This window comes from Caretta caretta, chromosome 2 (genome assembly GCF_965140235.1).
Source record: "Caretta caretta isolate rCarCar2 chromosome 2, rCarCar1.hap1, whole genome shotgun sequence".
In the NCBI taxonomy this organism is placed as follows: Eukaryota; Metazoa; Chordata; order Testudines; family Cheloniidae; genus Caretta; species Caretta caretta.
The window spans coordinates 46,467,626-46,589,521 of record NC_134207.1 but is presented as its reverse complement, the minus strand read 5'-3'; the positions used below and the strand labels follow the sequence as shown (position 1 = coordinate 46,589,521).

Sequence of the window (121,896 nt, the reverse complement as noted above, 5' to 3'; positions counted from 1 at the left end):
CCAGCCCTTTGGTAGCTGTACCAACTGGATATTTGGTTCTGGATGCAGTTTAGGTGTTTTAGTGTATAAATCCCTATATGGCTTAGGCCCTAAGTATCTGAGAGACTGCCTCTCTTCCTACGATCTTCCCTACTCAGGGCTAGGGTTAAAGCTACTAACTAGCCCTTTATATTTTTAGAATTGTAGGATTGTGATCTACCTCATGTCTTTCTTTATATTTAGGGCTCATTGTACTACCACATTGTTTATCAGCGTCCAGCAAGGCATTCATAGCTTCGTTCTTCCAATATGGATTTGCAGTCAAAACAGAAATGCTGGCAACCTAGGAAAAGGAGGTAGGTGTTTGGTGAAGCAGTGTCAGTGATGCCCATCAGAACTTACCTTAGGACATGGGGGCACCTGACACTGCTGTGGCCATATGAGTATGGTTGGAAATAGCATCCTGTGACTTTTTCTGTTGTTGTTGTTGTTTTTAATAAACAATCATACCATTGCATGTCTCTATGTATGATGCCCAGGGCAGTGGCATGTGAATTTGTGGTCTTTGAATTACTTGCAGCTATAGTCTCTGCCTCTCAGCCTGAAAATGCTAACAACAATGTCAGAAAGCAAACTGGTTCTGATGACGGTGTTTATTTTGTTTATACAATGGATGAGTGTCTCTTTCTTATCCACTATCAACATTTAGGCCATGTCCATATGTTTATGTATTAGCCTATTTGTATCCTGTACATCTCCCCAACATCTTTTGCAAATTCCCATTCAGTGCAAGTATGTGCATTTATTTTGGGGACATAACAGGTTAATATATTCCTGGGCATGCTTTATTTTGTTCCTATTTAAAATTTAACGTTATCCTGTGGTGATAAGACTGTTATCAGATTTCTAGGCTTAATGAGCCAGAGAAACTAGAACACAACAAATTTTCTTCCACGGATTTAGAACAAAGTTGTAATTTTTTTAAAGAGACCACTTGCTGTTCCTTGGGTTTCAATTTTTTTTCTTCAATAAAAATGTGGATTATGTTGATTCCAAGAACTAAACATGGAATAATACATTTTAGGTGCATGTTAATTGATGCATTGGTTGCTGTGGTGAATATCTCTACTGGGTAAACAACACTGACACGTAAAGGCTGGCTTTGTGTCCTGGTGGCAGAATAATGCACCATCACCATATGGGGGTACAGTTTTGGGTCCCAAGCTCAGTTTTGCTGAGCTTGCATTGCTTTTGAATGACATAATCCCCTCCACCGGCTGATCGACAGAGCAACATCATTAGGCACCCAGGACCAGAGGGAGCATTGTACAGCTTTTCTTGGCTATTCCACAGAAAAGGTCATTGCTGTGCCTCTTAGACTGGGGGAATAAAGGAGGAAAACTTCTGTAAACATTGAAAAATGCTCACCAAAAATATCCAATGTGAAATACTTAGTTTATTTATTTATATGTTCACATTTTTAAAATAAATCTAGAGGCACCTATCCAGTAATAGCCAGACTTCAGGTAAGGAGGGCTGTAGGAAGCTATAGGAACTCTGCCCCTTTTCCTGTCTCTATTATTATAGTAACTGCTTACATTTTGTACCCTAACTATCTGAAGTTCTGTACAAACTTCTGGGAAGACACAGTCTCTGCCTTGAACTGAGGGTGAAATCCTCACTCTGTTGAAGTCAGTAGCAACCCTGCCCCACTCATTGACTTCTGCGTGGCCATCATTCCACCCTTACAGTCAGAAGAAAGCTAGGAGTGGAGAAGGAACAACATCAAAGCACTTTTCAAAAATCTATCATGTTGTGCCGGCCCTCAATTCTGCAAATATGCAAATGAGTTAGGCATGCAACTCAATGCAAAAATGGGATCGGTGTAAAGTTAAAAACACAAAATCAGAAATGTAGAGTATCAACAGCAATGTTATGTCAGCCCGGTGACACAGGTGTATTATTTTCTATTTTCTTGTAAAAGGTGCAGTATAATACAATATATTACTGTTTCCAAAGTAAAATGCATATAATGAAATGCTGATTTCTTCATTTTATTGTTGCATGACATTTTCTCATTTAACTGTGCAGCCTTACCATTTCATTCCCATTGTCTGTAGTTAATTTATGTATGTGATCAAGCAAATGATTGCTTTATTGCCAAAGGGTCCCTTAACTAATATTTACCTTTCTGCCACTCTTATTATTGATTTACTTAAGAAATACCTACAATGCTCTCTTTATTGTCTAGATTTACTTTTACTTCAAAACAACTCACTATTATAAATAGACAAGACGACAAGCAAACCCCTTTGAAACATGGGTACCTAAAAGATTTCCATTATTAAACAGATTCTGAAGAGAAGAGGTGCTAACAATGATTCAATGTAACTGTGTTCCACGGCTTTCAGAAAGTGAAATGAGACAATAGGAACTTAGTTGAGCAATGCAGTCAGCCATTGCTGCTAGGTTTGCTGACCTGAAATTATTCTGCTGATTTCTAGAAATAACAGTCATTTGCCTTGGCTCAGATTGTACTTATTTTCCTTATAAAAAAGGTTCCATTGCTCCCTATTCAGAAGGGAGTCTAAGTCCAGGGCCCCTAAGTAGGTGAAATGTACAACTTCTTCCGATACCCTCAATGACTGCTATCCCGCTTAGAGGTTCTATCTCACTCCCACACACATTAGAACATTACTGTAAGTGGCCCTACAATGCCTATTATTTGTTTACAGGATGCTTTCAATCATTTTTCTTCTTTTTATAAAGTGATTGTGGATATTTTCGAATGCAAACAGGAAATGAAAAACTGAAACAGTGTTTGCTTCTGAAAACATTTTTCAGGTAAAAATAAAGCGTGGTTTTCAAAAACCAAACCCTCACATTTTTTACCAAGAACCAAAAAAATGATATTTTTAATGAAAAAATGACAATGTTTATGATAAATTGTTACATTATGATTTCTGGTTGTCAACAGGCAAACCCGGAAAATTGTCACCAAAATGAAAATTGGCCATTACAATTTTAAAATTGTATTGAAAAATATGTTTTGACAAAAAATGTTGACCAGCTCAAGGAAGTAGATCTAGAGGAGTCTATGTTAATGTAAGGAGTCTGATTTAAACCACTTTGCACATCACCTCTGAATTGGAACTAACCTATGTGATTTTTCGTTCATTCCATGAAATAACTCCATGAAAAGAATGGAATTATACTGGTGGGAGAAGAATTAGGCACAATAGCTTCAGTGGATTACTCTTTTAAAAAAGGCAAGCAGAAATTGTCCCCTTTTTGAGACATCCGTACATCCTCATTTTGTTGAACAATAAATGGGAGGGTTTCCAAAAAGCCGGTTGCGTGTGGCTAGTGTGTGGCTTTAAAACCTTTCACTGGATTTTTCTTCAGCTCTCTGGAAAATGGTTTGCTCAACAGTTGTGATTAGTTTCTGTAAATGAATGAATTTTTAGTCATTGGAGTTCCATATTATTTATGTTTATGCAGACATAGGGTATTTATTAAAGCCTCTCTGTTCACAGTAAATTATAGGTGGCGGAAATATGATGCAATATGTGAAAATACAATTTAAACAAAGCTATTTTTACCCCTACTGGGTCTGATTTGCTTGAATTCACTATTAGATCAAATCATCACAAAACATAGGGATGTGCATTCTAGTTCACAGGAGCAACAGCATTCTGGTAAAGCTTGGTATTCATGTTTGCTTCTTACCAAGCATTTATAATGTCTTAGAAAGCCATTTATGAGTGCAAAATACACAGGAACTAGTGTCCTCATTGTATTTCCAATATATGTGCACTGAAATACCATGAGAAGATTAGATTCTATGTTGTTTTAGCCCACAAATTGGTTCCCTTGGGTGTTTAAAAAGCTTTTGGAAATATTTTAACACAAATACACATATTAGACCCCAATCAATTTGTCCTCTACAGACCAGAATAGAGGACTGTGCTTTGTATTCATTATTGATAAAAATAGAATTAGTTGCATTGGTGAAATATATACAGAAGTATTAGGTGCATGGTGTGCAACTGAGACATACAGAAGTTGAAACATCTGTTTCTCTTTGTAAAGAGAATATGAATAAGTCTGTAAAACGGTCATAGTGCTCAACTCATCCTTAATACTAACCAGAAAAGTGTCTTCTCCTGTTAACTAAATGGATAGCATTTCAATAATTAATGGCAACATAGCCCATTACAGGCATAACATACTGTTATGACAGTGACAGACAATCATTAAATCAAAGATAATTGATGGCTCTCAGATCTGCAAAAAAGATGTTTGAAACTAGTTGGACCATACCATTAAACCATGTGTGTGTGTGTTTGTGTGTCTGTGAATAAATTTCTCTAATTTCTAATAAATTGCACTAATTTCTTTATCATTGTCACATAATTCAAGGTCTGATGCTGCAAATCCTTACTTACATGAGAAGGTATTTTCTCACACAGGTAATCCCATTGGCTTCTCCTGGTGCACCTTGGGGCAAAGACATTGACCCAGATTCTAGAGTCCAGATGAGCAGTGTTTGGTGTAAGACTGGGGAGGCATGGACAAAGGTGGCTTTCACCTTTGCAGTCCCCCAATCCTCAACAGCCAGGCTGGTCTCCCTGTGAAAATTAAAGCCATATTAAAGCCAGCTAAACGAAGCCAACCGTCAACAGTCCCCAGGGGCTATTCGGCTGCTGGGGATCGTCAGAGGACAAGGACAACCTGGCTCGGCACCCTTTTTCTCAGGCATGCTTCTTACATGATGGTGGCGGGAGGGCAGGGCTCCTGAAAAGAAGATGGTGTCGGAGCAGTTGTAGCCACAGCTCTCCTACACCACTGGAGGATTCTTTCACCGGTGGGACACTGCCTGTCCTGATGCCAGGACCCCCGTGGCCATGGTTGCCCAGGTAGGACCAAAGCCAATGACCTAAGTTTCTTGGCAGGTCTGTAGATCAGAGAATCAGACCAGCAGGGTTAAGTAGCTGGCACAGCAATACAGCCAGAGCTGGTTAAATTACAGGGCCTAGTTGCCACTAAAAGGAAACAGGATGAATAAGAGTATGGCTGGTGGTGGTGGAAAACCCAAGGAGATAGTGGGTTGCGTTGCCTGTACCCTGGAAAAAGGAGAACTTTGATATGGACAAGATTAAACCCAGGAAAAGGAAGAATTCTGTGGTTTTTCCATTAGTTTGTGTGCTTTGGAATCACATTCCTTGCTGGGGTGGCAGAACACCAGCAGGTGACAGGTGATTTTACTGTGGGTGTGGATTGTGTGATCTTAATATGGCAGTTGTGATTAGCAGCCATTAGCATATTAATTGGTTACTTCAGCGAATACATGGCCACACTTGGGCCTGATTCATCACTTCTCTGCATAGCCATTTGCCCCTGTGCAAAGCGGGTATAAAATGTTACTGGATAAACAGAGTGGTATTCCTCACCCTTTTTGCAGTCATTTTGCATTGGTGTCAGAACAATGGTGACTTAGGCCCAGAGAGTTAAAGTCTCATCTTACGTTCATAACAGTCCTTGTTAATTTTCACTTGTGAAGGAAATGGATGAGACATAGTCTGACAACAGACCTCAGTTCCTATCCAAGAAATATGAAGGCTTTCTGAAGGAGAGAAATATTAAATACAGACATTCTTCCATTTATGATCCTCAGGCCACTGGGGAAATAAACCATTGTAATTGAGTTTGAAAGACAGTTTGCAAACTGCTGACCTAGAAGGAAATCATGTGTTATCAGGTTTCTTCAAGAACTACCAAGCAATCTGACATGCAACAGAATGGCTCACATATCTCCTGCTGCAGGGAGGAGGCTGCAGAACAAGTTACATACTGATATTCCCAGAAAACCTGATAAAAAGACACAGTGGACTAGAAATGACATAGTTTGTCAAAGGAGATTGAAGGAAACTGTTCACAGGTACCCATAATGAGCCAGATCCTGGCAGTTGGCCCATCAGTGCTCAGCACAGCTTGTGGTATGAAACCATTCTGCTGGCACTATACCACCCGGGGACTCTCCTTACATAAGGGAAATCCTCCAGAGGAGAATGCTTAAGCTACCTTGGCAGCTGCTCTGTACTGCTGGAATGGTGCAGCCTGGCCCTGTAATTCCAGGTATTCATAATTTCAGCATGACTCTTTTTCAAGGGTTTGTAAACCCAGAGTTTGTGTGTGCATATGTATCAAGTAATTACATTCTTCTGAATGTGGGATAGAATTTATTTCTGAATATGGTATTTTAGATGTGGACAATATGAAATACTCTATAGTATCAGTAAAAGCAGATCCTAGCCATTGGTTCCCTTGATGATCTGAAGTCGGATATTTTCTTACCTATTTTACAGCAACATGAAGTTGTGCCAGATTCCACAGAATACAGAAACACCCATATGGGTCTGAGGTTTTATTGTGACAAACATCTGTAAATGCACATGAACTCTCTGACTGCTGTATCTCAGAATGCATGTGAACGCTCTGACTTCTATATTTGGAATCAGCCAGAATTCCTCCTATGACTGCCTCGAGCGCACAGAGTGGTCGCTCTGCTGGCCTTGAAGGGGAAGTAGTATACTCTGCACTACAAGCACAGTCAACTTGGATGGTTAGTGTGAAAGGAATAGAGGCCATCACCCCTTCCTTCCCCACAACCTCTGAAACAACGGGTGTCTGTATGGGTGATAGGGGCTGCACTTCCCAGTGGGATTCTGGCTAGCCAGCCTGTGCAGGGCTGTCTGAAATAGTGGGGGAACTCCTTGTATCCCACCTCCCTACATATGCACTTCCAAGAAAGGCTGATCAGAGGCTGGCTGTATTTGAGTATGTTTGCATGATAATATACTACACCAAGTGAGCGCTAAGCTTTTGTGACTTACTGTTTTCTTGCCTTTAGGCATGGGAAAATGAGAGTCACACACTTAGATTTCTCTTTTCCTTTTATTGCAGATATGTGTCACCGTTTTCCTATGAGTAGTGCTCATTCTTACTATGCTTCTCCTGGCTGAAAGGTAAGACACTCTTCTCTGACCAAAATCACTAGAACGCCTCATAAGATTCCAGTTGAAATGGACGGGGTACCACTAGCTCACATTCCCCTGAGAGCTCAGTAGAGGCAGACAGCAAGGGCAATGGCAGTTCCACATAAAGTGCAGCTCCTATCATGGGATACACTGGTAAGTTTCATATTGATTTCAGTGAGAGTCACATATTCATATACCAAAGCAGAATTTGGCCGTAATAGTTTAGGGGGAGATTTTCAATGGCACAAAATGACAGTTAGGCTCCTAACTTCCACTGAAAGTCATTAGGAGTTGGGATCCGAACTGTCATTTGTGCCTTTGAAAATCTGTCCCTTAGCTGAGAAGTTTCAGGAACTTTGCAGCTACCTTACAAAAAGAATTTATAACTGCAGTTCTGAGGTTGCTGCAAAACCTTGGTAGTTTTCCTGACCTCGTACTATAAAAATGATGTGAACTCCAGAGCCTGCATGCAGTTGCCATTAATTTATCATTACGTCTGACACTGGCTCTCCCTAAAGTGGATGAATATTGAATTGGAAAAATCTGTCTGTTTGATATTTCAAATAATTGTTAATGGTCAACAGGCCTTGTTAAAAAAAATTCTTTACACTCAGCATTATTCCATAATCTGAAAGATTTGACATCAAATAGTATACTTGCCTTCCACAGCATTTGTTCTAGTCTCCAGAGTAAGATTAGAAATATTTATTTGATCATTTTGTTCTATATAAACAGATAACATTGTAATTCTGTCTTGGGTAAGGATACAGTTCCCTGGCTTCCAACTACATCAGATTGCATAATTACCCACAAACTACAGTATGCAGTGTGGTTGATTCCTAAACATGGCATGTGGATGGTACAGTTTTAGCTGAGATTAAAGTAAACCAGGTCATTTTATTTGATAATGTTGTTTCTTTGTAAGGTTATGGAATGTAACAGCGTGTCCTAATAAGAGCTGCTTCTACTGTACCAAGGGAAGGCTATTTTTAACAAACTCTTTAATTGCCTTGCTGTCGTTTTTTATACATTGCAGCAAATCTTGACTTGTCTCAAAACTTTTCATGGATTCCTTATTTCTCTCTCTCTCAAAAATCTCTACTCATTTTCTGTTAAAAAAAAATCTGTACACGCTATTCAATTATGTAGCTGATTACTTTATTTCTGAGATGAGCTTCAGCAACATTGTTGCAAAGTGAAAAACAAATAGATCTCTTTTCAGAGTAGCAGCCCTGTTAGTCTTATTCACATCCGATGAAGTGAGCTATAGCTCATGAAAGCTTATGCTCAAATAGAATGCATCCGATGAAGTGGGCTGTAGCTCACGAAAGCTTATGCTCAAATAAATTTGTTAGTCTCTAAGGTGCCACAAATAGATCTCTCTCTCTCTCTCTCTGTCCTTCTCCCTGGGCTTTGTTTGTCAGTTTGTTTAACTGGTGTGTATAGAGACATTGACTAAAACTTCTAACAGAATAGATGGAATGTGCCTGATTCACTCATTTCCATCTCCACTACTGTTTTGATTGTGTGGTCTCAGGGGCTGTCTGCTTTATTAACCCTTTTAAGATAGCTGCAAACAAACAAACATAAATAAGAAATGAATCTCTATGGTCCAGATTCTGCCTGCTTCTAGTGCAGGTGTGCAGTGGGGGAAGCTGCACCAGATAAGGAGCCTTCTTCCAGCTTTATGAGGCCCACATAAAGGCCAGGCAGAAATGGCACTCCCTGTGCTCAAAGGACCACTCCTCACCTTTTTCTAATCCCCCAGAAATGCATGGTCCCAAAGAGAAGTAGGCCTTCCCCTATAACCCCCTGCACTGGCCCTCAAAGGAGGCTGGCATGCAGTGAGGGGTGGGCTGCATCCTCTTTGCATGCTGGTGTAGTGGTGGGTATATTCTCCTGGCATGCTGGGGAGTTCTAGATGTTGAGATGATTCACAGAAGCAGAATGCCTGATGGTGCTCCCTCTGGAACAGTATAGTTCTCCACTGTCCCTTTCTCTGAGCTATGTCTAGCAGGTACAATCTAGCCCTGTGTGGCAGAGAGAGAGTTTTTCCCTGACTATATTTAATCTTGTGTGCATCTGATTTGAAGACGGTGAGAAATCTATTTTCTGTTCTATACACAGAGGATTTACCTTGCAACTTGCAACAGAGCAATTAATGTTATGAAGAGTTAGGTGCATAAATTCCATCCCCTAGGTGTCAAGAAGAGAATTAATCTCCTGATTCGGAATTAGGTACATTATATATATCTGATGTTCCCCAGGATAATTATCAAATGTAATTGTAGTTCTTTTTCCATGAAATAAGATTAAAAAAAATCAAAATGGGAGAGGGCAATTGATTGACATAGTCACAGGATCCCTTGCTTGTAATAAGCTGACCTAGGTTATTTTCAGATAAATTTTAATAATAAAAGTTGTCCACTTTTTTTGTCATTGCCCTATCATCGTACATTCTAGTCAGGTGAATGGACATCACAGAATTACACTTTATGAATACACTTTATTTTTCACTTACAATGTATTGTCTAGCCCTAAAATGGCTGCCTCAGGTTTTACAAGGCATATTTGCACTGGAGGTAGGGTTGGAGGCAAAGCAAGCCAGCTCCATTCCCCAAAGGCATATGGGTCAACATTTTCAAAAGCATCTAATGATGTAAGAGCCTGATCCATTGACTTTCAATGAGACTGAGGCTCGTAATCATTTATGCACTTTTGAAAATGTTACCCATAGCCTGTGGAATGACTTCAAGGGTGCTGGGAGAGAGCACGCTCAGAAGTAGTGTCTGCATTCATCTGAACTGCCCTCTGCCCCTTCACTTGCCATCTTTGCTCGTGAAGAGAAGGGGACAGAGACATATCTTTGCCCTGCACGCTTCCTGGCACTCCTTGAAATGTCTGGTGTTGTTGGTAACATTGACAGTCCCCTGGTCCTTGCACTCACAGGTTGGTATCTCCTCCAGCATGACATGAGTAACTTTTATTGACAGGGAAGAATTGGGCCCAGACTCATGGATTGAGATTGTGGCAGCCCTTTATGCATGTGTAGCATGGAAGGGAGCTTTGTGCACCCTCTCCCCACTTTGTGGACTTGCTCAGGCCAACCAAGGTCCAGCCCTAAAGTTGAATAAGGTGTACAGAGCTATTTTTCACACACAAATGAATGTCATTTTTCAGTTATGCTCAGCAGGCAACAGAAGTTCAAATCCTTAAACGCATGTATAGTCACTGCATTCTAGCAGAAGGATTCAACCTGCTTTTTGTCCAAACCATGCCCTAGTACTGTACTCAATTTTAGGAAACAAAAACCTCCCACTCTATCCTGGCAGCGGATGTCAGAGGGGCTAAAACTGTATTTCAGTTTCAGTCTTGTGACAGGAGGGGCCTCACTTTCCCAATACACACAGATATTCCCCAGGCCCTAGCAAAGGAAGCAGTTGGAACCCTTCAGTCACAAGCTGTGGAGGGGTAGCCATCCAGTGGACCTGAATGAGCAGGGGCTCCACATTTAGTATGGAGATGCTTGTAGCGACTCTACAGTTAAGGTTGCGTTCTAAATTGGGCTTAAAATGGGGCATACATTCCTGTTTTCTCTAAAAGTAGGTGGCCACTCAGTGTGAAATTTCACAAAGGGTTAGTTTTATGCCCTTCTAATTTTCTATGTATTTCTTGGTTGGTTTCTCTTACATTTTTAATTGGAAATTTGATTTTGGGTGTTTGCTAAAGTTTTTTCTTGGCAGTACTACTTTTCATTGTTGACAGATATCTCTTATCAGCATTATCTGCACCAAACTTGGCAGAGAGGTGGATCCTGATTAGATCAAGTGCAATATGTTTTTAAAAACCGTGTTGAATGTACATTATGTTTAGCCATTTTTCACATTATAGCTGAATGTTTTATGCCTAGTGAACAAAAACCGAATTAATGGGAGGTTTGCTGACTGTGGCTAGATGCACATGAGCCTGATTGGTTGATTGGGGCCAGGGGGACATAAAACCTTCTCTGTTAGAGCTATGCTTTCTGACAGATTTTATCCTGCAATAGAGAAGGGTTCATGTGCTACTCCTGGGGGAATTCTGCACCACTGCATGGGTGCAGAATTCGTGTCCCCCACAGATTTTATTGCTTCCCCATAGAAAAATGACTTTCTGATGGTGAAGCATAGGGAAGCTGCCAAAATGGTCACACACCCCTCCCCAGCAGATGATCTCCCATCACGGTGCAGCCAGTGGCCTGTGCTCCCCACTGCTATGCTGGAGCCTCCATATTTATTTACTGACAAATAAAATATACAGAATTTTAAAATATTGTGTGCATAATTTTTATTTTTTTTGGTGCAGAATTCCCTCAGGAGTAATGTGCAAATGCTGAAACATGAATGTTCATGCGTAACTGCACTTCTACCCGCTCGATGAGTCCATCCCCATCTGAACAACACCCCTCTCCAGTTAAGCCTTAAAACCACATAGGAGATAAATATACAGAAACTTTGCTGTGAAACGGTTAGGGGTGCTACAAGCATAATACACCTGATGCACACCCACAAAATCAAGGAAATGAAAAGTTAAGCCATCTAATGGTACATGTCTTCTCTTCATTCACCCACAAGGACACACCTTACTATCACCACAACAACCATACACCACACACCATAACCTTAATTCCATGCCCTAGAGATGCCAGCCGTCCATTACTCCTTTTAACTGCTCTTCTGCACACAACATTTCACCAGACTATTCTCTCTCAACATGAGCAAGTATCCTTAAAGAGACATAGTTCCTCGTCTTTGGGGAAAAAGTCTTTTAAAGGGGGGTTGCAGAAGGATGAAAGAGGAGCAGAGTAAAGGTGGTAGAGTTTGGTCTGTGGCACACAGTAGTTGTGGTAATAGTATGGTACGTACTTGTGGGTGGAGAAGTAGCAGGCATGCACTGTGAGATGGCTTAATTTTTCATCTCTTTGCTTTTGTACGTTTGTGTCAGGAATGTTGTGTGTAGCAACTCTACCTTCTTCACAACAACCTTTTTGTGTATTCATTTTATAAGGGATCTTGTGGAGCTTAACTGGGGTTATAGGAGGGATTAGTTCACCTTTTGGCTGCTTGGGCTCTGCATGCTATTATAAAAGCCTTGTTTTGGGAACTCAGGGAGAGGGAGAGCTAGGAGGGATATTGTCAAGAGAGGCATTTTCCACAGGAGCATTTTTCCTTGTTGGGATTTTATTTGGTGAGGCATAACCCAGAGCCTGTTTCCCTAGCAGAGGGACTTATTTATGATGTTATATACTTGGTGGGGTTTTAAGGTATATTTTATTTTTGTGTGATGTGTCAGACATTTTGTGCATGAAATAAACACTTCAGCAAAGAACTGTCATAACTCTAGGACTGTCTAATTTATCCCAGAATGCACAAACCCTTAGCTGTAGAGCTGGTCAGGAATTTCTTGATGATTTTTTTTTTTTTTGGTCAAAAATACCCATTTGTCAAAATCAAAATCTTTCATGGGAAAGAGTAGTTTTCAATAAATTTCTCAACTCAAAATATTTTTGAAAAAAAAGTTTTGAAATTGTCAAAATGTGCCATTTTGATATTTTCAAAATGAAAAATTCTGATTTTCCAGTTCAAAACTGCTTTTCGTTTTAAAACGGAAGCTAATTAGAGTAAAAAAAATTAAATGGTTGAAACTGAAATAAAACAACTTTCCAAATTATCTAAATTTTGATTGCCCCAAACCAATATTTTTGAGGAAGTAGGTGCTGCAAAATTTTTTGAGAGCCACTTTTTGTCTCAATTTGGACACGAATATTTTTTTTAATCTTGAAAACTTTTATGGGAGGGAGAACCATTTCCTGCCCAGCTCTATTTAGATGTTGAAATTTCAGGGTGGCTGAAATTTGGCTCTTTCTCATCGTCCTCAGTTCTCTATGGGTAACTGCCTTGGTTTACATTGCCATGGTTCTGGGTGAGCTGTGCCTTTGACTCCTCACTCAGTCTCTCTCTGGGCACCTTTCCAAGAGGCAGGCCCTGCGCTTTCACTTCTCTCAGGGTGGAATCCCACAAATCTTCCATCCACAGACTAGCTCCCCAGACTACAGCACTTCTATTTATAAACTGTTTCCTTAGCAGGTCCAACAGTATTTTCTCAGCAGATCCAACTGGGTTTGGCCCTCACTATAGTCTTCCTCCAGGAGCTGTGACCAGCAGATATGTGCAGTGACACAGAACTGTTTCTTCAAAACAAAGTATTATTTATTTATTCATAGGAACATAAAAGAGAGGAAAAAGTTAAAACAACAACTGCCTAAATGCATATTCTCTTACCTAAAACTTAGCTTTCCCCTCAAGAATTAGGTAGGCCTAGCTTATCCCAGGTATGAAAGCTTCTGAGAGTGGAAGGTCAGTGTATTCCCGGAAATCACTTGTTCCCTTCTGTTTCCCTCTCAGCTTCAGGGCTGAGACTTTAAACTCCCCCTCCAAATTCTTTGCTTTATTTTGCTCACTTGGATTAGCCTTGTCCCCACCCCTACCATCCCAGAGTATTCAGCCAATTTATTGATCAGACTGTGATGGGAATACCTTCAAAGGAATTGACACCTGTATAGTTTAAATATCAGTGATTAGGGGTGATCTAAAACTATTCTCTTCCTTCCTGCAGATGTATAAAACCAACCAGAACCGAGTTTACTCTTTGCACCCATGTAGCAGATGGCAAGGTAGTAATCAGATAGACAGAAATACTCCTCGTTTATATAAAAATAATACAGATACCACCATGTTTTTCACATACATCTGTAACTGCAACTGTTACAATTTTAGAGACTAACCAATTTATTTGAGCATGAGCTTTCGTGAGCTACAGCTCACTTCATCGGATGCATACCGTGGAAACTGCAGCAGACTTTATATACACACAGAGATCATGAAACAATACCTCCTCCCACCCCACTGTCCTGCTGGTAATAGCTTATCTAAAGTGATCATCAAGTTGGGCCATTTCCAGCACAAATCCAGGTTTTCTCACCCTCCACCCCCCACACACAAACTCACTCTCCTGCTGGTAATAGCCCATCCAATGCCCAACTTGATGATCACTTTAGATAAGCTATTACCAGCAGGACAGTGGGGTGGGAGGAGGTATTGTTTCATGATCTCTGTGTGTATATAAAGTCTGCTGCAGTTTCCACGGTATGCATTTGATGAAGTGAGCTGTAGCTCACGAAAGCTCATGCTCAAATAAATTGGTTAGTCTCTAAGGTGCCACAAGTACTCCTTTTCTTTTTGCGAATACAGACTAACACGGCTGTTACTCTGAAACCTGTTACAATTTTATGACCACCCAGCCATTCTTCCTGGATGGACTTGTAGTATTCAAAGGAAACTCTCATGCAAAGTTAGATCTGAGCAAAGCTTTTCTCAGTATCCCAAAGCATTTAGAATTAAAAGAAATATATCCATTTCCCATAGAGGGTAATAGTGATTGGCATTAGTTCCTAAGGTCCTTAGATGTGAAATCTTCATTGGCCTATACAGTGTTTTGAATGCAGAAAAACTCCCAAATCTGCTATCCTATTTAACACCTCATATTTCTGAAATTCCAGGTAAATACAAAATAATCCTTTTTAACCCAATTTCTCAGATTAGAATTCTTGGGATTCACAGCAGATGCCACATTCTTCTCTTTAAACATCTCTTTTTCTAAAAGGAAACCATAAAAAACTCCTCAATCTGAGGTATTTAGCAAAGACCACTGGGATCTCTGGTAGCTCTGCCCCATCTTGCTCCTGGTTGCCCTCTGCTATTTATTTATTCATAGGAACATAAAAGAGAGGAAAAAGTTAAAACAACAACTGCCTAAATGCATATTCTCTTACCTAAAACTTAGCTTTCCCCTCAAGAATTAGGTAGGCCTAGCTTATCCCAGGTATGAAAGCTTCTGAGAGTGGAAGGTCAGTGTATTCTATTCCTATGGAAGTGCTTGCTGGAGATATGGAAAAAAGTGGCCAATTGAGATAACAAGCATGAGCCTATCTCAGGTCACTTGGCTGATCCTACTGTAGAGGGAGAAATATCTTTGTCCCCTTCCTTCTCCACACTCTTTTCTAGATTTAACTGCTCCAGAAATTCTAGAGGCAACTGCATCAGTTAGGTTGAGGTGCCTCCTGTAGGCAACAGAGGTCAAACAGGCTGTGGGAAATATCGGAGGTTGTAATCAGTATAGACCATTCAGAGTTCCTTTCAGTCTGGAGAGCTTCCATGTTCCTAAGAATACCCGTATTTATATATTGACAGGCAAAGCACAAGGGTATCTTGTCTTACTCTGCAGGAGGGAAACCGATCAGAGAAGATGACTGACCTGGCCATAAAAACATGAAGACTGTGTCAGGGCAAAAAATTCAGCCCAGGGTATTCCAAGGGCAGGGACTGTGATAGCCAGGACTTTGCAGAGAGATGTGGATGGAAGCCTTCTTGCTCTCAGATGTATTACACCAGTTCCCTCAGCAGTGCAGATTTCCACAGCTGGCTCTATTTGCCAACTCTCCTGGCCACAAAACTGCAACGGAAGGCAATTTAGGAAATTGTTATATCACCTGACTTGTTCTTAGCCCAGCTGCCCCCTCAAGTGTTTTTTTGTTTTTGTTTTGTTTTTGGTTTTCATTTGTTTGTTTGTTTTTTTGCTACTGACACCCAGGGATTGTTAGCACATTAATTTACACAGCAGTTCAGTTCTGCTGCTGGGAAGGTGACCTTTCCATTCTTGCTGTGTGCTGTATAAATTATAAAATGACTTTCCTGGGCACTATTTAAGGCCTGCCTTTTTCATGCAAGGTGGATAAGAGTGTTCTAAAAGATAATAAAATAAAACCTTAGTGACAAAGACTCCTCTGCTTTAGATAACATTAATGGTGTGATCCTGAGAAGTACTGAGCGCTTGTAGCTCCCAGTGGGTTGCTGGTATTTGGCATCTCTCAGGATCAGGCCCAGTATTTACAGTACAACTGTCAGAGTGCTGGAAATATCAAATTATGGCTTATATCCTTACCTTGCCTGATTTTTAACAGTGACTCAAAACCCACCAAGCCACCACGCTTATATGAATGTTAATATTGTCTTCTCTGAAGACTAGCTTTTCAGGTAAACATATATTTAGGGTTGTATACATCTGTATTATTTAAGAACACCCTTAGAGGCTTTCAGGCATTTTACTTTAGTTTTATCCAATAGAACCATGTAGTGTGAGCCAGATACAAAAGAGGTGCCTGCATACATTCAACTGCTATCACATATGTACTGTATTTTGACTTTGTGGTGGCATTTAATTTTAGCACAGAACATCTCATAAACAGATCAAAGCAAAATTACAGGCTGGAATACTGTAATTACTGCCTAAGAGATAACTCTTCTGCCTTCACTTGTGAACTGCATGAGAGGGCTTTTCATCTTGCTTAAGCAAGAGACCACATCCATTGCTGTTCAGAATTGCTTTTCTTGTTTTTCAACTTTACCATGGTCTCGAGCTAGCCTACCTCACAAGTGGTTAATCAATCTAGTTGCACCCTCACTCCCTCTGTTCATCTAGCACCAGAATTCATTTCTTTCATACAATCTACTACTCTTGGGACAAGAGCCTTCCCCTCTGTCACTCCTGCATTTGGAACAGCTTTCCTGTAGACCACTTCAGCAACCCGCATTCTACTGTCAGCTCTGCAGCGTTCACTCTAGGACACTGTCAGTTCTCCCAAGCATACCTGGTCAATAACAGAATGGGAGACCACCACAGAAAACTTAGGTAGTGTAGGAAGTGAGATCAGTGATGCCTAATCCTGAAAGGTGCCGAGAATTTACACTTAACATCAAATGCTCAACATTTCTCAGGGTCAGGTCCTGACTCACTACTGAGTCAATTATCAGTCATAGTTCTCAAAAAGAAAAGGAGTACTTGTGGCACCTTAGAGACTAACCAATTTATTTGAGCATAAGCTTTTGTGAGCTCCAGCTCACTTCATCGAATGCATACTGTGGAAAATACAGAAGATGTTCTTATACATACAAACCATGAAAAAATGGGTGTTTACCACTACAAAAGGTTTTCTCTCCCTCCACCCCACTCTCCTGCTGATAATAGCTTATCTAAAGTGATCACTCTCCTTACAATGTGTATGATAATCAAGTTGGGCCATTTCCAGCACAAATCCAGGTTTTCTCCCCACTCCCCCCACAAACCCACTCTCTTGTTGGTAATAGCTTATCTAAAGTGATCACTCTCCTTACAATGTGTATGATAATCAAGGTGGGCCATTTCCAGCACAAATCCAGGTTTTCTCCCCCCTCCCCCGCTTTTTTCCCACACACACAAACCCACTCTCCTGTTGGTAATAGCTTATCTAAAGTGATCACTCTCCTTACAATATGTATGATAAACAAGGTGGGCCATTTCCAGCACAAATCCAGGGTTTAACAAGAACGTCTGGGGGGGGGGGTGTAGGTAGGAAAAAACAAGGGGAAAAATGTTACCTTGCATAATGACTTAGCCACTCCCAGTCTCTATTCAAGCCTAAGTTAATTGTATCCAATTTGCATAATCAAAAAGGCTGACAAAGGAGGTGCTGTTGTCATCATGAATAGGTCGGAATATGAACAAGAGGCTGCTCGGCAGCTCTCCAACACCGCTTTCTACAAGCCATTACCCTCTGATCCCACTGAGAGTTACCAAAAGAAACTACAGCATTTGCTCAAGAAACTCCCTGAAAAAGCATAAGATCAAATCCACACAGACACACCTCTGGAATCTCGACCTGGGATATTCTATCTACTACCCAAGATCCATAAACCTGGAAATCCTGGGCGCCCCATCATCTCAGGCATTGGCACCCTGACAGCAGGATTGTCTGGCTACGTAGACTCCCTCCTCAGCCCTTACGCTACCAGCACTCCCAGCTACCTTCGAGACACCACTGACTTCCTGAGAAAACTACAATCCATCGGTGATCTTCCTGATAACACCATCCTGGCCACTATGGATGTAGAAGCCCTCTACACCAACATTCCACACACAGAGATGGACTACAAGCCGTCAAGAACACTATCCCCGATAATGTCACGGCTAACCTGGTGGCTGAACTTTGTGACTTTGTTCTTACCCATAACTATTTTACATTTGGGGACAATGTATACCTTCAGATCAGTGGCACTGCTATGGGTACCCGCATGGCTCCACAGTATGCCAACATTTTTATGGCTGACTTAGAACAACGCTTCCTCAGCTCTCGTCCCCTAACGCCCCTACTCTACTTGCGCTATATTGATGACATCTTCATCATCTGGACCCATGGAAAAGAAGCCCTTGAGGAATTCCACCATGATTTCAACAATTTCCATCCCACCATCAACCTCAGCCTGGACCAGTCCACACAAGAGATCCACTTCCTGGACACTACAGTGCTAATAAACGATGGTCACATAAACACCACCCTATACCGGAAACCTACTGACCACTATTCCTACCTACATGCTTCCAGCTTTCACCCTGATCACACCGCACAATCCATCGTCTACAGCCAAGCTCTGCAATACAACCGCATTTGCTACAACCCCTCAGACAGAGACAAACACCTACAAGATCTCTATCAAGCATTCTTACAACTACAATACCCACCTGCGGAAGTGAAGAAACAGATTGATAGAGCCAGAAGAGTTCCCAGAAGTCACCTACTACAGGACAGGCCTAACAAAGAAAATAACAGAACGCCACTAGCCGTCACCTTCAGCCCCCAACTAAAACCCCTCCAACGCATTATTAAGGATCTACAACCTATCCTGAAGGATGACCCAACACTCTCACAAATCTTGGGAGACAGTCCTTGCCTACAGACAGCCCCCCAACCTGAAGCAAATACTCACCAGCAACCACTCACCACACAACAGAACCACTAACCCAGGAACCTACCCTTGCAACAAAGCCTGTTGCCAACTGTGCCCACATATCTATTCAGGGGACACCATCACAGCGCCTAATAACATCAGTCACACTATCAGAGGCTAATTCAACTGCACATCTACCAATGTGATATATGCCATCATGTGCCAGCAATGCCGCTCTGCCATGTACATTGGTCAAACTGGACAGTCTCTACGTAAAAGAATAAATGGACACAAATCAGATGTCAAGAATTATAACATTCATAAACCAGTCGGAGAACACTTCAATCTCTCTGGTCACGCGATTACAGACATGAAAGTTGTGATATTACAACAGAAAAACTTCAAAACCAGACTCCAGCGAGAGACTGTTGAATTGGAATTCATTTGCAAATTGGATACAATTAATTTAGGCTTGAATAGAGACTGGGAGTGGCTAAGTCATTATGCAAGGTAACCTATTTCCCCTTGTTTTTTCCTATCTACACACACACACACACACACACACACACATACACGTTCCTCAGATGTTCTTGTTAAACCCTGGATTTGTGCTGGAAATGCCCCACCTTGATTATCATACACATTGTAAGGAGAGTGATCACTTTCATAGAATCATAGAATCATAGAATATAAGGGTTGGAAGGGACCCCAGAAGGTCATCTAGTCCAACCCCCTGCTCAAAGCAGGACCAATTCCCAGTTAAATCATCCCAGCCAGGGCTTTGTCAAGCCTGACCTTAAAAACCTCTAAGGAAGGGGATTCTACCACCTCCCTAGGTAACACATTCCAGTGTTTCACCACCCTCTTAGTGAAAAAGTTTTTCCTAATATCCAATCTAAACCTCCCCCACTGCAGCTTGAGACCATTACTCCTCCTTCTGTCATCTGCTACCATTGAGAACAGTCTAGAGCCATCCTCTTTGGAACCCCCTTTCAGGTAGTTGAAAGCAGCTATCAAATCCCCCCTCATTCTTCTCTTCTGCAGGCTAAACAATCCCAGCTCCCTCAGCCTCTCCTCATAACTCATGTGTTCCAGCCCCCTAATCATTTTTGTTGCCCTTCGCTGGACTCTCTCCAATTTATCCACATCCTTCTTGAAGTGTGGGGCCCAAAACTGGACACAGTACTCCAGATGAGGCCTCACCAATGTCGAATAGAGGGGAACGATCATGTCCCTCGATCTGCTCGCTATGCCCCTACTTATGTATCCCAAAATGCCATTGGCCTTCTTGGCAACAAGGGCACACTGCTGACTCATATCCAGCTTCTCGTCCACTGTCACCCCTAGGTCCTTTTCCACAGAACTGCTGCCTAGCCATTCGGTCCCTAGTCTGTAGCTGTGCATTGGGTTCTTCCGTCCTAAGTGCAGGACCCTGCACTTATCCTTATTGAACCTCATCAGATTTCTTTTGGCCCAATCCTCCAATTTGTCTAGGTCCTTCTGTATTCTATCCCTCCCCTCCAGCGTATCTACCACTCCTCCCAGTTTAGTATCATCCGCAAATTTGCTGAGAGTGCAATCCACACCATCCTCCAGATCATTTATGAAGATATTGAACAAAACCGGCCCCAGGACCGACCCTTGGGGCACTCCACTTGATACCGGCTGCCAACTAGACATGGAACCATTGATAACTACCCGTTGAGCCCGACAATCTAGCCAGCTTTCTACCCACCTTATAGTGCATTCTTCCAGCCCATACTTCCTTAACTTGCTGACAAGAATACTGTGGGAGACCGTGTCAAAAGCTTTGCTAAAGTCAAGAAACAATACATCCACTGCTTTCCCTTCATCCACAGAACCAGTAATCTCATCATAAAAGGCGATTAGATTAGTCAGGCATGACCTTCCCTTGGTGAATCCATGCTGGCTGTTCCTGATCACTTTCCTCTCATGCAAGTGCTTCAGGATTGATTCTTTGAGGACCTGCTCCATGATTTTTCCAGGGACTGAGGTGAGGCTGACTGGCCTGTAGTTCCCAGGATCCTCCTTCTTCCCTTTTTTAAAGATTGGCACTACATTAGCCTTTTTCCAGTCATCCGGGACTTCCCCCGTTCGCCACGAGTTTTCAAAGATAATGGCCAATGGCTCTGCAATCACAGCCGCCAATTCCTTCAGCACTCTCGGATGCAACTCGTCCGGCCCCATGGACTTGTGCATGTCCAGCTTTTCTAAATAGTCCCTAACCACCTCTATCTCCACAGAGGGCTGGCCATCTCTTCCCCATTTTGCGATGCCCAGCGCAGCAGTCTGGGAGCTGACCTTGTTAGTGAAAACAGAGGCAAAAAAAGCATTGAGTACATTAGCTTTTTCCACATCCTCTGTCACTAGGTTGCCTCCCTCATTCAGTAAGGGGCCCACACTTTCCTTGGCTTTCTTCTTGTTGCCAACATACCTGAAGAAACCCTTCTTGTTACTCTTGACATCTCTGGCTAGCTGCAGCTCTAGGTGCGATTTGGCCCTCCTGATATCATTCCTACATGCCTGAGCGATATTTTTATACTCTTCCCTGGTCATATGTCCAACCTTCCACTTCTTGTAAGCCTCTTTTTTATGTTTAAGATCCGCTAGGATTTCACCAGTAAGCCAAGCTGGTCGCCTGCCATATTTACTATTCTTTCGACTCATCGGGATGGTTTGTCCCTGTAACCTCAACAGGGATTCCTTGAAATACAGCCAGCTCTCCTGGACTCCTTTCCCCTTCAAGTTAGTCCCCAAGGGGATCCTGGCCATCCGTTCCCTGAGGGAGTCGAAGTCTGCTTTCCTGAAGTCCAGGGTTCGTATCCTGCTGCTTACCTTTCTTCCCTGCGTCAGGATCCTGAACTCAACCAACTCATGGTCACTGCCTCCCAGATTCCCATCCACTTTTGCTTCCCCCACTAATTCTACCCGGTTTGTGAGCAGCAGGTCAAGAAAAGCGCCCCCCCTAGTTGGCTCCTCTAGCACTTGCGCCAGGAAATTGTCCCCTACACTTTCCAAAAACTTCCTGGATTGTCTATGCACCGCTGTATTGCTCTCCCAGCAGATATCAGGAAAATTAAAGTCACCCATAAGAATCAGGGCATGCGATCTAGTAGCTTCCGTGAGCTGCCGGAAGAAAGCCTCATCTACCTCATCCCCCTGGTCCGGTGGTCTATAGCAGACTCCCACCACTACATCACTCTTGTTGCACACACTTCTAAACTTAATCCAGAGACACTCAGGTTTTTCTGCAGTTTCGTACCGGAGCTCTGAGCAGTCATACTGCTCCCTTACATACAGTGCTACTCCCCCACCTTTTCTGCCCTGCCTGTCCTTTCTGAACAGTTTATAACCATTCATGACAGTACTCCAGTCATGTGAGTTATCCCACCAAGTCTCTGTTATTCCGATCAAGTCATAGTTCCTTGACATCACCAAGCTATTTATACAAGCTATTACCAACAGGAGAGTGGAGTGGGGGGAGAGAAAACCTTTTGTAGTGGTAAACACCCATTTTTTCATGGTTTGTATGTATAAGAACATCTTCTGTATTTTCCACAGTATGCATCCGATGAAGTGAGCTGGAGCTCACGAAAGCTTATGCTCAAATAAATTAGTTATTCTCTAAGGTGCCACAAATACTCCTTTTCTTTTTGCGAATACAGACTAACACGGCTGTTACTCTGAAACCAGTCATAGTTCTAGGGATGTGCTGTGCTGATGGGGGTTCTGTCAAACAGATGAGGCAGAAAACAGGTTCTGACTAACTGTTGTTGAAATGCCGATGGCATCTTTTCTTTTCTTTTCTTTTCCTTTCTGAAAGAAGGATGTTAACTGAAGGTCCTTGACCAAATTCCAGTTTAGGAAATTATATTCTTCATACAAAATTCCACCTGCAGTCTGAATTGGATAAAACATTCTCCCTCACTTTCTGTCTTAAACTGTTGTGCAATGTTGCTGTGCAATGCTAACCATCTGGAATAACTGGTCAGATGAAAGATTCTCTAGGAGGCCCCTGCACCAGACTCCCTGCATAAGCAATGCTCATGTTGATGTCACTGTGAGTTATGCATCTGAAAGTGATGTAATATAGGAACCCAAAGATACACAGTGTTGTAAACAATATGATGTGTCCTTTGTTTGTCCATGAAACTCTGTAGATGCCCCCTTTCTTCCTGCTTCTGCTCCCTCCCTTCAATGTGCCTGTGAGGTCCAATACAACAGTCACCATTCTTCCAGTTGAGTGTAACTCATGAGCTTTCTACTGTCCTTCCAGGTGAGTCCTGAATGTAACTTCACTCCAGATGCTACAAAACACTACTAGGATCATCTTCCTCTCTATCTACTCTGGCTATATTACCTTCCCTTCACGTCTCTCTACAGTCATCCTCTCGCCTTTCGTATCAAGTTCAGACTTGACGTCTTCACCTTTTAAGCCCCTGCACCATTTTACACCTGCCTACATATCTTCTCTCATTTCTTTCTACTTCTCCTATCACCGTTTGTGTTCTACCCTTTCGTAGCTTCCCAGTCTCATTTCCAAGGCTGCTTCTCTACCTCCCCTTCTAGCCGGAACTCCCTTCATGCACCACCTAACCAATCTTCCTTTAAAACAAAGAGTTTCCATGAGGCCCTTCAGCAATAACTCAGGAAATAAATAAATCATTGCTTTTCTCCACACCATGGTTGTCTCTGGCTTTGACAACAGTAACCTCCTGTCTGGCCTCTCTCCTCTCCCCTTCTGGAAGCATTGCTGCTAAAATCCTCTTCGTCTCACCATATTGCCCCCACCTATCCCCCATAGCACACTACATCTACTCTGCACACCACTGGTGGCAGCATGTAGAGTATGTATAGTGCATGCCACAATGAATGGCTCTGTCATGGGTAGGCAGGGGGGAAGACTTCAGGAGAAAGGATCTGCAGGAGCTTTCCCTCACTGCTTCCCTGCTGCCAGAGCCTTTCCCTGCAGCAGGGAAGGTCTCCAGCCTCTGGGACCCAGTGGAGTCTTTCGCCACTGCTTCCCATTGCCAGAGCCTTTCCCGACTGCCTCCACACTGCCAGGGTTTTTCTTTATGGCAGGGAAAGACTCTGGCAGTGGGGAGGCAGTGGGACACTACACTGCTAAACATAGAAGGAGAAGGCACTACTTGGGTATGTAGAGAGCTGTGTACGGTACATATCCACATGGTGCAGGTGTGTCTTTCCTCTACTCACTTAAGCAGTGCCTCACCATCTACATTGCTATTTATACCTGTGGTAGAGGGGCATGCAGTGTATAGACTTTACACATGGCCCTAAGGAGTGTGCAGTGTAGATGTACCCTCCCTGAATGCTTTCATTAGCTTCCTGTCTCATCACATTAAATTCCAGTTTCTGAGTCTGCCAAGCCCTCCACTGCATGGCCCCGCAGCTACATATCTGCTACCATTTCCCACATTCCTTCTCTTGCTCCCCAACCTGCTCCCAGTCCTTTCACCTTTACTGCTTCCTTCTTGTCCTTTTCACAGTCTCAATTTTGTTTCTTTAATCATGTTATCTCCCTACTCCCCCAAGTACCACCTCCTCCCCATTTGAATCTCTCCTTAAAACCCACTTCATCCAATAGTCCTTCCTCTGTTTTTTACATCAGCAAAAATTGCCTCAGCCTCTATCCCTGAGCTATTCCTTAAAATTGGTCTCTCTTGTCTATTTTAGATTGTAAGCTCTTTGGGGGGCAAGGAAGGTGTCTTTCTCTGTTTTGTAAAGAGCCCTGCAAACTTTACAAGGCTGTAGCTGTGATTTATAATAATAAGTATGGAAACTGAGGAAAGAAGTGGTTCTTTTGGCTCACAGCAAGACTGATTGCACATTCAGAGTTGGAGATACACTGAGTGCATGTAGTTTTTTAAAACTTTTTTAATAGTAGATAAGATATTACCTGTGTAAGCAGGTATTCCCTGTACAAATGATGGGGACACCACTGGAGGATAGGTCACTATCATGAGAACCAGCATCGTGCTTGGTAAACAAATGTAAGCTGCCACAATTTGGTGGCATTCCCATCATATTGGTACGTGAGAAGCAGAAAATCAGACTGGGGATGTCCTACCTTCACCAGTTCCAGCTCTGATATCCTTACTCATGCTGAAATGGTACCTTACACTACAAATATCCCATTGGAGTCACTAGAGCTAAGTGTGGAGTAAGATATTATTCAGTGTGAGAAATGATATCATGATCTGAGTCTAAGATGGGTCTACTTGTTCAACTATTCCAGGTGCAAGGTGATATATTTTGCATGATATAGGAGGCTAGTAATCTGAAGAAATGTTTAAGTGTCCTGTGGATAGGAAGTGCATGCTGACAAATTGCTGGTGGAGACAGTTCCTTCTGGAAAATGGCAACATTTCAACCCTAGTGCATCAATATTTTGAATATGTTGATATCAGATCATTGTATTCAAACAGCCACCATTTTTATCTCCTACCTCAAACCATCTTTCCTCAGGAAATATTCTCTGGCTGACAGTTCTGGCTCTCACAGAGCTTCAGCACTAAGGAATCATGCAACGTTAAACTCTTTTTTGAAAATAGGACTGCAGGCCGTTTATCAAGTGCCATCTTTATAGGCCTTTTTAAGGCTCTTTCTTTACATGATCATTGCTTTAGTGAAAAACAAACAATGTAAAAACATTCTCTTCAAGTAGTCTGAATATTCACATTTGATGTTTTCCAACCACAACCAATATGGATCATAATCAACTTACTTTTCTGTTCCATCATGGATGATGGTTTCAAGAATATAAATGACAATATTCCAGCTTATAAACCAAACTCTTAATTGCTTTGAAAAACTTAACTGCAGACTGTGTCCCAGAAGTCATTTCAGTGATTTATTTTGGATCTCTTCATTCCATTTGCTCCATCTTTCATCCAACGGTTCAGTTGTCAGCTTAACCCAGACCGTTGATCTTTCCATTTCTTGTCATTATTTTATTCTCATGAGCCATCTTTCTGTAGTGGGTATTTGTTTTTGTAGCCAGTGGGCTGAATCCTAAGGTCCTTGCTCGGTTTTCACCCCTGCTCAGGCAGGCTTGATGTACATTTGTTGGTTGCTCTCACAGGAATTCTAATGGACCCAAGCTGCAAAACGCAGCTCTTAATCTGCATTTCAAAGTCTGGGGAAGTTCAGCTGTGGGGGTTGTTTGGGGCTTCTTACTCAACTTTGCATTAGCTATGTAAATATTGCTGCCATGCTGAGTGCTTTCTTTCTGAACACTATTATTGTCCATTGTTTTCCATCCACTATACAAACATTTTGTTTGTTTCCCATGCAGAATATCTAATCATGTTTAAAAGAGCTGCATTGCTGCCCTTTTAAATAAATGGCACACTGTAAGTTTATACAGTGTAGTCTTGTATAGGCATATGCTAATGCAAATATAGGGGGCTCTGCTATGGCTTTTAGGACACACAGGATGGCTAGGAACTTCCTGGCATGCAAGGAGAACAGCCTACTGAAATGTTTCCTAGTTAGGGGCAGCATATGCCTCCCTGTGTGGCTGGCCTGCTCTGCATTGTGGTGAGGTCAGTGGGCAGATCCCTGGCACTGATTTCTCCCCTTCCCTCTCTCTCACTAGCAGAAGAGACTACATTTTGTGATAGGTGAAGTGATGATACCTATATAAAGGATCCAATCCTGCGAGGTACTGAATGTCTCCTGCCATGTGCTCAGCCGCAAGAGTTATATCCCAAAAGCTCCCAAAGCAGTTTGTGAATTTCTGCCCTGCAGGGTGATTATCTTCCACTGATTTTGAAATGCTCAATACTTCTCAGGGCCAAGTCCATAGGGCACAGTTAAGATCTCTGATTTTAAAAATGCCCAGACTGGTTGCTGAATGCCATGCTGTGTGGGCAGACAAGTTATCTAAAAAGGAAGGTATTGTGGCACTTACTGTATTCCAGAAACATATACTGGCTCCCAGTATTCTATCACAAGCAAAGAGCTACCATGGCTCCAGCAAGTGTTCTAATCAGAGGTGCTGTAGACAAGAAGGGGAAGGGCATTGTTGCTTGCTGGACTGATAACTCTCCAAGGGAAGGTAAAGCAAGAGATCCCTAAGTGACCTATCACCGTAAATCCTGTCTACAGTGTGCTTACGGATTACCAGCTGAAACAGGGAAAGCTCCACTGTAGGGGAAGTCGTACAGTTGGTATTTCTGCAGTGATTATAGAATTATGTAACCACTGAAGCAATCCTAGCTGGCAGAATGTAAAACTCAAATTTTGCTATTTACATATGGGAGACAATAGTGTCATTAATATATGAGTATGACTGTTATAGGTACATGTCTCCAGGTTTTATATATCTAAACTATGTGTGCATAAATAGTCACCTACATATTGCAAAATAGTGACCGGTAAACTATCAAGTCAGGCACAAAATCTCTTACCCTTTCCATAAAGAGGAGGTGTATTAAAGAAAATGAATATTTTACACATGTATCAAAAAATTGCCCCTAGGTGAGTGGACAGACAGAATTATGTATGACTGCTCATCTAAATATATATACATATCTATGTCTATATTAGGATTTTGTGTGTAGGTACACTATATACACATGCACAAATATATAGTGTATAAGATCATTTAAATATGAAATGTTTCTGATACAAACCTCTACTGATAATGGTTGTCTGGTAGAATATTTGATAATGAAGGCCAAAATATGAACTTTGCCAAGATCTCTTTAAAAATCAGTGTTTCTGCATATATTCTCCAGGATAAGTATAGCTTTAAATAATGAACATTTAGAAAATGAAACAGAGCTTCCAAATACTATTCCATTGTACATTTGCACCTTGTTTTGGAAGAAGAAAGGTGAGGCTAGCTCTCAAACTGCACAGGTTTTTAAGGTTTGAATTCCTGAAAATGCTCACTGAAAAGAGAACCAAAGCTACGTCTCTGCCAGCTCCGATTCCTTACCATAGTGACTGCATGTGATGGAATCAGAGGTTTGACTGTGGACTGAGCTGTGGCACGGTAATACTGATTAGAAGGTGATATGATCCAACACCCATGCCATCCATCTGCACCTTAATCCCTTGATTTTCCTCTAATCACACAAACATGGAACTGTGAAACATGCACCCACACAGATTTAAACAAAAAGGGAACAGTGCATTATAATCCCTGAATAACGTTTGCACCAAAGCCCATTCTGGGAGGACTGGCAGTCTTCGCATAGTTGATGCTACAACCAGGATTCCATTATTATAAAATTGATTTCAAATCAGGATTCGATTATTATACCTTCCTGCAACCAGGATTCCATTATTATAAAATTGATTTCAAATCAGGATTCCATTATTATACCTTCCTGCAACCAGGATTTCATTATTATAAAGTTGAAATAAAGTTTTCCGACTATGAAGGAGGGTTTTTGGTTTGTTTTTATTTGGCTGTTTTTTGGGGGCGGGGTTGGATAACATTTGAATTAAATTGAACAAACCAGTTTAGAATTACAGATATTTAAAAAGAAGTTTGTTTCAAAATGTTGACAGAAGTTTGACATCCAACCTAAATCCAAAGTCAACATTATATTGGTAAATAATCCTAGGAAGGGCTATTTTTTTAAAAGCAAAAGCAATAATAAAGAATGATACATTAGCATTGTTTGCTGCTAATGCATATGTGTCCCACAATGAAATATATAGAAAACAATGTCATAGAACTTTATTTGCTTGCACTTCACGTTCAGTTGATATAGTCTATCCATAGTGAAGTTCTGTCCAGAGTGCAGATCTGGTAGATGGATTTGGGCATTGATCTGGGGAGCAGAAGACAGTTTGGGGCAGAAAGGGAGGCCTACAGGATAAGGAGTCTGTGCTGAGGCTCATCTATATTCTGCAGGGAAGGTACTTTCCCCAGCTATGGAGCACCTATAGTGCTCAGGAGCAGAGTTCTATCCAGTATACCAGGAGGTTATCACAGTGAAGCTGTGAAGTTGGAGCAGTTGCTCTGGGAATCAGTGGAAAGCATGGTGAAGAGAGAGGTTTGCAGGAGGAAATGCCTGTTTTGAAGATTTCCTTAAGTTTTCAGTGCAGGCACTTTGCCCAGCTGCAGCACCCCTACGGTGCCCAGAGGAAGAGATTCCTTGTGTGCAACATAGAAGGCCTTCAAGAGGGTAGGTGGATTGGGGGGGGTAGGGTAGTCTGTCTGGAGGATAAGGGTTCCTCAGATTGTATGTATGAAATAGTTTCAGAATGACTTTCACCACTGCTTTGGAAAGATGAGTGTCTAGATCCATCCTACTCCTGCATTTTAAGTTTAATAGTTCCTTATTTCTATTCCCCTTCTCATCTTTCCCCCTACTTAGACCTGAATTTCATGAGACTATGTGCTGTGTGGATCACTAGCATATGTCTGCTGGGGAAGTAGAGTGCTGAGAGCAGGCTTGTGGCACTAGGTCTTCTTGACCAGGATATGAAGGGAAGGGAGGCTTGGGACAATGGGGTTGAAGTTCTCTGCTATGTTAAGCCTTGACTGAAGTGACAGGTACTCTAGTAAAATATGGCCCGTCTGGCTCTTGGGCACATACAGAGTGAGGAGTAGAGGAGGATCCATTCCTTTCCCTTCCATACACACCTTGTCTGGCCTATGCAAGTGCCAGGCAGAACTGCACTCCTTGCTCAGGCTAATCTAAATGAACCAGTAAGGAAGACTCAAGTGGAGGTAGCATAGGTTTTGTGTCACTTGCAATAAATGTGTTTCTTATGTTGCCCACAACATTGTTTAATACTTAGAAGAGGGAAAAGGAGGACATAATGCTGGTTTGCTCTTTATTTTGTGTTCATGTATTTCTTTATGTAAAGAAGCTCATGGTGTGATAAATAAAAATCAGGATCTAGAGAGAACAGCAGCTCACAAAGACTCAGTTTCTCATTCTGTATCTGAGGGAAGAACTTCCATCACAAATGTTATGAACCCAAGGTCAGATCTTCCCCTATGTGGGTTTTACCTTCAGAGGGCTAGTAACTGATCATTGCATTACTACCTCTTCACTTGTTTTCTGTCAAGTGCCGACTAAACTTTTGGGTTCTCAAAATAATAAATACAAATTGTCTCTCTACCTCAGTTTACCCATTGGTGAAATGGCAATAATAATACCTGTCTACCTAACAGGGTTGTAGAGAAGACTGGTTAGCTACTGCAAGTAACATGCCTTGATGATGAACTGCATTGTATATATGCTAAGCATTATTGTTGTGGTATCGTTATTACTTTCTCCATCAGTTCTGGATGAATATCTTTCCCTGTCTTTTTTATTTTTGAATCCTGTCAATGATTCCACTGTCAAGAGATCTCCATGGACTTGCTGCAAAAGCTGTCAGGAAACCTTCTCTTTGGTTGTGTATCTGTGGTGAGGGAGTCATGCAGAGCGTGTGTACAGATCAAATTCAATCCTGTGCTATATTTTGACTCTGTAAAGTCTCTTGTGGACTATTGAGTGCTAAATGATCCACAGGTCCACTCTACTCACTGTCCCTCAACAGCACCTCCCTCACACCTCCAGGTCAGGGCATTTTTTTTTTGTCCTTAATGATCACTATTGTTTCTTCTTATAAACTCAGCTGACTCATATATTCATTTTAGCCTTCTTTTTTTTAAAAAGAGGTGCTAATGTTTTTTATTTAAAGCTTCTGACCAAAGGTTGTGTTACTTAAAAGGGCCTCAGATACACTAGGTATATATCCTTTGTAGTACATGCAGGGTAGGAAACACACCAGTCAGTCATAGGCACTATGGGTGGGGTCTTGGCAACAGTAATCAAGATCTATACATTTGGCGAGGGACTGAGCACTGCAGACTCTCATCAGAGCTCGAGTGTAACTAAGCTGCAATAAGTTAGGCACATTCATTTAATGGCCTATTGCCTTTGGGAATTGGGGTTGGATATGCAGTCCCCAAACAGGGTGAAATTCTTTGGGATTTTGGGCCAGCTGTGAAAAATGGATGAGGTTCTTGTGAATAATTTGCCCAGTCTTTTGTCTGGCTCTGGGTTTTAGACAATAGTCAGAGGGAATTAGATGAAAGATTTGCTCCAAACCATTGAACCTGTAGCTAGTGATTCATTGTTAAACATAATCTCTACAGATGGAACTTGCCAGTTTTGTGTGAATTTTATGTCGAATTCATACAACCATGAAAGGCTAAGCAAAAGGAAGGGGTTGCAAAATCATGCAAAATGAACTTGTCAGTGTCCCATCAAAACTCTCACAAATCAAAACTGAGGGGGTTAGCACAGCTCTAGGCAGAATCTTGATTTTCTACTTGGTCATATATTCACTGAAAGTGAAATATGGGATGAAAGACAGCAGAGTGTTCATGGTGATTCAGTTTCAGAACAGTCATGAAGTTGGGACTTGTGGCCTGGTGAAGCCCTTGCTAGCAAAGATAAAATACATTAGCTGTTTATATGTATAAATAAGAACATTTGCGGTTGCATTAAGTGACTCCAGAGGTGTTTATGGGCCACTGTACCTTGCATCTGATGAACTGAGCTGTAGCTCACGAAAGCTTATGCTCAAATAAATTTGTTAGTCTCTAAGGTGCCACAAGTCCTCCTTTTCTTTGTACCTTACAATGTGTGCTAACTACTTATGTTAAACAATCTATTCTACCTTGTGTGTAGCTCTGACCCTCGGAGTACCTTTCCCAGACCTGAAAAAGAGCTTTGTGTGGCTTGAAAGCTTGTTTCTCTCACCAACAGAAGTTGCCCCCCTCAAAAAAAATTACCTCATCCATTTTGTCCCTCTTGCATCTTTTTCAAATTTCAGTTAGGTGTCTTGTAATCAGAAGACTCAACATAGTGCAACAAATGACCATTAAAAAAAAAAGGTCAAATACACTGCAAGTACAGTCCCAGTAAAATACAGTGTTGCCATCTATGCTAGATCTATCTTCCTCCCCGCTCCCTCGCCCCCTCGCCCTCGCTTTACATATCTTTGTGGCAGACAATTGCTTTCGGTGTGGAAGAGAGGAGAAGCAGGTTAGTGGTTATTTTAGGTTGCTATTTGATTTCCAAGTTCTCTGTCTGCAGGGTCCTTGCTCTTGTTTTCCACAATATACAGTGCTGTGGCTTTTAGTGAGATGGACTGCTGTCTATTTAGGAACAAGAACATAACGTAAGAATGGCATACTGTGTCAGACCAATGCTCCATCTAGCCCAGTATCCTGTCTTCCAACAGTGGCCAATGACACATGCTTCAGAGGGAAGGAACAGAACATACAATCTTTGAGTCATCTACCCCCTGTTGTCCACTCCCAGCTTCAAGCAATCAGAGGCTAAAGAAACCCAGAGCATGGGGCTGTGTCCCTGACCATCTGGGCTAATAACCATTGTTGAACTTATCCCCAGGAACTTATCTAGTTCTCGTCTGAACCCTGTTATAGTTTTGGCCTTCACAACATCTGCTGGCAATGAGTTCCACAGGTTGACACACTGTGTGCTGTGTGAAGAAGAAAATAACACTCCCCTATTCACTTTCTCATGATTTTATAGACCTCTGTCATATCCTCCCTTAGTCGTCTCTTTTCCAAGCTGAAAAGTCCCAGTCTTTTTAATCTCTTCTCAGATAGAAGCAGTTCCATACCCTTAATCATTATTTTCTTTTTGCCCTTCTCTGTACCTTTTCCAATCTTTTTGAGATGTAGTGACCAGAACTGCAAGCAGTATTCAAGGTGTGGGCATACTATGGATTTGTATAGTGACATCATGATATTTTATTTCTTATTATCTATCCCTTTCCTTATGGTTCCACACATTCTGTTTGCTTTTTGCCTGCTGTTGCATACTGAAAGGATATTTTCAGAAAACTCTCCACAATGACTCCAAGCTCTCTTTCTTGAGTGGTAACAGCTAATTTAGACCCCATCATTTTGTATGTATAGTTGGGATTTTGTTTTCCAATGTGCATTACTTTGCATTTATCAACATTGAATTTCATCTGCCATTTTGTTGCTCATTCACCCAGTTTTGTGAGATCCCTTTGTAACTCTTTGCAGTCTGCTTTGGACTTAACTATCTTGAGTAATTTTATATCATCTGCAAATTTGGCCACTTCATTGTTTATCCCTTTTTCTAGATCATTTATGAATATGTTGAACAGCACTGGTCCCAGTACAGATCTCTGGGGGGACACTATTTACCTCTCTCCATTCTGAAAACTGGCCGTTTATTCCTACCCTTTGTTTTCTGTCTTTTAACCAGTTACTGATCCATGAGAGGACCTTCCCTCTTATCATGTGACTTGAAAGACCTTGTCAAAGGCTTTCTGAAAGTCCAAGTACGCTATATCCACTGAATCGCCTTTGTCCACATGTTTGTTGACCCCCTCAAATAATTCTAGTAGACTGGTAAGGCATGATTTCCCTTTACAAACTTACAACTTAAAAGCAAAGTCATGGCATGGGGCTTAATTAAACTGAAGCAGCAATCTGTCTGACAGGTGAAAGGCTGTTGCTTTATTTACTAAACCCTATAATCCTTTGGCTTTCAGGCCGCCGCTGAAGAAGATTACCTAAGAACTACAGCCCATATCCAAGTGTTACAAGTCTATATTAGGTACCAGACTAAACCAAAATAAAAAAAGATTAAATAAGATTTAAAAAATTGTGAGATCTGTCATAGATATCCTGACATGGCTGCAACTACAGAAGATGTGAAACAAGAGCTGCCACTTTCTAAAAGAACTGTATCTTTGAAAAATATCAGCTTATGTATTCTTGAATGGCCATTTCCCCCTAACTTTTCCAAAGTTCAGTGTGAGGCATTAACATCATGTTTCTAATTAAAGTCAGTGGAGGTTACATAGCTAAAACTCATGAACCTACTTACAAAAGTACGGATAGATTTCCAACCTGAGGCAGTAGGACACTTTTGCACATGCCCCAATGTATGCTCACAGATATCGAGTGTGCCTGCACAAATTAGGTGAACCTGATCTGTGCACACACAAAGAGCTGAAAACAAAATCTAAACATACTTCATGACAGTGTCACAGTAGCCACTGGAGTTAGTGTTTACTGAACTCTGCCCTATGACAGGACTATGATTTTTGTAAGCCTGACTCATGTCCTGTGACTCAGACTAGGAAATAAGGACCAGTCTTTTCAATACTCTTGTGTGTCACTTCTTTATCAGAGTAGGAGTCTTCCAAGTGTTTTGAATGTACTAGGGATTGTTATATCAGAGTGTAATAAATCAAGACATGTCTCTGCAGAGAAGTGAGCCACAGGCATGCTGGATTAGAGGTGCTGGGCATTGCTGAGCTGCTCAGAGTACTCCGTGGGGTGCATTTCTTGCCACACCATGTTGAGCTTCAGTTACTTCTTTCTTCTGCACAAATGCTGAAAGGCCGAAATAGACACATGAAAGGACAGAGTTAGGGTAGGGTTAGAATCCCAGCCTAGTACTTGAGTGTGATCCCATGCATTTTAGAGAAATGCACAGTGGCAGTCATGCTCTATAAAAGTTCCTGTGGATCTCAGACTGCAGTAATTTCTTGCTGGCATGTGCTCAGTAGCAGGCTTTAGGTATTCTGTGGACCATAATGCAAAACTGAGCAGAGGCAGCCTGTGGAGCACCAGCCATAAGAAAGCATAGCCATGGTCTGAGACATGATGATGAAGCAAATCACAGTGATCCTTTAAAAAATTACACATCTTTGGCCTTCTGTTACCAGTTTTTAAGGCGCAGCATGTTTTCCTTTATACCTCATGTTATAGCCCAGTCTGAGTCTCCTTTGTGGCTGCTCACCACCATGTTGTAAGTCGACTCAATCTTTGGATCACCCATGAACCCAAGCTAGCTGAGTCTGGGCAGAGTCCAGACACTGTTTTTAGCTTTAGGCCTCTGAGGTGTATTCCTGTGGTTAGCCCACCTATCTGGAACACTTCCATGGGATGCAGAACTCCTCATTCCAACTGCCCTATGCCCCCAAACCCATGCTAAGACCTTCCAAGGCTCTCTATTGGTTTATGCATGCTTCCCCAAAGAGGTTCACCTCGGTGGGCACTTTGGGCTCCGATTCCGCAGGGACTCCATGGCGGGTAATGTAAAGCACATAGGCTTTGCAGAGGAGTTTCTTATCCAAAGTGAATTCCATCCTTAAAGTGTCCAGGGGTTACAGAACTTAAGGCAAAACAACAATAGCTGATATGCTCTCCCCACAAGTCTGTGCACGCCCCTCTGCGAGTCCTTAGACCCAGTCCTTCTGTCAGGCCCCTCCTACCTTCTGCCTCCTGCAGTCCTTCTGTTGTCCAGGGATAGCCGGCTGTGGAGAAGGAGCCTGGAGCAGATCCTGCCTTTAGATAAGGTTTTTGCTCCTCTGATCAGCTTCAGAACACCTTTCGGTTCAGAAGACCCAGCTTCCGTACAGTCCAAACAGTTTCCTTTAGTATGGACACTCTCTGTATCAAAACCACTATTCTAAGGGTGGACCCCTTTGACTGGAAGATGATCACAGGTGATGTCTTTTGTGTTAGCCCTTCCTGGAGGTGTCAGGTGTCTGTGACATCTGTAGGCAGTGACAGTTACATACTCAAAATGTATGACGTGAAAATGGTGATTCCAAAATCAGTTGAAGGTCACAATTCGATAAGGATGTGTACAGACATTATACCCAATCTGTCACACCTTATAAGCACATAACAATGTGTGAACCTCTGGAATGAGCTGCAAGAGCAGTCTCCGTGCCCCAAGCATCCACACTCACGCTCATGCAAATTCCATGCATAGGACACTACCAATAAAGTGTCTTTTTAAATTGGGTTAGCAAACTAGGGCTAAAATAGCAGTGAAGACATGGCAAAGTGCGTTAGGAGCTCAAATTCAACCCCAGGTTCCCCTATAGGTTTTAACTTGAGCTGCTAACCTGAGTGAAAAGCTGAGGTGCTTTGTCTCCACCACTATTAAATCTGAATTAGCTAATGTGGATTAGCTAACCAAAGTTAAGAACACACAACTTTTGCAGTGTAAAATATTTCATATTTTGCATTTACTTCTGGTGAATAGTCTAATAAAGCAGTTTACCAACTGAAATAATTTTAGAAACAGCAAACTTCACATGGATAATAGAGAATATTTGTAGAAAGAGAATTTTGAACTCATGAATGGAGATATTCACAATGAAAAGTGGATTTTAAGAATTATGCTTATCCAGTCAGAGGACACAAACAATAGCATGTGACTACTGTGTCCAATCAGAATTAAATTTCAGGTATCAAATACTGTCAGTAAACTGTTCATAGACCAAAAATGGCAAGTAACTTACAATAATGAATAAATCCCAGAAAATTGTAAGTAACTCCATGACAATTCACAAATAGATACAAGCCAGATTTGTAAGATTAGTCACTATTTGTTCATTTCTGACTAAGAAAGACAGCAGAAGAATCAGTCTGACCAGGAGTTCATAATATATACACACACTATGGATCTCTGCTCACATGGAGAAAACCTAGATCCTTGGTGTTAAAAACAAAGGGCCCTGTCACCTGAAATAAAGGTGAATTTCTGTAGTGTAATTGTGTTTACAAATATTTATTTGCAGGCAGTGTTACCTATTTATAAATGCAACGGATAGAGTTTAGCATGCTGATTGGGCATATATTGTACATATACCTAAGCCCCTACTTTATAAAACATTCTGGCCTTGTAAGTCTAGACTCAGGTTTCCCATAATACATCTCTGAGATATTCCATGCCTTGAAGACTTTATTTTTCTTTCACTTGCGGGATAGTCTTGTTATACAGGTGAGCATTTGCCTTTGCAGCCAATGGTGACAACACCCTCAAATGGCGACATCAACAGCTGATATATTGAAAATTCTCCATCTAATCAGAATGGATGATACAAACCTTTGTGGAAAACAAAAATTGGATGAGCCCAGAAACCATGCTGATATGTAGTGCCACCTAGAGGCTGTATAACAGCTAGAGCTGGTTAGGGAATTGTCAGCTGTTTTGCACGGAAAAATGCTGACTGGTTGAAACTGTTTGAGAAGCAGCCATTCAGTTATGATGAATCTCCACACTCAAAAGTTTTTTTGGAAAAAAAAAAAGTTTCAAAACAGGCAAACTGGAAAGTTTGAAGTTTTGGAGTCAAAATTACTTTATTTTGAACATTTAGTAAACACAGACTAGAAATCTAAACAAAATGCCTTGAATGATCCAAATTCAATATTTTGTATTTATTTTTGGTTCAGGCAAATTTTCAAGACTTTGACTTTTCATCCTGACTGGGGACAGGGAATATTTTTTGATATCACAAATATTTGGTGCAGAACTAAGAAGGACTAAAGTAATGGATTTTTCTTGGAAACAGTAGTCCAGTAACAATCCCTGTGTCACTAAGTTCCCATGATCTCAGTTTGCTGTTTTTAAATATTGTCTATGGGCTAACAGTGCTTTGATTAATACATAATTTTAAAAGGGAAAGTGACATATAGGTATATTTGAAAGCCCACCTGAACTCAGTGATGACAACTGCCCTAGAAACTCAGCAAACAAAACAAAAGAAAACACCTTTATTATAAGATCACTGTATGTTCAAGGCTGAGTGTAATCTCTGAGGTAAATATGTACGTCATGGTAAGATTGAAATCCAGGCACCTTTATTTAGATCTCATCTAGAAGCAGTTCATCCCCAAAAGTATGATGATCATTGACAGTCTGAGAAGACTGAGAACACCTGTGTGTGTGCCCAATCTGATCCATCTGTAGGACATGACATTTATACTTTGGGTAGGGGCAAAAAGTGCAATAGATATGCAATATGCATATTGCATATTGCATATATCTATTGCATATTGCATATTGCAATATGCAATAGATATGCAATAGATATGACCTGGTTGCAGCTACTTTTCCTTTCCTTTAGTACAGGAATAGGTGGGCCCTCATTTACAATGTAAGCAAACTGAAATGGGTTTAGTGCAAATTATTATTATTAATGTTTGTTATGGTAATATGTATAGGCCATAACCAAAATCAGGGGTCCATTGTGCTAGATACTGTACAAATATGTAGTGAGAGACAGTCTGCTGCCCGGAAGAGCTTACAGTCCAGATAAATAAGACAGACAAAGGATAGGAAAAAAGGAAGTATTATTATCCCTAATTTACAGGTGAGAAATAGAGGCAGAAAGAGATTAAGTGACTTGACCAAGGTCACACAGGAAAAGTCTGTGGAAGAGCCAGGAACTGAACCAAGATCTACAGTGTCCTTCTCAAGGAGAAGATGCAGAAATGACTTCATTATGGTCTGTAAGCACCTACATAGGGAGAAGATTTCTGAAAGAAGACAGCTCTCCAATCTAGCAGATGAAGGCAAAAAAAGATCCAAGCTGAAGGTAGGCAAATTCAGACTAGAATTTTTAAGTGAGGGTAATTGACTAGTGAAACAACTTGTCTAGGAATGTGGTGGATTCTCCATCACATGGATTCTTTAAATCAAGACTGGTTATCTTTCCACTGTAGCCTAACTAGTAATTATAGGCTTGATGCAGGAATCACTTGGTGAAATTCTATGGCCTGTGTTATGCAGAAGGTCAGATTAGATCATCAGAATGGTCCCTTGTGGCCTTAAAGTCTATGAACTACAAGATTATCCTCCCTCTCCAGGTCTTTAGCTCCCAGCCCCTGGATGCTCAGCACTTTTAAAATCAGGTCCTTATTTAGGACCCTAAATATCGGATTAGGAGCCTAACTTTAGACACCCATTTTTGAAAACCTTGTCAATGCCTTCAGGAGTACACACAACAGTGACCATTCATACACCTCATCTACTCTCAGGACCAGATTCATCATTGCCTTGCCATGATTCCAATCCTTGCATTCAAAAGACATTATTTTGGGGAAGTTCTATGGCCTGCGTTATTGAAAAGGTCAGACTAGATGATCACAGTGGTTCCTTCTGGCCTTGAAATCTATGAAACACAACAAAGAAAACAGTCCATGCCTCAAAGAGTTTACAGTCTAATTATTAGATGAGAGCCAACAGATGGAGAGGAAACAATGAGACAACACTGGTCAACACGATCTGCAGTGGTCTCAGCAGACCAGCAGCCTAACCGTTGTCAAGTTTTTTGTTGGCATCATGGTGAAGGAGAGTTTTGAGGAGGGATTTGAAAGAGGATAATTAGGTAGTTTTGTGGCTGTTTATGGAGAGCTCCTCCCATGCGCTAGGAGCAGTAAGGGAAAAACCACTAAGGTGCTTGTTTGAAAATTTAACAAGTTGGTGATGGAGGCTGGCATCACGGGCTGATTGGAGGCAAGCACTGACATCTCAATAGCAAACACAAGATGGCTGGTATGGTGGGCATTGACTGTGACGGGCCTTGAAAGTGAAGACAAGCCGCTTATGTTTGATGAGATAAAGGAGGGGGCTGCTGGGTGGATGGAAAGAGACGGGTCACATGGTCAAAGTGACAGGTTAGGAAAATGAACTTTGCTGCTGCATTCTTAATGCATATGGGAGGGCAAGATTGCGTTTGTCAAGACCAGAGAGCAGGATGTTGCAGTTCTTTGAGATGCGAGATGAGGAGAGCCTGGCAGAGAGTTTTCACTGTGTGGATGGATAAGAAAGACTGTTTCTTCGAGATGTTACACAGAAAGAAGTGGCAAGATTTAGACTGTGGTAGCAGGAAGCTGAAAGCTCCGTGAGTCGTCCCTCTCCCTTGCACACCCACATCCATCTATAATAATCAATCTCTGACTGTCTGCCAGAGCTGCCCCTGCCTTATTTCATTTGGGATGTTGTTTATTCTTGAAGAATCACAAAGCCCTATCCATTATTGACGGAGGTTCTTCGGGCTGCGATATGCAGACTAGATGATCATCAGTTGTTCCTTCTGGACTCAAAATCTATCAATCTAAGGGCTTGTCTACACTTGAAATGCTACAGCGGCACCTCTGCAGCTGTGTCACAGTAGCTCTTCAGTGTAGATACTGCCTTTGCCGATGGGAGGGATTCTCCCACTGGTGTAGGTAATCCACTTCCCTGAGAGGCGATAGAAGAATTCTTCCATCAACCTAACACTGTCTACACTGGCACTTAGGTCACTTTAACTTCACTGCTCAGGGGTGTGGATTTTTCACACTCCGACCAATGTAGTTAAACCAACCTAATTTTCTAGTGTAGACGAGGCCTAAATCATCGGGGCTTTTTCTCCCCTTTATTCTTGCCTTACCTCCTAGCAGGAGCAACAGCCTCCTAAGTATAAATGATCATTACAAGTGCAGTCTACGTGTTAATCTACTTGTTTCGGGGATTTTTTAAAACATACATTTGTACCGAGTGATTGATTGTAGACATTTACTGTAATTTAATTACCCTTTTCAAATCACATTCAAGTGCTGATATAGCATAATATTATTGCATATTCAATTACAGATAATGCATATTTCTTCTATTTAGTTTATGACTTACATAATGAAATGTTGGAGGGGGGGCGGGAAACTGGGATGAAAAAGACAGTCTTTTTTACTCTGGAGACAGGAGTGTGAAACCCAGTCAAGCTAGATTTAATTTACAAGCCAACCATCACATCATTTTCCCCCAGTTTTGTTAAGCTAAGATATAAAAAAAACCTTCCCAGGAGGGGTCAAAGGAAGAAGTTAGCATAAAGTAGAAGCTGCCTCCTTTAGTCTGTGACACTGGATCCCAGGTAGGTCTGGGACAGAACTGTTTGACTTGCACAAGTGAACAATGCAAAAGGCATGCAAAAGATAAATGAAAGGAGAGCCATGAGCCAAGCAAGCATCCCTTCAGCCTATTAATTGAAAAAATATATAAAATGCAGCAATGTAGATCATAGGCCTTATCTGCACTTGGAATTAACTCCAATATCAGGCTTTGGTGATCTCCTACACATCCTGCTTCTTGTCAGACTAGAAATACTACACGAACAGCCTCTTGCTGTATTTCTACTTCTGGAGACAATCAGGTTGCAAAAATGAAACATAAATATCATTTAGTACGTTCAAATAAAAAACAAAAACTCAAAATAAAAAATCTTGGGTTCAAGATTTTGATAAAGACTCACCTAGGTACTTATTTTATCCAAATAACTTTGCTTATCTCTGCCGTAGGAGGCTGAATCACATTGTTGGAAAAAGGCCACAAAACAGGGAAAAGAGCAATGAGTTCCAGTAAAAAGTGTTCAAAGCAGTGGTGCAAGTAGATTTGAACTCTTGCTGCTATGGTACCGTCCCCTGCTCCCGCTCCCCTCCCCACAAAAAATGTTCTCTGACTAGATCCCTGCGTGGATACAAATTTATACCCACGATGTGGATATCCGTGGATAGAAATCAGTATCTGCTGAACCGCAGGGCTCTCCCAGGAACCACAGCGGCAAAAGGAGCAGAACATGGGGCTGCTGCTCCCAGGAGCCAGCACCCCCCGTTGGCACCTCCTCTGGCGCGGCTGTACTGCCCCCAACCCCGCCCCCAGCCCTTCCACACAGCTGCCTCTCCTGTCTGGGGTCTGTACAGCCCCACCAGAGGACAGGGCTGGGGACACAGCTGGGGGCAGTACAGCCGCGCCGGAGGAGCTGCGGGCGCGGGGTGTTGGCTCCTGGGAGCGGCGGCCCCACGGTCTGCACCTTTTGCTGCTACGGTTCCCAGGGGAGCCCTGCGGTTCTGAAACTGTGTCTTTCTGGTACGGCATACCAGCAATAAATGTCTTAATGGAACCACATACCTGACCGTACTGGCTTACTTGCACCACTGGTTCAAACCAGTGTAATTGCAGTGATCCAGCCTCCACAGACAGCAGAATCACACAGCAATCTGAAAAGGGACCAAGCGTTGCTTATGCCATTCCTAAATACCTTGAGGGCCTTCTTTGAAAAGCCGTCCACTTATATGGGTGCAAAATCACACCCACTTTGCTGAGGAAACACCTTACATGCACTTTAGAAGTCTGACAACTGAGCCCACACTCTAAGTTGTTTGACATCTGCCTGCATGCAAGCATAATGCATGAACTTGTGAATGACTGCATGCAATAGATGCTGTGGATGCAAATTCCAACATTTCCATGAAGTCTGATTTTCAGCATGAGCACAGGTGTTTGCACATGCAAAATGCAAGTACGTGTGTACGCACACACAATGTTGTGCATGTACAAATGGAAGCTGTTGTTAGAATTGTAACCTCCTTTGACATGGAAAATATAGGCATGGGATAAGAGGAAAGAGGCAGAGTCACCAGTAACCAAGTACCAGGAACATTACAGTTTGCTACTTGTTAAAGAAATAAGCCTGTTAGGATTTCAAAAACAACCACATGTTCAGTTTATAGATCAGATTATTTGTACCAAGATGTCTCAAGGTAACTTCCAGACAGGAGGTAGAGGTAATGGCTGATACAGTGGTCATCTGGTGTGTGCTCATCATCAAATGATGTGTGCTAATGGGGTTGAATGGAGAAACCAGATCAGAGAGTTCACGCAGACCAAGACTCCAAAGGGATTTATTTAAAAGAAAACCTCTTGGTTTATCTAAAATAGGGTTTCAGAAGGAGGTAATGTTTTTAAATACCTTGTTGGTCTGTTGCTGTCACTTGCCCTTCTGCAAACAGGATGATTTTATCTGTGGGGTTGGGTGTGTAGGAAGGGGGGCAGGGAGTTCCTAGTATAACAACTAGCACATGAAATTAAATATCAGGGGGTAGCCGGGTTAGTCTGTATCCACAAAAACAACAAGGAATCTGGTGGCACCTTAAAGACAACAGATTTATTTGGGCATAAGCTTTCATGGGTAAAAAGCTCCACTTCTTCAGATGCATCTTCTTGCATCTGAAGAAGTGGCTTTTTTTACCCATGAAAGCTTATGCCCAAATAATCCTGTTAGTCTTTAAGGTGCCACCAGACTCCTTGTTGTTTTTTATGAAATTAAATAATTCTCAATAAGCTCAGTAAAAGCCTATTCACTGGTCAGGTTTCAAAAGCCTCTTTTTAAACACAAACTTAACAATCCATTGAGCTCTTTGAATAAATACTTCTCACTTAAAGTGCTTTAAAGCTTGGTTTTCTTGTTCTGGCATTGATGTATTGTGTTTGGAGGTGTAACCATCAGGGAAGGGAGAGGGAGGAGGTGGCTGCTTAATAAAACCATTTAGGGCTTTAGCACAATAGCAACAAAGGAGCAGGACAAACAATGAAACCATCAGCCAAAAATTCCGAAGGGCTGTTGAGAGGGTGAGGATGGCAAGGAGACCTTGGTCCTGAAAATCTGTGTGTCTTATACACCTAGTAGGCAGGGTTGCCAGGTGTCCAGTTTTCGACCGGAGGACCCTGGTGGGTCTGGTCAGCACTGCTGACTGGGCCATTAAAAGTCCGGTCAGTGGTGCAAGGGGCTAAGGCAGGCTCCCTACCTGCCTGGCTTTGCACGGCTCCTGGGAAGCTGCTGTCATCTCCCTCGGGCTCCTAATCATAGGGGCGGCCACTGGGGCTCCATGTGCTGCCCCTGCCCAGACCACTGGCTCCACAGCTCCCATTGGCTGGGAACCGTGGCTAATGGGAGCTGCAGGGGCGGTGCCTACGGACAGGGGCAGTGCGCGGCACCATGTGGCCGTCCCTCTGCCTAGGAGCTGGAAGGGGATGCTGACAGCTTTCTGGAAGCCGCCTGAGGTAAGCGCTGCCCAGAGTCTGCACCCTGGACCCCCTCCCATGCCCCAATCCCCTCTCCCAGCTTGGAACCCCCTCCCACACACAAACTCCCTCATGGAGCCTGCACCCCACACCGCCTCCCATGCCCCAACCCTCTGCCCCAGCCCTGAGCCCCCTCCCACACCCCAAACCCTTCATCCCCAGCTCCACCCCAGAGCCTGCACCCCCAGCTGGAGGCCCCCTTCCCACACCCTCACCCTCTCCCACATCCCAACCAGGAGCCCCTCCCACACTCTGAACCCCTTTGCCCCAGCCTGGAGCCTCCTCCTGCACCCCAAACCCATCATCCCTTGCCCCACACCAGAGCTCACACCCCCAGCCGGAGCCCTCATGCCCCAACCCCCTGCCCCAGCATGGTGAAAATGAGCGAGTGAGCGAGGGTGGGGAGAGTCAGTGACGAAGGCAGGGGAGATGGAGTAAGTGGGGGGTGGGGCTTCAGAGAAGGGGGCAGGTCGAGGGCGGGGGGGCAGGGCAAGGGTGTTCAGTTTTCTGCAAATAGAGAGTTGGCAACCCTACTAGTAGGCAGCATAGGTACTTTAGGTCTGATTTCTCTTATAACTCTAACCTCTTTAATAAGGATCTTAGTTTTAAATCTGAACACTGCAAATTCAGATAACTCATTTAAAGCCAAATTAAGCCAACACAGCACTGCTAAAAGCTAGAGGGGCTGCAGAGAGCCTCTTTGGCTTTGTAGGGCTCTGACAGGGAGGCAGCCATCATTTGGCTGTAGGTTCTGGGGATAAGGGAACACAAGGTTGTGGTGGCTAGTACTTGTCTGTAGCACTGAGGATTCCAGATCAGCAAGCCTAGGCTGGGGGCCAGGGCTTCCCTCTCATGCATTACTAGTACTAGCAGGAGAACAGCGGATGGGGTGCAGGCTATGCTTTAGGAAAGTGTAGCAAGTCCAACTGCTTACTGCCCTCCTCTTCCCTTCCCCCACCACCATGCACCCATTACACTGCATGCCTTAGAAAGGCATAGTATCTTGTACCACTGCCAATTGTGTGGTGCTCCTCTTTCTCCCCAACCTGGCTTTGGCGGGTAAGGTTAGATTAGTCCCACATATGAGCACACACATTCTGTGACACTCCATTTGATTTGTCAGACAACCCCATTCTGTCACTGACTGTTACACCTCATCATTATAGAGTAAATCAATTCATATTTTTCTGACAGATGTCCTCCAGATCATAAAGGTGTGCCCAGTAATTGCATAACATGAACGCAATCATGTTTATGCAAGAAAGAAAATCCTACCCTTGAACGGGCAAGCGGGAGAGTGTTTCAACTAAAACAGATCCAGTTCTGATTTCTAAAATTACCAGCAACATTTCTGTCAAGACTTGAGGTAGCAGAAAATCTCCATTAGCACTGCTATCCTATAGCCATCACCAGTAATGCCAGGGTCTGACAATTGCCTGTAATTTCTCCATTTTAACAAAGCACTCAACCCAGAGCAAAGCAGCACACAGTGCTCTTGCAGTGCAGGGAGTACATGGGCATTCAAGCAGCTGTATATTTGCTAAGTCAAATCTTGATCCAAGGGGGAGTTTAGAGAATGAACTGGACCTTAAAGTGATTGCATAGAGGAACTGACGATTTCAAACAATGCACTCTAATTTCTGGCATTTCGATACAATAGGGCAGAACACTTCTCAGTTGATATTTGGAGAATTTTGACCTGCACTGGAAGAGAAAGACATATGTAAAGTAGAGCTTTTAATAATGGAAAGGTGTGTATGTGCATGAAGCTGCTCCTGCTGATAAGCTATCAAAATTAGAGCCTATCTTGGAGGAACACACATTGTTATTGACATTGCTACTCACAGTAGCTATATGTTGCTCTGACATACCATGATTCACATACTTTAGAATGATTTATCTCTGAATTCAGTAGCCCATGGTATTTCTGCCATCTCTGGCTACCCAACGCAATAGTCAGTCTCCAATAGCCTGAGTTTAGTGTGTGTTGTTATATATGCAATACTAAAGCTAGGCTGTGCTACCCCATTGGCTTACAAATATGCCCTCTCTGACACCTACACATTCCTCACGAGCCTTCACTGCACAAATGTATACATTGTTTACCTTGGAAAGCAGATGAATCAGAGGGGACATGATAAAAATATATAAAATGATAAATGGTACAGCAAAGAGAGATCAGGGACTTCTGCCCTCCCTGTGTCACAATGGAAGAGCAAGGAAAAATTCTATGAAATTAAAAGGGGAACATTCAAACCCATAAAAGGAAGTACATTCACACAATCTGTAATTAATTTTTTTCTGGAACACACTGCCACAGGAAGTTACTGAGGGCACAAATTTAGTATTCAAAAAGAGATTTTATATGGAAATCAAGGGAATCCAGAGTTATTAATGATAACAAAATGTTGTGGTAGGGCTATTAAACCTCATGGTTCAGGGTTTAAGTCAATCTCTAAATATTAGAGCTCAGGATAACACCTAATATTGGGATCAGATTACCCTACATCTGCCTACCATGGGGTTCTTACATCATCCTGCATACATATCGTAGATAGAAGAAAACACTGTATAAAAAGTCAAAGTCACCGAAGATATACTGGCCCATTCTACCTTGTCTCTCTCATGTTCTGGGACCAACCCAGCTACAACCCCACTGCAAATGAAAATAGTGTTAAGTAGAAAATTAAAACAACATTATAAGGTGTTACATATGTACATCTAAGGCTGTAGAAAAAGTTCTATGAAATATTTCTCAAATTGTATCAGTATGGGATCATGTAATTGAAGGCTATCATAATGCACATGTGCTAGGGGATAGAGTTACAGTTGCCCAGGCAAGAAAAGGTGCCCTAAACCTAGGCTGTTTCACCCACTCCTGGCTGGATTACTGCTTCTAGTGGGATCACTCTGCAGTCGAAGCTATAAAAAGACAGTGACTTTTGCTATATGGAATGTTTGTGCCCTGATGGATAACAAAGATAATGTACGACCAGAAAGAAGAACTGCTATCGTCGCCAGGGACTTGCGACATATAGCATCAACATCACCGCCCCTAGTGAGACAAGGTGCCCAGATGAAGGTCAACTGAGAGAAGAAGGTGGAGGCTACACCTTTTTCTGGAAAAGCAAATCTGCAGAGAACAGGTGCATTCAAGGTGTCGGTTTTGCAATTAGGAATAAGTGTCAATCAGTTTACAGAATTTCCTGTAGGAATCAATGAATGTCTTATGACTCTTCATCTTAAGCTCAGCAACAATCAGTCTGCTGCTGTCATCAGTGTGTATGCCCGAGTGCTCAATGCTGTTGAGGATATCAAGGAACAGATCTTGATAGAGTCTACAGATCTTGATAGAGTCTTGACCGACATTCCCAAGGAGGACAAGGTCATTCTCCTCAGAGATTTTAACGCTAGAGTCGGGCACGAGTCAGATCTCTGGAATGGCACTATCAGAAAAGAAGGCATAGGAAAGGCCAACTCCAACAGCATCCTCCTCCTGAGCAAATGCATAGAACATGGCCTGGTCATCATCTTTAGACAAAGTGAGACATATAAGACCACCTGGAGACATCCTCTCTCCAGGCATTGGCACCTTCTTGACTATGTCATTGTTAGAGCTCGAGATCAGAAGGATGTCTGCATCATGAGGGCCATGTATGAAACTGATGACTGTTGGACAGACCATCACCTTGTTAGGTCTATCATGAATTTTCAGATCAGCTCAAAGCATCGCAAGCAAGCAAAATCATTATGAAAGAAGTTCAGCGTCAAGTCTCTTGAAGATATAGTGACTTGGGAGAAACTTCAGCAGTGTCTCTAAGATAAGATCGCTACAATGCCTACAGCTGATGATGAAAATGAAAATTTCTGGAAGGGATTAAAGACTGCCATTCTCTTGGTGTGTACTGAGTCCATTGGCTATGTCACCCAACATCACCAAGATTGGTTTGATGAGAATGATGCTGAGATTCGGGGCCTGCTCGACCAGAAAAGGAAAGCTCATTGCATATGGCAAAATGATATATTACACCAACAGATTAAAGAGTCATACAAGCAACTCAAGGCTGAAGCCCAAAGGAAAATCCATGACATCAAAAATAAGAAAAGGCCAAGGAGATTGAGCTTTACGCTGATAAACATGACACAAGGAACTTTTTTTCAGTCAATAAGTGCCGTTTATGGTCCATGCTTCCATGGTCCCACACCACTCCGAGCCCAAGATAGGTCAATATATTTTAAGGACAGGGAAGTCATCAAAGCCAGGTGGAAAGAGCATTTTGAGTTATTCCTGAACCGTGAGTCAACTGTCTCTGATGCGACTATAGACATCAATACCTCAATGACATGAAAGAGAATCTCTTGCTGACCCCTTCACCCATGAAGAAGTAATATAAGCCATTGTGCAAACCAAGAACAACAAGGCAGCAGGACCAGATGGCATACCAGCTGAAGTGTACAAGTTTGGAGTTGAAGAACTGGTAAGAAAGCTCCACAAACTTTTTCTTCATATCTGGTATAATAAGAAGATTCCAGAAGACTTGAGAAATGCTAACATTTTTACAATCATTAAGAAAGAAGATAAGTCGGAGTGTGGAAATTATCAAGGCATTGCCTTACTATCTACAGCAGGGAAAAATTTGCTTGCATCCTCTTAAACCGATTACTCCCCCCTGCTGAGGAAATATTGCTGGAATCTCAGTGCGGTTTTAGACCATCTCATGGGACAACTGACATGATCTTTGTTGTCTGCCAAATCCAGGAAAAGTTTTGGGAGCAAAATCAGGACCTATACATGGCCTTCATTGATTTGACAAAGGCCTTCGATTCCATCAATTGTGAAGCCCTATAGAAGTGCTGGCCAGATTTGGCTGCCCTCCAAAACGTATTAAGGTCCTAAGGCTTTTCCATGATCAGATGACTGCCACAGTTCTCTGTAATGGCCTTGAGATGGACCCTTTCATCATCAAAACTGGGGTTAAGCAAGGATGCATTATTGCCCTAACCCTGTTGTCCATCTATTTAGCAGTCATTTTGGCCCTTGTTAAAGATTGCCTCCCCAATGGAGTTGACATTCAATATAGAATGGATGGGCAACTCTTTAATTTTTGATGTCTCTGCTTGAAGTCTAAATTCCTTAGAGCGTCCATTACTGATCTTCAGTATGCTGATGACTGTGCCATCCTCGCACACACTGAGAATGGCCTTCAAGCCACACTGGATTTTTTCTGCACAAGCTTACTGAAGCCTAGGACTCTCATTCAATACTGAGAAGACTAAAGTGCTCTATCAGCCTGCTTCAGGCCTTGCACATGACCCACCACAAATCACCATCGAGGGTCAGACTTTGGAGACAGTCAAGTACTTTTGCTATCTCGGTAGCCAACTTTCTCAAAATGCAAAAATCGACAGTGAGATCCAGTACATGATCCAGTGCGCAAGTGCTTCCTTTGAGAAATTGCTCCAACGCATTTTCACAGACCATGACCTAAGGCAAGACACCAAGATCCAGGTCTATAAGACAATTTGCAAAAAGAAAAGGAGTACTTGTGGCACCTCAGAGACTAACAAATTTATTTGAGCATAAGCTTTCGTGAGCTACAGCTCACTTCATCGAATGCATCCGATGAAGTGAGCTGTAGCTCACGAAAGCTTATGCTCAAATAAATTTGTTAGTCTCTAAGGTGCCACAAGTACTCCTTTTCTTTTTGTGAATACAGACTAACAAGGCTGCTACTCTGAAACCTATAAGACAATTGTTATTCCTACACTCCTTTATGGATGCGAAACCATTGTGTCCTATCGACAGCACCTCAAGAGCCTGGAGAGGTACCACCAATGATGCCTCCAGAAGATCGCTGCAGTAACACCAGCATCCTCACTGAAGCCAATATCACCAGCATTGAAGCACTGATCCTCATGTACCAACTCTGCTGGGCTGGACATTGTGTGCAGATGCCAGACTCTCGCCTCCCAAAACAAGTCCTCTACTCTCAGCTCACGCATGGTCAGAGATCCCGTGGTGGTCAGAGGAAACGCTACAAAGACACACTGAAAGCGTATCTCAAGAAAACTGATGTAGACATCACAAGCTGGGAGGAGTAAGCCACCAACCGACCTGAATGGCACCACATCCTTGATCAGGCAGTAGCCCTCTTTGAGGAGAAGCACCTTGCCCTCAAAGCTGAAAAGCGATTGAGAAGGAAGGAAGAAGAAATAATTTTTTCCCAGCAGAGAGCTGGCCAGCTAGGAAATGTCTGTACCTACTGCAGGCGGATCTGTGGTCCAGGACCTATATGTAAATCTGTGGTAGAGATCATTCTTGAATGGAGAGATTGCTGATGATGATGCACAATGGGCTGATTAAGTAACATGCAAATTAACATCTGCCTGATGTTCTGCTAATCACAGATGACAATCTTTGGTTTGAGAGGGTTAAACAGAGATTTGCACAGAATGGGCAACCATTTTAAGTGATTAAAAGAATGAATGAAGAAAAAAAGAGAGCCAGTTTTCATTGTTCTAAAGCCTAAGCCTGGGTGGTCAGAATAGAATATTGTACAGTACATTTTCTAAACCATGGAAAAATCCACCACCGATTGAGAGACTTTAGTGCTTACATTGTCACACAATTTTGGCATCCCCAGCTAAAGAGATGCCTCTGAATATATGTACAGTAGGAGTTATGATATCTCTTACAGTTACACATTGTGTTATGTGGAGAGATTAGATGCAGCATATGTAACAGATTAAAGGTTCAGATAGCTGTTAGAGGTCTGCATATCAGAAAATCAGCTTTGGCTGCCCTTGTATCATTCAAGTTCAGTGAAGAAGAATGATTTGTTTCCCTTTTAAACAAGGGCAATATATGCCAGACAAAGGACATGCTCAGTTCCAGTTGTGAATATTTAGATTTGCCTGTTAAAAAAACAAACCAACGATCTTCTTAAATATAAAAACTAAGAAGCCACTAGTCTGGTTTCAGAACAATTGGTTTCTACTAATTGAAAACCTATAAAAATAACCCAGAATAAAGCAATCCAAGTCTCACAAGGTGTGTGAAGCTCTAATAAAAAAACAGCGTGTGCATATGTAGAGAACAAACTCTTGGGGAAACAGAAAATTCAACTAGTTCACACCCTAGTGGCTAATTTGTGAAGATAGAACATTAATCTGATAATGGCGCACACAAATGTTATTACAGCTATCACATTTAAGTATCACACCATGAAAATAAAGCCGTAGTCTATCTTTAGTATTTATCCTATGTTTCTCTGTTCATATTTGTACATGATATATATAAAAGTCCAGTCTTTTCTAGTATGAAGTTTTAGAGAGTTATTAACAAAAAACTTGTCTATTTTAATGATGAGCTGCAAATTCCTCTAGGTTAAGGTAGGGAGCATACTACCTACAACAAAGGCAGGGCAAATTATCTGGTATTTTTATTAGCATGCTTGATCTGAGTTCAAGGACGAATCCTACTCTTTTGGTTGTTCTGAATGCAGCTAACTTATAATCTTGTGTGCTATCAGTTGTTTCTCTTTCTCCTTGGGGCCCAATTTGACAAAAAAGGTACTGGTGCCTGTTTGACAAAAAGGGTACTAGTTACACCCAGTCCTCTCAGAGAGAGTGCAAGTGACACCAGGACACAACTTCACTCTGAGCAAGGGTACACTAACAATGTGTCTGTGCTGAGGATTTGTCTCAGTTGCAGCCATCTGTGGCTGCCCAGAAGTGTAACTGCAGCAGTGCAAACCCATAGTGGGGATAGGCACAGATGCTATAAACCGTAATTTGCATCAGTGCAGGTTGGCCCAGTTTCATGCGGCCATAAGCAAATCGCATCTTGTAGTGCTTCTACCTAGTCTGCCCTGCCTTGCCTCCAATGGCTCCATCCCCAGTGTAGCCCAGGCAATAACATGGGTCACCTGGATTGATCACTTTTCCAATGTACTGTAGAAAACATGAGTGTAGTTCTTCAAAAAGCGGGGGTGGCCAGGACCAAATCCTTCTCTTGGGGCACTCCCCTCCAAAAGCAGCTAAAACTAGGGAGCAAGTCAAAGCTGTTGTCATAAATATAAAGGGAAGGGTAAACCCCTTTGAAATCCCTCCTGGCCAGGGGAAAGCTCCTCTCACCTGTAAAGGGTTAAGAAGCTAAAGGTAACCTCGCTGGCACCTGACCAAAATGACCAATGAGGAGACAAGATAATTTCAAAAGCTGGGAGGAGGGAGAGAAACAAAGGGGTCTGTGTCGGTCTGTATGCTGCTCTTGCCAGGGACAGAACAGGAATGGAGTCTTAGAACTTTTAGTAAGTAATCTAGCTAGGTATGTGTTAGATTATGATTCCTTTAAATGGCTGAGAAAAGCATTGTGCTGAATAGAATAACTATTTCTGTCTGTGCATCTTTTTTGTAACTTAAGGTTTTGCCTAGAGGGGTTCTCTATGTTTTTGAATCTAATTACCCTGTAAGATATCTACCATCCTGATTTTACAGGGGGGATTTCTTTATTTCTATTTACTTCTATTTTTTATTAAAAGTCTTCTTGTAAAAACTGAATGCTTTTTCATTGTTCTCAGATCCAAGGGTTTGGGTCTGTGGTCACCTAGGCAAATTGGTGAGGCTTTTTACCAAACCTTGTCCAGGAAGTGGGGTGCAAGGTTTTGGGAAGTATTTTGGGGGGAAAGACGCGTCCAAACAGCTCTTCCCCAGTAACCAGTATTAGTTTGGTGGTGGTAGCGGCCATTCCAAGGATAACGGGTGTAATATTTTGTACCTTGGGGAAGTTTTGACCTAAGCTGGTAAAGATAAGCTTAGGGGGTTTTTTTCATGCAGGTCCCCACATCTGTACCCTAGAGTTCAGAGTGGGGGAGGAACCTTGACATGGTGGCACAGTGGTGGGATTAACCTGAAATTTTGAGATCCAGTTGAGATTTTTTGAACTAGAAATACAGATTTTAAAAAGGAATTTTTAGGAAGTCCAGAAAGCAGCTTTGAAACTGAAAGCAGCTTGGTTTCTCTCTGCTTTGTGGCCAAGCAGAGACAAAAGGGGATTATCTTGTGAATTGCAGGTTTTCTTTGCCTGGAGGCAGGGTACTTAACTCCTGCAGGGAAATTCACAGTCTTCCAACCCATTGGTTTTTTTTTCTTTTCTTCCTAAAAGTAAATAGGGGGTGTGTGTTCTACCCATTTGCTTTTTCTTTGGGCTGGGTAAGCAGGTTTCCAAGCAGTTGGAGGTTTTTTGCTTTAATTTGGGCCCAGAGCAGAGACAAGGGAATTGTCTTTTTCTGTAGGCTGACAATCACTATCAGAGAATAGGTATTCTATTGCAGCACAGCAAAATTTTACAGCCAAGTTTTGTTTGTTTATTTCTAAACCTCGGGTGTAAAGTTAGTTAAAAACAGAGAGGTTAGAATGACCAAATCCTCAGCTTGGCTACAGCTCGAATTAGCCAAATTTCAGGCTGAGGAAAGACAAAGGGAACATGAAAGACAGATAGAACTCATGCAGCTGAAGAAGGAACAAGAAAGGGAGGCAGAACAACACCAAGAGGCTGCCCACAAGAGGGAAATGGAAGCAAGGGACAAAGAAATGGAAGCAAGGGCCAAAGAACTGGAGGAGAAGGAAAAAGAGAGGAAGCATGTGGAGGAGGTGGAGAAGATAAAGGCCCAGCAGAATATACCAACAAACCCTAGCAATCCTTCTCCAGGTACCACTTCCCATCCCAGAAAGTTCCCCACCTACAAGGCAGGTGATGATACTGAGGCCTTCCTAGAAAACTTCGAAAGGGCCTGCCTTGGGTACAACATCTCTACTGACCAATACATGGTAGAGCTGAGGCCGCAGCTCAGTGGACCCTTAGCTGAGGTGGCAGCTGAAATGCCTAAAGAACACATGAACAAGTATGAACTGTTTAAATCCAAGGCGAGAGTCAGAATGGGGATAACACCCGAGCAGTCTCGTCGGAGGTTCAGAGCCCTAAGGTGGAAACCAGACATGTCATTTACCCGACATGCCTACCACATTGTGAAACATTGGGATGCCTGGATATCAGGAGCAAGTGTTGACTCTCCAGTAAATTTGCCCTTCCTAATGCAAATGGAACAATTCTTAGAGGGTGTTCCTGAGGAAATCGAAAGATACATCCTAGATGGGAAACCCAAAACTGTAATTGAGGCAGGAGAGATTGGAGCCAGATGGGTGGAGGTGGCAGAGAAGAAAACTGGTCGCAGTTGGAGCGGAGACCAGAAGGGACCACCCCAGACCACACCCTATTACCGGGGGCCGCCCAAAGCCCCACCTACCTCCCAAAGAACCCTCCAGACCCCTTATCGTCCCACCACCCCGTTCTCCAGCAACCCACCTTGCCCCAGTGACCCGTCAGCTGGACGATGTTTTAAGTGTAACGAGCTGGGGCATGTAAAGGCCAACTGCCCCAAGAACCCCAACAGATTACAGTTCATTGCACCGGAATCACACCAGAGGTCCACAGGCCCAGAGACCTCCCAGATACCCTTGGAGCGGAGGGAAACTGTGAGTGTGGGCGGGAAGAAGGTCACCGCATGGAGGGACACCGGAGCACAAGTGTCAGCTATCCATGCTTCCTTAGTGGACCCCAATTTAATCAACCCAGAGATCCAAGTGACGATTCAACCCTTCAAGTCCAACTCTTTCAGTTTGCCTACAGCCAAGTTGCCTGTCCAGTACAAGGGCTGGTCAGGAATGTGGACTTTTGCAGTCTATGATGATTATCCCATCCCCATGCTGTTGGGGGAAGACTTGGCCAATCATGTGAAGCAGGCCAAGAGGGTGGGAATGGTCACCCGCAGCCAGGCTAAACAAGCCGTGAGGCCTAGCTCTGTTCCGGAAACTTCTATCAGGACCCAGTCAGAGGTGATGGACCTGGACCCCAGGCCAATGTCTGCAACAGCAGTAGTGGATCCAGTCCCAGAGACCCAGACGGAACCAGTCCCAGAACCGGAACCAGCCGAACAACCAACACCAGACCCCGTGTCAACACTGAATCCAGTACTTGCAACCTCAACACCAGAGGGCCCCACCGAACCTGAACTGGCAGCAGCCGATAACCCGACCCAAGAGGCTCAGCCGGAGCCTGAATCCCAACATAGTGCACCAGCGGAGAGCGGTTCACAGTCAACAGAAACAGCTCCATCCCCTATATCGCTTCCAGAGGGACCAAGCCTAGGTCCACAGTCCCATGAGGAACTGATGTCTCCAGCATCAAGGGAACAGTTCCAGACCGAACAGGAAGCAGATGAAAGCCTCCAGAGAGCTTGGACGGCGGCACAGAGCAACCCACCGCCTCTCAGCTCTTCTAATCGATCCAGGTTTGTTGTAGAAAGAGGACTTTTATACAAGGAAACTCTTTCTGGTGGACACCAGGAAGACTGGCATCCTCAGAGACAGTTGGTAGTTCCAACTAAATACCGGGCCAAGCTCTTGAGCTTAGCCCATGATCACCCTAGTGGCCATGCTGGGGTGAACAGGACCAAAGACCGTTTGGGGGGGTCATTCCACTGGGAGGGAATGGGCAAGGATGTTTCTACCTATGTCCAGTCTTGTGAGGTGTGCCAAAGAGTGGGAAAACCCCAAGACCAGGTCAAAGCCCCTCTCCAGCCACTCCCCATCATTGAAGTTCCATTTCAGCGAGTAGCTGTGGATATTCTGGGTCCTTTTCCGAAAAAGACACCCAGAGGAAAGCAGTACATACTGACTTTCATGGATTTTGCCACCCGATGGCCGGAAGCAGTAGCTCTAAGCAACACCAGGGCTAAAAGTGTGTGCCAGGCACTAGCAGACATTTTTGCCAGGGTAGGTTGGCCCTCCGACATCCTCACCGATGCAGGGACTAATTTCCTGGCAGGAACTATGAAAAACCTTTGGGAAGCTCATGGGGTAAATCACTTGGTTGCCACTCCTTACCATCATCAAACAAATGGCATGGTGGAGAAGTTTAATGGAACTTTGGGGGCCATGATACGTAAATTCGTAAATGAGCACTCCAATGATTGGGACCTAGTGTTGCAGCAGTTGCTCTTTGCCTACAGAGCTGTACCACATCCCAGTTTAGGGTTTTCCCCATTTGAACTTGTATATGGCCGTGAGGTTAAGGGGCCATTGCAGTTGGTGAAGCAGCAATGGGAGGGATTTACACCTTCTCCAGGAACTAACATTCTGGACTTTGTAACCAACCTACAGAACACCCTCCGAACCTCTTTAGCCCTTGCTAGAGAAAACTTACAGGATGCTCAAAAAGAGCAAAAAGCCTGGTATGATAAACATGCCAGAGAGCGTTCCTTCAAAGTAGGAGACCAGGTCATGGTCTTAAAGGCGCTCCAGGCCCATAAAATGGAAGCATCGTGGGAAGGGCCATTCACGGTCCAGGAGCGCCTGGGAGCTGTTAATTATCTCATAGCATTCCCCACCTCCAACCGAAAGCCTAAGGTGTACCATATTAATTCTCTAAAGCCCTTTTATTCCAGAGAATTAAAGGTTTGTCAGTTTACAGCCCAGGGAGGAGACGACGCTGAGTGGCCTGAAGGTGTTTACTACGAAGGGAAATGTGCTGGTGGTGTGGAAGAGGTGAACCTCTCCATGACCCTTGGGCGTATGCAGCGACAGCAGATCCAGGAGCTGTGCACTAGCTACGCGCCAACGTTCTCAGCCACCCCAGGACTGACTGAACGGGCATACCACTCCATTGACACAGGTAATGCTCACCCAATTAGGGTCCAACCTTACCGGGTGTCTCCTCAAGCTAAAACTGCTATAGAACGGGAGATCCAGGATATGTTACAGATGGGGGTAATCCGCCCCTCTGAAAGTGCATGGGCATCTCCAGTGGTTCTAGTTCCCAAACCAGATGGGGAAATACGTTTTTGCGTGGACTACCATAAGCTAAATGCTGTAACTCGCCCAGACAACTATCCAATGCCACGCACAGATGAACTATTAGAGAAACTGGGACGGGCCCAGTTCATCTCTACCTTGGACTTAACCAAGGGGTACTGGCAGGTACCGCTAGATGAATCTGCCAAGGAAAGGTCAGCCTTCATCACACATCTCGGGCTGTATGAATTTAATGTACTCCCTTTCGGGCTGCGAAATGCACCCGCCACTTTCCAAAGACTTGTAGATGGTCTCCTAGCGGGATTAGGAGAATATGCAGTCGCCTACCTTGACGATGTGGCCATATTTTCGGATTCCTGGGCAGACCCCCTGGAACATCTACAAAAAGTCCTTGAGCGCATAAGGGAGGCAGGACTAACTGTTAAGGCTAAGAAGTGTCAAATAGGCCTAAACAGAGTGACTTACCTTGGACACCAGGTGGGTCAAGGAACTATCAGCCCCCTACAGGCCAAAGTGGATGCTATCCAAAAGTGGCCTGTCCCAAAGTCAAAGAAACAGGTTCAATCCTTCTTAGGCTTGGCCGGTTATTACAGACGATTTGTACCGCACTACAGCCAAATCGCTGCCCCACTGACAGACCTAACCAAAAAGAAACAGCCAAATGCTGTTCAGTGGACCGGAAAGTGTCAGAAGGTCTTTAACAAGCTTAAAGCGACACTCATGTCTGACCCTGTACTAAGGGCCCCAGACTTTGACAAACCGTTCCTAGTAACCACAGGTGCATCCGAGCGTGGTGTGGGAGCAGTTTTAATGCAGAAAGGACCTGATCAAGAATTCCACCCTGTAGTGTTTCTCAGCAAAAAACTGTCTGAGAGGGAAAGCAACTGGTCAGTCACTGAAAAAGAATGTTATGCCATTGTCTACGCTCTGGAAAAGTTACGCCCATATGTTTGGGGACGGCGTTTCCACCTGCAAACCGACCATGCTGCACTAAAGTGGCTTCACACCGTCAAAGAAACTAACAAAAAACTTCTTCGGTGGAGTTTAGCTCTCCAAGATTTTGATTTCGACATCCAACACATCTCAGGAGCTTCTAACAAAGTGGTTGATGCACTCTCCCGTGAAAGTTTCCCAGAATCAACTGGTTAAAATCGTCCTTGAGATGTGGAAAATATTGTTAGTCTTGATGTACTTGGTAGTATATTTAGAGATGCATGTGTCTTATTAACTCTGTTTTTCCTAGAGCTCCAGGAAGAAATCCCAGCCAGTGTTTCACCCTAGCTGAGATTTGGGGGGCGTGTCATAAATATAAAGGGAAGGGTAAACCCCTTTGAAATCCCTCCTGGCCAGGGGAAAGCTCCTCTCACCTGTAAAGGGTTAAGAAGCTAAAGGTAACCTCGCTGGCACCTGACCAAAATGACCAATGAGGAGACAAGATAATTTCAAAAGCTGGGAGGAGGGAGAGAAACAAAGGGGTCTGTGTCGGTCTGTATGCTGCTCTTGCCAGGGACAGAACAGGAATGGAGTCTTAGAACTTTTAGTAAGTAATCTAGCTAGGTATGTGTTAGATTATGATTCCTTTAAATGGCTGAGAAAAGCATTGTGCTGAATAGAATAACTATTTCTGTCTGTGCATCTTTTTTGTAACTTAAGGTTTTGCCTAGAGGGGTTCTCTATGTTTTTGAATCTAATTACCCTGTAAGATATCTACCATCCTGATTTTACAGGGGGGATTTCTTTATTTCTATTTACTTCTATTTTTTATTAAAAGTCTTCTTGTAAAAACTGAATGCTTTTTCATTGTTCTCAGATCCAAGGGTTTGGGTCTGTGGTCACCTAGGCAAATTGGTGAGGCTTTTTACCAAACCTTGTCCAGGAAGTGGGGTGCAAGGTTTTGGGAAGTATTTTGGGGGGAAAGACGCGTCCAAACAGCTCTTCCCCAGTAACCAGTATTAGTTTGGTGGTGGTAGCGGCCATTCCAAGGATAACGGGTGTAATATTTTGTACCTTGGGGAAGTTTTGACCTAAGCTGGTAAAGATAAGCTTAGGGGGGTTTTTTCATGCAGGTCCCCACATCTGTACCCTAGAGTTCAGAGTGGGGGAGGAACCTTGACAGCTGTATACGGCACTTGTAATGTGAGTATTTTCTATTACACAGGACCACAACAGATATTCGTGCTGGTGTAGAGTTATCAGTCTGTGGGGGAGAGGTTCTAGGTACGTGAATTCAAGTCAGTTGTGATATGTCTGTCGTATATATAGTAAGGGTATACTGACAATATGCAAGAAGGTATTAATTCAAATTCCATGGTGATGAGTGCAATCTTAAAACCCAGACAGACAGGTGCATATCATAGAATCAGATTCTCAGGGTTAGAAGGGACCTCAGGAGGTCATCTAGTCCAACGCCCTGCTCAAAGCAGGACCAATCCCCAATTTTTGCCCCATATCCCTAAATGGCCCCCTCAAGGATTGAACTCACAACCCTGGGTTTAGCAGGCCAAAGCTCAAACCACTGAGCTATCCCTCCCCCCCATAAATGGCCCCCTCAAGGATTGAACTCACAGCCTTGGGTTTAACAGGCCAATGCTCAAACCACTGAGCTATCCCTCCCCTCAACCAGTACCGTAAGGGAAAGTTGAAAAGAACTTTGAAGAGAGAGTTCAAGAGGGCGTGAAACCGTTAAGAGGTAAACGGGTGGGGTCAGCGCAGGCACGAGACCGATAGTCATATGGGCATAAAGTGGCCATTTCGTGCTCAGGTGTGTGTAACTGAGTGTCCATTACAGATTCATTCACTTTATTTTTCTAATTTATTTCTAAGGAGGTAAAGTATCTAGTATGTATGTGCTCCCTATTCATTTTACTGCCGAACTGAAGTTCTTGGTGGCATGGGACTATACACTGAATTTCCAATAATTTGAGTCAATAAGAATATTATTCCAGACCTGAGGAGCTTTTGTGGAGAGAGCAGAATTAATGCTGTGTGTTCAGCACAATTAGACACGGTCCACAGCAACAGTGTTTGTGCACACATCTGAGTCAGCTGATCATTCCATTTCATACACCTCGGCTTTACATCAACTATAATTATATTGCTTGAACTTTGGCACTGCATTCTCATTATCCATTGGTATTACACACTCAGAATGTCTGTCTTCCTGCACCTGCTTCTGCTGATACTATCAACTGTCACTACCTTTGTCCTAGGCATAATAGAGATTCTGCACACCTGAGTTGGTTGCTATGTTGATGGGTAATCAGCTGTATGGTGAGTCTCCAGGAGCCAAAAATGAATGTGCTTACCACAAAGATGAACACAGCCTCATCCTTGTGTGAGACATTCATTGTCACTGAAAACATACCCACTGGTATTTCTGTTCACTTTGCAGACCCATGTGGATTTGATGGGTGTATAGAGTTCAGTTGATAGTGTCTAGTTTTGGAGTACTCTTTGAAGCATTAGTTTTTGATTTGTGCAACTTTTTCACTCTAAAGGGGAGATTCAGGCCAAATACTTGTAGATTGCTGTAGCGTCATCCATAGCCATTGCTTAAGCAGTCTACCATATCCCCATCAGAAGAGGAAAGGAAAAGGAACCACATGTGACAGATGCTCACCACAGTGATTCATACTTCTTGAAGGCACTCCCATACCACGGTGATAGGCTTTGGTATAAGAACCTGAAGACAATTGAATATTTAACTCTTTTAATCAAACCGTGTTAATCATATTTCATTAATGTGGTGTGTTTACCCCTTTTCCCAATTGCCAATGAAGATGTTAAATAAGATGGGACATAATAGTAAACCACATTATGGCACCCCCACTAGCTAGATATATTGCTGTTATGTGTGCTAATATGTGTTATTTGTCCTTCAGTCAGTTTTCAGTAAGTTTTATAGTTGTCATATCCAAGTTGATTTGAATTAATTTTGAGTAAGAATTCATGACCCTCTCTATCAAATGTCTTACTAAAATCGATTTCCTCTACTACAGTCCCATCATCTACTAATTTTGCAGTACTAATAAAAAAACAATCATCGTGTTTATCTGATGCTCTTTATAAGCCCATGCTGCTTATTGCTCATAGTTCCATTATTCTACAATTGTGTTGATCTTTTATCTTAATATACTAGATTTATTAACAGCTAGATTTATTTTCACTTGATTATTTACACTTTATCTATAGCTGTTATTACAAGGTCTCCATTACTTCATAATTGTTTAAATTGCTCATTTTTAAAAAACAGTATCTTGGTCATTTTTGAGTCAGCATTAATGTCATGTCTTATCTTGTGTATTAATGGGCCTACTTTTTCTTTAGTATGATTCCCCGATTTATTTGCAAAAGCCCTTCTTATTATTCCCAACTCCTTTAGCTAGCACAAACTCATTAAACCTTTTTAGTCCTCTTTTCTCTACAAACCATTGCTGATCATGTATTCTTGTTTGAATGTCTCCCCTCATCTAGGTACAGTACTGAATATTTTTTAAACTCTGGTTTTTGAGCATTTCCTTGTGAAGTCATGTCACACCAGTCCCTTCTTCTTCCTGCTCTTCTTATTAGTACTGTGTTTTCCATTTCTTCTGAGGCCTCGTAGAAATTCTCCATCTTCTTCCACAGTGGTATAAAGTTAAACAACAGCTGCATTAAATTCTAAACAACATTACAAAAGGAAAAGTGGTGTCCCTCAGACATTTCTCCTTTTGTGATTGCCAATGTGGGTTGCAGGTAGCTTTACAGCAGGGAAAAACTAGGTTTGTAAAACAGACCTGTTATGGTCGTTGTAGAATGCACAGCGATTCAGGAAGCCCGGGTGAGTAACTGAATGATCTCTCTTTCTATCTAGCTGGCTAGCCTAGGACATTCACACATCTCCCTTGCAGCTCCCCCTGTGGTCCAATCTACACAGTGGTTCTAGGCAGTCACAACTAGCACTACAGAAAGTCATTGTGGTCAAACTCAAATTCATTTTCAAATCTGAACGAATGTTTGTGAAAAACTTTCCCCACTATTCACTCAGCTCTATTCCCTTCTCTTCTGTTTCAGAACAACACCATTTTCTCTCTTCCTTTGCATGTTAGAAGTACAGTGTTTGCAAGATTATCTGAGTGAAGCGAAAGGGGATCCCCTGTCCTAATTAAATATGACTCATGTGTCCTGTTGGTTCTGAACCAAAGAGGCTGGCACTTCATCTGAAGACAATGAAAAGGTTCCTGTTCAACTTCAGTGGGCATCAGAACAGACCCTAGCAGACTGTCCCGGAAAAGAGAAGGTACAATGGAAAGTCCAGCAGAGGGAGTCATTTTAAAAAGAAAAGTTATTGACAAACGTCTTATGGGAATTGTGAAATAAGTGAGTCTTTAGGAGTTTATTTGAATGTGAATGGGTAGGGCATTTGGTCACCTGAGATATAGAAATTATAAAAAACATATTCCTATAAGAGAGCAAAGGATAGTTTGTTGCAGATACATGTTCTAAACCACTCAGGACTAGATTCTCTTCTGTGCAGACATCTGATAGGTGTGGGGGGTTAGTGGTGGGGGACATGAGTATTGGAGTGCCATCGGGGAGCATCTTGCTCTTGATTCTGGTACCATGCTACTCTGACTCCAGTGTATCTTAAAGGACCATACACCAGTTGAGGATTCATGGAACTCAGATGTACTCTACCCCACCCCCAACATGCTCCTTCACGCCCATGACATGTCCTGTGTGTGGGGGTGGCTGGCCTCCCCTACCTCTTCAGTCTAGCTAAGAGTTGTCCCACCAAGTGGATTCTCAGCTGAGCAGCGGAGGCCCTTTGCTCTACTAAGGCATAGGTGTAGTTTGACTTCTATATTTGGGGGGGCGGCAGTTCCAGTCAGGCCAACAGGCTACACATGGAGGAGGCAAATTCCACACCGGCCCAAGGCTTGTAGTTTGGGACAACACTCCCCCTACCCCCCTTCATCAAAGTACACTCATGTGGTGGAGCAGAGGAGTTAGGCACAGAAGAGAAAACCTGGTGTGACAGGGGTCCTGTGTCAAACTAGGGTGCCCCCGTCGGCCCAGTGAGGGGTTGGTGCACCCCATCACCCCATCATTGGGATCCCCCCTTTAAGCAGGTGATTTTGGCCAAGTGGGTCCCGGCCCCCTGATAGGGTCACTTAGACAAATAGTCCATAGTCTCTGGGCAGGCAAAACAAACAGTCGGTAGCTCTGTAGCCTCTTGGCTGAGGCAAAACGAACAACCAGTCTAGAGCCCTGCAGTCTCCAGGCTGGGGCAGGTGGCAACACTTGGGGAATTAGCCCCCTGGGAGGGCAAAGCAGCGAGCAGTTTGCAGCCCCTGGGCAGGGCAGGGCAAAGCAAACAGCCTGTGGCCCTGCAGCCTCCTGGCTGGGGCAGGCAGTTGCCCTGGGGGAAATTAGCCCTCTGGGCAGGGCAAAATATCAATCAGACTATGGCCCCTGGCAAAGCAAACAAACAGTCTATATTGCCTTACTACCCTCTTGGCTGGGACGCAGAACAGCCAGCAGCTTCCGCAGCCATTGGTGGCTTGGCTTCCGAGGCAGTCTCCGCAGTCAGCGAGTCACCTGGAGCGTAGTTTGGGTCTTCGGGCCAGGTGAGTCACAGGAACCAGCAGGGAACATCCTTCCTCCTCCATCGCCCACTCCAACTGAGCTGGGCTGCCTCCTTTTATCTGGCTTCTCCACTTGGAGCATGCGCAGCAGGAGAAAGGGTGCATGGCCACCTGGGCCCACAATGATCGGTCCGCCCCTGGCAGCCCAATCACACCTGGCTACAAATGTTCTGTTTCAAAAGCAATAATTAAGATGACTAGAAAATTAGAAAATAATCCAAATCCAGGGGGCCAGGAGACATGCAACAGTAGAGGGGTTCCTTCTTGTACATGGTTTCACTGTTTGCACTTGTTAATGTACTGTTTGTTTGTTTGTAGGTTCTGTTGTTACTGGTATGTTAATGTGGTAATGGCAGTTGACTTGCCTGGCAATAGATTAATGTTGTACTTGTTTATAAATACAGTTTTTTATTTTATCAAGAGAGTTTAGTGCTGTCACTGCATCACATCATACAATGTGTATTTAAAATAAAGGTAAACCCATGATCAGGGACAATTAGGAATTAATAGGCAAACACTATTCCTCAATACAAGTTAGCTACATCAGTCCATACTTCAATCACTTCCTTACATCAATCTATACTGTGAATCCATGCTCACACTCCCCTACACTTACCCTACAGGTGACTTTCCAACACCAAATTGGTTGGCAACAGACCTGTAGCAGTCTGAGATAGCCAGCACCCTACAGGTGACTTTCCAACACCAAATTGGTTGGCAACAGACCTGTAGCAGTCTGAGATAGCCAGCTTCCAGACAGTTAAAGTAACCCACTTCTGGATCAGCCAGGCCTCTCTCATGCATGTGTCTTTATGCTGGAGAGTTGGGGCAAGATACTCACAAAGCTCCAGAAATGTAGCTTTCTTCAGGCATCATCCCAAGTCTGCATGACAATGCAGTCCTACCAGTCTGTGCTTGTGGCCCTGCTCCAGAAGTGCTGGTCTATGTAGGGGATATCAGCAACTGTATCCAGTGTCATAAGCAGTATCAGCCAATTTGAGTCTGCCATACCTGTGTCGTCCTCCTCCTCCTCCTCCTCCTCATGCTCCATTGTAACGCCAACAGACCTCGGTCACTGCTGGCTGGGGTCAAACCTGGGACTTCTGGAGCTTAATGCATGAACAGTGACAGCCTGAGCTAAAAGTCATATGTCTCTTAGCCAAAGCTATAGCAGGCTCATCAATCTTTAGCTTGTCTAGCTGCCACTAGAGAGGGACAAAGTGCTACACAAAGCAGGCATAGGTTACACCATCACAAATGTTGTCAGGTGCCTTTGGTGGGTCAGAAAACACTGCTGAAATCACCTCCAGCACCTCACGAAAGCTCTGCCTGCTTCCTGACACAGGAGTGAAAGTGCAAGCAAGAGAAATTCGTCAAAAGACACCTCCTACATGTCGTTCACTCTGGTAGCTGGGCATGAACAGACCAAAATGGTCAGCAGAATGTGTTGGCGGGTGTTCAAACTTTCTGTAGCATGCAAGATGGACAGTCAAGTTTTCCCATAGTGCACCACGGTCAAAAAGCTAGAGTGGTCACCTTTTGGAGTACAATAGGGAGTCTTGGATATTGTTGGTTTGACTTGGGTCTACGTGGTGCAGTGTGGATTCCAGAGGACCAGGTCCAAGCCTGGGTTAGAACATCCTTAATGTAGGGTTAACAGTCAGTGTAGACACTCAAGCTCTGAGTTCTCTAACCCAGGATCAGCTGACTGGAGTCCCACTAACCCTGGGCTTACACTGCAGGGTAGACATAGGTTCCTTCAGAGCTTGATTCTAAGAGTGTGTGAAGGCTTGAGGGTGTCCTTATTGATCAACACCGGTTTGCATCCCTGATGAATCCCATATTCTCTCTTGTGGTAACTTTCTGTGGGTCATCTTGATGTTGGAATTTAAAATAAATATGTGTTTGCTGAGAGGTTTTTGTTAAACAGCATGCAGTTGAGTCCAGCTAAGCATCACTGATGTGCTTTGCTCGATGACTCATGCACAGTGCTAATTTGGCAGCACGACCATTAATTACATTTTGCAGGATTTCAGCTCTTATCCTGCTAATTTGGAGGCCTCCCCATGGTTGACCTTCTTTTCACTTTTTCATCTCATCAATACCATGTCTGCTAAAAGATAAAAATCCCACCACTTGTGTAATCCACGGTGTCCTGTTACTGTAGCTGCAAGATCAGTGCTCAAGCCTTGAAGATAAACGTGACCAGCATGGTTTTTTTAAATTTCATTTGCTGAGGGGACACAGCAAAGAGGAGTTCACATGAAACATTTAGGATTTCATCACATTGACCAATGTTCATCAAGTGTACGGAATCAAGTTAGAAATGACTCCACAGTGTTAATGCCTGATTTCCCAGATGATTATTTACCTGTGTGTAGCTCCCACTGGAGTCAATGGGAGTAATTTGCATGGACTACATCTCAGGATCAGGCCTTTAAGTAACCCACCCCATGAATATACTCTTCATTTCCCCCTCCTCCCATCCACATTCCCTAAAATGTTGCTCTGGATTAGTTATACTTTGTTGTTTGCTTTACAGATTTAAAATACTCTAGAAACATGTAGGTTGTCAGATTTTTGCAGGTAGTGGCAAAATATAGTCACTCCCACTCCATGCGTCAGGGGGCCCCAGGTACAGCACAGCCCGGGTAGTTTTACTGTGCAAGTGGCTCAAGAATCCAAGAGTAATGTACGGATACATATGTCCTGCATGCTCCCGAGCCCCCTTCCTTTGAAACTCCCTTCGATACCCCAGAGAATGGTTTGAGCATTAAAACATGCGGACAGTTGAACAAACAAGGCAACACAACATACCCGAGGCAAATATCAATGTCCCTTTAAACCATTTTATTGCTGACTGCTTACAGTACACTACAAACTATTTAATAGGGAGAGGCTGTTTCAGTAAAGCAGTTCTAGATTGTGCAGACACAGTTTCTTGAGTTTGTGTAAAAAGCAGAAGAAATTATGGAGTACGTAATATAAAAACTTCTCAGCCAGTCCTTCCGCACACACTGCTCCCATTCACTTTGATAAGCAATGCACAAAAGAGACTACAGCACTGAACCCATATATCAGAATCGATGCTGGAAAGGCTCAAAGCCTAAATCCCATGTGTGGCCCAGGAAACTGATCATATGATTATAGACATTGTCTTGACAGGTGAGCCATACCCAGTGCTTACTTATTCTGTTGATTTCTCTGCTGAAGGAGCGAGGTTGGGCTAATTGTCGTTTGGACCTGTAAAGATAACAAAGGGAAGAATAGCTAGGAAGAAATCATGGAGGTAACAGTTCATATTTTATATTTAAACAAAATCCATTAAGAAAGGAAAATCTATGGGGCACATCATTAGTTGATGTAAATTGTCACAGATCCATTGAAATCTTTGTGTTGTGGGGGAGGGTCTGCCCCCAAAAGCCCAAACTTGTGAGATACTGGGGATGGGATTCATGAAGGAGACCTCGGTGCTGTTGCAATACTGATCATTTTTAGGCCTAGAAAATCCAGGAATAACACTGCCATCCACAAAGCCGAGTTAGGTAGGTGAGCATGTCTATCAGATCAGGCCCCGTACGTGACTTAGCCCTGGTCTACACTAGGACTTTAGGTCGAATTTAGCAGCGTTAAATCGATGGAAACCTGCACCCATCCACACGATGAAGCCCTTTATTTCGACTTAAAGGGCTCTTAAAATTGATTTCCTTACTCCACCCCGACAAGTGGATTAGCGCTTAAATCAGCCTTGCCAGGTCGAATTTGGGGTACTGTGGACACAATTCGACAGTATTGGCATCTGGGAGCTATCCCAGAGTGCTCCATTGTGACTGCTCTGGACAGCACTCTCAACTCAGATGCACTGGCCAGGTAGACAGGAAAAGAACCGCGAACTTTTGAATCTCATTTCCTGTTTGGCCAGCGTGGCAAGCTGCAGGTGACCATGCAGAGCTCATCAGCACAGGTGACCATGACGGAATCCCAGAATTGTAAAAGAGCTCCAGCATGGACCGAACGGGAGGTACGGGATCTGATCGCTGTATGGGGAGAGGAATCCATGCTATCAGAACTCCGTTCCAGTTTTCGAAATGCCAAAACCTTTGTGAAAATCTCCCAGGGCATGAAGGACAGAGGCCATAACAGGGACCCGAAGCAGTGCCGCGTTAAACTTAAGGAGCTGAGGCAAGCCTACCAGAAAACCAGAGATGTGAATGGCCACTCTGGGTCAGAGCCCCAAACATGCCGCTTCTATGATGAGCTGCATGCCATTTTAGGGGGTTCAGCCACCACTACCCCAGCCGTGTTGTTTGACTCCTTCAATGGAGATGGAGGCAACACGGAAGCAGATTTTGGGGACGAAGAAGATGATGATGATGATGAGGTTGTAAATAGCTCACAGCAAGCAAGCGGAGAAACCGGTTTTCCCGACAGCCAGGAACTGTTTCTCACCCTGGACCTGGAGCCAGTACCCCCCGAACCCGCCCAAGTCTGCCTCCTGGACCCGGCAGGCGGAGAAGGGACCTCCGGTGAGTGTACCTTTTAAAATACTATACATGGTTTAAAAGCAAGCATGTGAAAGGATTAATTTGCCCTGGCATTCGCGGCTCTCCTGGATGTACTCCCAAAGCCTTTGCAAAAGGTTTCTGGGGAGGGCAGCCTTATTGCATCCTCCATGGTAGGACACTTTACCACTCCAGGCCAGTAACACGTACTCGGGAATCATTATACAACAAAGCATTGCAGTGTATGTTTGCTGGTGTTCAAACAACATCCATTCTTTATCTCTCTGTGTTATCCTCAGGAGAGTGAGATATCATTCATGGTCACCTGGTTGAAATAGGATGATTTTCTTCAGGGGACACTCAGAGGTGCTCGTTCCTGCTGGGCTGTTTGCCTGTGGCTGAACAGAAATGTTCCCCGCTGTTAGCCACGGGGAGGGGGGAGGGTTGAGGGGGTAGCCACGCGGTGGAGGGAGGCAAAATGCGACCTTGTAACGAAAGCACATGTGCTATGTATGTAATGTTAACAGCAAGGTGTACCCTGAAAGAGTGTAGCCATTGTTTTATAAAATGTGTCTTTTTAAATACAGCTGTCCCTTTTTTTTTCTCCACCAGCTGCATGTGTTTCAATGATCACAGGATCTTCTCCTTCCCAGAGGCTAGTGAAGATTAGAAAGAAAAAAAAAACGCACTCATGATGAAATGTTCTCTGAGCTCATGCTGTCCTCCCACAATGACAGAGCACAGACGAATGCGTGGAGGCAAATAATGTCAGAGTGCAGGAAAGCACAAAATGACCGGGAGGAGAGGTGGCGAGCTGAAGAGAGTAAGTGACGGGCTGAAGAGAGTAAGTGGCAGGCTGAAGACAGGGCTGAAGCTCAAATGTGGCGGCAGCGTGTTGAGAGGAGGCAGGATTCAATGCTGAGGCTGCTGGAGGACCAAACCAGTATGCTCCAGTGTATGGTTGAGCTGCAGCAAAGGCAGCTGGAGCACAGACTGCCGCTACAGCCCCTGTGTAACCAACCACCCTCCTCCCCAAGTTCCATAGCCTCCACACCCAGATGCCCAAGAACGCGGTGGGGGGGCCTCCTGCCAACCAGTCACTCCACCACAGGGGATTGCCCAAAAAACAGAAGGCTGGCATTCAATAAATTTTAAAGTTGTAAACTTTTAAAGTGCTGTGTGGCATTTTCCTTCCCTCCTCGACCACCCCTCCTGGGCTACCTTGGTAGTCATCCCCCTATTTGTGTGATGAATGAATAAAGAATGCATGAATGTGAAGCAACAGTGACTTTATTGCCTCTGCAAGCGGTGATCGAAGGGAGGAGGGAAGGGTGGTTAACTTACAGGGAAGTAGAGTGAACCAAGGGGAGGGGGGTTTCATCAAGGAGAAACAAACAGAACTTTCACACCGTAGCCTGGCCAGTCATGAAACTGGTTTTCAAAGCTTCTCTGATGCATACCACGCCCTCCTGTGCTCTTCTAACCGCCCTGGTGTCTGGCTGCGCGTAACCAGCAGCCAGGCGATTTGCTTCAACCTCCCACCCCGCCATAAACGTCTCCCCCTTACTCTCACAGATATTGTGGAGCACACAGCAAGCAGTATTAACAGTGGGAATATTGGTTTCGCTGAGGTCTAAGCGAGTCAGTAAACTGCGCCAGCGCGCCTTTAAACGTCCAAATGCACATTCTACCACCATTCTGCACTTGCTCAGCCTGTAGTTGAACAGCTCCTGACTACTGTCCAGGCTGCCTGTGTATGGCTTCATGAGCTATGGCATTAAGGGGTAGGCTGGGTCCCCGAGGATAACTACAGGCATTTCAACATCCCCAACAGTTATTTTCTGGTCTGGGAATAAAGTCCCTTCCTGCAGCTTTTGAAACAGACCAGAGTTCCTGAAGATGCGAGCGTCATGTACCTTTTCCGGCGATCCCACGTTGATGTTGGTGAAACGTCCCTTGTGATCCACCAGAGCTTGCAGCACTATTGAAAAGTACCCCTTGCGGTTTATGTACTCGCCCGCTTGGTGCTCCAGTGCCAAGATAGGGATATGGGTTCCGTCTATGGCCCCACCACAGTTAGGGAATCCCATTGCAGCAAAGCCATGCACTATGACCTGCACATTTCCCAGGGTCACTACCCTTGATATCAGCAGATCTTTTATTGCGTGGGCTACTTGCATCACAGCAGCCCCCACAGTAGATTTGCCCACTCCAAACTGATTCCCAACTGACCGGTAGATGTCTGGCATTGAAAGCTTCCACAGGGCTATCGCCACTCACTTCTCAACTGTGAGGGCTGCTCTCATCTTGGTATTCATGCGCTTCAGGGCAGGGGAAAGCAAGTCACAAAGTTCCATGAAAGTGCCCTTACGCATGCGAAAGTTTCGCAGCCACTGGGAATCGTCCCAGACCTGCAACACTATGCAGTCCCACCAGTCTGTGCTTGTTTCCTGAGCCCAGAATTGGCGTTCCACAGCATGAACCTGCCCCATTAGCACCATGATGCATGCATTGGCAGGGCCCATGCTTTCAGAGAAATCTGTGTCCATGTCCTGATCACTCACATGACTGCGCTGACGTCGCTTCCTCGCCCGGTATCGCTCTGCCAGGTTCTGGTGCTGCATATACTGCTGGATAATGCGTGTGGTGTTTAATGTGCTCCTAATTGCCAAAGTGTGCTGAGCAGCCTCCATGCTTGCCTTAGTATAGCGTCCACACAGAAAAAAGGCGCGGAACGATTGTCTGCCTTTGCTCTGATGGAGGGAGGGGCGACTGACAACATGGCTTACAGGGTTGGCTTACCGGGAATTAAAATCAACAACGGGGGTGGCTTTACATCAGGGAGTATTTCAGGCAGGACTTCACGGAGGGTTCAAATAAGAAATGGTGCACCTAAGTAATTGTTCTTATTGGAACAAGCAGGTTGGTCTGGCCTCTGGTTGATACATGGCTAGATTTACCTTGCTGCACCTTCTCTGTGAGTGACTGCAGTGTGACCTAAAGGAATGAGTCCCCTAGACGGGGTGGGGGGGGGGGGAGGAAGCAAATGAGTACAAAACAAATCTGGTCTATTTCTTGTTTTGATCCACTCCATCTATCTTTTACATCTTTGGCTGGCAGCAGACGGTGCAGATGGACTGCAAGCCATCCACATCTCATGGCTGCTCGGCAGAAGATGGTACAATAGGACTGCTAGCCATCCTCATCTCTTGCCTGCCCAGCAGAAGATGGTACAATAGGACTGCTAGCAATCCGTATCGCCTGCCTGCTAACATAAGATGGTTCAATAGGACTGACTGCAGGACTAAAGAGAATGAGCTGGTCAAGTCACTTCTAATGTAGTCCCTGCACCCATGTCTGCCCAGGCACTCCTGGCTGACGCGGCCAGGAGCACCTCGGACATGACGATGATGGCTACCAGTCCTATTGTACCATCTGCTGCCACAAGGCAAGGGGTTGCTGCTGTTGTGTAGCAATGCGGTACCACTTCTGCCAGCACCCAGGAGACATACGGTGACGGTTACCTGAGCGGGCTCCATGCTTGCCGTGGTATGGCATCTGCACAGGTAACTCAAGAAAAAAGGCGCGAAACGATTGTCTGCTGCTGCTTTCACGGAGGAAGGGAGGGAACGGGGGCCTGACGATATGTACCCAGAACCACCCGCGACAATGTTTTAGCCCCATCAGGCGTTGGGATCTCAACCCAGAATTCCAATGGGCAGCGGAGACTGCGGGAACTGTGGGATAGCTACCCACAGTGCAACACTCCAGAAGTCGACGCTTGCCTCGGTACTGTGGAAGCACTCCGCCGAGTTAATGCACTTAATGCACTTAGAGCATTTTCTGTGGGGGGACACACACTCGAATATATAAAAACGATTTCTAAAAAAAACGACTTGTATAAATTCGATCTAATTTTGTCGTGTAGACATACCCTTAGGGGGCCAAACACCTATCTTCCCCAGTTCATGAATCGCTCTGGGGCTTAGGTGGGAGACAGACATCCAGACACCTAAAGGGAAGTAGCAGTGGCATGCCCAGAGGCTAAAGCATATGATGTGTCCGGGGAACTTTTATCCAAAAAAACTTAGGTGCCAAGTGAGTTTCTGGACCTACAGGGTTTGGTAGCAGTTTGGTGGATCACAGTGTGGTCAAAACTGGGACTTAGGTGCCTAAGGTTGGGGTTTAGGCACCTAAGTACTTTCATGGATGCCACCCTGAGTGCTTCCTAGGACCCTGTGTTTCTTTGGGAGGAGAGGACACTCTCTCAGAGGATCCTTTGTATATTACAGGATCAGGCTCTCAACTTATCCTTCTGAGAAAGATGCATTTCTGTCAGTTTCATTTCATGTTTAATTAGGCAATATCTGCTAAGAATTAGTTAATAATGATTCGTGCCTGTGCACCACTTTGAAAATGTAATGCACTACATAAATGTTATGTTTTTATTATTAATTGTTATTATTATTATGCCTCATAGGCTGTATTCAGTTGCATAATGTTAAACAATAGCTGCATACAGATGTTCATGAACAGGTCAGAGCATCTCTCAATCAATTATGAAGGCACTGGGTATAGTTTGTCTCCCTAGAGATTTTGCTGATATGGATATTAAATTGTGTTTATTAAGACTACACCCACAAAGATGATATACTAATGCCTACTAAGCATATCAACACTAGGAGTTGGGAGTTTCCAGAGTTGAGGCAAAAGATGGTAGACTACACTGCAAGAACTGTGCATTTGTTGGTGACAAGTGTTTTATCTGCCCATGCTGTCTCACAGAAATGTATCTGAAATATACCCTTTTCCCAACTTCTTTAATCCCTGTCCAAGATACTTTCTCCTATTTTATTTTTAAAAACCCATATTCCCAAGCCTTCAAAATAACAAATATATTGACTTGGTCCCTTTATTAACAACTTTAGCTGGTTGGGAAATGGGTTTTGCTGAAAACATTTCAATGGAAATGTTTGACTTTGGCAAAAAATCAAAAGTCAATTTTTTTTGCCTAAAAAAAAAAATTTATTTAAGAAATCTTGCCACGGAGCCTCATGGGAGTTGCAGTTCATGCTTCTATTTTTCTCCATAGGCCAGACTCCCTGGTTACAGTACATCTCCCATGATGCACCACAGTCTCTCTCCTTGGTGACAGGGAGGCAGCTACATTGTGGGAGTCTCTGACTGTGGAGTCTCACAGGAGTTGTAGTCCAGCAGGAGAACTTGGCCCATAGAGGAGATGGGGACATGAAGACCAAACTAAAACTCCCATGAGGCACTGCAGCAAGGTATCCAGATAAAAATATTTTGGTTTTCATGTATTTGGTTTTTTTGAAAAAATATGTTTAGTTGAAAACTCTATTTTCTGTTGAAAAACAGTTTAGATGGAAAATTTTTGCCCAGGCTTATTTACGTTTTCATCATAAGCCTATCTGAAGATAAAGCAAAGGGGAAAAAGGAATACACATGCTGTAATACTGTCAATTGTTCCATACTATTAATTGTAATTTATTATGTTTGCATGATGAATAAAACAGGGTTGGGGGAGAAGTAATTTTTTTGTCATAAGTGTAAAGCCTCCTATGTATTTCTAGTGAATCAGTTGACACAACACTGCTAAAAATTCCTGTTCCTTGAAGCATGATTACTTATTAAAATCTAATTAGTCGTTGTGTTTAAGTCAGTGAAGGAGACACTGCCAAGAACTTTGCTGAGCACAGAGTCATAATTGGCACCCCAGAATCAATTAGAGGATAATTTTCCAGCTGCTCTCCCTTGGCATTCCTAAGTAAGTACATATAATTAATATAATTCATTAATATCTAATGGCAGAAAATAGGCTCAGGGAAAATGAGAAACACTGATGTTATATGTTTCAGGTAGCAAAGATAGTATCACCGCAGATATTTAGTCATGTATTATATCTTTAGACAGTGCCTAGCACAATGGAGCCCAGATAAGTTTGAGGCCTCTAAGTGCTATAATATAATATATAATATAAATCTTAAACAATAACAACATCAGCAGCACCTTGATCACATATGTCTACCATGGTAAACTGAAGAGTTTGAAATTCAGTTCTTGGCTGGCATCTCCATACTCTCTTAGATTTATCAGACTACCTTTATAGAAATGATACCAGATTAATCAATTTAAAGAAAAAATGGAAAGTTATCTACACCTTACTAATACATTAGTGAATCTGAACAAACGTAGGACTCCGGCAGGCTTTGTTAGCTGCCTGGACAGGACCCATCTCCTTATATTCACTATCGCTTTCACATTTGTAGCGTCTGCAGCCAGGGTATGTGAGGCACCCACAGCAATACGACTGCAAAAGTCATGAGATTTCTGGTGCAGTCCTAAGGGGTAGAGAAATCTTCCAAAAGCCTGAGCTCCAAGCCAAACCCCTGAGTTTAGGCAGGAATGGCCGTGTGGTTCAGAACAGGGTTTTTAGCCTTACATTTTTCTTCTAAAACCAGGAAATAATATGAAGTGTTGACTCTTGTTGATGATCACTGTGGGTTCTTTGGGTCTAATTCCACAAGGTGCTAAGTATCCTCAACTTCCATTGATTGGGGCACAATCCCGCAAACTCTCACTTGTGTGAGCAGTCCCATGGGTAAGGATTTGCAGTAGTAGACTCTTAAATGAGAGCAGGGGGCATTTGGCACCTTGTGAGATCAAAGCCCACCTTGGTATGTACTTTCAAGAGTTTACTCATTAGCCACATGCATTATGCAACTAACATGAAAGAACTGAAAAATATATTTTAAAATGTTAAGCTAGTTGGGGGCTCAAAACTATATGCTGGGGAAGGAATCCTTATATTGTACCTTGGGATCATATTTACAATAGCTAATTTTAGATCCATTTTTAAAAATAATAAATATCAATTTCAAAGCTGACAAATTGCAACAATACATTATATTAACACGACTTTATGTAGATAGTCTAAGAAAAGCAAAAATCAAACCCCATATATATACAATAATTCCTAGGTACTGGCTTCAAAACATAAAGACTAACATTTACAAAGGGCTGTGTGAATAACTGAATATTCAGGTCAAGTACAGGTCCAAAAAGCTGAAAAAAAAAATTAGTTTTGCGTCACCTAAAATGAAATATCTCAAACTTGTCAACCCCAATCACTTCAGTCAAATGTTTCATTTCAGTTTGTTTCTTTTTAAGTAAAAAAATCGAGGAAAATTTTCTGAAATGGGATGTTTTTCCAAAACAAAAAGTTGAAACATTTTATTTTGACAATGCCCAAACATACCATTTATACCCTTTTCCCCCCTTTTCTTCTGAGTGAAACAATTTGTGCAAATCTACCTGAAGCTGTGAATTGTTTCAGTCAACTCAAATCTGCATTTTTCGGCAAAAGAAGGTTTTGCACAAAAAATCCTGCCCAGCTCTATTACTATGTGACTAAGTCTTTGCAGGATCAGGCCTACAGGAAAAGGCCCACTAGCTGAGCCACACAGATGAAGAGCAGGCTCCAGAGGTAACACTCCTTTGTGCTAGGCAGGATGTGGAGGGCCCTGCTAAGAGGCAACTCCCTAGCTGCAGAAAGTTGTGTTCAGCTATCATAGTTTTTTTATATATATATTTATAATATGGAGATATACCTATCTCATAGAACTAGAAAGGACCTTGAAAAGTCATCAAGTCCAGTCCCCTGCCTTCACAGCAGGACCAAGTACCGTCCCTTATTTTTGCCCCAGATCCCTAAATGGAGCCCTTGAGGATTGAACTCCCCCTGGGTTTAGGAGGCCAATGCTCAAACCACTGAGCTATCCCTATCCCCCTAAAGGGGAGAGGTCAGCTCCCCTGCTGTCAGCAACAAGTTACACAGGGGAGCCTAGATGCTCCTTTTCGGAGCTGCAAAAAGGAGCCTTGCTGAACATGTTCACCTTGGCCTCCAATGGTGTATAGAGAGGATGGTGATCAATTATTCTGCAACTCCACTGAAGGTAGAGCAAGAATTAATGGGCTTAATCTGCAGCAAGAGAGATTTAGGTTAGATATTAGGAAAAAACTTTCTAACTATAAGAGTAATTCAACTCTGGAATAGGCTTCCCGGGGAGGTTGTGGTTGTACCTCAGCATTAAAGGTATGAAAAACAGGTTGGACAAACATCTGTCAGGGACAGTCTAGGTTTATTTGATTCTGCCATAGCACAGGGGCTGGATTTGATAACTTCTTGGGGTCCCTCCCCACCCTACATTTCTAGGATTATATGACTCTGGGTGCAGGCAGGATGGCTCAGGGGCTGTTTACTCAGCAACTATTGCTCTGCTTCCCCACCAATGTATTTCAGACTTATCAGGGCAGAATTTTTCCTTTATACTGAAGCTAGGCAATGGTAACCCAGTACATCTGGGACACAGTGGCTGGAGGCAGCAGGTTGACTAAGAGCTCTGAATGTTTCCAATTTGTTCTTGAACACTGGCATGTTGCTTGTCATGTTTTTCTTGGGCACGTATGCCAGGAAGTATATTTAAGGTCTCTTCACCTCAGGAATGTGTCACTCTAGATGCTGGAAACACCTTGCTGTTTTCGGGGGAGGGAAGGGGAAGAGGAAGGGGAAGAAAGAATGCTTTTATGAGCTCTAATTAATTTAAAGAATTTTTTCTGTTTTAAATTTAAATCCTGTTCTAAGCCACATTGCTCAGTGTCTCAAACCTTCTGCATGTTCCTTTTAAATGTGTTGTCTCATTGGTACTGCCAGACCTTCCTAATCTCCTCCTCCCTAGTGTCTTTTTCTATCTTTACTGAAAGAAATAAAATAAAATAAGAAATCTTCCACTCCACATCAACATTGCTGAAATTTTAGTCAAAGAATTCCTCTGCCCTCTCCCCACTCCAGTTGTTAATGTGGTTGTATCATGAGGCATATGCGCATGCTGTCACTCATTGACCTCACCTTTATTCACTGTTTATAGCAGCCATAAACAAGGATGGAGACATTTTACCTGTCAGTATCCCACAGTGTCTCTTCAAATAGCCCCTTCAGTCAAGAGCTTGCAGACCAGCAGGTGCTCCTAGAAGTTCAGGAATGATGTCAGAGCATCAATCAGCTTTTACAAGGCGGAGAGGAAAGGAAAGGTATTTGTGAGGAGAATCAACAGTGAAAACGCTATTTTCACAAGCTCAGAAGTAAACTGTAAGCAATCAGCTTTGTCACAAGAACAAAGATCCCCTGTAGTTACAGGTGCTTGAAGCTGAAACTGGTTCAGTCAGTTTCATGTAGTACATTTTCCATTCAGAGTTATCTTAGTCAGTCTCTCATTTGTCCTATCAGAAACATTTTCCGTCAATATTTTATTCCTTCTCTCACCGCTTTGGTTTAAAATGCATCTGAATTGGTTTCACATGGAGGTAGTGCAGGGTTTTTGGTTATCTACAGATGGCACATCAGTAAACACTTTAAATCTGCTTAACCACTAATAGATGTCAGCATCTCAAGGGAGCTTGAAAATTTCCTCATGTTCCTTATTTAGTCATATTAAACCACAAAAGTTGGAAAGGGAAATGAAAGATGGGGAATTAAAAATCAGAGAAATCTCAAGCCCAGATTCTGCAGCAAATGTGATGTCAGCCAGATCATCACTATACAGCACAGTGAATTAAAGGGGACGTTCCACCCTTAACTCCGCAAGTCTTTCCGCGGGTGGATTTAAGTCAGACCTTAACATCTGAACTTCATTGTTTTTAGTTTAACATACCCATTTTTGCCATCATGCAAATAGTGTGGGGGTGGAGCTGGGGCTGGAGAAACATAGGGTTGATATGGCGTAGGGTTGCAGGCACCAGGGGGTTTTGTATAGAAATATCCATGGATTTTTCTGAAATGAAGCCGGAGAGTTACACACAAAAGAAATGACTTATTACGACTTATTTCTTACACTTTTAAAATTCCAAAAGGTTCCAAGGTTCCCACCCCCATCAAAAATTTCAGCCTATGATTTTTATTTATACTACAGAACTGCCTAGAGGCCTCAACAGAGATTGGAGTAGCATTGTGCAAGACTCTCTACAGAACAACCCCCCAGTCCCTCTGAGGACGAACAGAGATGATTTGGCTAACAGCATCTGTCTCCAGGGGTGAGTCCTCCTGCCTAGATAGTTTCAATTAGAAATAACTACTTTATATAGGGGCAGATTCTGATACCCTTACTCGCACTGAATAGCACCTTACTCCACAAGTAGCCTTCCACTCCCAAAGTAGCAGGCATTTTATTATGTCCAGTGCAGTGTTAAATGACCTCATGTCATATACCCAATATCAAGGGTTGGTCTCCTACATCCTAATGCCTAGGATTCAGGCCACCGCTAAATCCTCTCACCCTCACCCCAGGAAGGGAACTAAAAGAACATGAATGGTACCTTCTTCCTACAGGCTAGAGCAGGGGTTCTCCGAACAAATTATATGGTGGCCTCAGAGTGTGTAACTTGCTGGTGGCCACTCTCACACTTTTTCCTAAAATACTTAATTAGCTATAGGAAAAACAAATAAATCTGCACATATAGACATCCAAATCATTGTAGTTTATTTATTACTAGCTAGTAAGTCTGTGAAAAGTGATATTAACCAACATACAAGTGTCCCTTTTCACATCAGACTTACTCAGCCCCAGGAAGTCTGGGGACAAATTAAACCCTAGATGGCGGATCAGGGGAGGAAGCAGGGGCGGAGGGCAGGGGGCGAGGATTGGCCGGGGGAGGCAGCGAGGGGCTGGAGCCTGAAGCCTCGTGGCCAGAACCTACCTTCCCCACCACCCCTGGGCTGAAGCCCAAATCCTGAGCCCCACTGCCCCTAGGAAGGTGGGGAACAAATCAGTTGCCCAACCCTTGCTGGAAGCCCCAGCAACCAACACCAAGGCTGTGAATCCAGGAGCACTGGGGGTGTGGGGGGAGGGAAGGGGCCACTTCTTTCCTCACCCCTGCAATCACAGCCAAGGAGACTATGGCTGCAAGAAAAGCCCCTGGTGGCCACATGTGGCCACGATGACCACATTTGATAAACGCTGGGCTAAAGTCCACCAGCCATTTCCTGAGTTCTTACTCATCTTTGCCTCTGGAAGATGAGCCTCTCATCTGCACTGATACCAGCCATGGAGGCACCGGAAAATAGCTTGGCTGCACCCTTGCTCCATTGCCTGATATCTGTTTCTCATCAGTGCAGTCTCTGAATTCTCCCCACGACATACTGACCCTTTGTTTAATAAACAAATAATTTTCTCCACAAAGTTCAAGGCTATTGTAACAGGGTGGCTTGCCCTGGGGCTAGAGAGCGTGAGTCTAAGCCAGCTTTTATTACAAGATGAGTCCCATTTGAGGGGAACCAGGGAGTTAAAAGGTAAAAACCAGCAGGAAGCTGCAGGGGCGTATGGTCGAGAGAAGCTCAGGAATCAGGAGATACTAAGAGTAGAAGGAAGCAGGTCCAGAGGGCTAAGCTCCAGCCAGAAAGGGCTGGGGACTGGTGAGAATGAGCTCGGATGTGGCTGAAGAACTGGAGCTACGTTTGAAGAGGGAGAGCTACAGGAGGTGGGGGCTAGGCTCAGGCATATCCATGCACACAAGGAATTCCTTGAAAATATGCATATGGAGACCTCCAAGGTTGCAGAAAGAATCCAGCCAGAGAGGACTGCAGTAGTACCAGGAGAGGAGGAAGAAATGGTGCTTTACAGGGAGGAAGCTGGCTGCTGCTTACTTGCTGCACCACACCTGCTCCCAACCCACTGTCCACAGATATAAAAAAACCTTGTATGCCGCCCTGGCAACAAGCTTTGCTGCTGTCGCTCTCTGCCTATGATGCCCACACTCAGCAGCAAGCATGTCATCTATGGTTCTTTACTGGGGAGCCTTAGTCCAATGCTTTGGATCCAGGAGCCTGCCTACAAGACCACCGACATCCACTGGTCTCCACCAGCCTTGGTTAACAACTGGTAATGTGATGCCACATTCACCTCAGCCCCGAATTTCTCCAAAAGCATGTGTTCCAAAATGTGCAGTCCTGTCCTGGAACAATGAGAGGAATGTCATTGCTCCTTTTGGATTATTTTGTGATTAAGGACTCTGAGGACTGTGTGAACTTTACTTGATATTAAACCAGCCCCTGAAAGAGGTGCTGTGAGCCACAAAGAGACGGTCTGGAGTGTTTCAGGGGCCTGCAAGAGGGAGCTAACTGGGGTCGGGTGCCTGTAAAGTGACCTCTGGTCGTGAAGGGGTGCTCAATAAATGGCCCCACTGCTGCAGACCTGATTTCCATGTGTGTGATCACTACCTGCCACAAAATTCTGGAGATCTCCTGGTTAACGTTCCTGCAGGCCCAATCCACATGAGCAGGCTTGAGAGCTCTTTGTCATACCCACCTTGCAAGCATTTCAGGCCAAATCACTTTTGTTCCTGGCCCCAATTGAGCCATCCAAAGCACATCCACTAAATTCTGACTCGCAAACTCACTCCAGTGCAAATCCCAAGATCATGCTCCCCTAAATGAATAATCAAGACATTAGAAAGATATGATTCTCCCATCAGGCAGTGCAAGAGAGGCATGGGCTGGTACCACAACACACCCTTCATGCCATATCATCAGTGACAGACTGTTTCTGTACTGCAGCCCAGCTGCCTGCCAATTTACTGCCTGCTTGTGAGATAAGTGCCCACAAATCGAGACATCTGCATTGTTGCTAAGGCCTTCAATCACTCATCTACTTCACGACGAAGGATGCATCTAAACCCCAGAGCTTCTGAAATTAATGTATTTTTGAAAAATTCCCTTGTGACGGAAATAAGGAACGTGCAAAGAGTACCTGATCAAGTTTCTGACCACGTTAATTTGCAGATTCATACAATACAGCTTGAAACTATGAACTTTCTAATGAAGACAAGGTGCAATCAACTAAACATTTAAAATTTTGGACATTCTCATTGTAAGTGTAAATGATCACACAATTACATTTCCGAATAAAAGACCCTGCAGTGGAAAAACTGCCTGAATTACCAGGTCATATTATTGCAGAGGAAATAATGAAAATAATTTACAGCTCACAATAGCACAACAGACAATCAAAATGTAAATTAGTGTCTGACTCAGTATTGAAAATATAATTATTAAAATTAGCCTTGGGTAATGGAGTGCAATACACAAAGAAGTCAGCTCTAAACAGAAATTAAATAATACTACGCTAATTTATAAAAACAGCGATCAGAAAAGATAAAATTGATGACTAAAGTGTACTTAGAATTCACAAACCTTTTCATGATGAAATTCCTCTTATTGGCTAACCTGGATGGATGGAAAGAAAATTTTAATTTAATCAGAACTTTTTCTTATGAAAAGCACTTTCTGAAAATTTAAACAAATTTGCACCTTAGTATACCAAGTCAGTCTGCTGCACCGTTATAGGTTGCTACCACTGTACTCTGAACATAGAAGCCATCAATCTTCTTGCTTCAGCACAAAAACTGATCCCAAGCAACATTTTTGACAATGCAGGAGACTATTACACAACTGGCAAGGAAGAGTATTGTTTTGTTTTCCAGTGAAACTTCTGCTATAGGTCACTGTCAAAGACATGATGCTTTACTGGGCCATTTTTTATTTCAGTAGCGCAAGGTCTATGTTTCTGTAGTATTAAAACATAATTTTATTATTCTGAATGAATATATGAATGAACAGCTTGATGTAAAGTCCATACATCATTAGGCTTCATCTTGATTTATAGATCCCATTTCAGAAAGATGCTTAAGCAGCATGCCTGAATGTAAGCATGTGAATAGCACTATTGAAGTCAATTGCTCTGCTGAATCAAGTCCTGACTAGAATCTTATCTTTCAACTGTGATATGAACAACATAATCACTTGACCTTTCTTAAGATAAAGCTGCTGCCAGATTCAGACAAACTCCTAAATCTGATATTCTCCATGTTTGGAATTCCCTTGACATGATGGAGAACATGATGGAGTTAAGTTTTGATATAAAAGAATTATGTACTCTCTGTTATATTTGTTTCTTCTTCCACTAGTGCAAGGATATTCTGACTAAGATGTTGTCAGGGAATTCCAAAGATTAAAGCTCTGTTACAAATAATCAATAATCCTGTTTTATTATTGACTTTCTACTGAATTGATAATTCACAATTACCTATAACAATTGTACAATTTTATTTCATAGTAGTTTAAATTCTTGCCCAGTTGTCCCTCACACATGGTCCCCTGCCAGTTATGGAATGTGTTGATTTAGACTTGACATACCTTTTGAAAAGATAACACAGTGTCAGAGGGTAGCTGGTCCTCTGAAGGGGTGAGGGGCTCAACCTACCTCTGCCAAATTCCACAAGAGGGAATGACTGAGGCAACTCACGTTCACCTGGGACTAATTAACTTACTGAGTAACTGGAGGCTGTTAAGTACTCAGGGAAGCACTTGAGCATGATAAAAAGAAGCTATTCCCAAAGGGGGGGCAGAGAACAGAGGCTCCTGGGTAGAAGAACAGTTCCCAGAACTCAGAAAGTGAGAGATCCTAAGGGGAGGGCTTCTCAGGGAGCACCTAGTGGGTGGGTTTACCAGGAAAGGAAACTAAGGAAGAATGTTCCCAGGTGGGAAAAGCTCTGAAAGGGAGGAGCTATGAATACCAAATCTCACTGAAACCTTGTCCATAAGCCCCAGATCAGAGGAATTATATACTGCTCCAAGGAAGGGTTGCTGTGGTTTCCTCTGTGGGGACCTTGACCCAATGGGAGAGACTCTCCCCTAGCGGATGACATGAGGCCCAGGCTCCTGAAGGGGCTTTCAGACCAAGGGTAAGGGACCTAGACGTAAGTGGGCTTGATGGACTAAGGTTAACTCAGCTCCCTCCACATCCCTCTGCAGCTATTTGTATAATGTTCCACATTTGGGTTAATAAAGGAGGCCTCTGAAGGGGCACTGTTCAATGTATAGAAGCCTTATTGGACTTGAAGCCCACTAGTGGAAATTGAGCCAGAGACATAACTGTGATGCTCCACTGGGCCACTAGGTTGCACTCAAGGTGTGAGGGCCCCCACTACATGCAGCCATCTTTGCAATTATTTTAGAAGAATACTTGCCAGCGGGTTAGTAGCTGGCAGGGGTGGGGGGAAGGTGCAGAAGCTCCCTGAATGGAGGGATGGAGAGATAGGAGGGGGAGTACTCAGACTTAGTTGGGGGAAAGGGGAAGCAGCTGACTCCAGGCTGGGAAGGAGGGTCCCAGGGGTTCTTAGCAGTTCCCAGGCCCCCTAGCTCCCACTTTTGCCTTGGCCCTCTACCCCATCCCCAAGGGGGTGGAGTTCCTGCAATATTTCCATTGTGGAGGTACTAGCTCCCCTATCCATTCTTCCCTGGCGCCACCTGCCACTGATTAGTCATAATTTTTATTGCAAGAACATTTTCTAAATACCTTTTGGTTCTCTTATGCTGGGAAATATCATTTTATAATATTTCTCCAAATGCAAATCATCATCTAGTATGTTATGTAGTAATCTATAGTCCCCTTACATAAAAATTGCTAATAAAATATAGAACCAATATAACAGAAGATGCTGAAATCAAAGTTGTCTGCATTAACTAAAACGTATTTCATAGCAGTTTTATGTAGCTCTTGACATTTTCAAAGCACTGTATAAACATTCAATGAAAAATAAAATTTCAGAACCTCCTTATGAGATAGGGATGTAAGTATTGTTGTTTTTTTATTTTATGGATGGGGACGAGAAGACACAGAAGTGATTTGCCCAACACAATGTAGCAAGTTAGTGGGAATTGTTTGTTATCATGGAAATGTAGGGTTAGAAGGGAACATCAAGAAGTCATCTAATCCATCCCCCACACACTGAGGCAGGCTCATCTAGACCATCTCTGACAGGTGTTTGTCTTACCTGTTCTTAAAAATCTCCAATGACAGGCATTCCATAACCTCCCTTGGTAACCTATTCCAGGGCTTAACTATCTTTATAGTCAGAAAGTCTTTCCTAATATCTAACCTAAATTTCCCTTGCTGCAGATTAAGCTCATTACTTCGTGTCCTACTCATGGTAAATACGGAGAACAGTTTTTTTTATCGTCGCTGTGACTCCAGTAAGATATTTCCTGTGGTTTTAGCTCTAAAATAAATATTAGTTTTTATTCTTCCTTCATAGTGCAGTTTTGTGTACTACAGAAAATGGACAGAGAGTCTCAGTTTAAATGATCATTTTGGTAGATAATATTTTGACCAATTATTAAAGCTTTTTTTTAGTATCAGCTTGAAAACAAATGAATTCTGGACAGTACCAACCACTCACATAATTGCAAGTTTCATGAGAGCATGTTGTGTGTATTAGACAAGCTCTGACAGTTTTATTTAGTATATATAAAGCCAGAAATCATTTTAAGGGTAAGCAACTGGCTGGAATGCTTATTCATTTAGAGGTGCCATTGAAAACAACAGCCATGTGACATGATCCTAGAAGGTTGACTAGATTTTTCAGTAAAAAGAAAAGGAGTACTAGTGGCACCTTAGAGACTAACCAATTTATTTGAGCATAAGCTTTCGTGAGCTACAGCTCACTTCATCGGATGCATACTGTGGAAACTTGCATCCGATGAAGTGAGCTGTAGCTCACGAAAGCTTATGCTCAAATAAATTGGTTAGTCTCTAAGGTGCCACAAGTACTCCTTTTCTTTTTGTGAATACAGACTAACACGGCTGTTACTCTGAAACCTGTCATTATGCAAGGCACTAGATTTTTCAGTGTTTTTTACTTGATTAACAAGGCCAAATAAAACTAATCAGAAAAAATATAGAATGTCAGTGGTTTGAAATAGAAACATATTCATGGCCAGGTTGTGATCACAGCATAGTGCTGTACTGGGAATACTACTGTGCTTTGACTGGGGCAACTTAGAAGCTAAAACCTATTCTGCTTGTGCTTTGATAATGAACCACACATTATTATTTTAAAACATTAGGCAGTGAGCTATTGTACAGTGAATTCAAATAGTTTCAAACTCAGAGCTAAGTTTTTAATAGAATCATAGAAATTTAGGATTGGAAGGGATCTTGATAGGTCATCTAGTCCAGTGTCCCACACTGAGGCAGGACTAAGTATTATCTAGACCATCCCTGACCCTTTTTTGTCTAACCTGTTCTTAAAAATCTGCAGTGAGGGAGATTCCACAACCTCCCTAGGTAATTTGTTCCAGTGCTTAACCACCCTGACAGTTAGGAAGTTTTTCTTAATGTCTAACATAAAGCTCCCTTGCTGCAATTTAAGCCCATTATTTCTTGTCCTATTATCAGGGAATAAACAGAACAATTCATCACCCTTCTCTTTAGAGCAACCTTTTTCGTACTTGAAGACTGTTATCATGTCCCCCCTCAGTCTTCTCTTCTCCAGACTAAACAAACCCAGTGTTTTCAATCTTTCTTCATAGGTCATGTTTTTAAGACCTTTAACCATTTTTGGTGCTCTTCTCTGGACTTTCTCCAATTTGTCCACATCGTTCCTGAAATGTGGTGCCCAGAACTGGACATAGTAATGCAGCTGAGGCCTTATCAGCTCTGAGTCCCTGTGTCTTGCTTACAGCACCCTTGCCAATACATCCTCGAATGATGTTTGCTATTTTTGCAACAATATTACATTGTTAACTCATATTTAATTTGTGACCAACTTCTTCTTAGTGTGTACTTAACTTGCCTCATCTCTTGCATTCAAGTGAACCATATCACTAAGCCCTATTTTGATAGCACAGGACATGCAAAATGTATTTGTTTAGTCAGGAGATTCCTGCTAATTGTTTGACTGTGCTTGCAGGTGGTAATTTGATAGTTATACTGATGTTCTGAATGCAATGCACTTTTGTTTCTTTGTTAATGGTGTTTGGATGGTTATGAAGAGATATATAATGGCATAGAATAATTTTCATAGGTTTCCTTCAAAGTAGCATAATTACTACAACTATTGCCTCAGACACCCACTGAGACAATCAGAGAACTTAATTTCAGATGAAGTAATATGTGTAAAAGACACCAAGAAAGAAACCTGATAATGATGCCACTATAAAATAGGAAATTCTGTTTATACTTAAAGGGACAACTTCTAGCCTTGACATTTTTTTTCTTCAGTTTACAACATTTTCTTAGCTTTGTTATACTAATAGCAGCATAGAAACGTACATGTACGCTTTTTGTTATTGTTTCAACTCCTCACACACAGATGAAGTGCTGCTAGGCATTCAGAGATCCTATTTGTAAGTATAATGTCTTTCTAATGTCCTGAAGTATTATATTGATTTTAATTGAGGAGTTATTCAGGGTCTCCACCTTTCCCCTTGACTTTAGCGCTCTTCTAGTGTGTGCATATTGTACTCCCGCTCTTCACTCCAACATGCTGCCACTTACTTCCCAAAACAGACTGCTTGCCTCCAAACTAATCCTTACTACAGCTTATTGTCCAGCCCCCAACCAGTGCATAATTCTCCACCAGCAAAACCTCCCCTTCCCTTTTCCCACACTAACCTACCCAGATCCATTCTCCACTTCCTTCCTTTCTCATCATTGCAACTTCTAATTCGTATTTGCCCATGGGAGGAAAACTTAATTGTGTGGTGCCTAGCCTGAGTTTGCAGGTGGGAGACAGCTTCAGTGATATCTGCTGTACTTCATGGGGATGTGGGACTTAATCAATGGGAGCAGCGCTCTGTATGGAATTCTATGCATTCACACAAAGCCTGTGCCAGTAAAAAAGGCACAGAGGCTCCTTGGATTTCTTGCTCCTGCATGAGAATTTCTGCCGGTGCTTATATGCCAAAGGGCCAGCTGTTAGCTAGGGCTGGTAATGTTGGGGGTTAAGTTAAACTAGAGGCCACAGGTTAAAATCCTATAAAAGCATTCTTGGTTTGTCATCTTCCATCTCACAGCAGCTCTCCATTCAAGGGAGGTGGGCCTGGGGACTCTGACATGCAAGGGAGGGTGAGGAGAACTGCAAGTATATATGCTATGCCAGCAACCCCCATGCAGCCATCAGCATAGGGCAGAGAGTGCAGCCATTTGGTTCCATGCAATCAGCAAGGTGAAGTGCTAAGGTGGAACTTCCATAGGATAGATACAGCCCTAATTAATTAACTTTTGTGGAACTCTGTGATTATCATCCCACCATCAACCTCAGCCTGGATCAGTTGGCAAGAGCAAATGGGACAAATGTCCAGTTTTGTCAAAAAAGTCAGGATGTCTGGGACAAGGGTTAAAAAGGGGATTGTCCCAGCTAAAACGGGATGTATGGTCACCCTTGTTCAACTGATAGCTATATAGTGTGGCTAGGGAAACTAAAGTTCAGCATTTCATTTTAATCCCGGAAAAAACATGGATATTTATGGGGGAGTTATTAGAAAATTTTGGGTTTTTATCACAGAAAACTAGGATCCCTAGTGATTATCTAATGAAATGCATTTACACAGGTGCAAAGGATTGCTACTGAAGTGAAATATTTTAACCCTGTTAATGTGCTGCCTGGGTGCAAGAACGTTTCTTGTCACACACATGTAAGCAGAGACAGGGTGGGCTCCACCCTGACATCTGGTGGTGAGGTGTGGCAAGTTGTGGAAAAGAACTTCAGGGGCTGATCTCATTTGCATAGGCACACCCACCCCGTCTAGCAATAGGCCATAACTGCCCAAATGGTCACTTTGGCTGCTGTGGGATCCCCAGTGTCTCTGTTATTGGGGCGGGAAGAATAAATTGTTAGTACCCTGATTATGGGAACTGTGCTTGGAACTGTACTTGGCCTTTTTGTTATGATGGAGGACTCACCATCAACTGAGTAGCACTCACTAGGCAAGGGACATGGGTTCCAAAACTCTGTGAATTGAGAGAGACTTGAGACAGGTATTAGTGCCTGGTGGTGTGGGCCCCTTTGTGAGGGCCTGAAGCACCAATTGCATCTCTGTCTCTCTCCACTGTGGAATGTCAGAGCTAATTTTGGGTCTATTAAGAGTTTTGTTACAGGTACTGTGCTGCATTCACTTCAGCCTTATGGTGCACCAGCACTAAGGCTACCACTACTATGAGCTGAAATCACTGAGAGCTGGAATCACTGAGAGCTGAAATCACTGTGTCAAGTAGTGGGGAGCCGGAAGATCTAGTGTGCAGCGGAGCTATTTGTGAGACGGCGGGGTGAGCAGAGCTGTTTGTGAGACAGCGGCGTGTTCGTGAGACGGCGAGCTGAGCGGAGCCGGGCGTGAGACAGCGGCGTGTTCGTGAGACGGCGAGCTGAGCGGAGCCGGGCGTGAGACAGTGGCGTGTTCGTGAGACGGCGAGCTGAGCGGAGCCGGGCGTGAGACAGTGGCATGTTCGTGAGACGGCGAGCTGAGCGGAGCCGGGCGTGAGACAGTGGCATGTTCGTGAGACGGCGAGCTGAGCGGAGCCGGGCGTGAGACAGTGGCATGTTCGTGAGACGGCGAGCTGAGCGGAGCCGGGCGTGAGACAGTGGCATGTTCGTGAGACGGCGAGCTGAGCGGAGCCGGGCGTGAGACAGTGGCATGTTCGTGAGACGGCGAGCTGAGCGGAGCCGGGCGTGAGACAGTGGCATGTTCGTGAGACGGCGAGCTGAGCGGAGCCGGGCGTGAGACAGTGGCATGTTCGTGAGACGGCGAGCTGAGCGGAGCCGGGCGTGAGACGGCGAGCTGAGCAGAGCCAGTCGTGAGACAGCGGGGTGTTTGTGAGACGGCGAGCTGAGCGGAGCCGGTCGTGAGACGGCGAGCTGTGCAGAGCGGAGCCGGTCGTGGTGGAGCGGAGCAGAGCCCTGTGGGGCAGTCAGCTTCAGGACACGTAAGGTGCCCCTTACCTCTTTCCCCCACACCCAGGCACATTTTAGCCAGATTGGGGAGTAACACTCTGCAGGTGAACTTTTGAACTCCGGGGCTGGACTTTTTTTGGACTTTGGGTGATTTGTGGATTGCTGGACTCAAGAGACGTTTGGGTTCTGGGACTCAAGAGCCTGAGGGAAAGGATGTGGCCCAATTTTTCTGGGGTGGGTCGGTGTTCATGGTTTGGTTAATGAACACTAGTCGTGGTGTTTCCCCAATTTAATGCTGATGTTGTTTGCCTCATGTTATTAAAGATTCTCTACTACACCAAGACTCTGTGCTTGCGAGAGGGGAAGTATTGCCTCCTTGAGGCGCCCAGGGGGTGTGTAAGATTTTCCCAGGTCACTGGGTGGGGGCTCGAGCCAGTTTTGCATTTGCTTTAGTGAGAGGGAACCCCTGTGTACTGAACCCGGCCCTTGCTGCTATCAACTTGGCCTGGCAGAAGGGTTACACACACATACCCTTCAAAGGATCTCTGGCTGAGAAAACAGCTCTGCAAGGAAGTTCAAGGGTGTGTCTATTCTTCCTGCTTCCTGGAAAGGAGACTTGAGGGTTAGATTCTGAGTTGTGCCTCCAGGAGTTACTACCTGGGGAAAGGGGCAAAGGAGGTTCTAGACCACCTTCAAACCCTCCAGATTTGGAGCTGCTGTGAAGCACACAACAGGCTTCATCTTAATTTAGGCAGACTACTTGGTGCAGTGTTGTTTCCCTGGGAGGGTGGGGGTTCAAACCCTTTGTGATTGCAGAAAAAAGCTGTAGAATGTTAATCCTAAAGACTCAGAAACCAGAAGAGAAATAAAAAGAACCCAAATGCATTAATTTGGATTAAAATAATGAGGTTTTTAAAAAATCTTGTGATTTGGGGGGCCTGGCTCATAGGTTTTGCGCATTTGGGGTTGGCAGCACAGTATACCTCTAACTGGCAACACAACCCAGACTAGCTTTAGTGAACACAGCTTACTTCCTGCTGCTTGAGTTTCATTTCCAATCACAGGGAGCTATTACCTCTCCCAGCCCTGGCTCCACCCCTGGCACGTCCCCTACAATGGAGAAATTCTCTCTTGGCTTTTTTTGGACTGTTTACAGCCTCCATACACTGCTGCAGTGGCATATAGGGACCAGAGTGGGGAACAGAATCCCTTTCTGTGACTAACTGTAATTCCAGAAGCAGGAGCTGAGAAGCCTGTCTCTTCTCTTCCACCAATAAATAGCCAGGCGAGCTTGTGCCTGTTGTCATTATTCTGGGGATCAGGTCTGCTTGTGCTAGCCTACTAATAAACAGGTCACATAACAGTATTAAATAATATCAGACTAAAGAGCTCTTACCTTATATCATAAAGCTGTATAAGGAAATAAGGGAGGTGGGGAAAATAGATAAGCAAATGTTAGATGTGGAGGGCTTCGAAGTTAAAAAGTCTGCTTCCCAATAGTTGTAAAGCAATTTGCGTTGCTCATCATGAGAACTCCGTGTGGATATGTGAAATGAGGGTCTTAATTTAGCAAGTATTCTTCTTACAATATGAGCAACATGCCTCAGGTGGCATATGACCAGAATTCACCACCGAATTTGGTCCGCTGGTTGGATCATTAGCATCCCTGGCTTGCACTAGGTACTGACAGGGAGCATAACCTGAATGCTGATCCATTCCCCCAGCAGCTATTTAGTCTATAGTCTCTAGTCTTCCTCTGGCTAGGACATATGCAGATAATGATAATTCTTCTTTGCAAAACTAATTATCTTCCTCCCGCCTTTGTCTACTTTAGAATCTTATTCAAATAAATAAGTCATAATGCTTTTCTGGGTTACCAGTCTGCCAATACTAGATATTAGCCACTTGGCACAAGGCTAAATTGAAAATAGGCACGTCACTCCAACACTGATTGAATAAATTATCTAGCAAATAAAATGTCAAACACAATGGCCCATTAGCACTATTTGGAAATGAAGTAGAAGAAAACATTAAGAAAAGAAACTTAGGAGGGGTGGGTGGATGTGCGTAGTCTGTAAAATCAAAGTTAAAGTCAGAGCTGCCATTTGAAAAGGAGGAATCTTGTTATGAAGTAAGCCTTAGTACCTGTAGTATCTACCAGACATGTAAGCTAACTTTATGCAGTATTGCATTTTGAGATTATCACAGGGAATGCTTATAACCATCTTTAGCAAAACAGGGGAATCTGACCTCTCTGACTAGCCTGTCAAGTCAAAGAAACAACAAATATATTTATATTAAAACAAAGGTTGAAGTGTAAAAATTCTGAGCAGTACTTATCTAGTGGTTTTCATTCTCACATCTCATGGTGCTTTATTAAGGTGTGTAACATTATTATCCCCCTTTTTACTGATGGGGAAATTGAAGCACAGAGGTGTTTTGCACAAGGTTACAGAACTTCAGTGGTAGAGCAAGGTTTAGATGACATGCTAAGGAAAATGCTGGTGTCCTGTCTGCACTACAGCTTCCACTGGTGGAGCTGCACTGGTGTGAATTATAAGTCCCTTTTTTTGCCAATTTGGTCATAAAACTTACTTCAAAGCATTGTGGCTATTTTCTGCACTAAAATTTTCAGCTGTGGTTGAGTTGGCTGGCTTCTCTTGCTCTGTCCCCAAATTGGTGTTGAAATCAGTTGTCCAGTTGCTGTGGCAGTGGCAAACAAAGCGAGCAAACTCGTTTTAACAAAGTGTGGTCAACCCTGGCTCCCAACAGAAATCAACCACACTCCATTAAAATCCCAGAATGCACATTGCTCAGCAGATAAACAAAGGAGCATGGCATATCCTGTGAGAACTCCATGCCCTTAGTACACAGCAAGCCACCGCCATGTGTATACAATGATGTACATTAAAAGAGGGCACATCGTCCCATGCACACACTACTTGTGCAGCTTGTATTTTGAGTGTTACCTGATCTGCATCAAAAAGCTAAGGATTAAGCCTTCCGTGTAGACAGGCCCTTAGCTGAGCCTGTCCAAGAGCGATATGAGGTTCTGGTGTGGAGTGTTGACTTCAGGAGAAACTAAATTTCAAAATCTAAATCTCTTAATTTTCCTCAATAAAGGAATTAACAGAGCTGGACTATTTTACCCTTTGGTAGACCTAATTATATTTCTCTTGCCCATTGATGTTGATGTCATTCAACTGTCCCTGACTTGGTAAGTTGATTTTTTTATCCTTCCCTAATCAGATGTTGCCCAGGACCTCTAATTCAGAATTTGGACAGTGAAGCAAAAAAAAAAACAATGCTGATAAAATAATTAAAGTAATATATTTTAATATTCTAACTTTGATTCTTCTCAGTGGGAAAAACTACTGTTCTTAGCCATTCAAATTATATGTGATCCTGGGATGCATAAACAGGGGAATCTTGAGTAGGAGTAGGGAGGTTATTTTACCTCTGTATTTGGCACGGTTGTGACCAGCTATTGGAATACGGTGTCCACTTCTGGTGCCCATAATTTAAGAAGGATGTTGATAAATTGGAGAGGGTTCAGAGAAGAGCCATGAGAATGATTAAAGGATTACAAAGCATGTCTTCTAGTGACAGATTCAAAGAGCTCAACTATTTAGCTTAACAAAGAGAAGGTTAAGGGGTGACTTAATTAAGTCTACAAGTATCTGCATGGGAAACAAATATTTAATAGTGGTTTCTTCAGTCTAGCAGAAAAAGGTATAACATCATCCAAAGGCTAGAAGTTGAATCTAGACAAATTCAGGCTGGAAACAAAGCATACATTTTTAACAGTGGGAGTGATTAACCATTGGAACAATTTACCATGTGTCGTGGTGGATTCTCAATCACTGACAGTTTTTAAATCAAGATTAGATGTTCTTCTAAAAGAGATGCTCTAGGAATTATTTTTGGGAAGTTCTATGGCCTGTGTTATACAGGTGGTCAGATTAGATGATCTATTACAGTGGTTCTCAACGTGTACCCCTGGGGGTATGCGGAGGTCTTCCAGCGAGTACATCAACTAATCTAGATATTTGCCTAGTTTTACAACAGGCTACATAAAAAGCAATAGCGAAGTCATTACAAACTAACATTTCATACAGACAATGACTTGTTTATACTGCTATATATACTATACACTGAAATATAAGTACAATATTTATATTCCAATTAATTAATTTTATAATCATATGGTAAAAATGAGAAAGTAAGCGATTTTTCAGTAATAATGTGCTGTGACACTTTTGTATTTTTATATCTGATTTTGTAAGCAAGTAGTTTTTAAGTGAGGTGAAACTTCGGGGTATGCAAGACAAATCAGACTCCTGAAAGGGTTACAGTAGTCTTGAAAGGTTGAGAGCCAATGATTCAATAGTCCTTTCTGGTCCTTGAATCTGTGGATCCTACTTATTACATGCTTGATGATTTGTATTCTGATTTCTTCGGCTATTGTAGCTTTTACAGCCCATGAACACACCCTGACATCAACTATTGTTGGTCTTGCTTTATACTATGTCATCCTCACGTTGTGATGAGTCAGTAGATTATGAGTTAAAAGTATACTCAGAAAAATATTATTTGTTTTAGATCTTTGATTGTAACTTTTGGCTATTTGGAAATGTTGCATTAAAAGTGTTTAGCTTAAATATGATTTAAAAATGTTTTAAAAGCAGACAATCTGGCTCACGCTCATTAAAATGAGAAAGTCTACTGAGTTTGACATAATAATTGAAGAAGTTCAGCAATTTTAATAGAACCAGTTCATGAATTAAAGATGGTTAATTAAGGCAAAGAAAATGGGGAAACTCAAACAGCACTGCATTTGAGTTCAAGTGATGTCCTCATTGAAGTGCAAGTGATGACCCCTCGATTTAATACATAAATTATTAAGAACTTGATTTCCTCCCCACCCCCGTGATTCAGTACATTAATTTTAATGTTTTCCAATGAGCTACATAATGAAGAAAGGAAAAGCAGGGTTCTACATAAACAGCATTAAATTAGCACAGAAACTGTCTTCAGCTAACATGCATTGAGGTGAACTCAGCACGTTCTCAGAGAATATTTTGGTTCACTTAACTACTGTTTGCCATAGAGACTCTATTGTCTAGGGATGAATGAATGCAGACTTCACCACACTGCTCTGCTAAATCTCATCTCTTGTGAACTGGAGTGAGGGTATGTCTACACTACGGAATAAGGTCGAATTTATAGAAGTCGGTTTTTTAGAAATCGGTTTTATATATTCGAGTGTGTGTGTCCCCACAGAAAATGCTCTAAGTGCATTAAGTGCATTAACTCGGCGGAGTGCTTCCACAGTACCGAGGCTAGAGTCAACTTCCGGAGCGTTGCACTGTGGGTAGCTATCCCACAGTTCCCGCAGTCTCCGCTGCCCATTGGAATTCTGGGTTGAGATCCCAATGCCTGATGGGGCTAAAACATTGTCGCGGGTGGTTCTGGGTACATATCGTCAGGCCCCCGTTCCCTCCCTCCCTCCGTGAAAGCAAGGGCAGACAATCATTTCGCGCCTTTTTTCCTGAGTTACCTGTGCAGACGCCATACCACTGCAAGCATGGAGCCCGCTCAGGTAACCGTCACCCTATGTCTCCTGGGTGCTGGCAGACACGGTACGGCATTGCTACACAGTAGCAGCAACCCCTTGCCTTGTGGCAGCAGACGGTACAGTACGACTGGTAGCCGTCATCGTCATGTCCGAGGTGCTCCTGGCCATGTCGGCTGGGAGCGCCTGGGCAGACATGGGTGCAGGGACTAAATTTGGAGTGACTTGACCAGGTCATTCTCTTTAGTCCTGCCTGCAGTCAGTCCTATTGAACCATCTTATGGTGAGCGGGCAGGCGATACGGACTGCTAGCAGTCGTACTGTACCATCTTCTGCCGAGCAGCCATGAGATGTGGATGGCATGCAGTCCTTCTGCACCGTCTGCTGCCAGCCAAAGATGTAAAAGATAGATGGAGTGGATCAAAACAAAAAATAGACCAGATTTGTTTTGTACTCATTTGCTTCCCCCCCTCCCCTGTCTAGGGGACTCATTCTTCTAGATCACACTGCAGTCACTCACAGAGAAGGTGCAGTGAGGTAAATCTAGCCATGTATCAATCAGAGGCCAGGCTAACCTTCTTGTTCCAATAAGGACAATAACTTAGGTGCACCATTTCTTATTGGAACCCTCCGTGAAGTCCTGCCTGAAATACTCCTAGATGTAAAGCCACCCCCTTTGTTGATTTTAGCTCCCTGAAGCCAACCCTGTAAGCGCCCCTCCCGGCGTCAGAGCAACGGCAAACAATCGGGCTTCTGAGAGTGCTGTCCAGAGCAGTCACAATGGAGCACTCTGATGGGGCTAAAACATTGTCGCGGGTGGTTCTGGGTACGTATCGTCAGGCCCCCGTTCCCTCCCTCCCTCCGTGAAAGCAAGGGCAGACAATCATTTCGCGCCTTTTTTCCTGAGTTACCTGTGCAGACGCCATACCACGGCAAGCATGGAGCCCGCTCAGGTAACCGTCACCCTATGTCTCCTGGGTGCTGGCAGACGTGGTACGGCTTTGCTGCACAGTAGCAGCAACCCATTGCCTTCTGGCAGCAGACGGTGCAATACGATTGGTAGTCGTCCTCGTCGTGTCGAGGTGCTCCTGGCCACGTCAGCTGGGAGCGCCTGGGCAGACATGGGCGCAGGGACTAAATTTGGAGTGACTTGACCAGGTCATTCTCTTTAGTCCTGCAGTCAGTCCTATTGAACCGTCTTATGGTGAGCGGGCAGGCGATACGGACTGCTAGCAGTCGTACTGTACCATCTTCTGCCAGGCAGGCAAGAGATGAGGATTGCTAGCAGTCGTATTGTACCATCTTCTGCCGAGCAGCCATGAGATGTGGATGGCATGCAGTCCTTCTGCACCGTCTGCTGCCAGCCAAAGATGTAAAAGATAGATGGAGTGGGTCAAAACAAGAAATAGACCAGATTTGTTTTGTACTCATTTGCCTCCTCCCCTGTCTAGGGGACTCATTCCTCTAGGTCACACTGCAGTCACTCACAGAGAAGGTGCAGCGAGGTAAATCTAGGCATGTATCAGTCAGAGGCCAGGCTAACCTCCTTGTTCCAATAAGAACGATAACTTAGGTGCACCATTTCTTATTGGAACCCTCCGTGAAGTCCTGCCTGAAATACTCCTAGATGTACAGGCACCCCCTTTGTTGATTTTAGCTCCCTGAAGCCAACCCTGTAAGCCGTGTCGTCACTCGCCCCTCCCTCCGTCAGAGCAACGGCAGACAATCGTTCCGCGCCTTTTCTCTGTGCGCCTGCACATCCACCAATGTGATATATGCCATCATGTGCCAGCAATGCCCCTCTGCCATGTACATTGGTCAAACTGGACAGTCTCTACGTAAAAGAATAAATGGACACAAATCAGATGTCAAGAATTATAACATTCATAAACCAGTCGGAGAACACTTCAATCTCTCTGGTCACACAATCACAGACATGAAGGTCGCTATCTTAAAACAAAAAAACTTCAAATCCAGACTCCAGCGAGAAACTGCTGAATTGGAATTCATTTGCAAATTGGATACTATTAATTTAGGCTTAAATAGAGACTGGGAGTGGCTAAGTCATTATGCAAGGTAGCCTGTTTCCTCTTGTTTTTTCCTACCCCCCCCCCCAGATGTTCTGGTTTAACTTGGATTTAAACTTGGAGAGTGGTCAGTTTAGATGAGCTATTACCAGCAGGAGAGTGAGTTTGTGAGTGTATGGGGGTGGGGGGGATGTGAGAAAACCTGGATCTATGCAGGAAATAGCCCGACTTGACTATGTAAAGAGTTGTCACTTTGGATGGGCTAGCACCAGCAGGAGAGTGAATTTGTGTGGGGGGGTGGAGGGTGAGAAAACCTGGATTTGTGCTGGAAATGGCCCACCTGTTGATCACTTTAGATAAGCTATTACCAGCAGGACAGTGGGGTGGGAGGAGGTATTGTTTCATATTCTCTGTGTGTATATAAAGTCTGCTGCAGTTTCCACGGTAAACATCTGATGAAGTGAGCTGTAGCTCACGAAAGCTCATGCTCAAATAAATTGGTTAGTCTCTAAGGTGCCACAAGTACTCCTTTTCTTCAAGGCAAGCATGGAGGCCGCTCAGCTCACTTTGGCAATTAGGAGCACATTAAACACCACACGCATTATCCAGCAGTATATGCAGCACCAGAACCTGGCAAAGCGATACCGGGCGAGGAGGCGACGTCAGCGCGGTCACGTGAGTGATCAGGACATGGACACAGATTTCTCTGAAAGCATGGGCCCTGACAATGCATGCATCATGGTGCTAATGGGGCAGGTTCATGCTGTGGAACGCCGATTCTGGGCTCGGGAAACAAGCACAGACTGGTGGGACCGCATAGTGTTGCAGGTCTGGGATGATTCCCAGTGGCTGCGAAACTTTCGCATGCGTAAGGGCACTTTCATGGAACTTTGTGACTTGCTTTCCCCTGCCCTGAGGCGCATGAATACCAAGATGAGAGCAGCCCTCACAGTTGAGAAGCGAGTGGCGATAGCCCTGTGGAAGCTTGCAACGCCAGACAGCTACCAGTCAGTTGGGAATCAATTTGGAGTGGGCAAATCTACTGTGGGGGCTGCTGTGATGCAAGTAGCCCACGCAATCAAAGATCTGCTGATATCAAGGGTAGTGACCCTGGGAAATGTGCAGGTCATAGTGGATGGCTTTGCTGCAATGGGATTCCCTAACTGTGGTGGGGCTATAGACGGAACCCATATCCCTATCTTGGCACCGGAGCACCAAGCCGCCGAGTACATAAACCGCAAGGGGTACTTTTCGATAGTGCTGCAAGCTCTGGTGGATCACAAGGGACATTTCACCAACATCAATGTGGGATGGCCGGGAAAGGTGCATGATGCTCGCATCTTCAGGAACTCTGGTCTGTTTCAAAAGCTGCAGGAAGGGACTTTATTCCCAGACCAGAAAATAACTGTTGGGGATGTTGAAATGCCTATATGTATCCTTGGGGACCCAGCCTACCCCTTAATGCCATGGCTCATGAAGCCGTACACAGGCAGCCTGGACAGTAGTCAGGAGCTGTTCAACTACAGGCTGAGCAAGTGCAGAATGGTGGTAGAATGTGCATTTGGACGTTTAAAGGCGCGCTGGCGCAGTTTACTGACTCGCTTAGACCTCAGCAAAACCAATATTCCCACTGTTATTACTGCTTGCTGTGTGCTCCACAATATCTGTGAGAGTAAGGGGGAGACGTTTATGGCGGGGTGGGAGGTTGAGGCAAATCGCCTGGCTGCTGGTTACGCGCAGCCAGACACCAGGGCGGTTAGAAGAGCACAGGAGGGCGCGGTACGCATTAGAGAAGCTTTGAAAACCAGTTTCATGACTGGCCAGGCTACGGTGTGAAAGTTCTGTTTGTTTCTCCTTGATGAAACCCCCCGCCCCTTGGTTCACTCTACTTCCCTGTAAGCTAACCACCCGCCCCTCCTCCCTTCAATCACCGCTTGCAGAGGCAATAAAGTCATTGTTGCTTCACATTCATGCATTCTTTATTTATTCATCACACAAATAGGGGGATGACTACCAAGGTATCCCAGGAGGGGTGGTGGAGGAGGGAAGGAAAATGCCACACAGCACTTTAAGCACAGCACTTTAAAAGTTTACAACTTTAAAATTTATTGAATGACAGCCTTCTTTTTTTTGGGCAATCCTCTGTGGTGGAGTGGCTGGTTGGCCGGAGGCCCCCCCACCGCGCTCTTGGGCGTCTGGGTGTGGAGGCTATGGAACTTGGGGAGGAGGGCGGTTGGTTACAAAGGGGCAGCAGTGGCAGTCTGTGCTCCAGCTGCCTTTGCTGCAGCTCAACCATACACTGGAGCATACTGGTTTGGTCCTGCAGCAGCCTCAGCATTGAATCCTGCCTCCTCTCATCACGCTGCTGCCACATTTGAGCTTCAGCCCTGTCTTCAGCCTGCCACTTACTCTCTTCAGCCCGTCACTTACTCTCTTCAGCCCGCCACCTCTCCTCCCGGTCATTTTGTGCTTTCCTGCACTCTGACATTATTTGCCTCCACGCATTCGTCTGTGCTCTGTCATTGTGGGAGGACAGCATGAGCTCGGAGAACATTTCATCGCGAGTGCGTTTTTTTTTTCTTTCTAAGCTTCACTAGCCTCTGGGAAGGAGAAGATCCTGTGATCATTGAAACACATGCAGCTGGTGGAGAAAAAAAAAGGGACAGCGGCATTTAAAAAGACACATTTTATAAAACAGTGGCTACACTCTTTCAGGGTAAACCTTGCTGTTAACATTACATACATAGCACATGTGCTTTCGTTACAAGGTCGCATTTTGCCTCCTCCCACCGCGTGACTACCCCCTCAACCTTCCCCCCTCCCTGTGGCTAACAGCGGGGAACATTTCCGTTTAGCCACAGGCAAACAGCCCAGCAGGAATGGGCTCCTCTGAGTGTCCCCTGAAGAAAAGCACTCAACCAGGTGACCATGAATTATATCTCACTCTCCTGAGGATAACACAGAGAGATAAAGAACGGATGTTGTTTGAACACCAGCAAACATACACTGCAATGCTTTGTTGTATAATGATTCCCGAGTACGTGTTACTGGCCTGGAGTGGTAAAGTGTCCTACCATGAAGGACGCAATAAGGCTGCCCTCCCCAGAAACCTTTTGCAAAGGCTTTAGGACTACATCTAGGAGAACCGCAAATGCCAGGGCAAAGTAATTCTTTCACATGCTTGCTTTTAAACCATGTATAGTATTTTAAAAGGTACACTCACCAGAGGTCCCTTCTCCGCCTGCTGGGTCCAGGAGGCAGCCTTGGGTGGTTTCGGGGGGTACTGGCTCCAGGTCTAGGGTGAGAAACAGTTCCTGGCTGTCGGGAAAACCGGTTTCTCCGCTTGCTTGCTGTGAGCTATCTACAACCTCCTCATCATCATCATCTTCTTCGTCCCCAAAACCTGCTTCCGTATTGCCTCCATCTCCATTGAAGGAGTCAAACAACACGGCTGGGGTAGTGGTGGCTGAACCCCCTAAAATGGCATGCAGCTCATCATAGAAGCGGCATGTTTGGGGCTCTGACCCAGAGCGGCTGTTCGCCTCTCTGGTTTTCTGGTAGGCTTGCCTCAGCTCCTTCAGTTTCACGCGGCACTGCTTCGGGTCCCTGTTATGGCCTCTGTCCTTCATGCCCTGGGAGATTTTCACAAAGGTTTTGGCATTTCGAAAACTGGAACGGAGTTCTGATAGCACGGATTCCTCTCCCCATACAGCGATCAGATCCCGTACCTCCCGTTCGGTCCATGCTGGAGCTCTTTTGCGATTCTGGGACTCCATCATGGTCACCTGTGCTGATGAGCTCTGCATGGTCACCTGCAGCTTGCCACGCTGGCCAAACAGGAAATGAGATTCAAAAGTTCGCGGTTCTTTTCCTGTCTACCTGGCCAGTGCATCTGAGTTGAGAGTGCTGTCCAGAGCGGTCACAATGGAGCACTCTGGGATAGCTCCCGGAGGCCAATACCATCAAATTGTGTCCACAGTACCCCAAATTCGAGCTGGCAACGTCGATTTAAGCGCTAATCCACTTGTCAGGGGTGGAGTAAGGAAATCGATTTTAAGAGCCCTTTAAGTCGAAATAAAGGGCTTCATTGTGTGGACGGGTGCAGGTTTACATCGATTTAACGCTGCTAAATTCGACCTAAAGTCCTAGTGTAGACCAGGGCTGAGAAACATCCCACTCCCCTTATCTGACCATTAGTTAACCCTGGCAAAGGTCATGATCTTCTCTGTCCCATCAGGAAAGGGAAGCAACAAAGCTGGTTTGCCTGTGAGAATGCCTGAACCCTTTAAGGTTTCAGTTTGCCCAAGGACAGCAAACTACTCAACAGCAAGGCCAACCGCTCTTTTGCAAGGAGCCCATAAGAGCTGTAGGGTGTGTGCTCTACGCAGCATTCTTTCCAGTGAGTACAGAACCAAGTATTACATTAGGAAGGATTATGTTACTGGAGACGCAATTTTTTTAACTTTCAAGCAGGGCATTTTTGTATTTAAATCCAACAGTCCTTACTTTGGTAAAAAGGCCCTTGAAATCAAAGATCTGATTACTAGAATACTAGATGGAAACATACCATAAAACTACCTGGCACATATTGGTCCTCCCTCCGATTGACTTCAAACAGGAACAAAATTAGAGCCAATATGGCTATTTTAGAACATTATTAATGAGAGAAATCCAGTCAGAGCCCAAACTTCCTCATAATCACCTTCCTTTCCTTTTGAACAGAGTGGTTTATTTTTGCAGTATATTGCACATGCATTTGTACCATGTTTGCTTTGCTCACCTTACTTTTAGTATGGCCATGCCTCTGAAGGTCTGTCCCTTTAAGGCCAACATATTGTAACTGAAGAACCCAGTCCTCCTGGAAGTTAGTCTAATACAGGTGATGTTAGAGTATGCTGATGGAGAACTCCTCATAATATTGCATCAATACTGTACCATTGTATGTGTGAGACTGGGACTATTTCTACACTACCGAGCCAAGGCTGGTACAGCGATGTCAGCATAGTTGTGCCGGCATAGCCCCCTAGTGTAGACACAGTGTACACCTACTGGTTTTCTGCCAATGTAGGAACACTGCCTCTCCCAATGACATTAACTACGCTGCCGAAAGTACTCTACTGCACTGGGAATTTTGTCTGCATAGCTATGTCGCTAAGAAGTATGAGTGGGGTTTTCCCCCAGCCCTGACCAACCCCTGGTATAAGTTTTAAGCATAGACCAAGCCTGGGTTTACTGGCCCAGGACAATACACACCTGGGTGCTGCAGAACCTCCCAGCAAATGCTGTTGTTTTTATAACCCATGACAATATTCAGATCATACCACAAAAAGATCTCTTGGTCGACAGGACAATCCCTCCTCCGTACTCCCATCTTTTCCCTTCAACCTTTTCCCAATGCCCCTGAGTTTCAGGCAATAGTTAGGATAAAGATTTCTGGGTTTTTTAGCACGTTTCAAGCAAACACCTGAGCTACACATCCCTGGTTTTGCCATACGACTTGGAATCTTCTTTGTTCTGATGAGGATATTTGTTCAGCGAATCTAAACTTAATGTCAAGACATGTTTAACGTTGTAACAGTTGTTCTCCCAACTTTAACTCCCTCAGAACAGAGCACAAAGGGCCACAAAATACAAGAACCCTTCTTATAGTTCTACCAATGTGCTTCTTTCTCAAAGTAGCTTTTTAGATATAATAGGAAATGGAGCTTTGTTCCCAATACCCATAAAACTAGATCTACACTCTGCTATTCTGCATTGTGCTTAAATACTTGTGGATGCAGTTCTAAGTTTAGAGAAAGAGAAGGGAAGAAGAATACATTAGCCAGCATTTCTATTTTGCTGAATAATACTTTTCTAGTTAAAAATGCATCTCATCTAGATAAATAGCAGCAACATTCTTTCAGCTTCTAAATCATTTTTCTTGTAATGTATTCTAGTAACATGACCTTGCATGAATGACATTAAAAAAGAATTAGTCATCAGTCATAATGTATTAAAAATATTTAGATCATGTGGTTATGAAAAGAGGTTTCTACATAGCCTTAAAATGTAGATCACAGTGAATCTTATTTTCTGGTCACATATTCCTGACCTTTTAATTAGACACAATATGCTCACACTACAACAGTATTAAATATGTTCCTATCTAAGGAACAGATTCAGTAGTCAGAGTGGCACATAGCTCCCATTGAACTCTATGGGAGCTACAGACAAAGCACATCTGAGGAAAAGTTTTTCTGGAGTTAACTGACAGCAACTCAGATATGGGTCCAATGGATCCACTTGGATCTGTGGAAGCACACAGGCTGGTCAGCCATCGATTTCAATGGAGTTCCCCATGGCCACAAGGGCCTACCTGCAAAAACCCAGTTGCAGGATCAGGGCTTGTTTTCTTAGCTCTCTGCAATGATTCTTTAACAGAGGGATGCTTTGAAAGAGGGAGATTAATAAGACTGCACTAGAAGGCATATGTGCATTTGCTTACATCTATAAAAGTCTCAGCCAATGCTTTGGGCACTGTACAAATCAAACCAAGTAAAATTCACTGGGTCCAAAAATGACAAAGGTCCCTCCCCTATACCCAGAACAGAGTACACCTATAGCTTGTGTATGTGTGCACACCACTGGACAGCCTCCTCCTACTATCCCTAACATTTCCTATCCCAGCATTCGTTAGCCCCTCATCATCCCTCTCACTCCCTAGGGAAACATGGGTCTTATCATCTTTCCCGAAGGTCACCAAACTGAGTAACCGGTGAATTGAAATGTTCTGCATAGATTAACCAAGCGACAGGAATTGGACACGTACTGTAAAGGTTTACTCTTTTCCTTGGAGAGAGGAGCCCCATGTTACATTAAAGGAGTTCACATGGCTTACAGTGGCTACTGCCTGAAAGCACGTCTTTTTGCCTAATGAATTAGGCCTGGATCCTGCAAAAAGAGCCATGTGGGTCAAAGTGTCTCCACAGGAGTCTGCCAGCATCACTTTCTTTAAAGGATTGAGGCCTGAATTGGTTTTCCTTTGGGTCAAATCACAGTAACCTGTTGAAAACTATATTTACTCCCACTAGCTCATCTGACCACCCCCATCCCAAACACACATGCTCCTGAGTTGCTAATCACTGCCTCTGATTCATTCTATATCTTAAAAAGCTTCCTAGCTTTGGAAGCTTCTGTGGTGAACACTGGCAGCTTGATCCATCCAAAAGCAGTTTTCCCTTCTCTTATGTGCTAGCATAAAATCCACTGGGGGAACAAAGGCTATGTCAGGAACTGCAGACACAAAAGAGCGTAATTTTGGTGGGTTTCTTTTCCCTAGGTAGTTTCTACTTCAAACGGTTTGTTGGCAATAATCTGTGCTTCAAGTTATGACATCACAATGAGTTTTCCTCTTACTCTTCCTTTCTGTGTGTTATGTAGAATCTGGTCCATTTCAGCTCATTTGTGAAAAATGTTTTTTGAATTATAAAAAGGAACTGTTGCATAAATCTCCCCTATCCTACATGACACAGAACACATCTACATTGTCAAAAATAGAAATGTAAATGAATGGTTATCAATCATTCGAATGCAAGAAACCAGGTGGTCCTTGCCAGTTAATGGAGGCTACAAGCTTTCACTCCTATTATTTCATGCTATTTTGTTGTTGTTTTCCCAATGTGAAAATAGCTATATGAGCCAATAGTAGCTCCTCCAGCTGGCAATAATATATGTTGCTTTAAATTCCTACCAAGGAGCAATCATTTGTAATTTAGTCATGCTGTGTCATTCCACTGCAAACAATATGGCCTGACACATCATTTACAATATAATGATGCAATAGAACTGATCTCGCATGGTATACAATGATTTGGCTCTTGAAAGCTACTGCCCATCAATACATTATAGCCACCAGACAAGAGAGAGGGGAAACGACACTGGCTAACAGATGCATAAAGAATGTTTGTGGTCAGAATTTTTTAATGAAATATACAATCAGAAAAAGCATCATGTCTAGAATTAAAAATAGATATTTCCTCCATTACCAAAAGAGCCTTTGCCTTTATGTAGACTCGGTGCCTTTCAGAGTTACTACCACCTTCAAGCAAAGCCACGCCATCTTTTTGCAGTTCTGACTGTTGTTGCCTGGAGGGCCCACACTGAGATTGCTCAATCAGGGCAAACTGCAAAGAATGGGGCAGACAATCCTCCAGACTGATGGTTATTCTAATAATTAGATTCATCAGCCCAGCAACAAAACAGCTTCTACAATACCTTACTGCAGCAGTTCTCAAGCTTCATTGCACTGCGACCCCCTTGTGACAACAAAAATTACTGCACAACCCCAGGAGGGGGGACCGAAGCCTGAGCATGCCTGACCCACACTGCCCTGGGTAGAGGGTCAAAGCCAAAGCCTGAGTACGACTGTCCTGAGCGGACTGTCCTGCTAAAAGTGAGATCAGAATCAAGCCCAGAATGAATACGGGGATTTTATATTCCGTGTTCTCCTATCACTTACAGCCACTATTTGTTGTAATCCTTCTTGTAGGATCTTTGTTCTGCTGATGTCATTTCAAGCTCTGCAGAAGATTTCACAACAGTACCACCTTGTTCTCTCAGAATTCCAAGTTAACCAGGGCCAGGATAGAGTAAGTTATCTCCTTGGAATACTTGTTATAGGAAGTGGGCTGGTGACTGTGACACTCTTACTTTTGAGTAAGAAATGACTCAATGCTCCATAGAGTGCTAGACAACACTGTACTGCTGGAGGTGGTCTCTTTCAGATGAGATGAGACGCTAATTAAAAAAACCTCACTGCATTTTTTGTAGGGGGTAGGTTTGGTGGCCCAGGTGTCTTGAACGAATTCCAACTCAGCTGATTACACTCTGTCATCCTAAATGTCTCTTGTCATTTCGGTTGGATAAGGTATTGAATGTTGTGTTCCATCACAGTGTTAACTGCATTTCAGTGGTGAATGAAACAATCCTGGTGTATCACTTGCCTACCCTTACAGAGGTGTGCTGCAGCTTGATTAGTTAATGTTTGTAAAGCACCTGAGGAGCACAAGCCGAAAATATGTCTAGAAGTGCAAAGCAGTACACTGATTACCCAGATGTTAGGAAGAAGTCGGATGTTTTCCAGTAGTTAGTATTATATCAATCATTTACATTTCAGAGTAGCAGCCGTGTTAGTCTGTATTCGCAAAAAGAAAAGGAGTACTTGTGGCACCTCAGAGACTAACCAATTTATTTGAGCATAAGCTTTCGTGAGCTACAGCTAACTTCATCGGATGCATACTGTGGAAAGTACAGAAGATCTTTTTATACACACAAACCATGAAAAAATGGGTGTTCACTACTACAAAAGGTTTTCTCTCCCCCCACCTCACTCTCCTGCTGGTAATAGCTTATCTAAAGTGATCACTCTCCTTACAATGTGTATGATAATCAAGTTGGGCCATTTCCAGCACAAATCCAGGTTTTCTCCCCCCCCCCCCCACACAAACCCACTCTCCTGTTGGTTATAGCTTATGCTCAAATAAATTGGTTAGTCTCTAAGGTGCCACAAGTACTCCTTTTCTTTTTGCGAATACAGACTAACACGGCTGTTACTCTGAAACCTGTCATTATGCAAGTCACTGCATTTAGCCGTATGGAGTGGAAATCTATCAACTGCATGAAAAAACTTGTACAGATATAGACAGACATCATCTTCCTCTCCAAATGCAAATAGATGGACATCATACCAAAAGGACTGAAGGTAAAAAATCCATTACAATCTACATACCACACAGACTATGCTGACAGCTTGTGCCACACACTCTCAAAGAAACTGCGGAACCACCTGATCAACATCCTCTACAGCAAACAGGGAAAGATAAAGAATGAGCTCTCAAAAATGGATACTCTCATAAAAAACAACCTTCCACACAAACTTCCTCGTGGCTGGACTTTACTAAAACTAGACAAGCCATTTACAACACACACTTTGCTTCTCTACAAAAGAAAAACAACACTAAACTTTCTAAACTACTACATGCCACAAGGGGCCACAGCAATGGTTCCCTCAACCCACCCAACAGTATTGTTAACCTATCCAACTATACTCTTAGCCCAGCAGAAGCAGCTGTCCTATCTCGGGGTCTCTCCTTCTGCCCCTCCACCCCCACGAACATGATACAGTTCTGTGGTGACCTAGAATCCTATTTTCGACATCTCCGACTCAAGGAATATTTCCAACACACCTCTGAACAACATACTAATCCACAGAGACCTCCCTACCAACACTACAGAAAGAAGGATTCTAGGTGGACTCCTCCTGAAGGTCGAGACAGCAGACTGGACTTCTACATAGAGTGCTTCCACCGACGTGCACGGGCAGAAATTGTGGAAAAGCAGCATCACTTGCCCCACAATCTCAGCCGTGCAGAACACAATGCCATCCACAGTCCCAGAAACAACTCTGACATCATAATCAAAAAGGCTGACAAAGGAGGTGCTGTTGTCATCATGAATAGGTTGGAATATGAACAAGAGGCTGCTCGGCAGCTCTCCAACACCACTTTATACAAGCCATTACCCTCTGATCCCACTGAGAGTTACCAAAAGAAACTACAGCATTTGCTCAAGAAACTCTCTGAAAAAGCACAAGATCAAATCCGCACAGACACACCCCTGGAACCCCAACCAGGGATATTCTATCTACTACCCAAGATCCATAAACCTGGAAATCCTGGGCGCCCCATCGTCTCAGGCATTGGCACCCTGACAGCAGGATTGTCTGGCTATGTAGACTCCCTCCTCAGGCCCTACGCTACCAGCACTCCCAGCTACCTTCGAGACACCACTGACTTCCTGAGGAAACTACAATCCATCGGTGATCTTCCTGATAACACCATCCTGGCCACTATGGATGTAGAAGCCCTCTACACCAACATTCCACACAAAGATGGACTACAAGCCGTCAAGAACACTATCCCCGATAATGTCATGGCTAACCTGGTGGCTGAACTTTGTGACTTTGTCCTTACCCATAACTATTTTACATTTGGGGACAATGTATACCTTCAGATCAGCGGCACTGCTATGGGTACCCGCATGGCCCCACAGTATGCCAACATTTTTATGGCTGACTTAGAACAACGCTTCCTCAGCTCTCGTCCTCTAACGCCCCTACTCTACTTGCTCTACATTGATGACATCTTCATCATCTGGATCCCTGGAAAAGAAGCCCTTGAGGAATTCCACCATGATTGCAACAATTTCCATCCCACCATCAACCTCAGCCTGGTCCAGTCCACACAAGAGATCCACTTCCTGGACACTACAGTGCTAATAAACGATGGTCACATAAACACCACCCTATACCGGAAACCTACTGACCGCTATTCCTACCTACATGCCTCCAGCTTTCACCCTGACCACACCACACGATCCATTGTCTACAACCAGGCTCTGCGATACAACTGCATTTGCTCCAACCCCTCAGACAGAGACAAACACCTACAAGATCTCTATCAAGCATTCTTACAATTACAATACCCACCTGCGGAAGTGAAGAAACAGATTGATAGAGCCAGAAGAGTTCCCAGAAGTCACCTACTACAGGACAGGCCTAACAAAGAAAATAACAGAACGCCACTAGCCGTCACCTTCAGCCCCCAACTAAAACCCCTCCAACGCATTATTAAGGATCTACAACCTATCCTGAAGGATGACCCAACACTCTCACAAATCTTGGGAGACAGGCCAGTCCTTGCTTACAGACAGCCCCCCAACCTGAAGCAAATACTCACCAGCAACCACATACCACACAACAGAACCACTAACCCAGAAACCTATCCTTGTAACAAAGCCCATTGCCAACTGTGCCCACATATCTATTCTGGGGACACCATCACAGGGCCTAATAACATCAGCCACACTATCAGAGGCTCGTTCACCTGCACATCCACCAATGTAATATATGCCATCGTGTGCCAGCTATGCCCCTCTGCTATGTACATTGGTCAAACTGGACAGTCTCTACGTAAAAGAATAAATGGACACAAATCAGATGTCAAAATTATAACATTCATAAACCAGTCAGAGAACACTTCAATCTCTCTGGTCACGCGTTTACAGACATGAAAGTTGCGATATTACAACAGAAAAACTTCAAAACCAGACTCCAGCGAGAGACTGTTGAATTGGAATTCATTTGCAAATTGGATACTATTAACTGAGGCTTGAATAGAGACTGGGAGTGGCTAAGTCATTATGCAAGGTAACCTATTTCCCCTTGTTTTTTCCTACCCCCCCCCCCCGACGTTCTTGTTAAACCCTGGATTTGTGCTGGAAATGGCCCACCTTGATTATCATACACATTGTAAGGAGAGTGATCGCTTTAGATAAGCTATTACCAACAGGAGAGTGGGGTGGGGGGAGAGAAAACCTTTTGTAGTGGTAAACACCCATTTTTTCATGGTTTGTGTGTATAAAAAGATCTTCTGTACTTTCCACAGTATGCATCCGATGAAGTGAGCTGTAGCTCACGAAAGCTTATGCTCAAATAAATTGGTTAGTCTCTAATGTGCCACTAGTACTCCTTTTCTTTTTGCGAATACAGACTAACACGGCTGTTACTCTGAAACCTAACTTATTAAGATTTATAAAAAAAAGAGACAGTATAGTACATACAGATATGAATAAAGTTCTTAGGTGAGTTTCATAATGACGGTGAGCTGCTGAGTTGCAAAAAGGTATTTCAGAATCAGTTCCATAGGTTATAATCCAATAGGAAGTCCATGTGCAGAGTCCGTATACATTTTTCCATGAGAAATACCAGGGTAATCCAGACCGGCACTGGAGACCGCAGTCTTGCAACTCAAACTTCCCCTGACCAACCTGAAGCTGATCTGAGATAAAAAAAGGATCAAGTCATAGGGGGATCTGTTGAAGCTCCTATGCCATTCTCCTCCCTGCTGCCAGGGTAAGGTCCAGAGCATGGCCAAGGGGAAAGTATGTGACAGGGACTTCCCTGCAACCCACTGATCCCTGATTGCCACATCAGCTTCTGATGTCTGTTGGAGCAATGCCAGGGATCAGCCTGGCATAGGATGGGCCTAGGATCGAGGGAGCACAAAGGCCATCTGTTCATTCCCCTCCCGAGATGCCATAGCTGATGATCAGGGTTGCTGTTTGTAACCTATGTAATGTGAGCTGGGATTCTCTTGGCTAAGAGATGCTGGTTAAATATGAAACCCCTTCATTTCTTAAAAGCAGATGATCTGTTAGTGGTATTATGCCTGGAAACTTATGTCCCTGAGGAAGTAGACTGGACCAAATTCACTGCTTGCATAGTCAATTTCAATTCAGTTCATTCAATTCCACTGAAGTCAGTGGGAATGCTTAGGTCAGCTTAGGTCATCAGTGCTTTGAATTTGCCTTCTACCCCACTTTAACTTGGACTGTAGCTAGACCACATAGCCAGGAAAGAGGAATGTATATTGTTCTTTTCAAATAGGACCCTCATACTTTGAGTGCTAAAGATATATATTGATTTATTTTTCTCCGCTGCATGTATTCTCTGCAGCAGTCTGTTTATCAGCACATGAAACAGTTTAGAGCTTCTCAAGTACAGTCGCCATATCTGACCTCTCAGTCCTCATCCTCAAAGGTAATCGGCACAACACCTTCAAAAGATGAGCCTGGGAGCTTAAATTCATAACTTTGCTAGATACTAAAAATCATGGTCTTAATAAAGACACGGGATATATGGTTTATTAGAATAATCTGTAACCCACTAGCTCCCCCTTTTTTGTCCTGTGACTATGGGAGTGTTAATGGGCCACTTCAGCTTGAATGATCCCATAGAATATGTGTTAACTAATTAAACTAAACAATCTGTTCCACCTTGTATTTAAACTATGGCTATCTGATTACCTTTCCAAGACCTGAAGAAGATCTCTATGTAGCTTGAAAGCTTGTCTCTTTTACCAACAGAAATTGGTCCAGTAAAAGATATTACCTCACCCACCTTGTCTCTCTAATGTCCTGGGACCAACACGGCTACAACAACGCTGCAGGCATAGTACAGTATACACATGTTAGGTTATATGGCGGAGAAAACATGGAGTCTGCAATAATATATTTTTCTAGTTCTGCAATAATCATAAAAATGTAGGCCTAGAAGGGACCTCAAGAGGTCATCTAGTTCAGCCCCCTAAGATGAGACAGAAGCAAGTAAACCTAGATCAGCCCTGACAGGTGTTTGTCCAACCTTGTTCTTTAAAACTCCAGTGATGGGGATTCCACACCCTCCCTTGAAAGCCTATTCCAGAATTTAAGTAACCTTAACATTAGAAGGGTTTTCTTTATCTCTAAATTAACTCTCCCTTGCTGCAGATTAAGTCAATTACTTCTTTTCCTACCTTTAGTGGACAGGAAGAACAGTTGATCACCGTCCTCTTTACAACAGCTATTAACATATTTGAAGACTATTTTCCAGTCCCACCTCAGTCTTCTTTTCTCAAGACTAAACTTGCCCAGTTTTTTCACCTTTCCTCATAGGTCTGGTTTTCTAAACCTTTTATCATTTTGGTTGCTCTCCTCTGGAATCTCTCTAATTTGTTCACATCTTTCCTAAAGTGCGAAGCCCAGAACTGGAGAAAATACTCCAGTTGAGGCCCCACCAGTGCTGAGTAGAGCAGAACCTGTGTTCACATCTGACACGCCTGTTAATCATCCCCAAATAATAGTAGCCTTTTTCACAACTGCATGACATTGTTGCCTCAGAATCAGTTTGTGATCCACTATAATCCACAGAACCTTTTCAGCACTACGGAGCTAGTATTGCCATGCCAGTTATTCCCCATTTTATATTTGTGCATTTGAACTTTCCTTCCTAAATGTAGTACCTTCCACTTCTCTTTCTTTAATTTCATCTTACTGATTTCAGACCAACTCTCCAATTTATCAAGATCATTTTTGAATTCTAATCTTGTCCTCCAAAGCACTTGGAAACCCTCCCAGCTCAGTGTAATCTGCATATTTTATAAGCATACTCTCCACTCCATCATCCTCGTCATGAATGAAAATATTTAATAGTATTGGATGCAGGACGGACCCCTGCAGGACCCTATTTGATATATCCTCACAGTTTGATAGCAAACCATTGATAACTGCTCTTTAAGTTTGTTCTTACAACCAGTTGTGCACCCACTTTTTAGTAATTTCATCTAGACAGTATTTCCTTAGTTTGCTTATGAGAATGTCATGTGGCATTGTGTCAGAAGCATGCTGATTTATATCAGGAATATAGACCTAGCTTTGGGTCTGAGGCTTTACCGTGAATTTGCTTATATGTCTGCATTCTTGTCCATTGAAATTCCCTCTCTGCTCGCGCTTGTCCCAAGACACATGCCCTGTGTTTTCAAGCTGGAGAATTCCTCCCCAATTTTTTGGACAAGCTGCACAGCAGCAGCATTCTACAGGTTGGCTGATAGAGAATTCCCTTCAGGGCATTGTAACTTTTCCCCAAAACACTGCCATAGTTATGACGCAAAGTTTTCCTTCCCCAGAGAGTTCTGAGTGTCACCTCTTAAGGTTTCCTTTCAACTTGCTTGGCATTTAAGCTGTATTTTGTCTAGTGCCTTTCACACATACTACTTTGCAGAGTTAATAATATAATTAAGGTATAAGAACTTGTGCTGTCAGACGATCTTGTGAACCAGGTGCTGTGTGTCACTGATAAGCAATTTGGAGGCATTCTCTAACGCACATATTCTGGCAATTGGATGTTGTATTTGTTTTACAAATGTAAAGAGTCTTCACTGTTTTATTACTATATTCAATTTATTTGAGCATGAGCTTTCGTGAGCTACAGCTCACTTCAATATACATCTGATGAAGTGAGCTGTAGCTCACGAAAGCTCATGCTCAAATAAATTGGTTAGTCTCTAAGGTGCCACAAGTACTCCTTTTCGTTTTGCGAATACAGACTAACACGGCTGTTCCTCTGAAACCTTACTATATTCAGTGCATCATATTGGAGCTACACCATCCGCTATTCATTCAGCTCACAAACTAAATGTGGATAATTAAGATTGGATAATCTCAGTATCATGCCATCTGTTCCTCAAGTTACAGTATCACAGCAGAGTGCTATTTCAGTTTTATCTTTCATGCCACATGGCACTCAACTGTGAATTCTGAGGCCAAAGGGTTCAGGATTGGGTCCCAGATGACATTTTGGTTGGCTCTGCATTGCAGCAGTTGGACACTCCATAGGTAAACAGAAGATAACAGTGAAAAATATTCACATAATTTATATAATTAACCAGTGGAAGGCAGCGAACCTGGTATTACAAAAATAGAGTTGAAAATGCATTTCTTTGCCAGCCAGCAAGGCAAGTCTGTCTCAGAGACTCAGGAAATTAGAAACTCATCTATATAGTACTAGCACACTTCTACTGAAAAAATGTCCAAACTAATGGACTTTACATATCATTACAGTGGTTTAGTATATTGTAATGATCAAAGTGGGATGTTAAAAATGTTTTGACAAAATAGTTTAGAAGTTTTTTAGGACCCTAAGAGCCTCTATGCCAAATCAGCAAAGGGCACACTCAATACACTCTTGTCAGAATATTTAGCCAAACAGTGTCTTGTGAGGTATCATATAAATACAGGTGGCATGCTGGTTATGAATATCATTGTGTGATGTATGTATGGGGTATGTACAAACAGTTATGTGTGTGCGTGCTGGAATTATGTTTGTTTTAGAGGCAGTGGATAAACAAAACTGCTCTCAATAAAGGAATGTGAAGTTACTAGTCTGCCTGGCTTTATTCCAATGAAAATTCATCTACATATAAGGTAAACAAAGTGATTAAGCCAATCAAAGAAGCAATTTGGATGAAAAAGGGGCTTGGTCAACAGTGTGCCCTTGTTGCCAAGAAGGCCAATGGCATTTTGGGATGTATAAGTAGGGGCATTGCCAGCAGATCGAGGGACGTGATCGTCCCCCTCTATTCGACATTGGTGAGGCCTCATCTGGAGTACTGTGTCCAGTTTTGGGCCCCACACTACAAGAAGGATGTGGAAAAATTGGAGTCCAGCTGAGGGCAACAAAAATGATTAGGGGACTGGAAAACATGAGTTATGAGGAGAGGCTGAGGGAACTGGGGATGTTTAGTCAATGGAAGAGAAGAATGGGGGGGGGGGATTTGATAGCTGCTTTCAACTACCTGAAAGGGGGTTCCAAAGAGGATGGCTCTAGACTGTTCTCAGTGGTAGCAGATGACAGAACAAGGAGTAATGGTCTCAAGTTGCAGTGGGGGAGATTTAGGTTGGATTTTAGGAAAAACTTTTTCACTAGGAGGGTGGTGAAACACTGGAATGCGTTACCTAGGGAGGTGGTGGAATCTCCTTCCTCTGAAGTTTTTAAGGTCAGGCTTGACAAAGCCCTGGCTGGGATGATTTAATTGGGGATCGGTCCTGCTTTGAGCAGGGGGTTGGACTAGATGACTTCCTGAGGTCCCGTCCAACCCTGATATTCTATGATTCTATGATTCTATGGTATCTGCACCCCTGCGCAGCAGGGGCAAGGAACTTTGTCTGGGTTTACTTCTCAGAGAATACATTTCAAAGATTTTTCTGGACTATAAAAGGGAAGAAAGAGAACCCCTTAGTATCCCATCACTCTGAGGACAAAGGAACAGCACCTTCTGATTCTGTAAAAGGTGGATCCTTCTACCTGAAGGACTGGAGTTGTTGACAGCTTGATGTAATTGAGAAACTGTTTTAGGCAAAGATGTAGCTTACTAGAATTAAGTTTTAGGCAATAGAAAGTGTGATATTTTTGTTTTGTTTGTAACCCTACCTGTCTTTTTCTCTTACTTAGTATCACTTAAATCTCTGCTTTTTATTAATAAACGTATTTTAAGTTTTACTAATAACCATCTAAGTACTGATATATTTAAAATAAGGTATGCTTCCCAGGCTGAACCAGCAAGCTAGTCTGAATTCTGTCTCTTTGGAGCCACGGGACTTGGTTAGTTTGTGTGTGTGTCCAGTGAGAGGGACTAGACACTGCAGAATGACACCTCCGGGGAACTGGGCTTCAGTGGATGTTACCTGGAAGGCAAGGTTTAGACTGGAAGAGTCTCAAGGAGTTTACTAGTAAGGCAGGCAGACTGGTGTGGCAGGGAGCTGTCACACAGGTTAATCTCCAGGACTGCTCATTCTTGCTGAGGCAGAGTGGTAACACAGTGGCTAATGGTTCTGGGCTCCCTGAGGACAGCATCACAATTTAAAAAAAATAAGTATTACTCAATATGAAAGAGATGTTAAAATAGCATTAACATTCTTGATCTTCATTTAGAAACCTAGGTACAGTGTCTCTTATGATTTTTCATTTAACTCCATGCCATCAGTGAGGCCCTTTCTCAAACTCTTTGATAGTCTAAAGTTTTTCTTAAATGGGTTAATGAGAGAACCCAAGATAAAGATTCAGAGTCAATGGCCAGATTCTTATATCAGTGATGCTAATGCACACCCATTGATTTCAGTGTTGGATAACCAGTTTCCTCCTTATCCTCTTGTGGCAAGATTTCCAGCCATCAATTGCCCTGAAGTAGCTGTCGAAAGGCAGGTAGAGATGCTCCTGACTTGACTAGGTATAACAGGCCATCAGTAACATATGACACAAGAGACAAGTGATTTATTTCCAAATGGGGAAATCCATTCCTGTGCAGAGGTCCAATTCAAGGTCTATGCACTACTTAAGACCACTTAAATCTAATTTTGAGAACTTAAGTAGCTTTTAGCTCAGGCATAGGCCAGGCCCAGGTTTGAGGGAGCACTGTGGCCATCTCTGCATTCTCCTTCCTGAGCTGACAAAGCCAAAGATCAGGGATATCTGATTGTTCTTGTGCTGGCCCTTTGCAAGTGGTTGAATTTTAACCTAATGTGACGCTTCCATTCCTTGTTCTAGTAATGCAAAAAGCTACAAAATGATCAATGTGAATGTTAAGTGACTTATGCTAAAATGAGATTGTCTTACCAAAAAACTCCCTTGTTTAAAAATATCAGGCTACACTGGTTACTTGATAAGCTCCATGACTTTGCATCATTTAATAAAATGAGATTGTTTCCTGTTTATGCAATTCCCCGAATTGGTGCTATATCTCCCCAGCAACCAGAGCGTTGCCAGAGACTTAACTACACCACTCCCATTATGGTCCAGTCTTACATGGGTGGTGCACTACCCAAAATTGAAAAGTTAAATGAATGTGAATATGACAGCTCAGTAACAACAAAATGTTACTTCAAAGAAGAGGTTGGGGAATACTTCACAAAACTGGCAGCTGCCTTTGTCAGGCATCGGAGAAGATGGCAGCTTCGTTTCTGGCTGTTAATCATTATTTAGTATATTTCATATTTTAAAAAACAGTTTCTGAGTGATTTGGACTTGTATGGATTGGATCTAGTGGCTAGCACAGACTTTCCATCATACTACAGTTTTTCTTTAAAGCCTAGTACTGTGAGTTAGTGGCTCTCAACCTTTCCAGACTACTGCACCCCTTTCAGGAGTCTGATTTTGTAAGCAAGTAGTTTTTAAGTGAGGTGAAACATGGGGGTAGGCAAGACAAATCAGACATGAAAATAGAAGTATTACTGAAAAGTTGCTTACTTTCTCATTTTTAGCATATACTTATAAAATAAATCATTTGGAGATTAAATATTGCACTTACATTTCAGTGTATAGTATATAGAGCAGTATAAACAAGTCATTGTCTGTAAGAAATTTTAGTTTGAACTGACTTTGGTAGTGCTTTTTATGTAGCCTGTTGTAAAACCAGGCAAATATCTAGATGAGTTGATGTACCCCCGGAAGACCTGTGTGTAACCCCAGGGGTACGCGTACCCCCGGGTGAGAAATACAGCCTTAGGTAATTTAAAATCAGTAAGGCACAAGGCTACTAATTGCTTATGTGGGTGTGCAATGTTTTGTAATAGCATTTTATGGGAATGTTGCAAGAAGAGTACTCCAATAAATGGCTTGACAAGGGTAGGAAAAGGTCAAGGAAATGGTTCGTATTCCAGCCCCATAGTCTGAGGGTCTGGTAGACTCTCACATTTCAGCTTTGTAAAACAAACAAACCTGTGCGGCAGCTACTTGTGCTTCAAGGCATTTTATTAAAGGTTATAACTAGAAATGGGCAGGAATTGGAACAGCCGATGAGACACCTGCTCCCATCTGCACCTGGTGATAGTTGGATCCGGATCTGAACTTTGCAAGCTGAGTTGCAACCTGTTGTGTCCTTTGCTCTTTACAGAACAAACCTAATAGGCACAGTGGGGCTCAAATAACCGTGTTTAATAATCATATACAACACGCAAGGCCTGGCTATATATGCACACTGATGCTCTGGCATGGATCTGGTGGCCTCAGAAACATAGAAGGCAGGGAGGCCTCCTGGAGGACTCACAAACGATTTAAAGGAATACTACCTAATTCCTGGATTCTACATTGCCCTGTGTGGAATACACAGCTTACAAGCCTACCAGACAGCTACGAAAGAGGGATCTTGAATAAGACCACAAAGTGGCCTGGTCTTTCTAGAAAATGGATCCTTTTAAAAGTGTACAGCATCATCAGTTCTAGTGAATAATTATTAGAGACCAACTGAAATTGTTTCTGGAAAAGTGATGCTCTCATCTCCACTGTGGAGATTGCCTTACTCATTTATTAAGCACCCTAGAAAAGGGTTGGCTGGCAGGCTCCCAAGCTGTACCACTTTGAACTTGGGTTGATTTGAAAAAAATCATTGGTAGTAAAAACGGTGGGCCAGATCTTAGGCTGGGGTAAATCAGCCCATTACTGATTCACGGCAACTGAGATTTGACTGCATGTGAAATATGAAGTGTCACAGCAAAGAAAACCCCACAGCTGGCCTGTGCCAGCCAATTCAGGCTCACAGGGCTGGGGTTGCGGGGCTGTTTCCGTGCTGTGTAGACTTCTGAGCTAAGGTTGGCACCCAAGCGCTGGGTCCCTCCCACCTTTCAGTTGTCGTGAAGATGTATGTTCTAAGTTCATGCCAGGGCCATTTTGGCATTTAGCTGACCCAGGTTCAGGGGATCAGAAAATTATTTAGAAACACTTTCTCATCCCACCTCTCAAAGTTTGAGCCCTGTAAATATGTGTATCAGATTAAACATTTCTTGCTGTTACACCCCAGTTCTATTCAGGTTTGATCTCTCCAGATAGTTTTAAGTTTGTCTAACAGACTCCTATCATTAAGTGCCAAATAACACTGACAGCAGTTTAGATAATCTACAGTATTGAAGAAAGCTAATCAGTACTTGCATCATTCTGTGAGAGCTTTATGGAGCTCTGCAGATAGTGTGAAAGTCAATGTCTAAGTGTGAAGCCACTGCTACACTTAAAGTAGTGCCCCTCAACTTAAATGTATTAATTTTAGAACGACTTTTTCTTTTCCTGCCCTTTGCTGTGAAGCACATCACAGACTCTCAGCTGCCTTTGAAAGGCCATTAACACTTGACAAGATGCATCAGGGTTTATAATAGGCCAGTCCTCACATAATTAAAACTAGAGATATTATACATTAAAAACAATTATTTTAAACCCGGACAAGGTTGATGGTAAAGGAGAAGCAATTTACATTGGTATCAGAGCTGAGATCCCCATATTGTAGTGACAGCAAACCAGGAGCATGACATTGAACCCACGGAATCAATGCAAAAAAGAACGTGGGAAAAGCTGACTTGGGGTAATATTTTCAAAAGCTCTTATGTGATTTAGGAGCCTAACTTCCCTTTTCAAAGGTGGTGTAAGCTCTTCGGAGTCAAGTCTCATTGGAAATCAATTTAGGTGTCTAGTTACCTTTGAGGAATAGGGCCTTGGGCACTTTTGAAAATGGGTTTTGGCTCTTAAGTCATACATGCACTTCTTAAAATATAATCAAAAGTGTTTAAATAAGGTGAAAATAATAGCCCTTACCTTCCATCTCTGTGTTTTGCAGTGATATTCTGGATAATTTCATAATTTGAGGAATAGAATTTGAGAATTAAGTTGTGTTGTAACTTGAGCTCCAGCAAGAAAGATATCTTCCGACAAGAAGCAGTTGCGGAATTTTGACATAAACCTATCACATGAAAGTTTCAAGGTTTATTGTTGGTCTCCTTATTCTTAATTTTCAAAGGAGTAATGCATTGTCTTTTATAATGGCATCATTATGTGTTTTTAAACTAAGGGCATGGCTACACTTGCAGATGTAGCTTTGAGTTAAACCAGCCTTCGTAGCGCACAGTAGAGAAAGGGCTGCAGTCTGCCCGCACTGACAGCTTCAAGCGCACCGGCGTGGTCACATTTGCGGCACTTGCAGCGGCATTGGGCACGGTGTATTATGGGCAGCTATCCCAGCATGCAAGTGACTGCAACATGATTTTCAAATGGGCGGCATGGAGTGTGACAGGGAGTGTGTTGTGTGTATGTGGGGGGAGAGAGAGTGGGTTTTGGGGGGGCTGAAAGCATATCAGCATGTTGTCTTGTAAGTTCAGACAGCAGCAGACCCCCTCTTCTCCCCCCCCCCAACATTCCACACTAACGGTTGCTTTGTATCGGAGCAGATGAGCATGCCAGCTGACAGAAACGGAGCATTGAAAGGACATATGCGCATTTCTGCAGCAATTCAAAAACCATGACAAGAGTGGCCACTTGACTTAAGGGGATTATGGGAAGTTTCTGGAGGCTAATCGGAGCGCAGTAATGCAACACCCTGTCCACACTGATGCCCGGGCGTTGTAGCCAAGGCGCAGCAAATGTTATTCCACTCGCTGAGGTGGAGTACCAGGAGCGCTCTAGCCGCGGAGTCAGAGCGCTCTACGTGCCTTGCCAGTGTGGATGGGTAGTGAGCTAGGGTGCCCGGGGCTGCTTTAATGGGCTTTAACTCGCAAGTGTAGCCAAGCCCTAATTCACCACTTGTTGCTCAGGCTGCAATTTCCTCTTGCAATTGACTGTGACCATATTACGTCTCAGTTTAGTCCAGCACCTGCAGTTCTGCTAACTCTCAGTGACAACATGACAGGGTTTACGGGTGGCCAGCCAGCCTGCATAAAGCAACATATTTATTTAGAACAAAAGCAACAGAGAACCTGTATCTCGAAAACAAAAGCTGCTACTCTTATATGCATGCCAGTCTGACCAAGTGTCACGTACCTTCCACATGGACACCCTGATAGGTTTCAAAGTCCTTCAAACCTTTCCAGCAGGGCCTGTCACTCTTGGTTATAGTTTCATGTGAGGTTTTGGATCCAGTGAGAGTGACCCCTCCTCTGTATCCCTGGTCAGTTAATACTATTCTCAGTTCTTTGTCTGTTGTGCCTCTTGAACCGGGTCAAAACCAGTATATGCAATCCCTTTTAGGGGGTGGCGATAATGCAGATGCGTTTACCTAGCAAGAGATTTGCATTAATTACTCCCCTGATGATGTTAGTTCCTAATGGTTCATTCATGCTTAGTGACTTCCCCTTGGTCACTGCATTGGTTGTCTCGTTTGAAGAATTGTTTGCAATATTGCTGTAGTTGCACTGGTCCCAGTACACAAGAGAGACAATATCTTTTGATATTACCTCTCCTGTCTTGTTTCAAGAAAGAAGTTAACCCTTTCACTCCCAGTGGTTAACCATACAAGAAGGGAAACTGAGTCAGACACACAGATGCCGGCTTCCTCCTGGCCCCAAGGGTGCTCAATCCCTGCTCTGCCCTAGGTCCCATCTCCACCTGACCCCTTTCCCCAAGCTGCCACCCCCGCCTGCCTCTTCCCGCCCTCACCCCTACCCCACCTCTTCTCCCAAGCCCCTGCCCTGCCTCTGCTCCACCCCCACCCTGTCTCTTCCTGCCCAGTTCTGCCCCCTCCCCTGTGCGCACCCCATCCCCACTCCTCCCCGGCACCTCCTGAACACTGCGGAACAGCTGATCGTTGTGGGTGGTAGGCACAGGGAGGGAGGGGGAGGAGTTGATTGACGGGGCCGCCGGTGGATGGGAGACGGCTGCTGGTGGGTGCTAAGCACCCACTAATTTTTTCTGTGGGTGTTCAAGGTTCTGGAGCACCCACAGAGTCAGCACCTCTGGTCACACACATTCCTTCATAAAAATTAATCAGAAGTTTCCCAGTACTACCCAGTAGAAGTAGGTTTGTATGCCAGTCTGACAGAGAGATGATAATTGTTTGTCATTTCTTACAGCTGTACCGAAGGGAGACTATGCTGCAGAAGAATCAAAGAATTTCTTCTTCCACTTCCAACAAGGGTTCAAGTTGCAGAAACAGCTGACTCTTGGCATCCTCTAGGAAGTGCAGGTCTTGAAATCTCTCAGGAAGAACTTACTGTGCTCTGCTCCTGTGTATGTGTGATGGCCAAGACTGAGGTTTGAACAAGCAGCTTCTAGAGCTGAAAGCACAAGACTGAAGATTGCACTAGGCTTTCTAGCTGGGCCTCATGGAGTTTAAGGCCAGAAGGGATCATCATGCTCATCTAGTCTGACCTCCTGCACATTGCAGGCCACAGAACCTTACCCAGCCACTCCTGTAACAGACCCCTAACCTCATGATCACCTCACATCCTTTATGGATCAGGCACAGAGAAAGCTGCATAATATAGTTATACATGCTCCAGGGAGAAAGTAGCAGGGGGCAGCTCAGTCAGTAGCAATCTCCAGGTTTATAGATTGTTGGTGATAATTATGGTATGTGTTACGATGAATAGCTTCCCAGTAGTGGAGGGGGGCGAGGTATAGTATGAGTGTGTATAGGAATGTAGAGAATGCTACTTTCAGGAAGCGCTTGATGAGGGAGCACTAGAGATGTGGAAGAAGGAATAAAGCGTGAATGTTGTCGCTTCTTGGCTCTCTCTCTCTTTTTATGCATGAACACTGAATAGGCTGGGAAAGGCATTTAGAAGACTTCCTCTATCTCACTGTCATCCTTCTCATCATCTTTTTAATTGACTTCACTAAATAATATATGCAGGCGCACATGCACCCCCTATGTTACTATATTTGGTAAAAAATAAAACAGTAGGAAGATGACAAGCTAGGACTAATGTCATGAGTGTTTGATGGGAATAAGGGAGGAATGATCTTTAAAAAGGCCACATTAGCACTTTCTTTTGTCTCATAATCTCTGTGGTTGTGTTGCACACAGTCGGCCACCAATGGTTTCTAAGGTGGTTTGAGTGGCCACTAGAGCTGGTCAAAATATTTGTCACAAATAGTTTTGCTTTTTCTGTTTGAAGCCTTCCTATGAATTTTGTGAAAAATGTGTGCTTAAGAAGGAGGAGCAGCTGGTTATGTTGGTGGTGTCCATTCCCAGGCTACATAGGAGGAGGAAAGAGCACAGAGATATAGCATATTACAAGAATTATGTAGTTAGGCCTTACAACACTCATAAGAATGGCCATACCGGGTCAGACCAATGGTCCATCAACCCGAAATCCTGAATTCTGACAGTGACCAGTGCCAGATGGCTCAGAGGGAATGAACAGAACTGAGTGATCCCCTCTCGTCCACTCCCAACTTCCGGCAATCAGAGGCTAGGGAGTCTCTGCACATGTGGCTGCATCCCTGGCTATTAGCTCATGCTCCTATGAAGAAGGCAAATATCATTATCCCCATTTTACAGATGAGAAAACTGAAGCCTAGATAGGTTAAGTGACGATCTTAAGTCATTAGAGAACCAGTGTTAGCAGCCAGGTCTCCTTCCTCCCATTCTTATGCATACTCCACTGGAACACAGTGCGCCCATTCCTACTGACCCAGGAAGCTCACTTAATGTCTTCATGCCTCAGTGTTTCTGCCTGGAAAATGGGGATAATTATATGTGCAGTGGGGCTTGGACCCTTCCAGATACCAG

General features: G+C 43.5%; 1 long non-coding RNA gene across 2 annotated transcripts; it reads left to right on the top strand.

The window, feature by feature from the left end:
• The first annotated feature begins 220 nt into the window (after positions 1–220).
• On the top strand, positions 221–120,950 carry LOC125632645 (uncharacterized). 2 transcript variants are annotated; one of them, XR_012666930.1, is made up of 6 exons: positions 222–335; positions 6,348–6,604; positions 6,946–7,007; positions 61,522–61,747; positions 77,587–77,707; positions 120,233–120,950. It is a non-coding gene; the product is annotated as an uncharacterized LOC125632645 (long non-coding RNA). The 2 variants fall into 2 exon arrangements; XR_012666931.1 differs by lacking the exon at positions 6,348–6,604 and having other exon boundaries at positions 221–335.
• Positions 120,951–121,896: the final 946 nt, after the last annotated feature.